Source organism: Spea bombifrons, chromosome 11 (assembly GCF_027358695.1).
Source record: "Spea bombifrons isolate aSpeBom1 chromosome 11, aSpeBom1.2.pri, whole genome shotgun sequence".
NCBI lineage: Eukaryota > Metazoa > Chordata > Amphibia > Anura > Pelobatidae > Spea > Spea bombifrons.
Window position 1 is genome coordinate 30,574,453 of NC_071097.1, and position 143,300 is coordinate 30,717,752.

The 143,300-nt window shown below is 41.3% G+C and overlaps 5 protein-coding genes across 5 annotated transcripts in view; 2 read left to right on the top strand and 3 right to left on the bottom strand.

Annotated features, from left to right (window-relative positions):
• The window catches only part of MRPL43 (mitochondrial ribosomal protein L43), a 3,071-nt gene extending 1,305 nt beyond the window's left edge, over positions 1-1,766 (top strand). The window contains exons 2-3 of the mRNA XM_053450421.1: positions 96-202; positions 1,384-1,766. Of these exons, the coding sequence (XP_053306396.1) occupies positions 96-202; positions 1,384-1,601 (325 nt within the window). The 3' untranslated portion in view covers positions 1,602-1,766. The remainder of the gene's footprint in view (positions 1-95; positions 203-1,383) is intronic.
• An 11,080-nt stretch (positions 1,767-12,846) lies between these two features.
• On the bottom strand, positions 12,847-95,329 carry SEMA4G (semaphorin 4G). The gene is made up of 16 exons (XM_053450389.1): positions 95,190-95,329; positions 75,542-75,741; positions 57,353-57,501; positions 50,989-51,051; positions 50,073-50,171; positions 42,667-42,760; positions 42,185-42,298; positions 39,302-39,459; positions 34,016-34,179; positions 26,767-26,911; positions 25,521-25,743; positions 24,867-24,982; positions 19,303-19,457; positions 17,408-17,469; positions 15,166-16,334; positions 12,847-13,426 (listed from the first exon to the last, which is right to left on the bottom strand). Exons 2-15 carry the CDS (start codon positions 75,660-75,662, stop codon positions 15,505-15,507), a joined length of 2,493 nt encoding a protein of 830 aa, XP_053306364.1. The 5' UTR covers positions 75,663-75,741; positions 95,190-95,329; the 3' UTR covers positions 12,847-13,426; positions 15,166-15,504.
• Positions 95,330-112,936: 17,607 nt separating this feature from the next.
• On the bottom strand, positions 112,937-124,912 carry SLF2 (SMC5-SMC6 complex localization factor 2). The gene is made up of 20 exons (XM_053450388.1): positions 124,648-124,912; positions 123,305-123,348; positions 122,607-122,785; positions 121,236-121,275; positions 120,284-120,945; positions 119,637-119,710; positions 119,256-119,366; positions 118,893-119,060; positions 118,589-118,691; positions 118,103-118,178; positions 117,869-118,007; positions 117,465-117,561; positions 117,116-117,292; positions 116,940-117,037; positions 116,777-116,864; positions 116,412-116,522; positions 115,913-115,990; positions 115,513-115,599; positions 115,089-115,157; positions 112,937-113,231 (listed from the first exon to the last, which is right to left on the bottom strand). Exons 1-20 carry the CDS (start codon positions 124,737-124,739, stop codon positions 113,166-113,168), a joined length of 2,559 nt encoding a protein of 852 aa, XP_053306363.1. The 5' UTR covers positions 124,740-124,912; the 3' UTR covers positions 112,937-113,165.
• Positions 124,913-130,928: 6,016 nt separating this feature from the next.
• Positions 130,929-131,705, bottom strand: C11H10orf95 (chromosome 11 C10orf95 homolog). Its single transcript, XM_053450419.1, has one exon. The coding sequence runs from the start codon at positions 131,606-131,608 to the stop codon at positions 130,958-130,960; it is 651 nt and encodes a 216-aa protein (XP_053306394.1). The 5' UTR covers positions 131,609-131,705; the 3' UTR covers positions 130,929-130,957.
• Positions 131,706-141,839: 10,134 nt separating this feature from the next.
• Positions 141,840-143,300, top strand: part of MFSD13A (major facilitator superfamily domain containing 13A) — a 12,524-nt gene continuing 11,063 nt past the window's right edge. The window contains exon 1 of the mRNA XM_053450401.1: positions 141,840-141,936. The gene's annotated coding sequence lies outside the window, so the exon portion shown is untranslated. The remainder of the gene's footprint in view (positions 141,937-143,300) is intronic.

A 143,300-nucleotide genomic window follows, 5' to 3' on the forward strand; every position in this document is an offset into this window, starting at 1 on the left:
CTAACACATCCGGGGGAGAAACTAGTGCAAACGTTGAATATTTTTCCCCCTCCTTAATATTCTGTGCTTCTAACATTCTGTTACTTCTGTTTTAGGGAATTTATTGAAGAAAAAGTGGTGGATTTTGCCAAGCAGAACCCCGGCGTGGTGCTTTACGTCAGTCCCAAGCAATGCAGGGTCCCGAAATTGGTGGCAGAATACCGTAAGTCGTTAAACTCTTCCCTGCTCGGTGACGTAGGCTGTGGACCGTCTTACAAGCTTGTGTACCCTACTTTTCCAGGGCCCTCTAGCACCCCAAAAACAGATAACCCCTAATGTCCAATAAAGGGTTAAAGAAAGGGCACATGGCGGAGCAGACATGAGCCGTACTGCCCCTTTAATAACAGCGGGGGATTTAGACCATTGGTAGTGCTGCAAGCATCTGATGGAGGTCAAATAGCAAACAAGTATGTTATATGCGAATTTAAGGAAGGTAATCAGTAGTGTTTTATACTTTTAATTTAACCCTTTATTGGATGACTGTGGCAGAAGTGGTAGTAGTATAGACTGCCACTAGATGGCGCTATATGCACAATTATCCTAAAGAGATGCTCTATACCTTTGCCTTTTAAATATGGTTTATGATAAAGGTGTCCGCTGCTCCCGAAATGCTATCAAGGCAATAAGAGCTTTGTTTGAAACACAATAGAAAAAAAGGCTTGGTCTTAAAATCCAGAGAAAGATGGGGACCAGCCTGAGGTTCATTAAAAAAAAAATTGGGGGGGGGCTTTATACAGTTGCTTTATACAGTTGCACCCTGTAATATAAAGTGCAGGTTTAGAGGAGCGTCTCGGCATTGACATTTACTAAAGACGTATTGTGAATGAATATTAAGGTGAAAATGTCAATTAGTGAGAGAAGGAGAAGTGGGAGAAGGAGAGTCTGAGGTTGCGCTAAAACCAGAAGTTTGGAATGTAAGAGGAGGTAGGAGTGGGAGATAAGGAGGCGAGACGTCGGACAATGAACTCTGAGTGATGTATTGAGCTCCAGAAGGAAAGCGGTGCATGGGAGGAAGGGAGCGAGGTGTTAATGTAAAAATAGCGGGCATTCATTAAAAGGCTGGAATAAGAAATATTAGTGGGATGAAGGAAGCAATGAAGTCAAGGCTGCTTGTTAAATGATTCAAGGCTGGGATAGCTTTACAAAAAATGTTTACGTTCTTTGGCTGACTCCTAGATATAAACCAAATTTGTGTGTATCGGTAGGTTTTCCTCTACTTGAAATGTTGATGCACGGCACTGAATAATATGGCTTGCCGTGGCGCGGAATCACATTTGCTCAGAGTGATCATCCTTGTGGTTAGATATATTTTAATCTCAGAGCCTTTTTCTTTTTTTCGTTTAGTGAATGGGACCGTTAGAGAAGAAGCCATTAACAGCAAATCCGCAGAAGAAATTACTCAGCTTATACAGAAGATGGCCAATCAGTCGGGACTGGACATCATCCGCATCCGCAAACCTTACCATACGGATAACCCGAGCATTCAGGGGCAGTGGCACCCGTTCACCAATAAGCCAACATCCATCACTATACAAGACTTTGGCTCAAAGACTGCACCATAAGCCAAGTTGGCCAGACATCTGCTCCAAGCTCGGGTACTTGGACCTTGTTGGTCTTTTTCGATTACGGATCCGGATCGATCTGCTGAAGTGTTCTGTACCGGCGTCCGGTCTCCCTGGGGATAAAGCTACGGAACGTTTATGAATAAACCTTTTCTGTTAAATAAAGATTCCGTTTTTTTGTTTAGATTCTGCCTTTTTAATGCAGCCAAAACATTACTTTCTCTCTTAAAAGCAAATCTCTCTCTTCCCATTTGTAATGGTTTTGCGGTTCAAAGGAGTTTATGAAATAGAATAATACATAATATTTAGGGCTGCAACAACTAATCGATAAAATCGATAATAATCGATAATGAAATTCGTTGGCAACGAATTTCATTATCGATTAGTTGAATCGATTATTATCGATTATAAAATGAGGGTTTTTTCAGAGCAAACGCTCTGAAAAATCCCCCTCATTATATAATCCGTTTAGTCTGACTCACCGTCTCACAGCAGCAGCTCCTACTTACTCCCCCTCCCTGTAATCACTGTGACAACTGGCCCCGCCCCTTCCTTCTCCAGGCCAGAACCACATGGCTGTGACACTCATCTAACTGTAAGTATATGTGTATATATATATATATGTGTATGTGTTTATATATATATATGGTTGATGGGGTCTTTAGGGTTAATTTAGGGGATGCTGTGGTTAAGGGGGTGTTAAGGGTTAATTTAGGGGCAGTTATGGTTAATGGGGAGTTTAGGGTTAATTTAGGGGAATCTAAATCCTGGGGGCAGTTTAGTGACATATCTGGGGGGTATAAGGCATATACAGTATATAAGGCATATGTGGGGAGGGCAGTGTGGCATGTCTGGGGAGGACGGAGTGGTGTATCAGGGTGTATAAGGCATATCTGGGGGTAGAGTGGCATATCTGGGGGTAGAGAAGTGGCATGTCTGGGAGGCAGGGTGGCATGTCTGGGGAGGATGGAGTGGGGTATCAGGGGATATAAGGCGTATCAGGCACAGTGGCAGATGTGGGAGGCAGCGTGGAGTGGCAGATGTGGGAGGCAGCGTGGCATATGTGGGAGGCATTGTGGAGTGGCAGATGTGGGAGGCAGCATGGCGTGGCATATGTGGGGAGGGCAGGGTGGCATGTCTGGGGAGGATGGAGTGGTGTTTCAGGGGGTATAAGACGTATCAGGCACAGTGGCATGTGGGGGGTAGAGTGGAGTGGCAGATGTGGGAGGCAGCGTGGCAGATTTGGGAGGCAGCGTGGAGTGCTGTGGTAGGCAGCGTGGCATATGTGGGGGGGCAGCATGGCATGTCTGGGAGGCAGCGTAGCAAGCCTAGGCTCAAATGTGCATATATTGGGGGGCTGGTTGGGAAATAAAGACAAGAAATGTATTATCAAAGTTTTTTTATTCTGCTGTTTGTATTTAACATCATTTGTTTAGTAAATTATTTTAAATAAATGAAAAATTTACATTCATTTTTTTTATCCGATTAATCGAAAAAATAATCGGCCAACTAATCGATTATTAAAATAATCGTTAGTTGCAGCCCTAATAATATTAGAAACACACATTGTGTATACCAGACAGCAGCCGGGTTACTCAAGCCTTTTTTGTGAAGTTACTGTCAGCAGGCCCAGGCAGCCTTTGTAAGGTAATATATATATATATATATATATATATATATATATATATATATATATATATATATATATATATATATATATATATATAAATTTATTACTTGTAGTGGTAGGGCTGAGGTTAACTTGAAAAAAGAAAACTTATATATATATTTTTTAAATGTATGTATCTTTGTCCCTTTCGAGGACACCTCATACATTTTTGATGTCATGGTGACATCACTGGGCTCGCAGTACATTTTATTTTATTTGCATTTCATTTTTCCTTTGATTTATTTTACTCCCTCTCCTCATCCTAATCTGTGCTGATTGCACTGTGATCAGCAGGACTCCATTGCCCTGCGTTGCTGATCTCAGCGTGTGTGATCAGCCAGTACAGGGAGCAATCAGAGACCCCCTGCAGGGTCTAGAAAGTTCTGGTCGGTTTCAACACCAACCGAAAAAGGCTGATTCCTTATATATCGGTGTACCGAGTCCTGCTACACATGATGGGACAGCAGGCTGCCGAGAGCGTTTTAGTGTTTTATGGTCTACCGGCCTGTGGTGAGGGGGATGCCAACAGGTAAACACATAAAAAGTGTATGTGCCACTACTGTCATTGGAGCCATTGTGTCATTGGAGCTTGTTTATTCCCCCCCTACCCCATGTCAGTTTATTCCCCCCCCCCCTTGCAGATCTGCCTCCTGGTGCCTCCACAAAGAAAGGTGTGATTACAAGGCTTTCCATACCTTGTGGATGCACTTATGGTTGTTCTACAGGAACTCTCTGGCGTAGGTGCCGTGACCTGCCGCTCGCTGTAATGTTCTCTGATGCTCCATCGTAAGACGGCGAGAGTTAAACTGCTCGACATTCGCAAGCAATTCTGTACGTAAAAGGCAGAGATCGCTATCCAAGCTCTACAAAAAGAACAGGGAAGTTCTTGGCATTCATCTGTCACGGCCTTCTAACAATAGCTGCTTCGCTCGTATCGTATGGTGGTTTTCTTTGTCGATTCTCTATTACCTTGGAAAACGTTTTCCGCGCGTCCAAAAACCCGGCCAAAAAGTCCAAACAAGCAACCTTTACAAATAAAACTGCGGAACCGTAATCTTGTTCTTTATATTAATTAGGATTTCAGATCTCAGTGACCCGTTCACAGAGGGAAATAAATGATTTATTCAATGTGTTTGTTCCGCTGGCAAGTACCCATTACTGACAGTGTGGGGTTTATTCACTAAATGGGGAGTTGGTAATGGAGTTCTGCTTCAACCCTCCCACGTCGCTATGCGTTATGAAGGGCCGATACTAATACATTTCTCCGGGAAGATGGGTTTGTATAATGCATTATGGGTGAATCTCATTGATTTAACTATACATTATACAGGGCCAGCCAAGCTCTTCCTTCCCTGGAGTTAGACCTTCTTACAGTTCCGATGAAATAATGAGAAACAAATGTAAGGTTCTTAGCATTCATATATAATTCAGACTTTTTATTTATTTTATTTTTTGTTAATAAGCGGCGTTTGGAACGCGAGCTTTTGTAGAATGTTATCAATAAATCTGGCAACTTAAAGCTGCGATAAAATGTGGTTACGAGGTATTGTTAATACAGCGAAACATGTCGAACAAAGAGGCATTTTGTTTTTTAATAGGCAGTAAAATAAAAACAGGATGTTTTTAGCTTTCTGTAAAGCCTGGGGCGTGCTGCTTAAATCAGGAACAGAAAAGCCTCATTAAGAAAACACACAACGGGGGAGTTTACGAAATCGCGCATGTTGTGTTCTCTGTGTCTTATAAAACATACAATAGGAGGATGGATACATAAAGAAACTTCACATGCGTGTTCCGTCAGAATTTCTAATGATTTATATTAAATGTACGGGGTTTATGGTGACAAAATGGGAAAAGCGTCCCTCCTGCACGATGGCCCGGTAACCGTGAAAGGGCTAGCGGCTTCCATCGTTTGCCCCCAACCTCCTGGTCAATTGACACGCAGGAAAAACAATAAATAACAGTAATATATAAAATATGATTGAATTGAAAAGAATGCAAATACCAACCAGAATATTAATAATATCATTTATTAATGATATGAATTTTAGTTCTCATTCACCACAAAAGAAAGAGGTGCTTAAGAAATGACATCATAATGATGAACGAATACATTCAATGTCTGTATTATGACCTCACGGGAGAGATGCTTCTGGTTCCAACTTAAGTAAGGGCTGTAAAGCTCTAGAATATACACCCCCAGCGCTGTATACAGTAATATAACCCCCCAGCGCTGTATACAGTAATATAAACCCCCAGCGCTGTATACAGTAATATAACCCCCAGCGCTGTATACAGTAATATAACCCCCAGCGCTGTATACAGTAATATAACCCCCAGCTCGTTATACAGTAATATAACCCCCAGCGCTGTATACAGTAATATAACCCCCAGCGCTGTATACAGTAATATAACCCCCCAGCGCTGTATACAGTAATATAACCCCCAGCGCTGTATACAGTAATATAACCCCAGCGCTGTATACAGTAATATAACCCCCCAGCGCTGTATACAGTAATATAACCCCCAGCGCTGTATACAGTAATATAACCCCCAGCGCTGTATACAGTAATATAATCCCCAGCGCTGTATACAGTAATATAACCCCCCAGCGCTGTATACAGTAATATAACCCCCAGCGCTGTATACAGTAATATAACCCCCCAGCACTGTATACAGTAATATAACCCCCAGCGCTGTATACAGTAATATAATCCCCAGCGCTGTATACGGTAATATACCCCCAGCGCTGTATACAGTAATATAACCCTCCAGCGCTGTATACAGTAATATACCCCCAGCACTGTATACAGTAATATAACCCCCCAGCGCTGTATACAGTAATATAACCCTCCAGCACTGTATACAGTAATATAACCCCCAGCGCTGTATACAGTAATATACCCCCAGCGCTGTATACCGTAATATAACCCCCAGCACTGTATACAGTAATATACCCCCAGCACTGTATACAGTAATATAACCCTGCAGCGCTGTATACAGTAATATACCCCCAGCACTGTATACAGTAATATAACCCCCCAGTGCTGTATACAGTAATAACCCCCCAGTGCTGTATACAGTAATATAACCCCCAGCGCTGTATACAGTAATATAACCCCCCCAGTGCTGTATACAGTAATATAACCCCCAGCGCTGTATACAGTAATATAACCTCCCAGCGCTGTATACAGTAATATAATCCCCAGCGCTGTATATACAGTAATATAACCCCCAGTGCTGTATACAGTAATATAACCCCCAGCGCTGTATACAGTAATATAACCCCCCAGCACTTTATACAGTAATAACCCCCCAGTGCTGTATGCAGTAATAACCCCCAACACTGTATACAGTAATAAACCCCCCTAAAATTGTAGGTCAGAGGCTTAGGTGTAATGTAAAGAAGTTTTAATTTACTGAGAGGGTGGTAGATAAGTGGAACAGCCTCCCAGCAGTCATAGAGGCTAATACAGTCATGGACGGGATCGGCGTACGGCTCCTGAATCTTAAGACGAGCAGAACGTCTGATTAAGGTCTGAGTCTGTAGATCAGGAAAAACAGGCAGACTAGACGGTCGAATGTTTTTTTTCTATTTCTGGCCCCAGATGCGCACGCCGCCCGATAAAGGGGAGAAGAAAAACATGAAGAACCTGTTTGCGAGACTCTGCCATCCCCATCCAAAGCGGGAAATGGTGTGCAAAGGTGAATTCCTTCCCCCGGCTTACTGTAACACCAGCCATGGTTTAAAATAAGCGGCCGTATACATTGTATGCCGTAAAAAGAGATACTTCTCGCGAATCGCTTCCTTCTAATCACTATTTACTTTCCTTTATGATTACTTTTTTTTTTTCTTCTAGTTCTGGAACGTAATGTTTTTTTTGGGCAGATATTAAATGTTTCTGTCCAGATATGAGCTCATCTCGAGCACAAACGTATCGCCACGTCTGTTTAATTTTAGAAATGGTTACAAAAAAGGGGATAAAAGGATTTTTGTTCTTGACGTCATGGGGATAAACTAATGATATTTGGCTTCTTTGTTATTGGAAAAACAAATAGTTTACATAGCCCAGGCAGCGCGGATTCTGAGCTAATTATCGGGCAGAGCTCCGGAATCAAACAGCTTCTACGGTCCGATGAAGTTTAAGTTTGGGATTTACAGGTCCTGAGGTCCTGACCGTTAAACACCAGGGACTTTACGCGGGTGATAATATAAATCCGCTGTATTAAGTAAATATTTTCATAAATATGGAAAAGAATACAAAAAAGGAACATGTTTATCTTTCTAGGTCTTTTGCTGGACCAATTAATTTTGTGTTTAATTTTAGGTCAAGATTCTCCCAAATTAGGCTAACCAGATGGCCACGTTTACCGTGACACTGAAATAGTGCAAGTTGTAGAATTTAACCCCTTAAGGACAATGAGCGGTCCCTAAACCTATTGAAAACAATGCGTTTTGAGCCCGCGCATGTACAGGCTTTGTCATTAAGGGGTTAAAGGAATTTAATGCATTTCTCAGAAGCGTACCCAGTTTAAGGGGAAGGCTGACCCACCAAGACCATTGGGTGGCCACCAGTAGATGCACCAACTAATGGTAACCAGCTCCCAGCCCGGTCCTCAAGGCACACTAACAGGGCCGGTTTAGTAATTAACCCATTCTATTCCAGTGGGGAGATTCAAGACACCCAGACTGTGGGAATGCCTTGAGGGCTGGAACCATCGCCCAACACCCCAGCAGTCTGAGATGGACATTTTTCATTCAGCACGGCCATTGACTTATTCTTTTGTCGTCGTCCAGGAATCAGACGGGAAAATTATCCAAGCGGTGCGGTATCCTCCGGCCTGCGCGGGGAGATGAGCCTCTGTGCAGCCGTGATGGTGGAAAACCTTGTTTGGCCAAGTTTAAGATGGGATAAATGCCCGGCAGCTACTGCAGAGAAGACGCGGGGATGGGTAGCAACAGATAACCCATGTGTTGGTGGTATATATATATATTATATATTAAATGCACACATCACGTTAAAGCGCTGTCTTCCTTAACCCTGTGAGTGCCGTCATACTTTGGAAAGTGTAGGAAGCGGCTGCTGTTTGAAGCTGACCTCTTATTCTATCTGTACTCCAACTCACCAAATTCACTATGTATTATGAATGCCCCCCCCCTGCTAAGAAGGGCTGTGCTAGCCCTGTGTAATGTATAGTTCAAAACTAAGTTACTTTCACAAAATCTCAATGATTTCTGCGGGAGAGGCTTTACTTTGCGCAGTGATGTTGGGGAGTTAAAACCCCAAATCTTCTTCAAACTTTCCAGCCAACTGCGCTTCTAGAAACACGTGGAGCCTGAGACGTGAATGGAGGCCAAAAAAGTTATATGAAAAGTTATGAAAGAATAGCAGAACCTACGTCTTCTTGGTAAGCAAAATGAAACTAATGTTATTAGTTAATGGTATTTATTGCCTAGGTGTGATTTAGCCTAAATCAGCAATGGGGAATTGTTGGCTCGGTTTGACCTTAAGATTCTCCTTCAGTATCCCCATAAAATATTCTTGTAATAAAATTGTTTTTGTTTGTTTTTATTGTTTTATTATATATTTATATTATAAAATATATATTTTCAGCTTTGCCATCACACCTGCCTCCACCAAAGGCATAGAAAAGGCAATTCATGCAAATTACAATTTTCCCATGATCCTTTGGAACACTCGGCATTCTAATCCCATCAGCCCAAGCTGGTTTTTTTGGTTGCTGTCGAATGTTGGAGTGTCAATTTAAAACATGACGAGACTGCAAGAATGTAGCGGTCACATACAGCGCAACAACGTAACACCAAGAATGAGGTTAAGGGGTAGCGTAACGGTGACAGTCTTCCTAAGTGAGAATAGGTACAGCTGTATTGGCTCACGAAAAGACTAAGTGCTTATTTGAAGGTGATATAGATTATTTATAAAGGAGACCTCTGAGGTCCAGAAAGCTTATGTCATTCTACTTCTTTTTGGTCCAGTAGAAGGTATCACCATCACTAAAGACTCAAACAGAAAGTAAAATAGTGAAAGCCGTATGTAAATAACAGGCTATCTCAGTGAAATATGTCATTTTTTATTTTACTTAATGAAAAAAGTTTTGTTCTGACCAGTCTGGTGTAAATACAATTAACATTTTTCAATCAATATTATTAAACAGGACATTCTGAAAATAGTAAAATAAAACCATATACTATACAAAAATCATCCCTCTTTTTTTTTTCCAGTATTTACAAACCTTACAAAATTACCTCACATCTCACATCTACGCCTCTAATCGATCCTCGGCTATACAGGAGCCGCTGGAAATGCATTAGTCGCGGGTAATACTGTTCAAAAAACAACAGTACAAAGTTTATCGTTTTACGCATATTTCTAAGAAAAAAATATCAATAATCTGTGTGGATCTGTTACTTAAAAACATTTCTACAGTGGAAACTAAGTACAATATATACAGGTCACATGATTAAAGATACAATTATATACACGAATACGGAGCGATCTGCCAGATATCCCCCGGTAAAACACTCAGGGTTAACCCTGTGACTGCCAGAGGGATGCCCATTGCGTGGCTGATGTCCAAAGTTAAAGGAAGGGTTAAAACATGCAGATGTTTCCCCAGTGTCCCAACAGGTTGATTGCGTAATAAAAAGGTGGAGAATCTTTTCATGTAAGCATAGCCTGTTATTACAAAGTACATATTGACAAAGGGACCAGAATTACCTTTGCTAGATAATTAAGGTGCGTTGTGTTTGTGCAGAATACCCAGGGTCGCTTACAATACCCTGGAGTTTGTGTCTTCTATGTTATTCATTTTCCAGGGCCACTGCATGACTAGTATGTAAGAGACAACAACGGGGTTAAATTTAAAAAAAAAAATGAAAGCACTGTAAGGATCCGATCCCTAAACTATAACCTTTAGCTGCAAACACTTGGGGAGGACTTTATTTAGGTTACAGAGGTCATTTATAAAGGTCGTTGGTGTTGCCTTTTAGATTACAAAAGCCAAGAAGGTCTTTATCCAAAGTACAAGAAGCCAGGGTCTCATAATCACCGATTATAACCTTCTCAAAAAGAATTGAAGAGTTTTGTTTTGACCCCTTTTTTATCCACAATTCCACTTTCTTTACCTTAAAAAATAATAATAATAAAAAAAAAAAAATCGCCCCATAACTCAAGGTTCTCCCTTTCTTTGGCTGCTTCCCCACATCACGCTGTTCTGCTTGGAATCAAGTGATCCTTCTTGCTGCCCTATAACCAGACACTGGATCTGTCACACTGACTGTTCGTAAATCAACTAATATTACTAATTAAACGAGGACGAAAACGTGACCTGGAGGCTCCTTACATACCAGTTTCTTGCCACACTCATTCATTCGAACGCTGATGTTTCCAGCCTCATACCATTTGGTCTTTTCACTTGACTCATTAATGCTGAATTATCCAGACTATAAAACTCATTCTTATTCAGTTTGTTGTACCTATGACATCATTTACTTACACGACGCATCATCAGAACTGTTATCACTGTGTATGTCTTAAAAGGGGAATTAAAGCCCCCCTTTTGCAATTAATAACAAGCTGATCGAAGGTGCTGCTGGGTACGGCGTAAGTCTTTTACCGATGAATTACTGTTAACAGTTTAATTTTTACGTCTACATATTTTATTGCTAAAAAAACTAACAAAAACCCCCAAATATATATCTTTTTAGAATACGCAATAGAAATATATAGCTTTTCTATGTATGGGAAGGTATGAGACGTAATAACTAGTCCTGTTTCTACAATACTGGTCAGCGGTAATGGTAACAGTAACACTTCAATGATCTTTTTGTTTTATTGCACCGTTATAATTCCATGGCAACAGGAAAATCCCTAATAGTTGTGGTTTTTGGCTGTTAATTTCTATACTATGTAGATGTCTCCAGGTGTTTTAATTTTCCAAATTAAGAAGTCTTTGTTGCCAAAAACTATTGTTCTTTCTTTTTTTTTTTAAAGAACATATTCATAAAGGTGATCTCTGTAAGATTTATAATCTGGCTCACGGCCAGAGAAACGGATTCTACCAGACACTAGTTTAATATTTGGAATAGTTCTATTTGAGGACCTTTTATGGGTGAAGAGTTCTGGTTCTTAATCTTAATTGCAGCTCCCACCTGGCCACTTTGTGATGCGCTGAAGAAGAACACTGCGTTATGACATCATACCCCTGCACTCAGCTTCAATACAAGGTAGGGGGATTGTCCTGGTCTTAGCGTCGCCTCTGGCCGCGTCCCGTCTGCCTCTGACCGAATCCCCAACGAAGGTGTCCCGCTTTAGACACCTGGAATTTTGGGGGTATTTTGGGGACCGCACAATTTGGAAATGGAGATCTTCGTTGTCCAACTCTATGGTGTAGAATATCCATGCTATCGATCCCTTCTGTGTGGCAACAACTGATATCCCCCTTACTGAAGTGTTTATTTTAGGGACAGAAGTGTTTTTACATAGTCCAGTTAGTAATTTGCCTAAACTCAGCATAGATTCAGTTTTTAAACACGTGTCACTTGTGGACCATACCAGAATTGGTCGGCAGGGCGGCCTTCCCAGCATACAAAACATTGAAAGATCTTGTAAAGCATTCATCGAGCAGAATCTAACCTGCAGAAACCAGGAAAGGAAGTCGGTGTTTATCTATAAACTCTGCTAGAGAACAGAGAACCGTGTTCAGAAAATAGCATATAGAGCAGATAGATCAGACGTTCCGCTGTCCAATTAATTTATACAGCACGGCCATTCCAATGTGAGATAAGATATACGCCAAGTGTGTATGTCCTGTAACAATATGAAGAATAATTAGACTGCAGCCCAGTAGACGGATCAGTTGTAGAAGAGTTAACTATTATGGCTTTAGGTACTAATTCTAGAGGGGCTCCCAGCAGACATTAGCTGATGAACCGGTCGCACCTCTTTACGACTCAAGCATCGTGTGCCTTTTGGAAATCCAGCCCTGTCTGCCGGCTCTCCGGACACAACATGATTCAATAACACCTCCTATTTATTGTGCCACGAGGCAGCGATATATACTCCACTTTACAGCAGCCATAAGACAATTCACATTGTCGCTTTAATCTTTCCTTGCCGTCAGGTGACATCAACGGATGAACTCGCCCCGCTGCTCTAAACCCACGGAAAGGAAGAAACTATATGACCAAGGAGTCTAATTATACGTAATCGGTCAAATTACTCCAAGTCATGAATTGATCATTCCAAATACCTCGACGTTTTGTCTCCAAAGCTTAAAAACGTTAAGGATTCTGATGAATATTAGGCCATGTCTCATACGCGGCACACACTTACCACTTCGTTGAATTACATCGGTACCCTCTTACAGTTAAACGAACCAACTCAGCTTATATATTAAGTGTGAAAGTAACCGCTTAGTTGGCTGCTGTGGCTAGCGAGGTCCTGGGAACGTCTCTCCACTCATTCTTTCTTCAATTACACCCCAGTCCACCCTGTTCTACTCATACTTTCTTCAATATATTTTGTTCCTTCTCGGGCGTTTAGGAAGCTTCTTGGATTTACACCCAACCACCCAAAAACCCAGTGTTGAAACATACATGATACATTTTATCACAGAGGTAAATGAGAACACGTTCCACCTGCTCGGGGAGGGAATACAGCACGTGAGCTCGCGTTGGATAAAAACAGTGGTTTTAACGCACAGAGAATAAATTATAGCCATTAAAATGACCTCATCAAACTAACAGCGGTGCCGCAAGACCAGTTCACGGACGTTTCCAACGTTCTCTTGACGGAGGATGTATCCGTCTTGCAAAAAAAGCCATCACAAAGGGGCTTTAAGCCGAGTTTTGCTGAAATCCGCGCACTTTCTGAATGTTTGTACGTCTTCTGGTGATTCATTTTTCATGAAGGCCGGCGCAGTCACCCCAGGTGTATTAACCAACAGCTGGTGCCATTAACCGGTCATCTTGGATAATCAGCCGCTAATTGCCAGATGCTGTAATTTACTCCCCGTCTGAATTGTTCTATAATCGCCGGCACAAAAATAAAACAAATGCTCCAACACCATGCGGTTCTCCTTCCATCACGACTCTTCTCCTTCTGCGTCTCGTTTTGTGGAATACGGAGAGTTTGTCCTTCAGGAAAAAAAAATAGGAGAAGAATGAATTATTAATGAAAACATTATGGGGGTGCATTTGGTTTTTTTTGTGAATAGATGACGTATGGATTACATGGCTGGCGCCCCCAACAGACATTTCTATCACATTAAATAAAACAAATTAATACATATTATGTTGCAGAGAATGAAATCTGAAACCCTGGATTGCGTTCCCGAAAAGAAGAACAGAGGTAGAGCTCGGTGGGACAGCGGGATAGAGTTGCAAAGTTGGGACTGTCTCGTGCAAAGAGAGACAGTTGGGATGCATGCCGTTAGACTTTTTGTCATATACGGGTGCTTAGCCTTTTAAGTCAGCGGAGCACCGGGGAGGAATGGACTATGGCATAGACTCGGCTCCTACGTAGTGTTCTTGGGCCAGTTGCGCCACGGGTCCTGCTGTTTATTCAGATTTCAAAGCAGTTATGACTAATTCAGATTACTGTGCTGCAGACAGGGTTACTGGTTTGGAAACGGTCCGTCTTAGAAACTCAAACCCACGGTTTACATTTCCATGTAGATTTTTTTTTTACTGTACTTTTGGCAGAAAACCAGTCAGAGAATGTTTATCTTCAGAGACGTAAAACTAGTTCTATTTAAAGAGGATACCCCGGCCGCTTAGAATACGGGGCAAAATGTATCTTGGCCATCAAAGGCTGTGTCCTACAGAATGCATGTCCTGGAAAACATGGCCGATGCGGTCACCCTAGGTCTTAGAGGTCCCCTATTCAAACGGATGCATACAAATACTGATTCCGTAGGAACCCAGAGCTAGGAACGCAGGTTCAAACCGCAGCGAGTTCCATTTTGACAGATCGGTGGGCAGGGGAATGTGTGTAGATTTAATAATTACCAATTTATGAACATAGATTTTACATATATGCAGATTTAATCGCTAGATTGTATAAAAAAGGTTTTCATTTCCCATCATGAGATATTAGTCACGTTGTTATTTCACGGGCCCTCTCGTTGTAACCATTAACACACGCTGTGCTGTAGATTTACCCGCATCTCAGAGATCTGTTTAATGATTATACAGATTAGCTGAATCACTCGGTTCTATGTTCACGATCATGTGATCTACGGGGGATTTAAATCCATGTGAATGGATGGCACGCAGTTCTTTGAAGCGATGCAGGTTCCAGCGAAAGGAGGGAACATCGGTCCTACGGGCATCATTTCTTTCAAGTATCATGTCAGTTAATGTTTTCGGTAACCAATGAGATGAAACTGCAACTCTCCTGCAAACTCCCTCTTTAGCAAACAAACCCCTAAGGTGCAGTTTGTGGAGAATTAACCGCTTTATGCTGTTTCTAGATTAAGGAATCTCCTTAGTTTAAACTGGAACACCTCACCAAAGAGTGATTTAAATTAATTAATATTATTTTTTTTATATATATATATTTTTTTTTTTAATTTTATTTATATATATATATATTTTTTTTTATTTATATTATATATATATTTTTATTTTATTTATATTATATATATATATATATATATTTATATATATATATAAAGACAGGTCCATCAAGTTCAACCTCACTCATTCTACGACGTTACTATCTATATTTCTAATGCATGCGGTAAAGTTCTAATAAACTGTGACGTTACTAGACGGATAAACTTTGTCAATAATACAGACGGTGGCAATTGATTCTGATCAAGAACTGGTTATCATAAAGAAGCCTCTTCATTTCGTTTGCTGCATTTACTTACCTACTTTCTAGAACGTCTCTTTTTGCTTTGGGCACAGTTACTTCGTTTGGGGAACGGGGACTCTCTCCGCCAGCAGGACGCGCCAAATCTTTCCCATGAGCCGGCCAAGTTTATAAATACGAACGATAAAATAACTCCAACAGGTACGTATCCAGATAAAAAAGAAAGGATCCATGACTTCCAAAGTGGTTATGATTATAAATAAATCTGTATGGTAAATATTCACTTACAATGTGAGTCCAAATGTCATAAAATGTAATTAAAAAAACAAATTTACATTGAGGTAGCTTAAAAGGTTGTTTTTTTGTGTTTTAATGTCTTTTTTTTTTTCAGTTTATTTTAGACAGAACTTTCGTCCAGCTTGTCTACTAATACCGTGTGCTTCCTTTTCTCCAGGATCTTGCTGAGTTCCTCTGTAAAGGAGTTGTACAGAGGAGAGCTGGCCTCCTCGTTCTGTCTTAGAAGCATGTAACTGTTGCCATTCATTTTCCGAAGCATGTTGGGTAGCGTGCTTATGCCGTTGGTGAACTCGGATGGGAGAGGGGGTGGCGGCGGTGGCGGCGGCGGGGTTTCCTTGCTGGGAGACATGGTAGGAGCCTCACCAGGAATGATCTGCAAACACCCGTCGGAGTAGTTGTTAATATCGTCCGCCTTGTCTTTGAAATTTGATGAGACCGTGTGGAGTTCGACATTTGTGGACCGGGAGTTGCTCATCGCGTACTTGCCCTTCCTTTTTTGCTGAAAAGAAACATACAGCAAAACGACAGACAGGACTACGCAGAGTCCACCGAGAATAGTAATTATGGAAATGTAGACAAACTCTAGTTTGTTGGAAGAAAGGCTGGCCGCCGTAGGCAACTGGATTACCGGAGTGGATTCCGAATACAACTTCTCTTTGGGCAGTTCCAGCAGAACGTTAAGCGTGTAGAGGGCCACCGCGGCCCGTAGACCATTCTCCTCAGAATAGCAGCTGTATTCTCCACCGTGCTCCAGTAGCGTGTCCATGATGAGGAGGCCATCATTCCCCACTCGGAAGTGAACGTCGCTTTCGTCCAGCGGATAGCTGCTGTTTACTACCCACTTTGGCCTGGCCAGATTAGACTTCAGGTCGCACTGCAGAAGTACATCGTCGCCTTTCAAAACTGTCCGTGATTTGGTCACTGAAGCACCTAGAAAAATATACATATTGATCAGAACTAATGTCTTTATTAAAGCAAGCAAATTTGTTATAAAAAAATGTATTGTATTTCCTATGCAAGAAATAAGATATGGCTACCGATTCCATACTTGAAGCTGTAACTGGGTCCTAGAGGGTCTATTGTGATGGAGCCACCAGTACCCACCAACTGCTTCCGGAAGACGCAGTCCGTGGTGACCTAGAGCTAAAGCTCCAGTGGAACTGCACTTTCCGGAAGTTCTTCCTCATGTGGCTCCTCAGCCTCACTGGCTGGTTGGGACATCACATTATAGTCCATTGCCCAAGTTACCTCTACTAAAGAAGGACCAGGGGATCAACGAAAGGTGTATTGGACTGGGCCAAGGTTAGATTGGCTGCTCCTCTCTACTAAATATGTTGTTACAATATAATCGGCACTATAGAATCTTTAACGGGGAGCAGACCAAGGAGCCAAAGATCCATCCAGAACCTTTACAGATGTCTGCTGTTCTCCCAGCTTGTGTGCATTCAGTGTGTATGTGACAGAGAACGAAATGCTAGATCTTCAGCCTTTTGCGCTCTAATTAGACATTCGGACAGCATTCCGGCTTCCTGAAACAGGAAATTTAATGAAGCGGCCCCATAGCGTGCGGATTCTGTGAGCTGCCGTGACACGAGAGCAGCCGTTTCATACGTTTGCCTGGTTTTTTTCCAGCCAAAGACAATCTTTGCAGATCGTTCAACGAAACAGAACATTTACAAATAAGAAAAGAGCAAAATACTCTATGCAGTGATGTATTTAACCTGTAACACGCAACACGGATGTGAGTTCATATATATCACATGAAACAGTGTTCGATAGAAACATTTAAATACATAAGGGATTTAACAAAGTACAGGAGGGAAGTTTATTTCTAAGAAGGGAGAATGTTAGAACGAGAGGCCATAACCGAAAACTAGAGGATCAGAAGCTTAGATGTAATGTAAGGATTTGTTACTTTTCAGCAATTTCATTTAGAATAAGAGTCCCCCCCCCTTTTCTACAAGCGTGCAACTCCGATGTTATAAAATAAACAGAGCGTTTACCCTCGTCTGTGCTGTTTAAACATCCTCCGATACCACTCTGCATGTCCTGCGTCATCCGTACCCTGCAAGCAGCCAAAAAAAACAACTCACACTGTAAAAAGCGATGACAACTACAGATCAAAAACGTTAAGAGAAAGCTTAATTAAGAAGGAAAAAAAAAAAAAAAGAAAAACACAACATGAGGCGAATTCTAAGAGCTGTGAAGGGGCCATTAGAGAACGATGGAGCCCAACTGCTCTGCATCTACTGCCACCACTTGCGCGGGTGGTCTACTTGGGACCCATGGAGATCCTGACCCGAGTTCCTCATTAAATATCAGAATGCCTCCTTCTATCCTTGGGGTGAAGAGGGATCCCAAGATCAAAGAGTCTCCCCAAAGAGACCACTGAACACATTTTGGCACCGTAAGTCTGCCATTGTGTCCTCAAAATTGGGAGCTCTGTTGTGATTTATCTCTTGTACTGTTCTTAGCTGGTCCAACGTCTTGAGTCTACCACTAATGGTAGGGAGCAGGAGGCTAGGGATTACGTACCGATGGCTAAATCTCCTTGCGTCTTTGGAAGACCACCATAAATAATGGCCCCCTACACACAACCACTTCCCAGAGGATAAGAGAAAATGGGGGGGCAGCAATGGGAGTTCCCTAATATTTGACAGTTGTTTGTCGCGCCGGATAATTATTCCCGGCAAGGAAGTGATACTAAAAACAATGTAAGATTTTCTTCTTCATTAAGCTAATTTAAACAATCATTACAAAGCCAGTTAATAATTGGTGGAAAAACCAAAGCTACATTTATCACGCGCTCCCTTCTAAGAACGCACGAGGCGTCTCGATGAGTTGATTAATGGAGCATGTGCGGTTTCTCGATTAGCTCCTTCTTTTCACATCGGGAAACACACAGTGAAGTTTGGTTTAACCCCTTCGGTGTCGGCCGTGATCTGCAATCCCTGGTGCAGCCCTTTGGCACCGAAAAGGGGTAAAAACAGCATAACTTGTCATTGGGCCCAAAACCCTTTATAGGGCTTAATTTTATTAATACTAATGACATTCCTAGGGAAAAAGTATTGACAAACGATAAAACGAGCCAAATGAGTTCAGTTAATGCATTAGCATATAAACAAATCCCTTGCACTTTAGCCCTAATGGTTTTAGTTATTCCCGAGTGACTGCGAGTACGTGAGACCGGCTCGGCCCAGCGATCGGAAGCCAAGAGGTGGGAATTTCACAATTGGCTCGCCAGCCGTAAGAGGTCAACAAAACATTGTGTTAGACGCGGTCCCGCTGTTATTTCAACAGCCCTCACGCTGCAAAAACCGCAGACTCCGGTCTGATGGCTTTAAAACACGGTACGTGCTAGATTTTGGGAAGGCAGGGGACCACCATTAGGGCATTTGGCATTTACTTTTTTTTTTACGGGTTAAAGGGACACTCCAGGCAGCCCCCTGAGCAAAGAATGCATAGGAAAGTACTTTGTGATTTCTTTCAAATACATTCGTTCAACCTGCAAAAAAAAAAGACAAGTAAATGCTTACTTTGGGGAGAAGCTGCAGCTCCAGAACGGCAGCAGAACAACCTCTGTGCACTGGGGTCTCTTTAGACCCCTGTCCCGAGTGTTCACAGAGCCGGTGCAGGATCTGATTGGAGATCGGTTCGGCCAAATACATCTCCTGCATGCCATTTAGCTGGGAGGGAGGCATGCGGGTTAGGGGCAAATGCATATGGGGATTTTTGTGAATCAAAAGAGACCACTCAGCTATCATATGAATTAAAGTGCATATGATGGCTGGAGAGTCATTTGCATACAGGGCTAAACAGTGACATCACAAATTGACGTCACAAAACGGACGTTTCTTTCCTCAATGAGAAGAAACATCCCACCCCCGCGAGGCTTTACCTGTCTTCCGATGTGAGAACGTCGCTGCACGCGTCTCCGTCCCAGCCGCAGTACGGGTTTCTGGCGAGAACGCAGTCGTAGCACGACGTGTATCTGTCGCAGCTGGATAGTGGTATCTGCAGAACTCCGCTCGGGGCTCCTACGTATAAACTATTCTGCAAAGCAGAATAAAACAATAGGTCAGGATGCAAGAATTATAAAAAAAATTATAGTTTTATTACCCCGGAATGTACAATTTAGTAGCAAACCTTGTATGTATGAATAAACTCAATCAAGTCTACCAACAGGTCACAGATTCTGATAAAAAGTCTCATTAAAGCCCCCTTTACCCTCCTAACCACACATATATCCTAGTACCATAAAATAAAACTCCCCCCCCCCGGTCATTTAAGCAGCCATGTAACCTACAGCACTGTGCAAAAGTTTTAGGCTGGCGTTCCAAAGGCTGTAGAGTAAGATTGCGTTAAAAAAATAGTTTATTTTTATAACGTATCAAAAACGATGAACAGAAGACAAATCTACATGAATATTCGGTGTGAATACCCTTCTCCCAGTTTAACGTCCCCGACAGCCTCTCGAAAGAACGCATTACGAGGACGTTAATGTGCATTCTTTGAAAGGTAATAAAAATATATTAACTTCGGAAGAAGCTGCAGCTCCTCCCCTCCCCGACAGTCTGATGAGTCGCGGCACGGGTTTAAGCAGCCGATCATGATAGCCGGAGTCGCCTTTAAGAAGGTGAAGCTATTTTAAGGAGGACGGGGCAGCGATTGCTACAATTCCAAGCCCTTTACTGCCGTCGGCTCACATATCGAAGCGCACTACCCGCTTCATAAAAACACGTCTTCAGAAAACTGCTAAAATCATCCTATCGACCCAAAAAATGGTTTAGTAATTTCTTAAGTGCAGCACCGCGATCACCTGGTGACTCTTATTAATTAGCCCGGCTCCGCCACCGGATGCGCACATACGCTTATTCCTATTTCAAAGTTAATGAGAGCGGGCGATGCTTCCTAATGGCTGGCGGGGTTTTATTTCCCGACGTCTTTCTGACTGTTATGCTGCCATAATGACGAAGTAAAGCGAATCATTTCTTTTTCTTTTTCATTCTCGAACAGTTTCTTGGAAACCCAAAATATTCAGGAAGAAAAGGAGCCAGCTGATAAATAATGAATTCTCCCAGGTTCTGCAGCGAAGCCCAAGAAACCATCAATATTTGCCGAAGTCTTGCCAAGTTTTCAGAGTAGATACAAAAAGCAGACTAGAAACTGAAGACAAGAAAGACTTATGATCTATATATATATATACGGCATGGCTGCATGTGAGCTATAAATGAGAGTCATTTATCACGAGGAGCAGCCAAACAAAGCAGTTAATGTTCCTTCTTATTCTTCTATTATAAAAGTGTATAAAGGGAACCCTCTTATATGGCATAAATGACATCTATAGTATGTATATATATATATATATATATACACACACACACACACACTTGTTCCTGTCTCCAGACCTGTCTAGGTCAGAAGGGAGCTTTCTAAATAATTTTGAACCGGCACGGGAGACAGGAACGTATCCGAGTCATGTGACCCGGCGGTAAAACCGAGGCTGCTCCAGACAGAAAGTTGCATGACAGGTGACACTCGAATCCTCTGGGTCGCGGGAGCGGGATAGGCTCCGGGTAGCCGGAACGCACAAGTTCCCAGCTATGTTTATGTATGTATGTGAGCATGAATGTGCATGCATAAGTGTATGTGAGCATGAATGTCTTGGGGCAAAGGTGGCGTCCACCAGCTGTTTAGGGCAAAGTAGGCACTGTAGTTTCTAGTTATGTCCCCCCCGCACAGGTCAGAACACACCAATAGCTGTTTAAAATATTATGCACAGCTAATATAAAAATATTATAAATTAATATTTACATATGTATAGCTTTTCAGATAAATTTATTTATCAGATAAATTAAATAAGATGAAGTCCAGTTGAAGGTCTCCTCTTCCTTTAAATTCAGCATCAAGGGGTATCCAGAGCTCATTTTACCAAGTACCGCATATCCTTACTGATAATTTCAGAAAAGCCCAGAATATACAGAAATAACAGCAACCGGGGGACGAACGTATCGGAAAACCAGAGTATTCTGGAAACCGTAGCAAGGAGAGAGACGCTGTAAACGAAGCCTCGTAGGTTCACGACAACATTCCCTCCAGCAATCTGCAAAGTTCTTTAGCTTTTCTTTCAATTGAATTACCACAGATTTTACAAAGTTTAGACGGCAAAGTCCGGAAAGCGGTTTTCGATGGATTGGTCGAGATACAGAGTGCCCTTGGGAGTATAATCACTAGGGGTTTGGCCCTTAAAAGCCGTTAATGGTTTGACCTTTCGTGTATTCGTGCCAATCACATGTAACGAATTACTGAACCACAATCATTTCTTCCCAAAAAGGTTTAGACTTTTTGTTTGGAGACTCAAACTGGCATACGGTACATGCAAACAGTCCCGTGTTTGGAGAATTCATGGAGCGGCTGCTCGTATGGAAAAGTCTGTCTATCTACACTTTTTTTGCATTTTATTGCATTTTCCTATAGTTCTGAACTCCTAATCTCATGATTCTACAGTCATGGAGAAGTCTACTAGTGACTGATGTCATTGCTATCCAACCTCCTACATTGTATTCTTCACTGTAGGGTCCAACTCCCTGCTTCTCTGAATAAAAAATTGATTTAAATAAATTAAAAACAGTTAAATGTTCTGTAATTATAATTAGTTACTGATTTATCTGAAATGATCAGTCTGGTGCCTGCTCGCTATCCGTACCTAACATACTAACCAGCGACTGTCCCTTTAAAAATGGCTTTCAGTGTGCGGAGAGATAACGGCTTTGGAGAGAGTATGGAGTGAGGCTGAAGTCTTTATCTGGAGTGAGTGCTATTAATAGGAAGCGATTGCCGGTGTTAACCGGAGAGCATAACGGCGATGAGTTTGTATTCAGCTCTATAGAAGGCTTACACTGTGACCATCAAAGCATCCCACCCATTTCCAGAACCAGATCCATACTTACAGAGCGGTTCTGGAGCAAAAAGCCAAATAAGGGGCAATCGACAGGGTTTGTCTGGAATGATGACTGCTCAGCAGAAATATGCTTTAGATATATATGGCCTCTAATGCACACTTGGGGTATCAGCCCACCCATCTGAGAATCATAACTCAGGATATCCACCAATATCAGAATGGGTCCAATCTAATTTACCCATTGTTGGTGTAAAACATTCATGATTTATGGAGACTGAGAGATGTAGTCCTATATAAATATATATACCGTATTGGCTCGAATATAGGCCGCACTTTTTTCCCCCACTTTAAGTTTTTAAAGTGGGGGTGCGGCCTATATTCGGGGTCTAGCGCCCGACGCCCGGGACATGCAGTCCCGGGCGCCGGGCAGGCAGCGGGGTTAGGATACAGATCCCCCGCAGCGGTGCAGGGGACCTGCATCCTTCTCCCCGATACGCTCAGACAGCCTCCCCTGCCAGCACTTCCCACGGGGGGGGGGGGTGCCGGCACGGGAGGTTATCTAAGCGTTTTACCTCTGCCCACCCCCGACTTACCGGAGCAGACTCCCGGGTGTCTTGCGGGGCCGGCGGGAGACATCTACGCAATACGCGCATGCAACTTCCGGTACCGGAAGTTGCATACGCGTATTGCGTAGATGTCCCTCGCCGGCCCCGCAAGACACCCGGGAGTCTGCTCCGGTAAGTCGAGGAGGGGGGGCAGAGGAGGACAGCGGCAGCGTATCGCGGGGAGGGAGGACAGCGGCAGCGTATCGCGGGGAGGGAGGACAGCGGCAGCGTATCGCGGGGAGGGAGGACAGTGGCAGCGTATCTCGGGGGGGGGCAGAGTGGCAGCATGTTTTTCTTGGTGCTTTTTTAAAGAAAAAAAACTTTTTCTTTAAAAAAGCACCAAACTTTTAGGGTGCGGCCTATATACGGGGGCGGCCTATATCCGAGCCAATACGGTATATATATATATATAGATCACAAAGGAAGGGGCTCTTTACAGTAAGGGCAATAAAGGTATGGAATTTACTGCCAAGAGAGGAGTTTCTATCAAATACAATGAAGGGGCTTATTTATTTTTTTTTTTTTTTAGAAAAGCAGAACAAAAAAAGTTATAGAAATAGAATAAATATAAGAGCTTCTTGATCCAATGAGAAATCGGATCGCTTTTTGGAGTCCAGAAGGATTTATTTTTTCACCCTGTGGCAAAATTTGGGGGGAAAAAAGCTTAATTGGGGTTTCTTTGGCCTTCTTTTGGATCAAAAGCAGGAAGGATGGGGTTAATGTTGATGGGCTTAGGTCTCTTTTTCAATCTATATTACTATGTTACTGTGATTTGGTCACAATATTTGCTGTGGGTGAAGCTGATTTGACAATGTGACGGAATTTACAGGATTATCGTTTACATGGGGAGAGAACGGCCAGAACCGGTGATTTCAAGTAGAGGGTAACATTTGTGGCCCACCGCTGGCAAAAGAAAGTTTAAATCACCATATCTCTAATAACTATCCTACAGGCTGCCAGTTTCCCAACAGCCGATACAGACCAACTACCCTTTTACATTTAACTTATTAGGTAAGTTTAAGATGAAGACAGGCGTGATGTAAAATAAACCGCATGAAAGAGTGTAGACCGCAGACTTTGCACAGCCTTTCCTTTTGCAGAATGTCATGAACCTTACCTATTGCTTTTAGTTGAAGTTAAAGCATGACATGATATAAGAAAAAAAATACTTTTTTATGGTAAAGAGATCTGAATCATGAAAAAGTATTTAAAGCCGAAGCGGCAAACAAGAATGCATGGGATTTCACGAGCCACAAAAATAATAATAATAATAAAAAATAATTAAAATAATAATATTTTAGTATTATTTAAGGAACGGGAAAACTGATTCATGTCGGCTGTCAAATTAAATGTTAAACTTTTAAGAGCCACTGCAGACGCAGAGCAAGAACGGTTTGTAGCACTCTGGGTTTCCAAAAGAGTGTCATTGGCCTTGAAAGTCACACGAAGGAGGTCACAAAACGCTCCCACGAGATCTCGCAATTGGGTCGAAATGAAGCCAAACATGGTCACAGATCCCTGCTAGCAAAAGCGAGCCGCAACAGCCAACGCGGCGAAACCATGCGTAAACAGAATGTCATCTCTTAACATACGCCAGGCAAGCCCCTCCAACATTTTCCACTGCGCTTTATACTCAGGGCTAGCATATGTTATGAAGCATGACTAGGCAAAGACGGCATTCTGCGGGATGACAGGTCCGACATCCATAAATAACGAGGTCCCACAACTGCTGGAGAATCCAGACATAGCCCCCCTTTTTTTTGTAAAGGGGATAAATAATTTTTGTTAGCAAAACATACATTTTTAGGCATTTGTATTTTCACAACGTACCACGAAGATGGGATCATGTTATTAAATTATTTTGTGCAATCAATCCCTTTTTTCTATGTTCTATCAAAAAATATAGTTTTGGTGTTTGGTTAATGAATTAATCTATATAGAAAATGGCTGTTTTACCTGTTTTTTAGAGATCACCAAATTCTCCACTGGTTGCCGCTCCTTGAAAACCTGAATTTCTTCTATAATATGAACTCCAGAGTTGATAACGACAGCCTTGTGAATCCAGCCATCACCTATTGAATTAAATCCAAACCAAAGGATGGGTCACCGAGCAGACCGTCAACAACGAGAAGAATAAGAACATGTAACCAAATTACATTTTTGTAATAATAATAATTTTTTGTACATTCCGCAAACCGGGGGGAGTGTAAATTGAACATTTCATCTTTCTGATATCGTTATGCATTATACAGAGCAATCCGTGCTTTGTTTAAGTTGGCCCTTTATAACGCATAACTAAAATGTGGAGATTTCTCTAACCTGAACGTGATTTTGCTATAAATTATAAAGGACCGGCTCATCTCCTCTTGCAGCAGAGGCTTGCTGGGGTTGGCCCTTCATAATGAGTAGCGAAGAAAGAGTTTAAATACTAAGTCTACTGACAAACTCCAACTTTAGTGAATGGAACATGTCAGATAAATACAAGATTCAGATCGATCTGCAATTCTAATAGAAGTAGACCAAAAGAGCCAGTGTGCCGAAGGTCAATGACCATTGATGATGATGATGATGATTGTGTAGTAGAAGATCATGACGAGAAGAAATACAGACCTGTCCCTATGAAGAGGACATCATACTGCTTGTTATCCAGAGCAGTGACCCTGTCCACGGCTATCCGGGTATATATAATATTCTTCTTCATCAGAATTGGCTGCTCACCGACCGGCTTCACCTTCTCGTACATCAGGGGGTGAAGCTTCACGAAATCTAGAACGTTATTGGGGAGATCCTGGGAAGAGTTATATCCGTTGCTCCGGAATTCATCCGTGATACACTGAAAGGACAAAAGGAATGAATAAACCAGGATTATCTTTACAATAAAATCACTAGATTTTCCCTTCAAAAGAGAACAGTTATGGAAAATACATATAATGAAGTATTTAATTCCTCGACCCCCTGAATGATCCTTTCTTAGATCTATCCCAGGATGTAGGAAACACCTGGACACCCTTAATTGAAAAAAAGCTACCCTGGATCTATTTAATTTTATTATTAATATTATATTAATATTCTTTATTATTGTCATGCAATGGTGACCATCTTCTTGCCGACAGCTCCTCTCCCCACCGGCAATCAAACGGTTACGTTTTATCCGCATATCGTCATTCAAGCGCCTTCTATTCATATATTCTTTTTATATACAAGCAGCCTTTACACGGATAAGCGAGGATTACTTTCAGTTAAGATAAACAAAAGAGAAAACAAATACAAGACCTTGAGAACACGCAAAGAAATAGTAAAAACAACAACATAAGTTACTTTGGACACAACCTTTTGGATTGTATTAGCTGGTAGCGGAGGATATTTGCCCTCTATAAACATTTTTTTTTTTTATGTCTATAACAGTACAAATGATCCTCGGGGAAGGTGGGCATGAAGGTCTGGCCGTACTCGAGGGTTAAGGGTTGTGGGTTTCCGGTAAGATTGTTTAAGCTTTGTGCGTGGTTTTGAGCCGGCGGGAGGCAATGAGTCTGCCTGAAGGGGGGGGGGAACGTGTCGTTTTAGCCTGAAATGATTACGTCTCCTAAATATTTGGAGACAAAAACCAGTAAACAGAGAGGCATGTAATTGGGAAGATCACCGAGGAGCATGTCCTTGTTTCAACTTGCCACTTTACAACTGCAAGAACGCCGATTGTAGAGCTCTCAATCCCCTATTAATCAGTAATTGCTGCATAAAAATACAGAACTTTTTTCAAAATAATTTTTTTTGACTTTTTTAGAGATCTTTTAGAATGGTCACCAGGCAGCGATCACTGTTAGTGAGGAAGACGTGTGAACGTATATCCGCTACTCACCGAGCCTGGCCTGGGCTTTGGAACGTCACCGTTGTATCTGGACCATTTCCGAGAAGAGTCTTGGTATTCCATATACGGACCGTCAAACACCTTCTGAATATCCGATATGCTATATTGGCAAATAGCAGATGCCTCCATGTTCCTCCTGGGGGGGGGGGGGAATATAGAAACAATGTACTAATATTTTCCATAAATTTTAATAGTTTTATAAACACAAAAACAGCACAAAAATAAAAAAAAATATTTTTTGTATAATGAATGCTTTATAACACCAACAAAAAGAGAAAAGAACCGTCTTCAATTTAAGGTGGGATCTGTTAATCATAGCTTTTAGCTTAAACAATTTAATAAAACTAGCATAATCTTGTACTGATTTTTAATCAGTATAATTGTATTAGAGAACTAATTATTCTAAAAGTGATCGATTACCAGCTAAACTATAATATCAATGAATCTGATATCTTGATATTATCTCATATTCCCCCCCCCCTTAAAAACCCTGCCAGCAACTCAACAACCGGGGAGAAATAAAGTAATGGAGGGGGTGGTGATCACCCAAACCTTGCATATACTCTCATGATACATACATAAAGTGTGCTTCGAATGCATATATTACTATTAATATTATTATTATAACTCCATTAATTAGTTTTTTTTAACATAATAAATATAGAATTCTTTTTTGGGAATACTAAAGCCAAGCTGTGCTGTTCGAAGCTCCTGGGAAATCAGGATTTCATGGCTAAATATTATTTTCGTATGGATAAGAAAAAAGGTTTGTACGAGGTTGGACTTTCGGTTTAGCAGATAAATTGCTCGACGTATCGGAACGGGATGTCAACTGCAGTCATGAAAAACAACTGTTCCCATTTCACTAAAAACAGGTTTTTTTTCCCATTTCAGAAGAGAATAATATTGTTATCCTCAGCAAAGCCAATGTAATTCTAAGTCCGGTCTTGTAGACCGCATTAATATCCCTACAAGGTTTTAGATCTGAGGACAACAGGAACGTTAACGATACCGGTTTGTTAAATCCCCCCTCCAAGAAGCTGTGATTGCAGTGAAAATAAATGCATTTAGTTAAAAAAAGGATACTTAATAAACTCCAGATTCTCGAAACACTTTGTTAATGAGATTTTGGTTTGAAAAATAGAATTGCCCCAGCGGTATTTTCTGGCACCAGGAGGGGGTAACACTGATATTCTGTATTCCCCATACCAACATGATATCTACAACTACTTATATCCCTATATAGAAATAAAAACAATGGAAAACAAGAAAATACAATTTAATTCATACGTAATATGTAGTTTGTCGTATTTAGCTTTAAAATCAAAAAGAATCTCCCTAGTTGGCGATAAAATCTGCTAATCTGGCAAAAGCGCTTCACCGGGGATGATATAAAAACCATAAATACTGTGTAGGCAGCCGCTGATGCAGCCCTTACTGCCGCGTATAGAAAGAGGACAGCTTTTATGAGACTTCGTAAAATGTTACTCACACGGAAGACACGCTGATAACCATCGCGGCTGCTTTACAACGCAGCCTTATGGAAAATAAGGGCATTTAATAATTCATCGTCATCTCACATTAACTACACTTTTTCATTAATACAAACTGAACCCCAGATTAATGGATTTTAAACTCTGGGGCTCTGTCGCTTGCATTACTGAACATGAATCGTTTAATATAATATTATTATTATTTTAATTTTTTATATAGCGCCATTAAATTCCGTAGCGCTGTACAACGTGTAGACAGGACATAAGTAGTATGTAACATAACAAATGACTTATAGAAACAACAGGTGAAGAGGGCCCTGCTCAAAGGAGCTTACAATCTAGAGCAGGGGTGGGCAATTAATTTTCCCATGGGGCCACATGAGAAATTGGAATGGTTTTAGAGGGCCAGACCTCTACAAACTACAAACTCCGAAGCCTTGTCCATTTTGTTAACTTATGTGCTGTTTAATAAAGTTATTCAAGCCTACGTCATTGGTAGAGGTGCTTGAATAAGTAAGGCCTGAATAACTATTAGCACAGCACAGAAGTGAACAAAATGAACAAGGCTTTGGAGTGCATACCGTATTTTTCGCTCTATAAGACGCACCTGCTGATAAGACGCACCTAGATTTTAGAGGAGAAAAAAAAGGAAAAAATATTTTGAGCTAAAAAATGGGCTAAAATATTTATTACAATAACTGAATAAGCTATGAACACAGTAAGACACACGCAGTAAGACACACACAGACACAGTAAGACACACACAGACACAGTAAGACACACACAGACACAGTGAGACACACACAGACACAGTGAGACACACACAGACACAGTAAGACACACACAGACACAGTAAGACACACACAGACACAGTGAGACACACACAGACACAGTAAGATACACACAGACACAGTGAGACACACACAGACACAGTAAGACAGACACAGTAAGACACACACAGACACAGTGAGACACACACAGACACAGTAAGACACACACAGACACAGTAAGACACACACAGACACAGTGAGACACACACAGACACAGTAAGACACACACAGACACAGTAAGACACACACAGACACAGTGAGACACACACAGACACAGTAAGATACACACACACACAGTAAGACACACACACACAAACACAGTAAGACACACACACACAGTAAGACCTCCCTCCCTAACCCCCCTTCTCAGTATCTCCCCTCTAACTCCCTAACCCCCCCTTCTCAGTATCTCCCCTCTAACTCCCTAACCCCCCCTTCTCAGGATCTCCCCCCCCCCCGCCCCGGTCACTTACCTTAAACTCCTGTGTTGGAAGCGTGAGGCGTTTGTCTCGGGTGCCGGCGCTTCACTGCTGATCGCCGGCGTCTGACGTCATATGCCAGCGCCCAGCGTAAAGCGCCGGCACCCGAGACAAACGCTTCCAACACAGGAGTTTAAGGTAAGTGACCGGGGCGGGGGGGGACACCGGACTCATTGGTGAGTCACCAGGACACTCTTTGCGGGCCGGTCCGAGCTATTCAGCGGGCCGGATGTGGCCCGCGGGCCGTGCTTTGCCCAGGTCTGATCTAGAGGATTAGTTTGATTCATTAAAAAGTCTTCAAGAGCATTATTATTATTATTATCTTTTATTTATATAGCCTGCCATTCTTCTTTGATTTTGAGTTGACTAGGATAGTCCCAGGACCCATAAATTGGGGTCTTGGCGCCTAGGGCAAGGTCAGGAATCCTGCACCCAGCTAAAAAGTGCCCCTCACCTTGTGGCACCCGGGAAAGCTGCCAGGTCCTTGCCCCCTGGACATTACGTTCCTGTATTTTATTATTACTTTAACTGGATCCGAAAAAACTTTTTTCATGTGAGTTTAAAACTGATACAAGTAGTTCTAGGAAACGGGTGGTAAAACAGACACTCGGGAGAGGGGCATTTATGTAGGATTCTCCCTGCCTCTCAAACACACCCCCCCCCGGCTAGATTTCCCATTCTCTCTTCTGCAGGGCATTCTAGGGCCCATTGCAGAGACCACGGCGATCACTATATGATCATGTATACCAGGGCCGGAAATTTCCCTTTGGGCCGGTCCATGGGCCGGCACTGTATACTATACATATGGGGGTCCCAATTTAGTACCTTACCTAACTGGTCTCTGAGCTGTACCCTCTTTCCAGAGTGGTATCTGTCTTTAAACTCTGCTCACCCCACTGGTACTGAAATGGTTAAGAGGCATTTGAATTGAAGAATAAGAACCCCTTTAAGAAGCCGAGTAAGCAGATTGAAGCCACCAGCTGAGATGCACCAAGGACGTTCCCTGGCAGCTGCGCGAAGGATGAGTGGGATGGGAGAAACCTATTCAGCCTCAATATTTACTTGATAATAAGCGAGATATCGGCAAACAACCCCCTATTCCGTGCCGGCTCCATTCTCAGTTATCTTGGCAACGGTTCCTTGCATATTTCATGGTGTTTTTCTTTCCCAGTAATTATGTGCATCTGTTAACGGCGACATCTCCCATTCAATCACTCGTCCCGGGGAAAAAAGACTTGTTTGCTTAATTCTGTGCCAGCGGCTGCCAGTTACAGAGATACCCAAACCGGGCTCAACAGGTGGAGCTTCCGTTTTAACAAACGAGGGTTCCTCTAAAAAGAAGCTAAAATTACAATTCTCCCCAAAAAAAAAATCCATGCGAATTTCCTTCGGTGGTAATTTTTGCATCGACTTTTCCTAGGAAACATTTAATGTACCTAAAGCAGAACCAGCATAATTTGATGGCAGATAAGAACCTTTGGGTCTATCTTGTCTCTCTTCTTGATGTGAAGACTCAAACCTTAATCAAAACTTAGCCTTCACTTAGATTCAGAATAACCATATGCATTCTTTATTTTCATTAATATTATCCTCAACCCCTTCTCCTGGGAGGCTGTTCTACTTCTCTACCACCCTCTTCCTACCGTAAAACCTATTTATACCTTTAGTTTTTTTTTTCCTGATAATATTTATTCTGCAGACCATTCACAATATTTGTAGCCCTCCTCTGAACTCCAAAATCTATCCTTCTTGAGATAAGGGTCTCCAGAACTTTACACACTACACGAGATGGGGTCTGACCAGAGATCTGTAAAGTGGCAGGACATGACAAGGTGTGTCACCCCCTCCATAAATAAAAAAAAAAAAAAAAAAAACGGGTCAAAAACAGGACACCGGAAAGTTCATTATTGGGTTTCAAAGGTCAATTCAGTCCCTTTTCCATGGAAACTCGAAAGCATTGTCCACTACGTAAGACCCCAGTACGTCCCATAGAAATCACACAGAAATTTGAGTGAGTTTCTCTGAAAAGGGTAATTTAGGTGCATAACGAGCATTAATGCCATGTCGGCTTTTTTCTCTTCTTGCACATGATGTTAATTCTGAACTCCTGATCCAGATAACAAGCTATGATTCGACGACTTGTAGGGAGCGGCTGGCGTACTATTTACTCTGAATTATCTTACAAGTTATGTGATATTCAGGAAATTCTAAGGAAGCTTTCTTAAAGGGACGCGTCAAGCGCTTTACCGCACATCATAGCTGTGTCTTCCCTTTAAGGTTTCACGGTGCCTCCTTGCGATTGCCTCCATATGCATTTGCCCCGTTGCCCACCCTCCACATGTTTCCCACACAAGGACACGAACACATCTCCTTGCACTTCATAATGGAGAAAGAACTCAAGGAGTTTGAATGCTCCAGTGTTGATGCTAAATGGAACCAGTAGAAGTGATGGGTCACGATTTCCATCACATCTAGCCATGTATAAAACATAAAATCAATTTATTTTTAATTTGCCGTTTCCAGTATCCTACACATTTTATGCGTGATAGCTCGCAGATCTGGAGTCCGTACACAGACCAGGCTAGATATGAATTATATTCTGCAGATCATATAAGTTTAATGTCGTGTCAATTGAAGGTCTTTAACCATCTGGAAGTACATGTGACATTTATGGTTTGTGCCGACAACGATAAATGATGAGTAATGAAGTCAAAGTTCGCAACGTTTTACTGAGCTACTTCAGCTGTTCCAATGTCCTTGGGCTGCTTGTGAAATATCTAAAATGAATCGTCATCACAAAAATACAATTAAAACGCGTTGATCCAGTGACATACTTGGAGTCAAGAAGGACTTTACAATTAGAAAGCACTTTTTTGCCTTCTTTGGGATCAACAACAACTTGATTGACTTGCATCTTTTTTCCCCCCAAACTAAATTACTAAGTTACTACATTACAATAAATACACCTTAAAGAGCCCATACATCCCCCGAAAACTCATACATACCAACTATAAGTTGCCAACTGGATGGCTTGGAATAAGCGTGGCTCATGGTTGAAATATGGTAAAGATGGAGGTTGAGATTGCCAGATGGAGTCAAAGGGCAGGTGAGAAGATGGAAAGAGGCATAGAGCTATGTCAGCTAGGTCTCTTCTAGCTACCTTTTTGGTTGCGCACACATTTTATGTTGCTCTAGAACACATCTAGTGCTGGAACACCCAAAATTCGCAAAACTCTGAAAGGAGAATTTTTGTTCCTAATTTTGCCATCTCAATGTATCTTAAATTGCCAAATGGGCTTTGTGGCTGTGAAACTGTGTAGGAGAATACTTCTTTGGTCAGTGTGTCACTACAAGACCATTGATGAAGCCCCCTCGCCTAATATGCGAGAGGCCGGAGGGTCTCAAACACTACTTGGACTTTATTAACCCCTTAAAGACAATATTGAAAACAATGCATTTTGAGCAATTGTCATTAAGGGGTTAATTCCCTCTCTAGTGCAGTCTGAATTTGTACTGGGTCACTGACAAGACCACATGGTAAAATCCCTCTAGACTGTAAGCTCTTTTGATCAGGACCCTCCTTACCTGTTCCTGTAAGTCAAATTGTCAGGTCCTGTCTACCCATTGTACAGCGCTACGGAATATGATGGCGCTATATATAAAATAATAAGTAAAAGTATCAGTCATCTTATTCCCTGTCCTTCACAGAGTCTTCACAAATTGTTAAGAGGGCCTAGTTTGGGTTTGTGTTGTGCTATTTGTGACTAGCACAAGTCACGGGGTCAATAAATTGTACAGGAGATGAGCCAACAGTAGAACGATAACCACTGAACCTGAACGGAGCAAGAACATCATAACAAGAAACACTAAGCACTTCAGAAATGTCAAATTATGACTTTAGATATAATTGCTTCCCGCTAAAGCGGGAGGGAGGATTTTCCCACCATCGACATGCTGACCATCTGCCCTTTCTTTGCTCCTTTGGACCCACTTAGAGAAAAAATGTCCTCCAATAAAGAGATTAATCTGGGAAAGCTTTTCACAACACATTTTTTGAAGACTTTTTGACCAATTGTACAATAAGTGATTTCCGCACGGCGATCCAAAGATCTTTATTCTTCTCGCTAGGATTTATTGAGCTTTATGATAGAATTATCATATAATAAATATAACAGGGTATCATGGAAACAATTGAAAATATGGTGTTCTTTTGTATATAATTGTACTTTTATCTGTGATTCCAGAACTCAAGTAGACAATACCGTTACTTAGAATACTTTGTTTATTGATAGTTTCATTTTTCACAGCTCCTTGTATACCTCTCCCATACTTTGAGCATCTAAGCGATGGATAAATTATTGGCGCTATGTAAATAAAAGATAATAATAATAATAAATAATAATAACCTGTGCAGGAATATTATTACAACGCCGCTTACCATTGCAGAATAAAAGCCCCGTAGAATATTGCCGTGTCCCAGCTTCCCAGCTCGAGGGTGTAGGCGCTCTTCAAGGTTTCATAATAAGGCATGGAGCAGACCAGTCTCGCTTTCAGAAACGATGTCCATTTCTTCTGCAAAATTTTCTTGCCTCCCATGTCGCTCTAAAAAAAACAAACAAAAAAAAACATATACCGGTATATATATATATATATATACACACTCCGTGTATATATATATATATATATATATTAGCTCTTATTGCCATTTAACTGGAAAGATGATCAAAACTCCCAACAAGCAACCTCATGAGCGATTCATTTCGGATCTTTTTGCACACATGGCTCTTTAAAAGTTGCGACTGCAAACTTGACTCCCATCGTGTCCTGGTTAGCCAAGTTGCCCCGCTTTTCAAAGTTTATATACGACGAGAGAAAAATGTGTTGCTTAACGGTATCTCTATAATCCGACTGCAAAAAAAAATAAAAAAAGATCTAAAAGACGTCTTCTTTACACTCAACAGACACAACGAACAGTGACATCTTTTGGCTTCATCCTTCCAAGGTTCACTAACTGTCCTGGAGGAGTCATTGAAGAATGATAGTGGGAGATTTAGGTTGCTGATGTACAGTAAGCTGGAAGATATATATTAAAACATATCCAGTAAACAGTCTCCAAAACAGGATTAACAATTTACTGTAAGGAGGATATAAGATGTTTGATGACAGACGCTGAATTATCCATAAATCTCCTGCTAGATTTCCATATAGTCTCTTTACTCAAGCCTGGATGTGCCGTGTCCCACCAGAAAGTTGCATGTTTGACACATACGGAGGTATTTATTCCATGTTCTCAATTAAATTGTTAAAAATGTGGTGTCTCTGGTGCTTATTTACTATAACATTAGAAAGAAAGTGATAACGTCAGTGCTAACAAAACAATATAAGTGGATCGAAATAATCATAATGAAGATGTGCGTCAAATAATACAAATATGCTTCAAATAGTAAAAATATAAGGCCAAATTTGACTCGCAAAAAAATTTCAATTGATGAATGCGATACCGAAAACCCTAAAAAGAATCTGAATTGATTGAGTTTTTATTGTGAAGATCATAAGAAGAAAAACTGGGAGATTGGATACTCAAAAGTACTTTTATTTTTTGTGTCAAATTGGGGTTTAGATTTTTTCTATTTGAAGCATATTATTATTTTTTTATGTTATTCAGTGTAATTATTTGCTTCTACTTTTATCATTATTATTTATCACTTTTTTTCAGTTTCCTAGTTGTGTGGTTTAAGGTGGAACTCACGAGAGGTTTTCCAGCAGCTTATTCAGATTATTTTTCGGATTCATTGCTCACTCATTTTTGCTCTATTTTCTTTTGATTGTTTACTATATCCTGGGCTTAACGCCTACTTATTTTACAGGCACCAGAAAGAAGGTGAATTGGGTTTGGCATTCCAGCCTGCGGTTCTTAATGGTATCCGGCTCAAACCATTAAGAAGGAAAAGCCTCGTTATTAAAGGTAAATTATCATACATGGGAACTTTGCGGGGTAGACTACTCAGAGTTCCCACTCTACTTTTGTGAAACAACAAAGCTAATCGTGGGCAGGGATGGGGATAACTGTGCATAAGAACAGGGCAAGTCTCAGACAGACATTGGTGGGGAGTGGAATGGAAGTGGGTGGGGAGTGGAATGGAAGTGGGAGGGGAGCGTGTGCAGTCAAACAGGTATATAAATTATACGATCAGCAGATCATAACCCATAAGCAGTAAAGTAGGCAAGTTTAATTTAACATTTTCATTGGGGGAGGGGGCAGTACAATTAATATTTGTCCAAAAATGTAAGGCGTTTTTGGGGTGTAAAGCGGAAAAAAATATTCTTACTTTCAAAATAAAAATTAAACAGGCTAAATAAAAATATAAACATGGCCCTGCGATACGCTCAGCGAAAAATGCTAGAAAGAAAAGAAGAGTTCTGTAAAAAAAGTCAACATTCTAATCCGTTCTTTTTTTGCTGGCTCGCGGTGTGCGACAGCCTGCGATTACTCAATAATTCATAACGGTGCTTGTGGGTAGTGAATAAATGTTCTATTCCACGGATTGTTGGCTCAGGAAGCGGAATTCTTTCGGAGGAAAACATTCCTTTATCTTGGAATTGTGTGTCTTGTAGAAGAATGATATTGTGAAACGGTTTAGTTTAATGTAAAAGCAGTCAGCTGGTAACTCCGTGTCCTGGATGCATAAAGGGGGAATAAACGGTTTTCAGCATGCGGTATTATCTAGACCGGTTTATGCCTTTTATGGTATACGATGGTTATTGAGGTTAACGGGACTGATTTAGGATTGTGGGAATTGTAGATTATTTTAATTGTATTCATGAATATCCCGCGTGAATTTTGTGGGAACAACACCTTCAGAAGTACTGTAGAAACTTTAAATATCTGATTGCTGATGTCATAGAGCAAGCAGTGACTCTATATACATCCTGACATCACATGTCGACATCAAGTTCATGTCATGTGACTTGCTGTGAAAATTTCTATGAGGACCGGTATTGGGTCCATTTGGTAGTTTATTTGCAGAGGGACTACACAGAATCTTCACGATGGATTATTAAAGGGTTAATACCCAAGATCAGCGTGTATCTGTGTATTTTATTTGTGCTTTATCAGTTTTATCAGGTAGGGCTGTTCGTCTCGGCTCGTTCCTCTGTGATTTAATCATCTGATTTATCCACCAGTGCTCATGCAGTGATATTTACACGGTTTGCCATATTCTGTGCGTTACAGACTAACGTTTCTAGAAACAAGATGTAAGAAGATGTAAATGATGTTTTTCTCGGCGTTGGGTAACTTGCTGCCGGGGCTGAGCGCGACTCCTGGGTCAGCACAGCTTGTCGGAAAGAAAGAAGTATTCGCTTGAGTCAAGCCTCCACGTGGAAGTGGCTAAAGTGCTTCCTCTTCTTCTGTCGTTGGGTCTGACCACGTCTTCAAACGGCACGCCTGTGACTTGTGGAAAGACTCGGCGGGCCAGGCTGTGGTCTTGCTTGGCTTGTCTGGCTTACTCAGTACTACTTTAAATCATGAAAAAGTCTAAAACTATCACAAAGAACTTTACAGCAGACACTCACAATAATTTACAGAATTAGGACCCTTTCAGAGGTGGTTTTAATGCAGTCCACCATGACCACCAATGGTATCGCCGTTAGGGCCTACCGGGTTTTATAGCGACTGGGGTAGAAATGAAAGCACACTGAATGGCAACCAACATTCTGTCTGCTTATGCTGAGAATACTGTCTGTCTTCACTAGAACCTTCCGCTCGTGTTATCGATTGGGATTATTGCCCGGCTTTGTTGTCAGAAACTTGCTGTATCGTAATAAATTGTTCCGGAAAGTACCCTAAACTCTGCCTTAACACGCAGATAATAGCTTCTATTCTTCTGCTTAAAAGTACCTTAAAACCTTGTTTTATGACAAGTTTTGACAGGTTGTGAACGATCAAAATAACCGCTGACATTTAAAGCGGTCGCTGCTTCTAAGACGTATCACTGAAAATAAACTGGCCACGTCATGGCCCAACACGTTAACCTGCCACACAAACGCCTTTAATCTTCTTTTATCTCGCCCGTGTTAGATGAACTTTCCGTTAATATAGTTTTTTCCCGCGTCCTGCGTTGCTGTTCTAGTCCAATAGAAAATTAAGTCGTTACTTAGGCCAACATAGAAAAAAGATGTAAAGCTACATCAGCTTTCAGTACCTCAGAGGTCTCTTCTTTTATAGGACCATTGAGGTCCCAAAAGCTGAAGTAATTTTACATCCTCTTCTATAGATGCATGCAAGGCAGTTTCATTAAGAAACCTTAATAAAGATGTATCACTATTTTTATTACTATTATTGTTAGCAGTAATCATTTTAGTATTATCTTAGTAGTAAATATAAATTTATATATATATATATATATATATATATATATATATATATACACCATGAAATGCCCTTGTTATAAATGACTATTGTAGCTGGAAACAGATGATTTTTAATGGAATGTCTTCATAGGCGTACAGAGGCCTTTATCACTCCCATCACTCCTGTGTTCCAATGGCCCTTTATCACTCCCATCACTCCTGTGTTCCAATGGCCCTTTATCACTCCCATCACTCCTGTGTTCCAATGGCACGTTGTGTTCGCTGATCCAAGTAACCACGTAAAAATTAGATCATTGAGAAAACACGTTTTATCATCTTTTTACACGTTTTTTTCACACTCGCCCGATGCGCAATATTCAGTGATAGTAAAAAGCCACATTTCGAATAATGCATAAAAAAGGCACAAGCACTCTATGAGGCAGCTATTATTTCTAGACCTGTAAAGGATGCCTCGGATTCATGGGAGTTTTAGTCTGCTAAACAGGAACGAGTTTGGCAGGCAATTACCCATTACTCCGTGCCAACACCTTGATTGAACTTTAACAATACCAGGTCATAAACGCAATCTGTTAAGGATGGGGCGTGTTGGTGTAAATTGCACGAGGAGGTGTGCAGAAGTCCTACCTGTGATAAGAAACATGAGTCGCTACTGATAAAGTATTCGCTCCCCCAGATAAAACTCTGCTGTTTCGCAATTACCCCATAGCATGAACCTGATATGCGAGCGGGGTAAACAGAGGACTACAGAGGATCTCAGTAGGTTCATTGCACTTATGGTTAAAAAAATAGCTCTTTGTCCTCGAACCGTTTGGGTGTTTTTCTCTAAAAAGCAGTGCTTACCCCAATAGCGTTTAAAGGGTTAATGCACACTTGTGCTTTTCAGCGAGCAAATGGCACACAGGCCAGGGTTATAGTTAATGGACAGTGTTAATAGTTACTGTTTTCTTTTTCATAGGACTACATAACGGAACGTTAAGGGGCTCAACTCAATTATTATAAACACTAATATTTTTCAGGACAATTATAAAGCCGGGCGCACGTTATACGCATGCATAACATATCGTTACGTCTACAGAAACCTTTAATGAAAATGTAACTCTAAATTAAAGGGACACTGCAGCCACCATATGCACATAATATATACGGCCGCTACGTGGTCCCTTTAAATTTTTCATGAGGTCCCCTTACAAATGTGCGGGGGGTCTCTTGAGCAGAAAGCACTCCCATTGATTTCAATAGTAGCGCTTTTCTGCCACCGATTGGCTGCTTCAAGCAGCCAATCAGAGGCAAGAATCGCCAGACCATGGTGGAGGTGGAGAGCTGCAGAACTCTGGGGAAACGATAAACCTACCTTGCACACGCGAGCCACGCTCGCCACCTGTGTCTTGTCCAGAAAGGAAGAGCTCTCCTCTATGACGCGTTCATTGAAGAAGTAATAGATTTTATCGTCATCTCCTACTTCGGCGTTCAGACTCTCCGGAATTAAAGCGGAGGACACAAACTCGGCATCTGCAATGAAAAGCACAAGGAACGGAATCAGAATGATACGATGTAGGAGTTAAATGTACCTGGCAGGAATCTCTTACTCAAGGAATATCACGAGATAGTTTTATTTATCACAAATGATTTAAGGAAATGCATTCCTCTGGGTTTCTCCATTTTCCTCGCTGATAAGAAAACAGCGATGTCAAAACACATGCCACATAATCCGATTCGTAACAGAGATGTTTACTGAACGGAGCAGCTTAAAGCACGAGTTTGTAACAAAAATGCAGATAGAGATAGAGCAGGAATCCAGACATCCTACCAGGAGCAATAATAACCAGACGGCTCGCCGCAGGGTGCCAAGTCACGGAGCGGGTCAATCAGTTTTTTTTTCTGCCCATCTCTGTTGCTATCGTGTCCCCTAGGCTGGGTTAGCAAGGGCCCCTAATCATCGGAGGCGCTCGATCCTTGCCAAAGTTAATGATTTGGCTGCATTTAGAATATTTTTGAATTTTGGAAAAGATTTAGGTGTGTGAAGCGTGATGATAACAATGGTCAATGATAAAAATCCTAAGAACAAGATATTGACCACCAACCATGGTATAAACAAAAAAGTGGATTTCTAATTATATATAAATAAATATACAGAGTATATATATATATATATATATATATATACACGCACACAAACACAGTATATATATTTCCTGTTTTTATATGTAAACATCATGACATAAGTTAATTCAGGGTAGTGAATTGTAAAATGTGTGATATTGAAAAGCGACCATCTTTTCATTTAGAGATTGAATGAAAGATTCTAATGTTTACTGGAAGCCACTGAATGATCAGACCGGGCTCCGTAACACAGCTATGAATTATTCAAAGTGTGTTTCCAAACGAATCTGACAACCCGTTACATATTGTAAAACAGGAAGAAAATAATCCACCAGCACAAGAGCAATTCTGGGCTCCGATTAGAGCTGAGTATGTTTAGCGTCACAACAGTCTGTTGTTCGAAGAGACAGCTAGAAACAAGACATTGACTTAGCCTGTCAAAAAACCCACAAGCTCTCAAAATAAACATATACAGTAACCATGGGAGGGTGCGAGTGAGGTTTTATGGATCCGGTGAAATGTCAACATTTGACGTACAGAGCAACACGGGAATCTGGAAACATGGAGTGTATACAAACAATACATAATACAGATCGTCAAAAATATACTCCGACAAACTGATAACAGACAGGCCAATGGGGACATGTCAGCGAAACAGATTGAAATAATCAACAGAGCATGCATGGTGAGAACCTCCAGCTTGAGGTCTCTGTAGATGAGGTCCTTATGGTCCAGCTTTTCTACGGCCTGCACTTCACGGCGCCTTGCATGGAAACGTTTCAGGAAAGGGTGTAAGGGTTTACAATTGGGAGGTTGAGAATTATGCCTGCTTTGGGGCCACTGTGGCCAAAGCTGCGCAAATCTAGGCCCTGTTGTTCTGAGCTTGAGGCTATGTACCCTCATATCTGATCCACCAGTCCTAAGCATTTTCTGGCCAAGTGTTCCTGCAGTTGATGCTGGTTCTTATTGCACAACACTGGCGGCAAAAATAGTGGCAGAGCTTCACATGGTGTCTCGGGTGATTTCATCAACTTACGCGTTCTCCTTGGTTCCTGAGACTTAGTTTTTGCATTAAGGCCATGATCAGGCTGGTTGCTTTAGTCCTTCCCTCTTCTTGTCTATAGGCTCTTCTTGTTCTTTAGTGCTATGCTTTGCTTCCCCCTTCTCATGATGTTCTTTTCACAATATTCTTCAGATGACATTCACTATAACGAACTGCATTTCCTTAGAGGTCCCATCCTTGGACTTTTGTCATAGTTTAGTCTGATTAGCCACAGCTACTTCCAGCACTATCCTTGTATCTTAAACTTCTTTTGTTCCATTAAGTTTAAGAGTTACAAAAATTGATACAACACGACCCTTATAGATTTGACTGGGGTTCCTTGGCTGTGTGATAATTATTACCGTTGGCCTATTTTGCCCCATTGCCTGTGCCTTTTGTAAGTCTTCTTCTCTGGCACTAGTGGGTAAAAGTATCCTATGCATCCTAGTTGTAGTTCTTATAACTTATACTCATAGCCCTGGAAGTAACCTATTATAACAGAACATGAATGGCACAGCATAATGTTTCCCAGAATGCATCGACCACCCATTGTGGCTATGTCTACAACTTGTGATGCCTGTTTTTTTCTTTTAAATAGGTGCTACAAAATCAAGAAATATGCAATTGGTAAAATGCATGCTAAAAACACAGCCCTTAAAATGTTCAAAGACAGGTTTAAAATATGTATATGCCCCAAAAAATAACCAAAGTGAAATCTATTCTTGACTGATGGTAGATAAGAACCTTTTAAACCCATCTAGTCTCCCGACATGCTCCACCGAGTTAAACCAACAAACCGCACTGAAGTGTGATGGGCTACTAAAAAAACCGAATGGGTCCAGTACAGACCAAACTGGTCCCCACATCAACGAAGTGTCAGAAAACCAAACATGGAACCTGCCCAAAATACACAGCACTAACAGCTAGTAACCGTTAAATGATGTCCTAGTGATGTCATACACGACCCACGGCATTCCGCATCAGTATCCCCACGCTGGAAACATCAAAGAGCTGAATAATAAAATCTGTTACATTGTCTGTTACGGTAACGTATCACAAAACACAAACATCAAGGACGAATCCTCCTCTTACCGTTTAGCCAGTGCAGGGGGGATTCCTCGGTTTTCAAAGTGCGCTGGTAAAGGTTCCGCCGTATGTCTGGCAAGCTGCGGAACTCATAGCGCGTGGCTGTGTAAAGTCCGCCATCTAAAAAGAGCAAAAAAAGCAACAAAAAACTTCAACAAAAACATACCATTTCTAAGAAATCCTCATTTAATGAACAGAAGACCCTTTGTCTACAGATTATTCACCATCTTTACACCGCGTCCTTTAGTAAAGGGGTCAAACATCAGGTGGTCTACGCTGGTAGGGAGACAGGTCAGAGAGGCTGTACAATATACTTCCCCACTCCATGTCTTTTTCTATCATGCCGGACACTCCGTCCACATTATATATTTTTATTGGAGTGTGCGTAAGGATAGCATGCTATGGCTGCGTGGGATGTGACCCCAGAGCTGATATGGGAAGCCCAGTCAATAGCCCTAGTATTTTGGTTAAATAAAACCTTTACTCACCTATTATGAGTCCCGTGTAGCCCGTTGCAGGATCATACGGACATTTTTCTTTCCCTTCTTCAAACTGGGCAGGCAAAACAAAAGTCTTCCCATCCTACAAAGCAATAGGAAAATGCCATGGTAATTCTACCATTATATATATATATATATATATATATATATATATATATATATATTATATATTATATATATACACACACACATACTGTATATATAAATTTAGGAAATGTAACACACGCTCTGCGGTTTAATCACGCTGATTCCGTGCTAATAAATGAACAGCTGTAATGAGTAGGAAATCAGAAGAAGACGGCTTTTTTTTTATAGGTGCAAAAGAGTTGCTAATTATCCAGCCTAATGAGAGTGTGTGGAACGAGGTGAAAATAATTCATAGAGGGTGACATTTCCAGAAAAAAAAAATCAATTAAATACATCTAATCGTATTCTAGACAGTTAAGATAATTGCTGAAGTGTAAAGTGGGATGTCTGACGCTATCGTTACATTTTAGTGCCCACCGCACAATACTTTTAGAAGCGTTCGAATACAATTTTTAGCCTATTTGACCGGCACAGAGAAATAATGGTTATGGTTGTACTATATCTAAACTGGGACAAACGGTACTAGAAGGCAGGAGAAACTCAACAGGACTGGTCCTTCACAACGCATAACAAACTGGTCAGAATCTCACAACCACACACACGGCTTTGGTGTGGTACAGGCTTAGGTTCCACCTAAATATATTGATGCCCAATGTGTAGTAAGGTCTGATGCATACTGATGATCGTATAAGAATATCTAGCCAGGAACCAAACTCGAGGATAAAGGTAACAATTTGGGAAAGGGAGCATTTTCCCCGAGGTCTCCTGGTGGAAAAATGCCCCACTTGCTACTTTGTACACAGCCTCTTTTGCACAAAAAGCTATTTACAGAGACAGAGGCAGGATCCATATTTTAAGTATGATTGGTGATGTCAGAGAAAGATCCTTTTGAAGTCACATGTGACAGTAAGAGGGGGAGCTGCATGGCTTTCTACCTGGAAGGCTCAGCGTTACATTGTATCTATTCCTCAAGATTGTAAGCTTGCGAGCCGGGCTCTCTCCACCTAATGTATCGGTCTGTCTTAGTCTGTCAATTCTCGTCTTGTCAGACCCCCTGAATATATGTATTGTATTAAGCGCTGCGTAAACTGTTGGCGCTATAAAAGATAATAAAATAATAATATTTCTAAGCTCTTCATCCCACCAATGGCATTTGATAGAATCACATATAGTGGACATTCTCTACTTCTAGACGACACTGAATTGCACCAAAGCACTGGGCGTGATGATTGCATTTAGTACATTTAGAGATATTTTATTTATGACTTATGTCTGTGCTTGTGGACCGTTACCTCTGAAGAAGAGCGCATCAGGCCTTCCCCACAGGCCTTGTGTTATTGACATCAATCCTAGTATTTTGTTCTATGCTTTGCTGGTCACTTTCATAACATTGGGATACGTTTTCGCATTTATATTATGTTTTATGTCTATATTATTGAACGTACCCAGTGTTTTTAGTCCTACTCTTTATTATCGCTATCATCTATATTCTTACAACATCCGGGTCATACTTTAAAATCAGGTCAGTGGCAGGACATGGCCTGGTAGATTCATACAAGACGGCTCGCTACATCCCTAGGCGAAGGGGGCACAGCCTGGAGGAAAATCCATCAGAGCAAGAAAGTTTGTAGCGTCTGGGTCTTTTAAAATGATACTATTATGGTGCTTTATCTCACGGTACATAGCAGGTGAAATAGTACCAAGCGATTCAAAAGAATGTTAAACGTTCGCCTGCACTTAAGGCTAATTGGGTCTGTGATCCTCATGGAACTGTTCCTTGTCGGAATTGTCATCCGCACCTTCCTCCTGCGCGAACTCTAACTGTGCCTCTCATTACGAAGCAGCTGGCGCAGCTCACTTCATTACTCAAGCCCTAGGCGACCTCGTTAAAAAAAATGACAATTTATAAATAGCAAATTCATTAACGGTTATGATACACTTAATGGATCGTATAAGGAACAGATCTCTTTTGTTTCAGTTCTAAAACGGAATCTCTCCCCTCGGAACAGAACGCGGTCACCCACAGAATTCCAGGCGTGTATTCTATAGAGAAATGTCTATTTACTGAAAATTTCGAAATACAGCTGCCAGACAAAACGTGATCAGCAGCCGTGATATGAATCTCTAGCGATCACGCATTTCCTTATAAACAATCGATAAGCTCTAGAACAAGGGAAGAGTAGGGGGCATCTAGGAGCCAGCCAAAAAATAGAAGGACAAGTTTATTTATTTTTTTATTTTTTTTAACTATACTAATTAACATACTCAGTAACATATTAACAAACACAAAATAGCAACATACATACTAACACATATCCTAACACAGACACACACTAACACACATAGTAAGAAACAGATACCGACACCGACGGGCAAACGTTTAATTACCCTATAAAGTAAAAAGTCAGCCCCTAACTACAGTAAGTGCTACCAAGAGACGTAACATTGCCTTACCCTTCTCAGGTAATAGCAAGTTAGAGCAATTAAATAAATGGAATGGATTTGGAAGGTGGGGGGTTAAAAAATTATGTCTGCAATTTCAAAAAAGCAGTATTACTTCCAGTTCTATACCATAATAAATTGCAAACGCTACTCAGAACAAATTGAGTTGTTGCAGTTGCCATGAAAAATTGTAAGTGGTTTAGGTGTTTTGCATTTTGCTGATTCGGTTCTAAATTGTATGAGAGATGTCGTAATAGCGGAATATCTTCCAATCTGGTAACTCATATCATCCAGAAAATGATTTCTTTAAATACTCTCCAGCAAGTGTGAAAAGGAAGTTAAATTACGTATTATATATGTGTGTGTATATATATATACCCTACAGTTCAAAGCGATTTCCAAATTTTCTCCATTAAAATAACACGAAATGCATCAGAAATCCAGCACAGACAGGGTTAATGTTATAAATGGACTATTGTAGCTGGTTTTTAATGGAATCTCTTCATAGGCGTACAGAGGCCCTTTATCACTCCCATCACTCCTGTGTTCCAATGGCCCTTTATCACTCCCATCACTCCTGTGTTCCAATGGCCCTTTATCACTCCCATCACTCCTGTGTTCCAATGGCCCTTTATCACCCCCATCACTCCTGTGTTCCAATGGCCCTTTATCACCCCCATCACTCCTGTGTTCCAATGGCCCTTTATCACTCCCATCACTCCTGTGTTCCAATGGCCCTTTATCACTCCCATCACTCCTGTGTCCCAATGGCACGTTGTGATCGCTGATCTGAGTTTAAAAGGCTAATTGATCGTAAGGAAATCCTTTTGCAAGTGACCCCAAACTTCTGACCGGTAGGACCTGTTATGGTATATGGTATAAGTGTGCTAAAAAAGAAATGTTAGGTGAACATAAAAAGAGGGTGTTATGGTTATTTTGGGATTGCGTGTCCTAGAAACCCCAAAACGGGATACAAGATAATAGTTCAGTATTTCTATTTTCCTATACGCTCAGAATTAACCTTGGAATCCCGTAAAACCTATAGAAACTTTTAGAAATTAAAAATTAAGCACACCACACGCCGAGAAAGGACAGTGTAAGTATTTGGAAAACAGTTTCCGTCCCAACGAAGACCAACATATTCTTAAAACAAGAAGAGTCGGATAAACGTCAGACCCCAGAAGAAGGGATCTATGGGATCTACGGGATTTATTCTAGAACGCTAACATCCTCGTGTCCTGTTCCGATAGACGGTGCGAGGCGGCGCGGCCAGGCCCAGGCAATGAGCTCAGCTATCCATGCGGAAATTAAACCTGCTAAGCATGACGGGAATATTTCTCTTTGTTACATGGAAATCCACAGATAAGGCCGGCGCTAAATCAACACCGAAAATTGTTTTGACAGCAAAGAGCCATTGCTTATTAACTGACGAGGACGAAGCAATCTGCTATTCTTGTGCAGCGCTCGGAAAAGATCTAATATAAAATGATTTGACAAGTTAGTGTCCGGGGATACATGGATTATTAATTGATCGCAAACTAGTGAGAAGAAGCATTTTGATCGCATCACGCTTTGGAAGCCTGTTGCCAAGCAACAGTGCATACGCCAGGAATAAGGGAGTTTGACGTCACCATGGCTCCGGAATCTTCCCGTTAATACAATACACCGTATTATCAGACTGGCCGTTAATTTTAATTAGCCCTCTCCCTCGTTACAGATCTTATCGTCGATAAGGCATAACAACGGCTGGCTTCGCAGTTCATTGGGGGGCCACTGGCCATCTTGGACAGGAGTAATTGGCATAGTCGCCCTTTCGATTTGGATGGCCACATATAACATTATTTTAAAGAGAAACGGCCACTTTTAAAGATATCCTGACCTTTCGATTACATTTTATGGAAGTATCCAATTAAAGATGGTGATTTGGTCTAACGGCATCTGACAGTAGACCAAACCAAGTAAAGAGTAAAAAAAAAAATATATAAATAAATAAAAATGTATTTTGTTTTAATACATCTGTAATATACACTTTACGTAAACAGCTCGGGAAAAGTTGAGCCAGGAATGGAAGTGTGGATTTAGTAAGGCATAAAAGCGTGAATGTTATGCTAAAAGTGTAAAATCAGGCATTCCACTGAATGTCAACCAAAAACCAGACACAAATCCTCCTAATGGATCGCAAGCTCCTGTTAACAGATTGTAAGCACGCAAAGCAGGGTCCGCTACTCCTTTTGTAATGATATGGAATCTGCTGGCGCTCTATAAATAAAATGTAATGTAGCAATCCTAAAAGCTAACAGACAAAGAGTGCAATCAAACAGAACGAAAAGAAAGATATATACAGCAGATAGCAAGTAATGCTCCATTTGTTAGACGCATGTTTTCAAGAACAAATAGACGTATGATGTGGGAGGGCAGCGACAAAGAGTCTATTCATCTTATCTGTGGATATTGGTGGGATCCATTAAGAAGATCGGGCCAAACGGCACTTAGACCGGTGCCCACTCATGTCATGGATGTGACGGAGGAGGAAGAATATGCACCGTTAATATGCTACATTAAATTATACCGCTACTATGGAAATAGTTCCACCATTAATGACTTTTTTGGGCTCGCTGGGCCACTGTCATCCTAAAACACACACCTCGAGTATGGAAATTAAAATGAGGAGGAAACTGGGCTAAGAATCTTGCGTTGGGCTTTTGTTGAACATTTGTGGCCCCCAAAGGGAGCAGATGAAGATGCGGTCTTTGTTGTTAAATTGCAGAATGTTGTAACTTTATATTTCGCTCTTAGATATTGATCTCCAAGAGAAATAACTTCTGTATTAACTCCTTTGGTATTATATCCTCTGCGTTGTACTGTATCCCAAGACGGAAAATCTACAACGTTTCTGCTCTATCAATGTGTCGTGCTGAAGGCCACCATCACCCTGGTACTGGAAAGGGATAACCATATAAAACACATGTAGCGAGGTCTTTCAGTGTGTTCTTTGCACATTAACCTTGCTCCTGTAAACATTCGGGATTCGCGTTTTGAGCGGAAACGCTGCGATTTGTTTTATGTTTACACATGGAGAGGGAGCGTGTCTCCTATCACATCCCGTGTGTTTTCACCTTAGCTTTGAGAAAGAGCAGAAACCTAAACATGAAATAAAAAAGATAAAATACAGGGCACACATGTGTCACGCCGCTAAGGCGGGCGAGCCGAGAAACCGCCAGAGGGGGGCTGCTGCTCGATTTGCTTATTTTATCCCAGGTATTCTTGTTTTATGATAGTCCGCTGGGTAACGCTGCGTCACTTGGTGTTCTCTCCGCAAGGATCATTAGAAGAACTGATGAAAATGTTCTGCCATAAAGCAATTGGCCCAACAAGGTTTAGAAGGCAAGGGCAGCTCCCAAATATTACATGATTAAGTCAACTACTTTAATCCATGATGTCATACACTATTTACTGCTCAATTACATATGTATGGCTTATTTAGAATTACACATTTTTTCAGCTATTTATTATACTTCAGTGACAACATCTAAAAACAATTGCTGTGAAGATGATAGAAACACTGAAGACATGGCAGCTTCAGAGTTGGCTGCGTGAGCATCATGGGAGTTGTAGTCCAGGCTGGCTAAAGCTCCGCTGCCTGCTAGTTTGTGACGTTCTGAGGCTCAGCATTTCTGAAAGTAAACAGAATTTTGCTGCAAATCCCCCCCTATTAAGAAACCTGTCTCTAATTCATTATTAATGCATGGCTGGCCTATTACACTCTTGTAGTACATTCTACCAACACCAACCTACTTCAATGAAAGGGTTAAAATTATACTTTTTTTTTTTTAACCTTGAGCTTGCCGCATAAGGAATTATTTTGGCTCAAAGGCTAGGCGTTCATTGGCATAGCAGCCCTTGCTGTGACCTCCTTATTTTGCTCTAGCCGTTCATACCCAAAGGCACGTTTGACAGCTTCTCTAAATAGCTTCATCTGCTACCAATTTCTTTGGCTTCACTCTGACGCACAAACATCTATAACACAGCCACCCTTTGGGTAATGGAAACCTCTGCAACTTGCTTTCTGATGGGAACCAGCAGCAGAAAAACTTCTCATGAAGAACAAACATAACGTGAAACGTATACAGGCTACGGAGAACGCTCAAGGTATCTGAGCCGTCTGAAACCTGCTGCACCACTGGTGGTACCATCTCTGTCCACGTACACGGGATGCGCACGCGGTCTTTACCGAGCTACAATCTCCCCACGATATGTCTTCTGCACTGCTGGATTCAGATGCCAACAAGCACTTTGGGTGGCGATCCCTTTTCTGATGACCTTGTGTGTTTTCTGTACATAGTCTTACTGTAAATGCATTCTGAACAGAACTAAATCATGCACATACCCTGAAAAAAAAAGTTCTCCCTTAATAACAATAGAAAGCTTGGGAGGAATGAGGCCAAAAATGGTAGGCTTACTCATGGCCAACAGCAGCAGCAATAACTGGTTCCAGTGGTGGACACCCATTGATGTCACCGCAGTGAGGTCAACTCGCAACACCATACGCAGTTTGCCATATGTATTGATGGATCTAAATGGGACGGTTGTGGAGATCTGAGATCTCATCGACGAGCCTGATTGCCCTATAGGGCGCCTCCAGTGTTGTGGCAGAGGGGCTTCTGCTCCCACCAGACATGCCACTGTAAGCCTAGTAACCCCAGGCCAGAATACACCACCGATATATTCATATATTACAGTATGGAGTATAACTTACATGATATTAGGCAAAAATATATGAGAAAGGTTTAGTTTTTTTAAGTTGTAAAAACAAAAAAAAACAGCAATAATTAAAAAAAATTGAAATGTTAGAAGCTAAAACTTACAATGAAGCAGCACTTTGGAGAAAAAGCATTTGTTCCACATGCATACAGGTGGGTTTCATTAAATCTCTGGAGAAGCCTTATATGGTTGAAGCACTCGGTCTGAAAACAGAAGAAAGGAGAAATTATTACCCTCTACGACATGCACTAAATTCAGCTGCTTGCAAGACACACTAGTCTAGAAATATTTTTGTATCGTGGGTATAGATAAAAGAATGCTGAAGATTACTTGGGAATGCCAAAATATTTGTCAATACCGTCTGCAAACCGAGAAACGGAATCTGAGGACAGATAAGAAACATTCGCCCCATCTAGTCCGAACGTTTTCCCCGATGTAGAGACTTAGACCTTCGTCGGGTGTAGGTCTTGTAGACTCAGGAGCCGCGTGTCTATCCCACGCGTGTTTAAGGAATAGACTGTTATATCTCTATGCAACCTCTGGATCGTATTAAGTTCTAAACAGATTTCACTAACTTTAAACTATTTTATGCTGCGTAGAATCATTATTTTTAAATCTTTTGAAAGTTTCCGTGTTCTCGCTGCGAACGTCCAGATGACAGCGAGAGGGATCCGCTCTGCGTGCCGCTGCACATATGTAAGAGTGAAGACCGTTTTGATAAATATAAGGCATGCTACTAATAAAACATTTATTCTCCTATCAAACTTTCACCATATCCAGAATTTCAGTAAAATGGTTTTTGGATTAGTACAAACGTCATCTATGACGTCTTTTTACCCAGAAAATAAAAAAAAGCATCACGGTGTAGATAAAAAAAAATCCCCTGCTGGCCAATTTGCTTTTAAACGTGAGGAAAAAAGCTATTGTCAGATATTGTACATGCGCTCCGCTGGATCTTTAGCGGTCTCTTTATAGTGAATCCAGAGAAATCACTAAAAACACAGAAAAACATCTCTGTACCTGATTATTTCTGCCCTTTTTCAGGCACTCATTGTGCTCTTCAGAGGTGACCTCCCAGTGGATCTAAGAGAAGAAGATATAGATATATTATTATTATCTTTTATTTATATTTAATGTTTTTAGGAAACAGATATATTAACATTTCTTTACATTATTAACAAAATAAATAAATGGTTGCTGGAATATATCAGATAATACACGTCATGCTTACGGCCTGTGGCCTTCTATTACATATCAATGTAACAGATATATAAAGATAAATATAAAGAAGATAATATATATAAAAAATCTAGTACACTACCAAAAAAAGGAATTTTAAGATACAAATGTTACCCACTGTTGCTGATGTCAATCACATGCTTCCCTTGACAACTGAAAATCCCTCAGTGTTTAATCAGAATCAGGCAACTTATAAATGAGAAATATAGCATTTTGCCTGGCAAATTGATTTTCTTTGAATATTTTTCCTTTTGATTAGTGGATGGCTGGTAAGGGGGGGGGCAGGGTGACAACAGACCCTGGGCTGATCTGAATTTAAGATTTTGTGCCAAAACCTAAAGCTACAAAGCAATTTTACATAGAGTTACAAGGCCACTTTAAGTGGTATTTACCCGATGACTGGATCCCTTTACTGCACCTTTTATGCAATTGTACATTTTCTTGCTCTAAATGCATTTAGAACACAACTAAGGAATTGAGCCTTTACAATTAAACAATAAAGATGGAATTAGAAAGGAATTAGCCAGGCAAATGTACTGTTGATTAGTAATTTGCCATTGGTAATGGGGATGCCACAGAAAACCACAAAAATGTTAGAAACTCTCTCCTAAAAAAGCATCTTGGGGCTCAATGTGGAATCTGGAGAATGGAACGGCACAGTCTTAATAATAACAAGTTCTCGAAGAAGCCCTCATCTAATACAGCCAATACTGATATACTAATATCAGGTGAAAGCAGCCTAGAATGCAAGGAGAGGTTCTAGAACAGGTCAATGTAAGGTGAGAGAAACAAACTTTCCATTTCTCTGCTGTGTCTGGTGGACACTTTGACCAGGCTCAGATCTCGTCCTGGATTATTAAAACAAAATCCTTGAAAATATGCTGGAAGCAATGGCATATCTTTAGAGAATACAGTTTCTACTCTACGACAATGTCGCAATGGCCATGGGGGTTTGTTCCCCTTCGAGATGTTCTAGGCCTCCAATTCATATCTCAGTGTATACCCCCTGCCCATTAAAACACCAACAATTGCACCTCAGGTCCTTAGTAGACATCAGGAGACACCAAAACGGTTGGACTACATTGTCTCCCAAAGACTATCGGGAGTTGGGAAGACAGGAGTTTGGCAATTCATTTCAGAAAGGAACATATAATATTGCTGTGTAATCAAAGCAGCTCATTAAAAATGAACTTGGAATCAATGCGGGCATTCAGAATTATCAGAGGAGACATAAAAAAGGTTACAACGTTATTTTACACAACACATAAATCTTGAAATATGAGAAACTTTAGTGAAGAACAGATGTTACATCAAGTCATAAACACAAATTACCCCACACATGGGTTAATTCAGGTTGCGTATCAGAAGTAGAACTCTAGAGGACACAGTCGAGATAATGTTGCAATAGTGTCTATGGCTAGACTATGAAAGAAAGTGACGAAATCTTCTGGCTCGAGTAACTTGCACCTTACGCTTACATTTGTAATTTGAAAGAATGTGAGAAATAGACAAATATCAAAGCAGTCAGAATAAGGGACCTTTTGCCCCAAATTACAGCATCGGGATCCATCACTGGTAGACCTAGAAAACATGTCTGACAAGTCTGCTACTCTGGACGAATGTGGAATATTAACCAAACCTAAATATTCCAATATGTCAGACTGCCATAGAATATTTGTCCCAAATTTTTGGGGTGGGTCAGTTGGCTGGACCGTTATACCCGTCTATAACTGTACTTTTTTGGTGGGAGTATTAAAGTAAAGCGAGTATAAATTGTGAATCGCTATGGTTTTAAGCTATCCCTGTAGCCTGCGTATCACATAATCGACTTTGTCAAAGTTCTAAAAGTTTTGGCCTTTTGGAATAATGCCACCATGTAGAGAACGTCCCCTTTAGTTGAATGTCTCTCGGTATGATGCAGGCCCTTCTCGTGCTCAAGTAGAATCGCAGAGTTCTTTTACTTCATTTTCCATCACAAAAACCTCAATTACTTCTGGACTTTAGGGGAATCATTTAAGAACTGTGTCAATTGGAACGCTGGACTAGAAGCATACATTGGAGCCAAATGTATTCAGCCTGTTACGTATGCCCGTGGGATTAAAAACTGCCACCACTCCCCTGAGCAGGAATAAAGTAAGGACTTTTTTAGAGCTTAATTTCTTAATGTTTTATCTCTGACACGACAGGTCCTTCTTAAATCGCCACGGGTTCATATATATATATATATATATATATATATATATATATATACACACACACACATACACACACACACTGGTGATATTTAGTTTTGTACAATACATTTTCAGACTGAACACTTTCAGGTATAGGGTTGTGACAGCTGCCTTTCCGAGTCAGAATGTCATTGAATTAGACAGACTCCGTGTTGACAGACACACGGTAAAAGCGGTGGATTCACCGGCGTGGATTTTACAGCCCAATGCCCCGCCACATGTGTTCAGATGAGCGAATAAGCTCAGCTATGCTTAATAAGTAAGATTTACAGATACATCAAGCTAAAAACATATGTTTTTAAATACACTTTTCATTCCCCCCCCCCGCACAATATGTTTTTGTTATTTATATGATAAAGTGAACCCGTCTCACCTTAAACAACCTTGACGTTAATCATTAGAGCAAAAAAATGTTGGCAACATTTGTAATGCTCCGTAAGGGTGTAAGTAAGATAAGCGAAGTATCAGAGCCCTATGGAATTGACACTCGATTTTTGGCACCGATAACTCCATGGTGGAACCAGGTCCCCTAAAGGTCCTGTTTTTTAGCCCTTATTGATGGCCCCCTCCCTCCAATGAAGATTTCAGTGGTCCTTCCCCTTGTGGGCCTTTTGATCAAGGAATGGGCCACCTATCTCTTTGGTAATGCGGCCCCCGGCAAAATAAAGAAGGGACCCTGGTGTCCACATGGCCTTGCACGTTTGGTTCACTTTTTTTTTTCCACAGCGGATCACCTGCAGCTCGGGGCTTCAATAAATAAATTTGTACTAAAAAAAAGACTGCAACATTATTGTGTTTTAAGAACCATCCACGATGGTTGGTGAGCCACCACTGAGGCTGATTGTGGCTGCATACTAATCAGTAGGTCATAAAGTTATAAAAAAGGCCTCTAACCACCCCATAAATACAACCTTTACCAATATTTATATTTCGATTTAGTTCATGGCCAAGAAAACACATTCCAAACACACGCCACGGTAAAAGGGTAAAGGGATTCAGGACGGACTGTGGGACTGTGAGTCACCCGGGATTGTGTGACTTGGCAGCGGACGGCGCGTGTGTTGGCTTCACCTCTGCCCTGAGGACACAAGGAGTGCCCTACTCTCATTTGTTTAGTCACAAACATGTCAGGGTCACAAATATCATCACCGATGACAGCTTTTAGATATAAGGCTGACAGCCTGGTTAATGCCCCCGGCCCCTGTGAATCACTGTGGCTGCCGGCTGTTTCTTTGAAACACAAGGTGGGGTGGAATCTAGTAGCAGATTGACAGGTCATACGTCAGATATCTTTCACATCGATGACCCCCCCCATCCGTTTAACCCTTTAAGCGCCACAGCTGCATGAGTTATTGCGCTCTCGGTGCGTATAAACGGTACTGAAAGAAATCCTACTCTTGAACGATTTCCCTTCTATTTCCAAGGTGCAGGATGTATCCATCGGTGCCCAACGGATCACTCTGTCTATACATTTTTAAAACACTATGATTACGGCTGTCATAACACTAGATTTACTGTAACAAATGGCATAATAAGCATAACTTTAGTATACGGGTGCCCATACCTCCCAAGTGTCCCTGTTTTGGGCAACAGTCCAGTGAGAGAGAAAGAGAGAGTCTGTCTCTTTCCAAAGCATACTCTTCAGGACATGGGTTCTCTCCTCTTTAGATTTTTTGGATGAATTATAACCGTTCCGTTGTTATGTACATTAATGTAACCGCACAAATAAAGGGTAGACAGATGTGTATATAATTAACAACTCTTCTGGGTGGCATGGTCCTTTTAAGTGACAAACGTAAAGCAACATGAGATACTAGCAGTTTATAATGGATCTGTCCAAATATTTGGGATCCCAGAAACCTGTATTTCTCAACAGCAAGGTCAAGAGGGCTATTGCGAAAACGAAAAGCTTCTTACAATCTTTAAAAGGGAATTTACTCCTGGAAGCGAGGTCTGCGAGGTTTCAGAATACCGTGAATTAATGATGAAGCTGGCGTGCCCAGACTTACATCTCACCCCAATTTACAACTCGATTTTGTGTTCCGGTGACTTATAAATGGTGACCCTATCTAAAACGTGATTGGCTAATATCTCGAACAGATCACAAGTACCGTATTGTTCCACTAATTTACCATTAGTAAGGCTAATGGTAACTTGCAGGCCACAACTACAACTCCTACAATCCTCACCCACCCATACTAAACATAGCTGTACTTCATAGACTGGATACGTTTTAGGCATTTACATTTTATGTTTTTAAAGTCATTTTCATACATTTACATCACTGTTTAATTGTGACATAACCTTCGGTTTTTAATTTATTACCAACAAGGCATATGTCCTTAATACGTTAGAGGGGTCTCCTCAGGTTTGACCCGGAGTCTCCGAGTAAAGCACTACTCTCCTGGGTCTCTGGGTCAGTTTCTTCTTTCTAATGGCAGTGGAGCTGTATTTGGCCACGCCCCTTACCCTCCCATCTCCTGAAGGCTATCTGGGGCTGGCCCACCCCTTCAGGAAGCCACTCCCCCAGAAGAGGAAGAGCCCCAGGTAACCTACGCCTTGCGTTCCCAGTTCCCATGTTTCAAGCTAGTGGTGGGTTCCACCATTAATTAACCAAGTTAATTATTCAAAAGGTTACAAGTTACACAGCCAATCAAAGGAGTGCTGAGACATTACAATAATTACAATAATGATAACATTCTTTATAGAGAGGTTTTAAAATGAACAGCCAATAAGAAATGTACGTTTGTTTCGCCAACGAAGTCTCCAAGCCGTAAAAACTATGAAATAAAACATCTGAATTTCAAAGTTCTTTTTTTATCCAGAGTTTGAATTTAAAAGAACGAAAATCCCTTTTATCTAAGCGCGTTCCTTGCTTTGTTTTGATGGAACACTGTCACATACCAATAATATTTAAAACCTAAGTCTCTACAGCAGACGTTTGATATAAAACTCTTTATTTAGAGCTGTCAGGAATGATTAGTAATTATTTGTATCGTATAAATGTATAAAAAGCTGTATAAATGTTCTTATCAGAGCTCAAGCAGATACAGAATACAAAAAATGGAATTTTTTAAAGGAATTTATAAAGGCATTTTTTAAAGTGAAATCGGGCTGTTTACCCAGCGAGGATGGTTTGAATATTCCAGGAATCGCTTATGGTCTCTGGGTTAATGATTCTTAAGGTCATGGAACATAAAGGGGTATATTCGATTAGGGCAGGCGGATGTTAAAAGCGACAGTCAGGCCCATTTCCCCCCCAAAGATTAGTGCAAACAATATTTTTGGTAGTTGCACCCCAATATGGCCAGTATCAGCACTGGCTCTGGAACCTGGAGGGGTTTTGCCCTGAAAGCATGGTTTGATTCAGTGACCAAGGATATATATTATATCGATATATACATCTCCTAAGTCAGTGTGAGCAAGTTTCTGTTTTGATGCATGATATACTTGTTATGTCATAATCATAACTAGGAACTTCCAGGGTCCTTCTTCTTCGGGGGGGGGGGGCTGATGATGCGTGGACAAGTCCTGACGATCTTTGTGGACCGGACTGATGACTTTTTTTTGGGTATAAGGGTATAATTATACACCCAGTAAAAGTTATGCACAATTTACTCAGGTAGTAGATTTTTGAGCATTTGGTATCAAGACTCGAAAGCCAAGCCGCTTGAGTCGAACTACATTTTTAAATCCGTAGAGCAAAAATCACATCCGCATGCATCGTTAATAGACGGAATGGTACTTCTCGTTAAGGGATTAGATTGTAGCATCCATTAGCGCCTCCTAAACCAAGATTAGAAACGCGGGGGGTGATGGAAGTGTTACCATTATCCCTTCCATTCCGAACACAGTAACGCTAACAAATAATACATAAAATAATATGCATGGCGGGTTGAGGCAGTACTTACGTCTTTCTGCGATCTCTGAGAGATATCACTCGAATTGAGTGAGAAGATAGCGCCCCTCGCTCCCACATACAGAATCCCCTTGTCATCCTCCAGGAGCAGAGTACTGTAATTCTTCACATTAGCGCTGAACTGTCTGACGTCCGAGAGTTCTGCGGGAGAGAAACCTCAACTTTAGACCGGGCTTGGAATTCAGAAGCATCCGGGGGGGGGGGACCACACTCTAGTTAATACTGAATAAGAGAAATAGCAGTTTATTGACTGGCAATGAAACTTCATAGCAAACAGAGGAGGCTACCGACAAAATCCAAGATATCATATCAACCTGATTATGAATGGATAAAGGGGGGCAACTCCCAGCATGACTACAAGTATCCGATTAAAAAGTTTTTAAAACGAATGCAGGGTTTTCTTTTTTAAAAACTAATTCTTTAGTTATGTTTTCAGGCCTCTGCATATTAGTCATTTGTATAGCTCTGTTATCTCAGCCCAATCTACTAGACAAACACTCCGACTCCTTATCATACCTTATCATACTGCCTGGGAGAAACAATAGAATGGCTCAATCTTAACCACCCTGCCGGACAACCTGGGCAATGAAAATCTATAAAGCAAAGGACTTCATTAGAATTGCCATAAAGCACCAGCTCAGTGTGGTGTTTGAGCACGGAAAGTCACCCAAAATATCCAGCCTCCTGGTCAGATTTGGGATTTAGAAAAGGCGCAATGTATTTTTAATACAAATAAATTCAGAGTGAGTAATGTGTTCGGCAACGCCTACTCCCTGCCCACATTGTATCTTTGCTCCGCCTACTCCCTGCCTACCTTCACCTACCCTTTAATAAAGCCACCCTCCCAGAAGAGGAGAGCTCCGGGTTGCCTGCATTTAATATAAATATAATATATATGTGAGCGTTTGTGTACACAGTTTCGCAAAGAGTGGGAGAAATGCTATAAAATTTTGATACGCTTTACATTTTCCAAGGTGGCAGTTTTACTTGGCATTGTTGGTTGCCAGGCAAAGAAATCAGAAAAAGCATAAAATGTTTACTAGGGTAGGTGAAGGGTCATAAAATATACTGCAGTTAATGTACCTATTGTATTTTAAGCCATTAACGTGGATAGTGATGTTTTATACGAGAAAAAAAAATCTATTTGACGCTATCACGGCAAGAGAATCCCATAATTAGGGAAACCTGTGAAATCAATACATCAGGTCTAATTAATGCGTTTGTGCAGTTGGCGTGCAATTTTTTACTCCCGTTAAACGAAAATATCACGTTAAGGATTTGGCCCGAAACAATAGGAGGAACAAGAAGAGACTTCGGTTGGTGTAACAATGTATCCAGCCCAGCCAGAAAAGAATGTGGAAAGCTTCTGTGTCCTTTTGGCAAGCAGAAGGTTAAATCTATGTATCTCGTTGCCAACGGGAAATGTACATCTTACAGCAAGACACTTCCCCGTGGCTGTACTCATCATGGTTGCTTAGCAATGTTTCTCTATGGATATCGAGCCAGGGTTAAGACACTGCCGGTGTTCATGTTGGCTGCCGGTTGGGCAGCAGTGTAGCTGGAGGGGGGAAAGATGGCTCACAGATCCAGAACATTCACGGGCAGAATACTTAATTCCCATGACTGATCATGGGATACGGACTGAGAAAATCCAGGATCCTCTTTTGTGTGCCTGGCAAACGCTGTCCTGCGGCCCCCATGGCCGATAAATGCTCTTCTGACTCAATGCCCCGAGAAGATCTATCAGTAAAAAATAAATGGTCCAGATTTCATTCTCATTCATTTCTGTAATTTACTTAAAATAAATATCTAGCAGCGGATTCTTCAATTTTAAATTTCACGAAATCACTAATTCCATGTTTATGTTAACGACTGGCACGCGATCCTCTCATAATTCTTGAAGGAATACTTTGTATCAAAAAGTAATAAATCATTTTTTAATATCCCAATAATCACTTGATAACGGAGTATTTAACATCAAATATAACATATGGCTCATCTCAAAGGAGCAAAGGAAATATAAAACAAAACGCGATTGATGATATAAATCGAAAAATCAAAAGAAAAGCAAACCCTTACAAAAAAATTACTGCAGTTTTTCTGCAGTTTTTTGGACATGAAAAAACTGCAATACTGTACTTTTACTGCAGTATTACTGCACGTTTACTGCAGTTTTACTGCATTTGTACTTCACTGTACTGTATTATTACTGCGTATTTACTGCGCTTTTTTTTTTTACTGCAATTATACTGCATTGTACTTCAATGTACTGCAGCTTTATTGCAATTGTACTTCCGTACAAAAATAACTGCAGTACAGTGAAGTACAAATGCAGTAAAACTGCAGTAAACGTGCAGTAATACTGCAGTAAAAGTACAGTATTGCAGTTTTTTCATGTCCAAAAAACTGCAGAAAAACTGCAGTAATTTTTTTGTAAGGGAAATCAAAAAATCTTTTGATTCTGATCTTAAAAGACCTACGGCAATTATTAGATCTCGATGAATATCAACCTAAAGTTACTTTATTTTGCAGCAGAACCATAAATTGGATTTTCCATCACTCTTGTCCAACCCTGTCCTCTAGATTTGCAAACAGGTTTCCATGGTAACGTAACAAAACTGCTTATTGATAGAGACTCTTAATTGCTTGAAAAAGCAAGTTTTGACCAGCATTGGCGATATCTTTCATGCAGCTTCACGCTCGTACCTGGGAACCTTCGTTCTGATACTCATTACCCACTAAAACGGCGGCGTGTCCCACGACCTCAGCGGGACTTTCTGCCCGCGTCCCTTTCTATTGAGCATGGGCTATCAGGAGTTAGGTAATTGTGCTAATTTTCATTATTATGTATTGCTTTATATAGCGCCATCACATTCAGCGGCGCTGTACATCGGGTAAAAAGTAATATATAACATAACAATTAGAATTACGGAAACAATAATGGACAAGAAGAAATCTCTGCTTGTATGGTACGAAGGGCATATTAGACTCATGACTGCAAGTCAAAACAATTATGATAATGTCCCCACATTCAAATGACTCGAATTATACATTTCTGGGGACTTCATATTTTCAGCAGCTCTAATTCCCGTATAAATACCGGATGCCGTGAGTGAATTTGGATAAAGCAAATAACATCGTTCGAGCTAAAGGGAGCAATAACTTTTATTTTGCCCACAATAATCATTTTCGCTTTAGTCTGTTATAATAAGCAGGAAAAATTCCCTTGAGTTTTACAGTCAAATTCTGGGAACAGCGCGTGAGATCGTACAATGGCGTCATTCATCAGGTAAGGGCCGGAGCCGATTAATTAAACGCTAAGGCTTCTAAACACACCATATAGGGCGAAAAGCACTGGAGAGCAGAGTTTGATGGAAAGTCCCCCAAAATATATCAGGAAAGGTTCATATATAACAGGGGTGTCCAAGTTTTTTCTGCAGTGGGCCACTTCATCAGAATTGTATGCGTGCGTGGGCCGCACTCATTTTTCACTGTGAGAAAATATGGCCTTTAATAAAACATGCAGATTAAAATAAAGTAAATGACACAAAACCTTTACTTTTCCTCTCACTGATTTCTGGGCCTAGAACGTTTTGTGACTACAAATTCAGGATAATCTGGATAATTAAAAAATGAAATAGTTCTATTTATCCTAGGGATGCACCGAAATGAAAATTATGGACCAAAACCAAAAATTCAGGGTTCACTTTCTGAAGACCATTAATGAGGTAACTTTGTGTTATGCTTCACTTTAATGTCTTGCAAAAACCTACAAATATACACAAGAAATACTAAAAGGATATATTTTTCAAATTTTTTTTATGTATAGTAATCAGTATAGGATAATGGGTAACGGGAAAGTTATTATTATTATTACAATAATATGAATCAAGAAGGGATGCCACGAGATGTTCTTCATTGGTTGGGCTCTGATTTCCCGGCATCAACGGCCACCTTTGGCCTTCAGGCTCGCAAAAGTCTTGGCGTAAAAGATCGGATCGTTGTTAATTCGGACCATTTCGCCACTTAGTGATCCAATCACAGAAAGGCATTTGTCCCAGAAGTCTTCGTTCCGCGCGCCTCTACGGAAGTACTTGGCGGGATACGAGATCTCCGGACCGGCGTACGAATAGGTGACGTAAAGACAAATCATGAGGATCTCCCGTAGCTCCTGCTTGGTGGTGACTCTGGAGGAGATTACGTCTCGGCAGATCATGTATAGAAAAATGATATTCGATGGTATTAAGAATCTGTCTGTCTGCCATTTATCCGCGATGAGCTCCCTCTCCACGCTCCGTATCCAGACGACCGGCTCCTCGGGTGTTAAAAATATGAGCCGAAAGCATCTCCGGTGGATGAAGTTGCCCAGCCATTGGAGCAGTTTGTTGGTAGCGATCTTCTCCAATGCCCAGTTAGATTCGGGATCGGCCAATTGGGCGCTGATGTCTTCTTCTTCATCCACCTGCGGGCGGATGGTATTAGCGCGCTGCTTTAAGGGCATGCCAGATGTCCCAGAGCTGATATTATTGCTCTGGGCAGCCATAAACCAATAATCTCCATCATAAACATCGTCCTCGCACAGCCTGGTCTTATTGCTGTTGAAGGACATCGATGTCACCGTCCGCATTATCTCCAATAATCCACAGTTTTGAGAATATCCACAGTTATGAAGCCACCTCCACGGCCGCGCTGTGAGATATACTTGTTGCGTTTGCAATCTGCTGTTTGAGCTTCATAGAACCCTGTGAGGATTCCAGGCCATCGTTCTCCTTTCTGACATCATTAGCAGCAAGCATCACGGACGCCAACTTTAACTCCTATCACTTTTCTCAACCAACTTTATTGAATCCAATTAAAACACAAATGTAATTAAACCATTTGCAGTATTGGTATAAGGAGAATGTCAGCTCTTAGGCATAGAGTTGTGTGTAGACAGTCCGGATAGCCTCGTTGCCGCTCCGGTGTAGGTAGTTTCAAACTCCTGTGTAATGCACATGCGCGGTCTGTTATTAGTGAATAAGCAGCAGGTATGCCAGGATCCTGAGATATACGGGACAGGGGCATGGAGGAGGAAGGAATCTGAGCAACAGCAGAGCCTCTGTCTCTGGGTCGCTGGTTCTGGTTCCAGACACATTTACCAAAATGAGTCTAAAATGGCATTAATTATCAATTGTAAAAATGAGGCAATTAAGACGTTTAATAATTAAGTGTTATAAAACCATAATCAAGCATGAACTTTATTATTAGGGTTTAGGGTTTTTTTTTCTTTTTTAACCAACCCATTCTATACAAACAGTATTTTGGTACTTCTCTTTCCTTGGGTACATGAAGTTACTGAAACAACTTGTGAGTACAGGAATCCCACACATGTATGGGTAGGGCATGTTTGCTTTTGGCACTGCAGGTTTAAAATGGGAACATGCGCATTAGAGTATTTAAACATGGACTTTTTAATGAGCCCGTATCTCATCTGAGACACAGTAGAGGCCCCAAATCTCAATATAGTTGAAGCAGGAAGGTGCCCCGTCATGCTTTTGGGGGTAAAACTACCCTTAAACAAGAAATAAACCCATTAACTATATATTCCCTGAAAGCCCAACATCCTCAAAGTCACGACCTTAAATAGTTAGTTACATAGTTATATAGGCTGAAAAAAAATCATGTCCAGCCTTTCCCACATCTGTTAATTGCTGTTGATCCAAAAGAATGAAAAAAAAATCCAGTTTGCAGCTCTTCCCAATTTTGCAACAAACCAGAAAAAAAATCCTTCTTGTCCCCAAAATGGCAGTCAGAGCTCTCCTTGGATCAAGAAGCTGATTCCCCATAATTTAAATATTATATCCCTGAATATTATGTTTTGTTTTTTTTTTTTTTAAGTATTCATCCAGTTGCTGTTTAAACATCTGTACATACAGACTCAGATAAAACTACCTCTGCCGGCAGAGAATTCCACATCCTTACTGTCCTTACTTACCTTTCTATCCAACGGGAGCAGTGGGGCTTGAGTTTCATTCTTCTACCTCTTCACAGCAGGATACATATCAGGATTTCCTTTTTCTTGTACACATATCAGGGGTTTTTGCTTCCCTGGGTTTTAGGGCATTTTTTTAAAGTTTTTTTTTTGGCGTCTCCCCTTTCCCTGGGTATGGGGGCATTTTATTGATGTCGTTTTTGGTGTCTCTCCATCCCTGTGTTTGGGGCTAATCTTTCTAACGTGTTTTAGTGTTTTCGAAACCAAGTACCATGCAAATAACTAACCTTAGGGAAAATACGCCTCGAACACTCAGAGTCTATTGTTACAGGCGGTACGTGGTCTTATATGATATGGAGTCAAACTGGTTTCTATGTATTTCTGCACAGGCGAGGAATTCTTGCATTTCCAGCCATTGAGAGGGTGCGACGAAACCCACATCAATTCCGTTACCCTTTTCTGCATAGTAAAAATATTGGGATACAGTTACGCCTTCTCTCCTATAAAATAACCTGAAGGTGTTTCTTTCCTTCCCGGGAAGCTGATCCTAAAGAGTATAATCATACAGCAGTCATCTACCGTATCAGACTTGAGTATGCAGAAGTACAAATACATGCGCGAAAAAAGCATGATTATAACCCTTATCTGTTATTTTTGACAATTCCATCAGATTGCTGATCTTTGACTCTCTTGATTCATACCCCCAATTTACTATTAAGTGTGATGATAGATACGTAGTCAGAGGTAAGTGGCTTAGCTGTACGGTAGATTTTATACGCTAGTCCTCGGTGTTATTAATTCATTCATCACGGACACGATGGCTGCCCACAGGAATGACACCGAGTGAGAAAGATGTCTCCCGCGCTGATCTCCCGAATCAGTCTCTCAGCCTCAGATCACAATAATTGGACTAAATTACTATGTTCTGAAGAAGCTTTACCACGCTTCATTACTCATCGGCCTTTAAAAAGTGCTAAGCTTCATGGAATTGGGAAAATGTGTTATTAATCTTTGCTTATCTGCACTCCTGCAAAATTCAACGCGGATATAGGACTTTAATAACGTTTCCTATTTTCTCTATTCAAAAAATAATCAGAAAATTAATGGGACTGGCTCGGTGCTGGAGAAGCCACCTAAACTTCTCCAACTGATGTTGGGTATTACGACAACTGAGAATGCAGTACTGTCCATTCCTGCTGTAGATAACACACAGAGGGCGTCTTAAGAGCCCACCAAGGAATGTTAGGAAGCCCCCCGGGCTACAAGGTGGCGGTTCTCCTTCTAAATACCCTTCTTTACAACAGGTAATCAAAAGAAACATCAGGAACCACACTCAGTGCACAGACATTCAGGAAATGCCTGTTTTAAGATTAATAGGCGTCTATTCTTCCCGTTCTGTTTACTTTGATTTTAGAGTAAAATAGTGACTCTTAGCTGGGTAATGTTTTATGAGTCAGTGTCCTCAACAGGCTAATTCCAAAAGAACGCTGCAATGATTTGTTAAGTGGCTGATATCAAGTTACCTTTGGAGGAGGAAGCGGCTCTGTCGTTATCCTCTGAAACCGGACTGATGAAAGGCAGTGGTTTGTGACAAAGAAAAGCTTCAGATCACCATAAACATTGTTTTATTTAGGATAAACGTGAATGTGTGTGTGCTAATGAATAGAATGCTCCTGTTATTTGGCGTTCTGTTAAGTAGGAAGTCATGAGCTTGGCAAACCAAGTATGCTTCAGTGGCCAAGTGTGATGGAGCCTTGGAAATGATTCCCGGTTACTTGGCCCACGTCATGGACGCGCCCAACTGGTCAGCATGTTCATTTGAAGCGGGACAAGACATGGTTGTACATACACAGGGCTTTCCACTCCGGCCTCAGCAGACCACCAGTGGTCCCATAACTTATGACGACCTCACTGTAGGTGCATTGCTCCTATTAGGAACAATAGACAAATCTTCAAGACTTCATTTTTTTTAATAGATATAGTAATGAATGGCCATTTAACTCTCATATTGATTTGTTTTAAGGGCTTTACTGCATAGTTTTCATTACGGGGAACTTTTCCTTGACCAAAGTTTAAAAAGCAAAGTCTCTGTGTATTTAACAGGTCGATATTCACATTCCACATTGTGCACATACGCTGTAATAGATTTGTTTGCATCTATCCTTTGTCTACCATTATAGTATCACCATACACAGTTCCCGGGAGTTGACCCATCATGGTTACCTTACTACACTGTAAGGCCTAGGGGCCCCAGGGATAGATTAGTCTAGCTAGTGATGCAGAAGTTGGCACTTCCAATGGTTCTCTGCATACATTGTGAATTCAAATACTATATTATATTTAATTATAGTCCCAACAGAACCCAGCCAATCATTAATTACATGGAATATCTTAAAGAATAAATAAAATAGCATTAATATAACCTTTATCAGAAATTCCAATTATAATTTTATATTGTCTTCTGTAAGAAGAACTTACAGAAACAGTCAGTTTAGGTTGAAGCATGATATTTTCTGCACATACCATAGCCTAACCATTCTTGAGGACCCCCTTCTGGACCCAAATTGAATAATGAATTTGTCTATTTAGTAGAATGGCATTTTTATGACCATTAAAACCTTAAAAGCATAATTCTTACCTCTATCCAATTCCCAAACCATTTTGCAGAAATACTTTATTTAATGTTGTAACATTCATCATTTATCAAGGAATGCTTGATTGACATGTGACACAAAAGAGGGAAATGATAAACTGAAGCTGTTTTATGTGATTAACCCTTTAAAAGAAAGAATTAAATGACAGCTCATTTGTTTTGTACAAAAAGAACAGCCCAAAAGACTAAGCCCAAACCTCACCTATCCGAAATACACATCCAAATATCCATGTAATAGAGATTATAACAACAACAAGTGTATTCAGGTCATCAAGTATTGTTAAAATTAGCAAGAAAACTTTACATTGTGGGTCTGAGAGCATCAAAGAATGATCAAAACCAAGATAACGCCCAAATTATAATTTAAATAGGCCATTTATATTTCCATTTTTGGGAAACTGGAAGTAGCCATTTGTCCCTTAAGGAGAATTCACGTGGAAGCGCCCTTCATTCACACAGGTCAAAGCAATATACGTGCTAATGTGAATGGATATGGAGCGAGCCTGAAGCTTCCCGCACACCTCTCTGTATTGAATTACGGGAGCAGAGGACTGTTCAATGTCATATAATTCTCCTTATAAATAATTCCAAAGACGAGGTTGAGCGCCTTTAGTATTATCCAGAAACGGACTCCATCCAATTGCCTGATACATTTCCAAAAGGTTTCACAGAGTGGTTTTCAGAAATGCAGAGAGCGATACTTAAAGGGACAGTCTTGTGTCCCACCGAGGGATCCATATTAAAGTATTTTGTAAATACAGTAATATGCGTTCTCTACCTGTAAAGAAAACTATATGACAAAGTCAGCTGCAGCAGAACAAACCCCCCCCCATGCCCCACTATTCTCACCAGTTTTGGTCAAGTGCTGCTTCTCCGGGTCACTGCGGGGTTGCCGGAGCGGCATTGAGGCATGCCCCACCCACTTCCCCTCCAAAAATGGGCAGCTTTCAGTGGGACCGCCCACTGACATCAACGGGACCGCCCACCGACAGCAGGACCACCCACATACATTCCGGAAAGGGGAGAGCTCCATACCCAGGTTGCTAGAAGCAGATAATCACTGGCAGAAAATCAATTTGGCCAGTTGTGCGCATGCACACAGGTCTCGCACTCCAACCAGAAATTCTTGGTCAAGCCAACACCGGAGATAGTTGGTGGGGGATATATAAGCATGCGCGCTTTCTGCAGGAGATGCACGCCGGGGAACATATCTCCTGCAATGCAGGCAGCTGGGGGAGGGGAGAAACAGAAAATGTATTATCACAGGGAAAAAAGGTACATTAAAACGAATAGGACTCCTGGACAGCCTCTGAACGCAATGTAATGAATGTGCCTTCATACTACATGGCTCTGTACAGAATATTATCGTATATATATAATATATTAAATAGCAGAAAGTCAAATCAATATTCTTCACGACCGAGATCCCTCTGTCATTGTTTTGCAGAATCAGCGTTTTTCGTTCTACAACCCTAAAAGTGGTTTATAAATTCCAGAATTACAGCTATTATTTGGTCACAACATTATATAAATAATCTTAATAAATTTACTAAACCTGATTTACACCGAGGAGCTAAAAAAAAACAAAACAAAAAAAAAACTGTTTAAACTAGTAATTGTTGCTAAATATTGTTTTAGTTCAGCGTCGTTTTACATAAAATCTCAGGATTTACATCTATTTTCCATTTTTGCTTATCTTCATAGCTTGCTAATGGAGCAAAGAAAACTTGCATTATCTGTACCATCAAAATTAATTTCTGCCTCCGTCCTGCGGCTGCATAATGATCGCAGGAAATATGCTCTCGATGCAGCATTTTTTTATATTAATAAAGACTCCCCCCCCCATCCCTGGCTTTAAATCAGCATCATTACATCTTGATTAAGCGCATAGAGCCAACGCAAAGGTTTATTGTCCCCCCCCTAACTGAGTTTAGGTACTCACAGATTTCACAGCACCATTATTGTAGCAATAAACAATAAGTCACTATGTTTCATTCTCCACTTTATTGGACGGAGAAATAAAACTAAAGGTAACTTTGTATCATCACTATGTATCAGATTTGCAAGGGACGGTTTACTACAGCTGCCCTCCTTGTCTATGATCAGATGACTGTTGCCAGTGATTGGCTGCTTGAAGCGGACAATCAATGGCAGGAAAGCGCACACCCCCTCCCCCAACGGCAGGATTCGCTGAGCCGGGGCTGGAACTCACCAGTTGGGATAATAGCTGGGGGGGGGCAAATGGAAACTGGGAATATGGCACAAAAATTATAGGACGGATTCATTGTCCCTTTTACTATTTAACTTAGACATTACTTATTTTTTTTTTATTTATTTTTTTTTTTTTTAAGAAAAGCAAAAAACCTCACTAAATTTAATAAGGAGGTATGTGCGCATAGCCTTAGTAACAGGGAAGCGTCCTGGATCATGACAAAAGCATAAACACAATCCAATTTGGTTTAAATTATGGTGAAAACCAGAAGACATAAATATGAATGGTGCTACAGAACATCTGACAAGCCCTGGATTAGGCTGATTGGCGGGGGAGGCACATACATTGTCCGTCACATCATGTCATACAACCAGTTACTGTGGGTTTTCTGAAGGATCAGCAATCTCATCCAGCAACAAATTACTAAACGCTATATTGGTATTCCGATCAGGTGGAACTCTTCTGTCGCTATGGCAATCAATGTTCATTTTTTAAATGAAATGCAAAGGATTGCGTCGTTATTGGATGCTCTCCTATGAATACAAACAGCGCTAGCCTCCGATGAAGGAGATTTCACAGGCAGCATCTTCAGTGTCGTATATTTTCTACTTCCCATTGATTTAGGGACCAGCAGCGATGTTCTGATTATTGTTGTGAACCACAACTCCTATTACCCTGATCTATTGTGGACAAAATATGCCACTGGTTTCACAAAGTGCCACTCTTTCTAAAGGGAAGCTGACCTTCCTAACCTGCCCCTTGGCAGCCAGCACCCCCATTGCTGAGCTCTGTGTTTTAAAGGCGCACAGTGCACAGTCCCTCCATATTATACAGTAAAATGCACTGTGCACTTCTCTCTCTCTGATCTGCTTCTTCTCTTTTCTCTTCCTGTCTTCTTTCTTCTTCTGATCCTCTTTGTGTCTTCTTTCTTCTTCTGATCCTCCTCGTGTCTTCTTTCTTCGTCCGCTTCTTCGTGAACGAGGCCTCCAGGGGCACTTCCGCAAAAGGCTGGAGCCTCCGGGCACAATGAACATTATTCTTTCCTCTTGGAGTAATTCCCCTTTCACAGAGTTCACAGAGAAGCGGACGAAGAAAGAAGACACGGGGAGAAGCGGAAGAATACAGAAGAATAGGCAAGAGAAGAAGCAGAACTGCTGGAGATAGGGACACGGAAGCAGCTGGTGGAGATGGTAGGGAGATGTGGGTGAGAGTGAGTAAGAGTGTGAGGGAGCATGAGTAAGAGTGCGAGTGTTTTTACATTCTAAAGTGGGATCTGTCCAGGGTGCCAAATACTCTAGGTACGGCTCTGCCATTTGGACCACGCTGCAATACCAGGCACAGTAATAAAACTTTGGTGTATAGTAAACGTCAGTTTTGTGTTTGATCATTTTATGGAATGAGTTTAAGGCGTGCTAGAAAGGGCATGTCTTCGGCTTGTTTACATGACTCCTCATGCTTCTTTTGAGGTTTACGTGCAGAGAAATCTACTGAGCGTTCAGGAAAAACTGGTTTCTGTCTTACTTTTAGTCCACATCTGCCAAATACGCCATTCTCTCAACAGCACGAATCGCTCCTTTTTTTATTTTACTGTAACCGTGGAAAAAAAAGTTATTGTTTCAATTTAAACCTTGTTCATTAAATATTGAGAACAAAAGGCACAGGATGAAGCAATAAACCAGTAAGAACCCGTACAGAACGTACATAAAGCAACCCTTCTTTTAAGTGGTTTAAATAAGTCAGGAAATGTTAAATAGAGAGCCTTAAACAAACTTGAATATTAAAGCAGCCTTTGCTTAATAAGCATAATTCACTTTAATATGTTTTTGTTACGTTGCATTATATATATAAGTATTCATTTCTCTTTTATCTACTTTGAAGAGGTGAGAGAGAGAGAGAGAGAGAGAGAGAGAGAGAGAGAGAGAGAGAGAGAGAGAGAGAGAGAGAGAGAGAGAGAGAGAGAGAGAGAGAGAGAGAGAGAGAGAGAGAGAGAGAGAGAGAGAGAGAGAGAGAGAGAGAGAGAGAGAGAGAGAGAGAGAGAATGAATTACTTTCTCTGTGGGGTGAGTTGGTTCCTTGAAGACCGCATTTCCACCAAATCAGGAAATTCTACAAGGAATTCAAAAACTATGATAATTCATCACTGTTTGTTTTCATCTTCATTGGGGTTCAAATTTCTTCAGTTTGGCCCAAATTTTCAGGGTCGGTACGATTTTCACAACCTGGACTAATGTGACATCAGACGTATAAACCCCCCTGAAGCCACCCAACGTCTGTGCCCTTAACCTTCACAGAGAGGGTGGTAAAGGTTAATACATGAATTTCTAGGGTTCTCTAAAGCTTTGTTGTTTTTTTTTTCTCCCAAATTGAATTTGAATCTTCCATGAAGCTACCCAGGACAGCCTGAAAACCAGTTGGGAGGTATGGCATTGTGAATGGTAATTGTTATACGTCAAGTAAATGCAGTAAGATCGCTGTGAAACGAGAAAAGAACGTGAGCCAATGTAATCAACATACCTAATCAGAGTTACAATTTATATAATTTTAGCACCAATCCATTCCATAATTTAAAAGGCATCTTTTCCACAGATAAGGGACAGCAGTAGGCTTTGTTATACGAGTTATTCTCACCCGGGAGAAAAAACTACAACTGCATTTAGCCCTGGGCACTAAAATAAGATTATCTGCCCTTTTCGAAGCAGGGTAGACTTGATGGTTTTAGTACTTAGTGCGGGATAACACTGAGGTAAGGCAAGAATTATTCACACAAGTGTTAATTTAATGTTCACTGAAGTCAATGAAACATAAAAACGAGATGACTCTCCAAACCAGTCTGTGGCTCTAGGATTTACTGAGCAAATTTTAGGAGGTACCAGAATATTTGGGGAATTTTATTTCGTACGGACTAAGAGTTCATTAAAGTCAATGGTTAAATATTATAATATTATACCCTTAACATTACGCAGAGAATTCTTTGTATATCCCGCATTCTGTTGTAATAAAATCTCTGGCATACTGACGCACGAGCTTCGGGAAGATTTCTTGTTATGCCAGTCTGAGCGCCGGCATTTTAAGGGAATTTATTTCATTGGTAGAACCGATTTTTAAATCTTTGGTCCAGATTTGGTTTCGTGATTCGTTTTGGCCAAAAATTTGAGATTCACGGGGCATTATATTATTAAAAGATCTGATCTGCTTAACGACAGCAACAACTAATACCATAAAATAGAATTGCTCATAAGATATAACAAAACATTTTAAGAAGAAAAAATAATCTTAAGCAATGAACCAATGGCCTGTGGCGAACCTCGGTTTTATTGCTTGTGTGTGGTTTGATCCACCAAAAACCCCATTGTTTCGAGCCAAGCTTAGTGTTCCGGTTCGAACCTCAGAGCGATTTCTTCTTCCGACAGTTACACAACTTTGGAAGCCAAGAGATGTTAATATAATATACATTCCCTATTGTTTGTGTTGTTAATTGGCCCTTCTCATTTGGCTTTCACATGATAAGCAATTATAGAGCTCAAGATCTATCTTAATCCTTTTATTATTATTATTGCAACTATGCATACAGAAAAAAAGACAATGAAATATTTAGTATAAACTAGCCTTCTTTTAATTTCCAGTGACTGTATGCTAATAATAATAATAATAATAAAAATAACTGTACAAAGCTATCAAGGTATCGCGTTCTACAAAAATACGTAGAATCCTTTTAACGCCCAACCACTGTATTTATAAATGTTACAGCGAAACACTTAAATCCCACTATTAATGAAAATAAAAGAATAAAAAGCAAAATATAACATTGGTTCACCCCTCCGCATACACCATGCAGATCAATCTCCCCAGTGATACATTTTATTCTTGGTACTTGGATAGAGGACCTCTTCAATGTAGATGCTATCTCAGCATTAAGACCAGAGGACCAAATTTCCCTTTTTTAAAGGCATTTACTTGATCCTAGCCAAAAAGCCAGGCTTCAATGTCAATGGCATAGGTAACGTGCCACGGGGTTCAGTGTTGATCCAGCTGCGGAAACCATTAGGGTGCAAAGTAACCAAAAGCTGGAAGAAGACTAGTTGTTTTTAAAGAAAGGTTCACAAAATCCTTCGACTTGAAGACCGTCTCTGGGTCTCTGCCTGACACAGGCTGACAACTTATGCCTTATGGGGTGAAAGGAGGTCAGAGAAAATTGCCCAAATCAGAATTACCTACCAGGTCTTATAATGAGGGCAACCAAAAAAATCTATACATCTCTGTTGGGCAATACCATAACTACCAGTCGCTTACAATAAAGAACAGTCCAGACAATGAGATTTATCTACCAACTTCCGGGTTTCGCAATCAACCTACCTACCATGCCCCAGTTGTCAGGACCGCTGGAAACTGTATATGCAGCGCTACGGCACATCACGTGCCACTGGTGTCAGACCAATTGAGCCCGAAAGTTGGAAAGTACACAAACCCTCGGACAGAAATATATGATCTGTCACCAAAAGCAGATAGAAGTTTGAAGTCCAAGCACAGGACGAAAATGATTCCAAGTAAAAATTATTCCAAACGCCACTTGACAAGTGTGAATGGACGACCTTTCATTTAGATTTTTTTTCTTTTCAAGAGCGCAGCTGATATAATTTTTTTATTGGAGCCGGCGGCAATTTTCTTCCACTTTGAAACAATAACTTTTCAATAAGCTGCATACTTCCTTTTTCATGAAATATTTAACCAGTTATATTTAGTTGGAGGAGAGATGGCTTTAAATTGTTTATTTTATTTTTATTGGGAAAACCAAACGAAGCGTCATTATTTCAAGAACGCCAAACAATTCATCCACTATACTTCGTTTAAAAAATGTAACATTTTAAATAATTGTAAATTTGTATTTATAAGGATTTGTGTGCCTCTAAACTACATCTTAAAGAGTATCAATAGCATAAACCTTAATACATGGAATTGGAAAGCCTTCTGATCGTGACTGCGCCAACTTCTACCAGCACCTGGTCTTCTACAAACACAAGAGAGCTTCTCATGCAAGGACTAAGCCAGGGGTGTCCAACGTGCGGCCCTCCAGCTGCTGCAGGGGACCTGGATCCTCCTGTCTGGTAGCCTCCAAACTTACCGGTGCTTCTGACTCCTTTGTGTGTTGCCGGGGCAGCGTGTAGACGTCTACGCGATTCGTGTAGGTAACTTCCGCTGCAGCAGGAAGGAGGTGCGGTTAGCAGCGGGGGTTGTCTGCATCCACCGCGCAGACCTTCCCCGACTGTCAGAGATCAGAGTTCCCCTCACCGGGGAATTCTCTCTGACAAAAAGAGAAATAAATACCTTGTAGGATGGGTGGAAATAGAGTGTGGAGATGGGCAAGGAATACTCCAGCAAAGTGTGGAAAACCAACTCTTGAAGCTTCATCATATCATATCTGGGAACGTCCCAGGGTTGACCTAGAACTCTCCCTCTTCTAAGGGAACTGGAGAAGAATTGGATGTGGTTCCCCTGCCACAAAGAATGAGGAGAGTGACCCGGAGAAGCTCCAGATCGAATCTAGAGAATGTGATCATCTTACCTTGATTTACATTCCAGGCCACCATACAGATAAAAACCTCTATCGAGACTTGGATTGAAAACGGGTGGCAATTGAGCACAAAACATGCTTTATATATTTTCTGGATCATCGTGGGTGGGCTTTGCATAACATAAGTGGGTCATCATTTTGGGGGGTTCTAAAAAATTTTTTTTTAAATTAAGGCCAAAAAATGACATTTTGGACAAATACATTTTCTCTACTGTCACGCGCGGATGCCATGCAGATCCTGATTACACATTAGAGCCTCTGTCGTTTCATATGTATTTGTCATAGCGCTGCCTGACGAGCAGAAATAAAGCGATTTGATTTCCAAGCAGCTATCAAAATATTGTATTTTAGTTTGACAAGTTTATTAAAAATAAATACCGCATGCTACAGCGCTCGAAAAACCATTTTCCCTATATTTGCTTAACTCCTTAAGGAGGAGGGCTGTCGTACCCACATAAATGATATGTCGCTTTTTCTTAGTTTGAAACCAAAGCACAATATTTATTAGGAATAAAAATGGTTAAAATTGGCGTGATTTTTTGTTTGCACACTTACACACTTCATTAACTTTCGACGGCAACTCTTGCTGACAGAGGGGGGATTGGAATATATTACTCCTCGTGATCCAGGGTATGATCGGCACTGCAGCATCAATTTTAACCCCTGACGTATTCACAACCACATCACAGAGGCTGTGAATGAGTTAACTGGGACCTAAACAGTGTTTAATGTTAATTTTGGTTTGTATCCCCCCAAAAAATAAAATAAAGCGAACGAGAGCCCAGGAATAAATCGTAGACAAGTACATCCCCTGATGCGGCCCTGAAGACAATACAACGGCCTCTCCGACATCCTGATTTATCCGTCAGCCAGCGGCAGGCGGTTAGATAAAGTAAACCTTTGGGACGCTCCGCCAAAAAAAAAAAAAATCCATAGCTTCTAATATGTGACAGAACGGCGTCTGTTTTTATTTATATCACCCGCGCTGGGCCGGTGTAGGACGGGCGTGAAAAGCCAGGTTTACGGGATGTCAAGCGGCGCGTCACAACAAGGATCAGGGCGTCTCGTATAAACGCGTATAAACACGGTCCGCACTGTCACTTTCACAAAGGCAAACCGGGATTTAACCCCTTGGGTGCCAGCAAACTATATAGAAAAATAATAATAATTACAATTACCGGCCCAGCTCTTACAATAATACTGAAATTTTTATTTATAAAACTGAAATTGTCAAAATACATTATATGAGAATCAATCCCCAAAGACATCAAAGAAACGTTCTCGTTGATTATCACATGGCCCCGGGAACGCCGCGCGCTATCGTCGGATACGTCGCCTTTTCACTACCGAATAATAAATCTCCTCCGAAAGACAAAATACACCGGGCCGTTTTAAGCTTTATTTTGGTCATCATTGGCAGATAATGAATTATCCACATCCATAAAAATCACCAACATACTACTACTGTCACCGTCTGATAACCACACGCAGCCTTCCCGTATCTGCAGCATCGAGGCTCTGCTGGGCGTGAGAGCTCTGTATCTACTATTCATCATCATTACAGTCGGACAATCAATTTCCCACTAACACAAACTGCTGTTTTAAGCAAGTGCCATCGCTCCGATGCTCATTAGCCAGTCAATAGTGTCTGATGCCTTTTACTGATAGGAGTGCGATCTCTAATCAGCTGCAGAGCAAACAATGCCAGGATTTCACTGGCTGACTGATTCTCAAAAACATCTCAGACACAGAAAAATGTAAATCAGAAGCACTTTACCGTTATTTGGCACGGTTATCCGAGGAGTGGCGTCCAGATTCACGGGCGATCTCTTGGACGAATATCCGGTTGCGGTTATTGCGCAAAGGGCCAGCAGGCAACCGATGAGGGGCTGGTCCATCGTCTTCTGCCCCCAGACCACGGGTCACCACGTTAAAGAAGATTGTGCTGAAGTGCCACCAAGGGTTAAAGTCTTCATGCTGTAAAACGAAATGTATGTTCGTTAGATTCATTCACCGGGGCAAAGTATTCAAAAAACACTAATGACTGCATAATGCGAGACTCAGACGTGATTTTATAGGAATAAACCCAGAATATCGCATGACTGACAGCAATGAGGTAGAACCGGGCTTTTGTCAATGCCCACCTACATTACTGTATACAGCGCGGGAGGGGTTATGCCTGTATACAGCGCGGGAGGGGTTATGCCTGTATACAGCGCTGGGGGGGTTATGCCTGTATACAGCACAGGGGGGGCTATGCCTGTATACAGCGCTGGGGGGGGTTATGCCTGTATACAGCACAGGGGGGGGGTTATCCCTATATACAGCACTGGGAGGGGTTATCCCTGTATACAGCGCTGCAGGGGTTATCCCTGTATACAGCGTTGCGGGGGTTATCCCTGTATACAGCGCTGGGGGGGTTATCCCTGTATACAGCGCTGGGGGGGTTATCCCTGTATACTACCCGGATGCAGAAAACACAACACAGTATAAAGAGGTCCATCAGCCAGCTCCAGCACTGACTCGGCTAACACTGGGCAAGCGATCCAATGAGATCCCCTGGATCCCACAAAGAACTCCCAAAGATATTTGTTTCAAAGTTCTTTCCAAGTCCAAAGCCTAAATACTCGGCTCCTTGGCAGGGTGCAGACATGAAAACACTGACGGCAGAGAAACTACCCCAAGGGTTGGAGATGTGTTGTGGCGCAGGCACCGCTGTTCATGACAATGCAAGCAATGAATCGAGGGCATTCAGCTTAATAGGGGTAAGTAAAATAAACCCAGGGGATTTGAGAAGAACCTGCCATACACACATTGTGATTGTCCCTTAATGCTACTGCGACCCTCCAAACCCACGCACCTGTGGGGGGTCCCACCTTGACTATGCTGACCATGGCATGCAACATCTTTTCTCAATATCACTCCTTAAGTCACAGCGCACAACATGAACTTCCTTAAAAAAGAATCCCGAGAGGAGGATCGACAAAGAACATTCGTATCATGAATGAATAAGCAGCGCTGGTCTCTCTTGGCATCCGAACGCAGTGTATATCCTGGGTATTGTGCCCACACAGTTTGTTTAATTAGAACATGTAATGCTTGTATTTATAAAGCAGGTCATTAGTGCCACAAACTGCACAACAGTTTACGAAACCTCCTAACTAATTAATTACCCCCCCCTGTGCTATTTTGTTATATACAGTCAGCACCGACTAATCCGCTAACACGGAAGGTGCGACGCTGCGAACCACAAACACAACGTCACTCTTATGTATCGATTCATATCCCCCGGCCATGGAGACCCCGTGCCCTTCGCAGTCACAAAAAACTGTTCCCGGTTACTGTAATATATTTCATTTAGCAAAGCGATATAGAGGCAGCAGCATACATCACATATTGATCCAACATTTCATTGAAAAGACAATCTCATGAAAGTAAACCATCTTTAGGGCTGCTTTGAGGCCTTTGATTGTATTTAACATACAGGAATAACTTGTCTAATCCAGAAGAAAGTAATGACTGGGCTAACATAGCTGCCCCAATCTACATAACCGCAAGGGGTGTCTTCCCATAACTTATCTATAGGGTTCTAAGATATATATATATAATCGTAAAGACCACTACACTGCAGGAGGGATGGGTAGGCCAAGTACGGGGTCTAGGCCAGCTCAGTAAACCATGTGCCACATACATGGTAACCATATACACATGCCAGGGGACATCCCAGGGTAGGCTATCTGGAGCTTTCCCTCTGCTGGGCGAGTGGCTTCATGAAGGGGTGGAGCTATCCCCACATGGAGGCAGGGATATCCACATGTAGGGGCGGGGCTAGTCCCAAACAGCCTTTAGTGGGTGGAAGAAGGTGAGAAGGGAGAGCAAATGCTGCTCCTCTGCCCAAGAAAAGAATAAACCGACCCAGAGACCCGGGGGAAACAGGGCTTCACCCAGAGACTCCGGATCACACCCCTAGAGTACCGTATGGAAATAATACCAAGACCCGGGTCAAATAGCATATCATCTTACAAGTTCCATCTGAGACATTTTATGGAGTACAAAGTGTTACACCTGGAGCAATCGGCATCAACATTCTGGTAATTTAGAACGTTAAACACAAATTGCTCTTTAAACTACAGCCCGATGGGATAACTCACTCTACGTTACTGCTCGTTACCAAATATGAAAAAGTTCTGGATATTTTCTTGGAGATGGTGGTCAAAAGTCCTGTTAAATTCTGGAAGAGCGGAGTTTAAATACATGGGGGTAGATTACGGCTTTTAAATACCTCCAGAAAACCTCATTAAGGGGCATCGTGTTTAACCGAAGTTGATTTATCAATAAACACAAAGAAAACGTTCTATGCGTTAAAAATGAATTATTCCTATTATGATCATTAGGATAAGACGATGTTGCATAGCTGCAGGTCTCTCTGTTTTATTTTCTGATGGGGTCCCACAGTTCACTGGGGGTCCTAAGCAGCCGCTATGCATATAAAACAGCATCTGCAAGACCGTCTTACGGAGTTCTGCTAAACCCACCGTTACATTGGAGCTCTGGAGCTGAACCGAGCCGCTCCGATTCTATGACGGCGCTGCTTTTATTACAGGATGTAAAGTATCATTTTTACAGCGTATTGATGACATCGTAAGGGCCCAGGGTCCCTGGAGGAAAGCGGCAAGTGTGCAAAATTCCTTAAAATAGAACCACGCTGATGTCAGTCATTGGACGCAGGTTGCTATGGCAACAGCATTCTCTCTACGGTGCTTCTACATGCCCCTGAAGCACCATCTGCAGTGTAAACACATAACCTTTTTGCTGTCCTGGCAAACGGCCTGAAGCATAATAGTAATAATAATAATTTTATTTTTCTGTCTGGAGATGAAGAATGATGTATATATTGTTTCAAATAGCACTATCATATTCCACAGCGCTGTACAATGGGTAAACAGGACATAATTGTTATTTTATATATTACTTGTAACAAAATAACCTTCTTAAACGACCTTACTATTTATACATATATACATATATATATACATATATATACAAACATACATACACACACATACTCATACATACATATATACATACACACACATAAGTAGGTCAAATATCCTTTTTTTCTGTACATGTGCGGAGCAGCAGAACATTTTCATGGCAGCTTACAGGGGAATACAGGAATTGCACCCATATTCTCCAACAAGCCTTAAATACAAAAAAAAAAAAACCCAATATGCCTGTGCAACGTTAACCTATTCTCCAGTGTTTTTAAGACAAACGCCGTTTCCCTTTTAACTTAACCGACATTAATGTTTTCCCGAGGCGCACAAATTAGAGTAACAAAGATACCTCGCCATGTATTTTGTGATTTAACAATAACGGCAGATTAAAGACAAGTGCAAGGTGAACATTATTCAGCAAAGGACGTGACATTAGTATCCAATAATTCCAGTTGTGTACGCGCTCGCTGGCACAGAACCCACGAGGGTTTTTTCTCAGGCAAGGCTGTAATGAGTTTTCAGTCTCCTGTTCATGTTCCACTAACCCCCAATCCACGTCATTTCTATTTCCAGGGTTAACCCCATAGGTGCCACGGAGAGTCTGAATGCATTGACGTAATCTAGAATTTTTTTTATTTTTTTTGGCCAAAGAAATAGGTGCGGACCGCTGTGTGCTGCCATTTGCATGAAAATGTTTCTTCGTAGTCCGGGGCAAAAGATCCACATCAAATATCTTTCATACGCATTGTTCAAATTTGGGGGGTGGGGGGAGAAGAGAAAAAAAAATAAAAAAGAAGAAAAGAAAAAAAAAGAGAAACTGCAGCTGCAGAGCTGCACTCCTCCTTGGGCAAACCATACAAATTTAAAGGGACCTCTAACCTACCAAATACATTAAATGCATATGGCTGGAGTGGCTCCTTAAGATTCTGCTCAGTTTTTTTGCCCCCTTACTGCAGCTGATTGGCTCAGACAGCCTTTGTACACTGGGGAGAGGGGATAACACAGCACTAGCTGTTGTTATGCTATTTATGCCACCTTTGGTAACAGAACCTGCACAAGGTAAAAGCATCTTCATGAAGTCCCTTTGTTTTACACCAAAAACTTCCAAAGACGATAACATTTACGGAAAAAAGAAGCAAAACCAAAGCTATAGGCAGCTTCATTCATTATTACGCTAAAAGCTGTGAATGTGACAGCTCCCCTTTAAAATAATATCCTCTTTCAAGACTTTGTCCTCATCTTGCCTGCTAAGCCACACAATTGACTCTTTCTCGTGTATGCTGCAAGCACGCAACCCCCTGGGGACTGTGATCGATAGACCGCCCGGCAGTCACAGGTTGCCATAAGAGGCCACTTTATTAATGCTTTTGTGGTCTGTAGATAAGAAGATTGATTAATTGAGCGAGAGTCAATCCCTCCACCAAACTGTATGCCCCCCTGCGGTTTCACGGAATCCTTAACCCTCTGAAAGCCAAGGAACGCTTTCCGATCCATAAGACAACATTCTAATTGTAAACATTTTTGTTTTGGAACACGGAGCTAAGATTAGATTTTATCCCGTAATTCATTAGAAGGGAAGCGGGACAAACCCAACTTCTGACATCTTGTCATTTGACTTCCTCGTCTTGAGTTACGTTGACCTTCTGGGCAAAAATGCTGGCACGGAGTTAATGCTTTATGAGAAAAAAGCCTCTGGCATTTAATTGGGTAAAAACTAGTTTGGAAATAATTAGTTTGAGCCGGCGCAGTGGTTGCAGAAGTTTCTTCGGAAAATCCTTTTCCTGGCAAGGACAATATTGCATGAAACGGACAAATCCCTTCTTGTATCAACAACAAAACAAAATGCACATACAAGGAAGCAAAATATATTCAGCCCGCAGTACAAAAACAGAGTGGTGATGATGATGAAACAGTAAAAATGACCTTTTGTACGAAAGGGATTTAACACACTTTTGTTTAGATATAAAGCAATGCAAGAGCACAAGTCAATTTTCAAGTAACAAGTAACCTAACCTGTAAGAAGTAAACCCAAACTAACTACCAATATGTGACAAAAGCCACTATGATCTGAACGACCTCTCGTTACCAGCCACAATTAAAACATTTGCTTGCCATTATTTCCTATCCACCCTTTTAGAATTCTTTACATAATTGGGCCCTTACTGGCTTACCTGGCCTCCTTACGCAGCCAATATCCCAAATCACCCTCCACAGAGTCATACGCAGCCTCCTGCCCACAAAGAACCATACACAGCCTCCTTCCTCCCACCCACAAAGAACCATACGCAGCCTCCTTCCTCCCACCCACAAAGAACCATACGCAGCCTCCTTCCTCCCACCCACAAAGAACCATACGCAGCCTCCTTCGTCCCACCCACAAAGAACCATACGCAGCCTCCTTCCTCCCACCCACAAAGAACCATTCGCAGCCTCCTTCCTCCCACCCACAAAGAACAATACGCAGCCTCCTTCGTCCCACCCACAAAGAACCATACGCAGCCTCCTTCCTCCCACCCACAAAGAACCATACGCAGCCTCCTTCCTCCCACCCACAAAGAACCATTCGCAGCCTCCTTCCTCCCACCCACAAAGAACAATACGCAGCCTCCTTCGTCCCACCCACAAAGAACCATACGCAGCCTCCTTCGTCCCACCCACAAAGAACCATACGCAGCCTCCTTCCTCCCACCCACAAAGAACCATACGCAGCCTCCTTCCTCCCGCCCTCGGCATGGCCATGTGCAGCCTCTCTTCTCCCGCAGGGCGCTGTTCAGCCACCAACCTCCAGCCCACAAAGAAGCATAAAAAGCCTCCCACCCTCCATACAGCCATGCGCAGCCTCACCCACAGCCTGCAAGTATTTTAGGACAATAAAGATGATTAAAGTGGTATCTCAATATATTGAAATATTATACCATAGAAGTTATTGAATTGTATCATCTGTCTCTTCTGCACAAGAAGTTTATACATGAAAATGACATTTAAAACAAACAGATAATTTGTGGCGTGTCCAATAATAATATTGTGCTTCCAATCACTTTCATACCAAATTCCACTTCAACAAGACAGAAAAAGGCCCCTAAATATCTAGAGGTGTCTCCATTTGAGAGACATTTTGACACCAATCTGAAAGTCAGCAGGAAAGTAGCGTTTAATGCAACCAGTTTGCGGTGTTTCAAACAACCACTTTGACACTGCTGCTTTCCCGCAGCTTGCTCAATATTCTGCCGGTCCGGCAGGTCAATTGCTGAAAGGCGAAAATCAAAAATAAAATAGTTTTTTTTTTTTAAAAGCATTGGCAAGTCAAGTCCTTCAACTGTATGCCTGTTTAAGCACCAAGGAATTCTACCTGGTAATAATGCAAGTAAGCGAATGAACCGGTCTATTAACAGTCTCAAGCATAAGGAAAACAATAAGAATGGGCAAAAAATTATGATGTTATAACTAAATGGATATATCAAAACTATCTATACTTATAAAAACTGGCAAAATTAGCTAATAAATGTTATTCCCGTAAGTAATTACCCTTCTCTTTACTACCTTCATCAATCAACAATAGTGGAGAAATAAGTGAGGAAAAATCATGTAGATTCTGGGAATATCTGCTTCCATATACACAGATTTATAGCAATAAATACTTTAAGAGCAAAAAGGACTATAAATCCCACAATCCATTACACTGACTTTGGCTTCTTACTTGAGACAAAGGTGTACAAGTTGAAGGCACCTTCCAAGGGTTGCTGCCTGGAGCTCCTCCTCTCCTGGGGGTGTGGCTGAGATCAGGGGTGGGGCTAGGCCCAGATAGACTTTAAAGTAGCAGGGAGGAGGCGGGGCCTGTGTGGGAGTGCAGAGGATCAAACCCCACTCCCCGGCTGAAGATTGAACATTCTACACTGGAGCCCCAGGGTAACGGTGCTTTACCCGGAGACTCTGGGTGAAACAGCTCAAAATTTCAGTGTTAGAATATCTCGTACAGGGGACTTTACAAAAACAAAAATAAAAATGTATCCAAAAATTACTAAACGTTTTCCCTCGTTAAAACTATATAAATATGCACGATCATGACAACTCCAAAGTAATAACTAGATTAAAAAATGACTCTAGGGCAGCAGCTTTTCTTGTAATTTAGAATTCAGTCTCTGGCCTAATATAACAGACCACACACTCCGTGATAAAACAAAAAGAAACCCACATCGCAGCAGAGTGCAAATTTATAATAAATGACCTTTTTAATATACAATTTACTCAATTGTTACAAAATTTAATATGAATACATTATGGCGCCACAGCGATACCTATCTATACAGTCACTCCAGATCGTCGATTCCTTTGCAATAGAAGAGCCAATCCAGCACAGACTAGCTGCTTAGATTGTAAGCTCATGGCAGCGCAGAGAACGTTTTACGCTAAATGTTTATGTCTGCCGCAATCACAACCAAATCCGGATGGGATTATTATCTCCAAACTTTGACAAAGCTTTAGGAAAATAAAATACGCACCTACCTGCATCCATAATGCGTCTATGCTATCTTCAATAAATGTTTTAATTTATATCAGTGGCTTTCAGCCTCGGGGACACGTCAAACAAGCAGCAGGAGTCCATCTCAAACGTATTTATGCAATGAATTAATAACATTGGAACACAAGGACTGGAACGAAGCAAAAATCCAGCATCTGCGATCAGCAGGGCGATTCCAGTACAAGGATTCCATATTCTGGATGCCCACATTGCTATAAACACATTTCATGTCATCATAGTAAAAAAAATAAAAAATGTAAATAAAAAAATATTCCCAAAAAAATTCCCATGGATAACTCCCAAAATTCCCTAGACCCTGTGCTGTTGTGATGACAACTCAGATCTTCGCTCAACGGACTTGACTACCCTGACAGAGGATTAGTTGCGGAATGCACTGGTGAAAAGAAACCGCAACTAAGCATTAACTCGTGAGGACTACCAGCAGGCAAGGAAGAAAATATGAATTTCAATTCTAAAGATAGAAAAATGAAGTAAATACTCGAATGAGCGGTACGTTTATGTTAAAATCTCTACAATACAACAAAAAAGTCCCGAGACGCTGCTTTAAAATCTCCGTCTCCGCGTCCTTTACTGGAAGGAGATGTAAATTATCGTAAAAGACTTAACAGGTGAACGTTACAGAGACCATTACAGGCTTTCGGAATGGAGGTTACTACAGTAAGGTCATTATGACATATTTTACAAGATGAGGGATCATCAAAAGAAACAATCTGGCACGAAAACCCGACCAGAGATATCTTATCTAGAAGGTCACCCTGACATATTTCGCTTACCCAACAAAAAAAAAACGAATGTGTGGAGGAAAAAAAAAAAAAAACCTGATCATCGATTTCAATCGTTCTAAACAGAAGCGTTATCAAGGAAAAATCAGCCATGAGGCAGCTTCTTCCACCAGAGCGATTGTTCCGTGTTCCAAAGTCATGCATGAAAGATTAAATACAAGCAGAACATGTTTAAATTCCTGACACGCTAACACCGAGGTTTTAGAAAAATCATCCTCCGGATATTTGTTTCGTTAGTACCTCTGATATCATGAAATAAGATTAGAACGGCGTGGAGACTTTCCCACTCGTGATCAGGCATGGTAGATAGGGATAAATACGTAACCTGGACAATAAAAGAAGAGATCTGCAACAATGATGGAACAGCTGAAGACAAAACGTACATTTACTTTGACCCCCTTTAGTGTCAAAAGTATTGATAATCTACTGATTACTCCCATGAAGACATAGAAACATTTGAGTCAGATAAGAACCATCTGGCCTGTCTAGTCTGCCCATTCCTCCTGATGTAAAGACTAAATCATTAATACGTCCTTGGTCTTGGATTCAGGAGCCATATGCATATCCCATATATGTTTAAATACCCTCACTGTATTAGCTTCTACCACATCTGATAGGATTTTTAAGTTTAAAAAAAAAAACAACAAGCCTCAATGGACCCAACTTCAAAACGGTAATTGGAAGGTTTTCTATCACATTGTGTGATATGTTAGAAACAACAAAGTGGATCAACGTATCCGAGAACCTGCCAGGTACAATGTTATGTATAAATGGAACAGCTCGACCACAAGCTTTCCAGATTTATCGAGATATCTCCTGCAATGCAAATAAAATAGCTCAGTGGCTTCTGGACATCGTGGTGGTTCCCGAAGGCTGTGGAGATAGTGTTCAGGATGTAATTATTAAAAGAATTATTGACACTGTATCAAGAAAAATGATTTTGTAGAGGACGCTTCCATGTACAATGTGTCAGCTATGTGCCACCTGTTCTAGCCTAGATGAGCTGGTAGGGGGCACCGACCACAGTACATGCAGGAGATGGGCCCCAGAGATGTGGCTAGGCCAAGGGCCAACATGTCCTCTTACTGACGCAAGTCTATGGAAAAAAGGACTTTATCAGATAAGGACCCTGCCACAAACAGTGTGGTTTTTGGGGTAGGGAATGTTGCCCAAATATCCTATGAACTCCTACAATCACGACGTCCAGATAACCAAAGGATATTTATTTAACATTTTATAAACTAAACTAAATCCCACGTTATTGTACACAATTGAATAACATAACGGCAAAAAATAAATACACATTTATATATTTCCATGAAATGTCCATTTTACCATTGATGTGCTTTTTTTTTCCAAGTTACTTCTCTAACTTTTCTTGTTTATATAAAACACAAAAATTTGGTGAAGTATCCCCGATGATGAATTTCCCTCATTTATTACACATGATATACATCATCAGGAGTTTAAGAGCACATGCGGCAGAATACATTCTAAACAACGTAATTACACTTCAAAAAGAATCCTTCTTGCTTTTGGAATACGTCCGTCCAGCTGCGATATACAGAAGTGACAGGAAGCATATGAAATTTTAAATAAATTTTTGTTTCTTGAAGTCGCTTTGTTTGCTGTTCGCTGCAGAAATATAAATTATTTCCTTATGTCAGTATATATTTCAGAATCCAGAGCTCGTCTGCACGCGGGAATACGCTTAATGATTTACGCACCGAGCTGCGGAATGGGGATGTGTGGGCTTTAACTATATACAAGCGTCAGAGGTATACTTTTCTCTAGGTATCCCCACTTCTTAGCCCGTTACCATTAAACCCAGGGCTAACGAGCAAAAGGCTCTCTGTGTCTCTAGAAGATAGAAAAGAGACTGTTTTTAAGGGGTTGATCTCTCCTTAGAAGCCATGGAAGGAACAGATCCATAGAATTAAACTTAAAATGCTCATAATAGTTACTAGTTATCAGTAATATTTACACGAGCTGTGCAAAGGCTGTGGAGGGCAAGAAAAGGGCCATATGCCCCTCCACTGAGTTTCGACTAAACAGGTCAATGCCTTTATTTTTCCCCGCGCAAGTCCGTGGTGAGCCGCCGCAAGGAAAGGGAAATAATCAAACGCCAAGGATCACTGCAATTTAAGTAACGCACTCAAAATTCATTCCTTTTTTTTGGCCATGCACCCCTTGGACACGCATGTGCCTCATTAATGGTGTCCAGAGAGGGATTTAAATGACTTGAGAATCTCTTTTGGGTTAGACTTCATCGCAGTCCCACTGATTCAGCTCCTTGGTAAGCAATATTGCCTTAAAAAATGACGTGGGACTCACCAAACGTGGGGTACTTTGACGTAGCGGCGCTAAGTAATATATGGCCATATAGTGGGACGGAACCCCCAATATCTATGCTTCTGCTTTTTTAAATGGTATTCTTGGGCTGTGCGCTGAATTCTTGCTTTGTTCTGTTGTTACCTACTTTTTTGGGGGGGGGATTAGTCAGGACCCCAATGACAACACTTTTGCCTTATTATGCTAAAGATAGATCTGATTTGTACATCTGATTCCCGGCGACCTGTCACGGCCTGTGGATCTCCAAAAAAGCATTAACTGACGCATAAGCGCCTATAAATAAGGGATGGGCATATGCAACTAATAATTGGACGAAAACAACTAGATGCTGCCTGAGGGTATTGGGATTAACTGGATTTGCAAGATACCAAACCTAATGTAAAAGAAGAAGGGAATTTTGTTCCAAAATGGCCTTAAACTACAAAATATCTGTTTTTAGATGATCTCACCGATACAGTTCTGTAACCGCTTGCCTTTATAAAGGATACATACATTTACTTTTCCCGTTGAATATTAATGTTCAATAAAACAATGTTCTTAGCAAGATGAAGTGGTTACAAGGAACTTGTTATTACGATTTATAATTTATATATAAAGGAGCCCCAATGCTCCAGAGCAATATACAACTGCGGGTCGGTACTTAATAAAATTGATGAAAACCAATTTTATTAAATGTGATGGAAATGAGATGATTCCCCCCTGAGAAGTGTCTGCATGTAAAAGAAAATCAAATAGCAGGAGTTTCTTCTACGTTGCAGAATCTGTAGGCACCATAACAAACTAACTAATCATACTGACCCCAAAAATCTATTATTTTATCTATAAATAGTTTCTCTAAAATTAAAACTACATAATATATATAATAATATAATATAATATATATATTAAAAAATAAATAAATAAATAAATATATATATATATATTTAGTTGAAAGCCTCGTAAGTTATAAACTTGATCTTTGTCCCCCTGTGAAATAGTGTACTACGTAAAAAAAAGCATAGAACCAATTAACGGGAGGCAGCACTCATCCACCCCGCTGGAAATTCTAATTACAAGGCCAGGCTGAAACAACAGGTGACATTTCACAACATTACAGACTGTCACGAAAGTACTTTAACCAAGGAATGTTTAGCAGAAGGATGCGTCCGCTTCTCCCAAAAAGAGGATTTTTGCAGATACCACTTCATAAGGCTTAACACACATATATGAGATAATATATATATATATATTTATTATTTTTTTATTATTATTATTTTTTTTATTATAATTTTTTTTTTTATTTTTTTTTTAAGGAGAACTCATTATTAGGCTGTGTATTATTAAGTTGGATAAGGACCTGCCGATAAAGAAAATCTATTAGAAAAAAAAAAAAAAAAAAAAAGAGATAAATCTGTGTTTTATCAATGCCGACCTTACTATATGCAGCGCTAGGCTATGTTCAAAGAGAAAAATACTTTTTAAAGGGGACTTTTAAGTGTTGAAAAACCTGTGCAATATCTGGGAATAACCTGACTCATTCTGCAAATTTTCTTTTTTCTCGCTCAATATTCCCACTAAACTTTAGAAAATGAATTCCCACCTGATTTACTTTTGTAGTGGTGGGAATAACTGTGGGAAGCATTATCTCCACTGTTGGCACAGCCTTTTTATATTAATGCAGGAAGACATAAAATATATATATATATTAATTAAAATATAATATATGCTGTATATAAACAATATAACAGTTTTTTTCACATTTGCTGAAATTCAGAATATTTTCGTGCATCCTAACCTAAATATTAGAAACAGCAGAATAATGTACATTCTAACTGAATTCAAAGCATGTTGCCAACATGAAAAAATAAATTACTTATTTTTTTCATTTTTTTTTTTTTTTTTAGAAAACCACTAAACCAATCGCTACAAAAGGAAACAGAACATCTAAAGTAAGTGTACGAATTTATTCTACATAATGGAATTAAAGATCCTGTTTAAACACCTGCCTTGCACGACAAGCTATTTCACAATCCATTGTAAGCGATTTAACAGAAGAGAATATTGTTTTGTGATCATGTCCGTAATAAAAAAAAAAAGGTAATTTCTTGGTGTTGGTTGGTGTTCTTCAAGCCTGAAATGGTAAATTAAACTTTAACACGTTTTTTTATGTATCGTTAACGGCCTAGAACGTGAGATTCAACACACCTGCGGCAAACAAGGAAGGGAAAGGGAACTGTTCCAGGCACCAACAAGAAAATAGCTGCTCTTGTTATATTTAATATGGGGAGAAAAAAAAAACTTTTCTTTCATACTACATACTCGTCCCATGGGTTACTCTTACACAGAACCCAAAATTCTGGCTGCCATGTTGCAAAATATAAAAGGTCTCTTTATTCATTATTATTATTTATTGTTTTATATAGCGCCGTCAAATTCCGTAGCGCTGTACAATGGGTAGACAGGACATAACAAGTAGTATGTATTCAGGTGAAGTGGCGGCAGACCCACCGCTGACATAACATAATCAACGTAAGGAGTCATCCAAACATAGTGAGTCTTCAAGCCTGTGAAAGTAATAACTGGTATTCTGCAAAGGCAGTCTGAAGACAATATAACATATCAGATATGCCACGCAGGTGTTATAACAGACTTTTGGCTATTATGAATTTTGGCAATAAAAAAAATTTGTAAATTATATTAAAGGGTTAATATTTTGCCTATAATATCCCATCGTTGGCAGCACAGGGTAATAGGGTCTCTTCACATCCCACTCGAAATGCTTCATCTTTATCGCTTCTTTTCTTTCTTTATTCGCATAATAATGAACTTACCCATTAAAAAAAACAATTCTTCTCATTATAAGTATTAATTAATAGCAGAAGACCATACAGAAAGACCTTTACGAATTATATCGCTGTCCGCTGACAGCCACATGTGTATAAATAGCAGAAAAGCCTGACAAAAACAGACAAAACCAGCCTGTGCCACGTCCCGTTAATATAATAAAACCAACCCATAGTAACGCACGCTGAGCAAAGGTCAAAGTGCCCGAAACCTACTAGGAACAGCTTCAATTTTACCTAAATTCAAAATTGTGTTAGTGTTTATTATTTTAATCAACGGAAACCTGTGAAACGGACAGCTCCAGAGCTTTAACCAAACTGTCTCTACCAGCTTTAGGTTTTCTCAATATCTGGGACTTCCCTCGTTGCTCATTATTGCCCCAAATCCTTTCTCCCTAAAAAAGGATCTACCCCAATAAATTTTGGGGAGAGAACGCCATTTATGTTATAGCTATATCTGGGACCTCCTTACAGGCAACTTATATACATACTTGGGAACTCTCTGGATGTAACTCAGAGTCTCCGAGTGAAGCCCTACTTCCAGAGACTCCAGGTCACTTTCTTCTTTCACAAGGCAGGGGCCGGTGTGTTGCCGAGCCCCCTCCTCACTCATATCCACTTGCTCCCCGCCCAGTTCCCTCCCACTAAAGGCTTTTAGGGTATCAACCTCACCCCATGCATTTCTAACTCCACCCCTACACTAAGCCACTCCCCCCTGAAGAGGGTAAGCTCCAGGTAGCCTGTTCTGGGAAGCTCCCAGCTATCATTATTTATAATTGTGTCATTGAGGGTAGATAAGGAATAAAATTCCCAGTTCCCACACACAGCTACGGAGAGCAGCCAGTGGGGCACTACCGGGGCACCACTGGGGGCACTTGGTTATTTCACCAGTATTCTGTGTAATAAGTAATGCCATTCGTGCACACGACATACTTTTGTCTATTTTAAAAAAATGATCGTGCCGCATATACTCAATTCCGATGGAAATCAAGGGGTAATAGAAATCAAACCTCTTTTCAATCCACAGCGAGAGCATCAATTATTATAAGAGCGGCTGGTATGTGGTTTATATCGGCCAGAAATGCAAAATAAATCACTTACTGAAAACATTTCGATTCTCCAGAGGAGAAACACCAAAGCGACAAACAGCCGGGTGACAACGCAGCCGACCATGCGCCGGGACATACAAACTCTCCTATAAATTATAACAAATTCTGAGCCCTATCTATCTCGTAAAGTCTGGAGATTCTCTTGGGCTTCTCTGGCCCTGGGCAGCTGCCCTGATGCCAGTGGGTATAAGATACCCCGGTGCAGCTATGATTTTGGTAGTTCGTATTAACACGCGCAGTCTTACACACACTCTTTAGAATGTACGTACTTGAAGCGCTTACCAATCTCACAGAACAATATAACCTGGCAGGGAACAAGCAGTTTTGCTTACTTAACATGCAGGAAAGCGTCCCTCGCACAATGCAATTAAATTGAATTGATCAATGTTTCGTATAAGCGTATTTACCTTTAAGCACAGATTTAATGAACATGGCATAATTACCTTTTTCTTGAAGGTGCCATACGGAAATTAGGATTGCAGCATTCTAAACGCCAATATGCGTGTACATACGGTGATGTATTTACCGTCGGCCTAGCCCCCTCCGCGCCAGTGTCCTAACTTCTGGCCGTCGGGATATGACATCATTTCCTGGCGCCCTACTGCTACAGGAAGTGCAAAGCAGAAGAATACTATGGAGGACTGTGCTGACCCTCTATACTGCTAATAAAACGGTTGGAGAGATCAGGGATCCATGGAGTAGAGGTGTTGCAGGGAGCCTGAGGCTTCCCGTTGTGCAGAAGAGCGGCTGCCGTTGCCGTGGACCCGCCACCCTACACTTAATTAGCCTAGCCTATTGTATATATGCTGGTGTATGTGATTCCACTGGGTGCTGCGCTCAAAGCTATGTATAAAGTGATGGGCATATGCAAATGAGGGAGCTTATGGAACAGTGTGTAAGACTTACAATAATGAGATACCTTCTGTTCTAATTTGCATGTCTCCGCCTATAATTCTTAAAGTACATTGGACACCACGCACTTCTTTCAATATAGAACAGGGTTGTTCCGCTTGACCATTCCGACCCATGTATACGTTACTCTGTTGGCTGTGTTCTGTAAGGTGCGGGGATTTTTTTGCTCACCATAAGCTTAATGAACCTTTGGCTGCCTGCCACACTATAAAAAAAAGCTTGCGTCAGACGCGATAATATCCTGTGCCGATGGAGACCAACAAAGAAGAGACAGCGGTGCCCAATCAAGAACCAGTATGTAGAATGCTCAGGCCAATTGAATTTGATAATGTTTCAAACTAGCAGATATATGCAAATGAATGGCAATGCTACCATGGGTAAGGAATCAAAAAAGTAATATCTTATTTGCATATATGTTAATATTCACTGAAAATTTGGCATGATTTTAAATTTGAGCAGAATAGTTGTTAATAAATACCTTTAATGATGCAATTGTATGTTAATGTACTGTCCCTTTTTTAAAACCACTTTTTGATACCACAACTGGCAAACTACCGTATATTCCGGCGTATAAGACGACTTTTTAACCCCAAAAAATCTTCTTAAAAGTGGGGGGTCGTCTTATACGCCGGGTACTTACCAAGCCGGAGGTTCCCACGAAGCCACCAATCTCTCTAATCACTACGCGCCGGCTATTGATGCCGAGCGCAGGGATGCCGTCATGTCCCGGCGCCCGGCATCAATTTCCGGCGCGTAGTGATGAGGGAGCAGGGAAGCCCGAGGTCTGGCACTTGAGACCTCGGCTTCCCTGCTCTCTAATCAATAGGCGCCGGCTATTGATGCCGAGCGCAGGGATGACGTCATGTCCCGGCGCCCGGCATCAATAGCCGGCGCGTAGTGATTAGAGAGCAGGGAAGCCGAGGTCTCAAGTGCCAGACATCGGGCTCCCACAACTGGATGGAAGAAAGAAGACAGAAGATAAGGTAAGAGATGGGGAGAAAGGGACAAAGGGGGGAGAAATATATATATATATATATATATATATATATATATATATATATACACACACACACACACACTGGTGTGTAAATATATATATATATATATATACTGGTGTGTGTATATATATATATATATATATATATATATATATATATATATATATATATATATATATATATATATATATATACATATACATGTGTGTGTAAAGGCAGGGGTGTGTGGTGAGGGCAGTGTATAAATGTGTATGTATGGACAGGCATATGTGTAGATATATATATAGATATATATATTATGTGTGTGTGTGTGTGTGTGTGTGTGTGTGTGTGTGTGTGTGTGTGTGTGTGTGTGTGTAAGGGCAGTGCATGTATGTATATGTCAGCAAATCAACCAGCAAATCACCGGTAAGGTACATCGCTTGCCGTGATTGGCTGGTTGTTGTACGCTGGGTAGAGGGGTAGTCTTATACGGCGAGTATAGTCCAAACTCTATATTTGGACTGTAAAAGTTGGGGGTCGTCTTATACGCCCAGTCGTCTTATACGCCGGAATATACGGTATGCCAAATCTGTTGGTTACTGAAGGGTTAATTGTTGGAAGGCTCTCGGGCTGGGTATAAGGTCTGTTAAGGCAGGGTTTTAAATGTCTCAGATGGGTATAAGAAAGCTAGCCTGAGTGTAACGCACGCATGTGAGTGCCAACTGAGTACGTCTAACCACACGTATGTTTCCAGTATGATGTAATCTGGATTATATCCCTTTTTAAAATAGTGTGCCAGCATTTTCCATTCCAGCCATGTAACACGTGGGGAAATACGAGTGTTCAGAGCGTAAGAAAATTAAACAGGTAAGCAAACTCGGGTTTGCAAGACCCACCAAAACGCAGAACCGCTTCTGTGATTGTATCCACCGCGCGAGAGTCTGTAATTGTTGTTAATTGCACGTTAAAAAAAAAAACAAATTTTAAACATAAATCATATAATTAATTTTGTCAATTTCCAATTTCTTTTTTCATTGAAAAAAATAAATGGGCCAACATCCAGTCTAATAATAGGACAATGTTCCTGGATCTAATTATGTGGCCCGATGGGGGATCATGCAATGTTTAACACTTTCAAAGCCTGAAGGAGCCAACGAGGTGCTGAGGGCAGCCCAGTGAGTAAAAAAAAAAAATAGTAAAAAAAATTTTTAAACAAAATAAAAAAAAAACCTTTAATAGATTTGAAGCTGGGATGCTTACCCTTTGATCTCAGACAATGTACACAGCAGCCAATTAAAAACAAAAATCCCTCTGCCTTCTACAGAGCGATGTTTTAATGCAAGAGAAATTACACAGGACTTTAACCAAATGCGCCGTTAGATTACAATGATAAAAAACACACACTTTAAATATTATACAAAGATGCACAGATCATCTTACAATATAACTATTCTTCTGCCCACATTGGGGGGGGGGGGGTGTAAGTTAAAGGGAACAATTCATGTAAGTGTGGTGATCACTACTGATCAGCCATTATCTCCCATATAATGGGCAGATTACTCATCTATAATATGCGTTTGCGTACATGTAAATCATACTCCCTAATCAGTAATTACTATGAAAACTCCTAAACAATGATTTTCTAGTATATACCAATTTACATTGTTAAACCCACACACTACTTCCATATAATCACTGCGAAAGAGCCTTAACCCCTTGTGTGCTAGGACGATGAGCGCAACACAGCCAACTACAGGGTGTTAAACCAGGAAATAATAATAATAATTAGCATTTTTAGATCAATTTACACGAAACCCTTGCCTTTTACCATAACTTGCTATTATGCAATTTTGGGTTACTGAATAACACAGGAAGAATAAATTAAACTGAAATAATGAAAAACCCTAACATGCACCCTGTAACGTTATATATAATTTCAACTAAAATCTTTAACTAGCTCTGGTAGCAAACAGGTTAATAGCTGGTGGGAAGTGCACAGCCAAAACCTGCTGGGCTGCCCTGTATCCAGGGATTAACAAAATGAGGGGAGGAAAAACAGCCAGCAGACTACCCCTGCTGTGCCTGCTACTGGAATGCTTGCAGGCTTTACAGGAAAGGGTTAACATACCTGCCCTGTAAAGGAGGATGAGCATGATAAATGCATAGAGCATGGTCAGTGGGGGCCCTGCAGCATGGAAATGCCCATTACACATTTTAACTCTTTCAGTCCCAGGCAGTTTTAGCTATATTCTCTTTGCACACAAAAGAACTCCAATAAAAGGCCAGAAAACACAGATTTCAGATGCCCCCCCCCCGTCTCGCCCAGTAATTTAAAACAATAAACAAAAATATATAAATATAAAACAATAAATGCAACAGCAAAACTGAGTAACAATTGCACATATAACAAGGTTAACCCTAAACCCACCAGTAGGTCTTAATAATGACTTTTCCCCCAAATCATTTATCTATATACACTGTGATAAGGCACTGACAGTGGGGTTTATGCAGATACCTTATTGCCATTAAATGGAAAGGATACAACTGATGCATGTAAGGTTGCATTGGAGAGGTGTGGCAAGGAAGAGGTTAATCACTGCTGTGCCACAAGGCAGCTACAATGTATGTTGATTACCTCTCAATGCCAGGACGGGGTTAAATGTGGAACCCATTAGCAACCAGCAGGTAAAAGCGATGAATTCACTTATAGGTTCAGGTATATGGGGAGATCTGCCTGTTAACTCTTTACATACCAAAGTGGTTACTAATCTATCCTGGCAGGGTTAAAGTGCAGGACGCCCAGGTGTAATAGGCAGTTGAATTACAGTCACAGGAGACAATACAGGCGCCCGATCCGAAGGTCTGGGGTCACACTCGGGTCTAATACCCCCTATCCCGCACAGGGCAGTGAATCAGCCCCTGGCTCCTTACCGTGTCGGCTGCGGCGCTGTTTTATACGGACATCGGGACGGAGATCCTGGGCTAGTGGTCGGTTTGTATGCGGAAAGCCCGGCTGTACTCGGCACCGCACGGGGCTGCGAGCTTCCTCCACTTCGCCTGGTAGCGAGATGTGCGCAGGTTCCCATCCAACAGCCTGCGAGCTGCCCACGGGGCTGCAGCCGCTAGCGCCACCCGCTGGACACTCGGGGTGCTGCAGCGTCTCTGCAGCCAGCAAGACGCACCGTATCCCCGACGCTGTGTGCGGACGGGTCAGTTTGTCACCGTCACCGACATGGACAGGAAGGCGACGTTTCGACCCACCTGGTCTTCACCAGTCCGTTTCATGTGGGGAGAACTGTCCCTTATCTTTAACTCTGAACCACAAACGTGTTCTGAGCCGCTTTATTTTACGGCTGTTTGGTTAATTTATTTCACCAGCCTCCCCCGCTGGTCAGCAGCTTTTAATGTAGGCAGAGACCAGACTGGGGCCCTCATCCATGCGGTGTGCTTACAGCATTGCTGCACTAGTATGGGCCCTCATGTGGGGCTTTTCCCAGACCCTGGTAGGTTGCGGGAGTATAAATTGCCCTGTAGGGCCATAGGCAGTAATTTATATAAGCACCCCCTAAGTGTCGCTCTTCAGGCCCCTGTTTTATACAGTGTTTGCTGGGTATGGGTATATCACTGCCCTGCAAACAGCCCCGGACTGGCCACCGGGCACAGCGGGCAAATGCCCTGGGGGCCGCTGGCTGAAAAAGCCACATACCGAGCGGCCGGCGACTGGATACGTTCGGCCACAGGCATAAAAATGCAGCGGCCGGCTGCGCATGTCCAACCAGCAGGCTAACTTGACCATCAGGCGGCCGCTGGCCTTAAAGTGCCAGGGCCGCCCCACCATTGTCAGACTGGCCGTGACTACTAATAACGCTGACCATAGATACAGCAGTAAGCAGTCTTACAAACTAAACCGTAAATAAAATACATTATTATTAGCGCCTTAGCCGTTTACCTAAATCGCTATCTATCTGTCCCAAATTCACATTAAACGCCCCAGAGACGTCCTGCCTCTGATCACACCCTATAAAGCCACGTTTCTCCTTTTATGAGACGCCGGGAGATGTGTAAAGCACGCTGTAGAAGATACTGTATTGTTTCTCCTTTAAACTCATCGCTGCCGTAATGTAAGCGCTCCCCGGGAGGAGGAATCGGAGAAAAGTCATGGAGCTGACTCCTTTGTGTCTGCCGCCGTTAGATTAGAATAAAAAAACTATATATAATATTTTACATACAACTTACAATATATCTCTTCTTCTGCCCGCATGGGAGGGGGGTATAATTTAAAGGGAACATTAATAATAATTCATGGAAGTGTGATCATTGTGAGATGAGCCTTTAATCGGTTACACCGAATGCCACACAAAAAGCACAAGTTCTAGTCCATCTGGAGCTCTCCGTGGCAAGAGTGTCTGCATATACGGGCAAGGCTCGCCCCAGTGAGGGTTGGATGGCGGGGCAAACATCTCTCGATATGCCCTGAGGATAAAGAAACTGACCCAAGGAAGCAGGGCTTCACCCGGCGGTTCTGGATCAAAGCCGGAGAGAGAGTTCCCGGCTACGGCTGTAGGTATTTTTAATTAGTTTAGTGAAGCTGTGATCTCAACAGTTTCCGTTTAATGACATCCAAGCATACCAATTAGGGGTTTCCACTGGTGTATGACAACTGAAATCCTGGCTTGAATACAGGTGACCAAATTATAACGTCTTTACCTGCTGACAAGGACTGTTACTAGAAGCACATGCCTTGCCGGTATTGGGGAGACGCTTCGGGGTTAATGTTTAAAGAGACGCGAGTGCAGTCCGGTTGTATGACTTTAGCTCTGTTTTGTAACTATTGTGCTTGACCAAAGATTGCTTCGGGTCAGGAAAAAGTCTGCTGCTGTCCTTGCAAAAATAAATTTTCAGTCGGTCGTTCATTAGGCTGCAGAATCGCAGTAATTATGCAAAAAAAAAAATCATTGACCAAGATCAAAGTCAATGAACGCAACATGCACTTCAGACGAGAAGTAGAAAATGACTGTGTTTGCGACGTTGCCGCCTCCACGAACGCCTACATTATATCCTTGTTTGTGTGTTTGATGTGTAGTTTCTGCAAACAAGCCCTGAGCAAACACAGAGACCGACAAACCGAATGTAACTCTTTAGGTCACAAGCAGGGCTACCAGACACGCTGACGAGGCTTAAAGGGGCTACTTATACCCTGTGCCTTCTGACTGGCGATCGGAGGAAATACTTTCAATATATTTTGTTTTTAATGTTAACTTTGTTCCAAATCAACTGGGGAGATGTCTGCTGGCTGGATTTACACGCAAAGGTTCCCTATACAGAAAAGGTATAGGTGTAAATTTCCTGGCACAATATACTGTGAAGCCATGGAAAGCTTGATTGCTATTCTTAGGAAGGGAACCAAATTATTAAGAAAGAATTCCTAGGGGGTCTCCCCCCCCAAATTGGGAATGTCCGTCTCTAATGGTGGGCTGAAGAGATGCTTCAGGAGCTACTGATATTAATATCCTCCTTAATCCATTGTAGTGTTCCTATAGAGATTTATTCACTAAAGGGAGAGTTGTGGTATTAACAAGGGCCGGAATAGCGATGACAGGGTGGGCCTGGCACTTTAACGCCAGAATTGGCAAGTTCATCCCGCGTAGAAAGGGTTAAGCTGGAGCTGTATGATTGTGTAATGTGTAAGGAGACTGACAAAATCTTGTAGATTTATCTATACGTTACACCAGGGCTCGACAAACCCTAGATGCCTGGTCACCATGGCAACTAGAAACCACTTCCTGGAGCCATCATGAATCTGGTGTAGCGGGCGCCCAGTGAGGTCAGATACACGCTACATGCCCTTGCTGAGTGCCTCACATCACACGCCTGCAAGGAGCATAGTGTGCCAGGGGAGTAGTGTGTGTCAGTGTGTATGTGTATAGTGCTGGAGTCAGTATGTGTGTGTGTACTGTAGTGTCAGTGTGTATGTGCATATGTATAGTGCTGGAGTCAGTATGTGTGTGTATACTGTAGTGTCAGTGTGTATGTGTATATGTATAGTGCTGGAGTCAGTGTATGTGTGTGTGTGTGCATATATGTAGTGCTAGAGACTGTATGTCTACTGTATTGAAGTGCCGGATTCAGTGTGTATAGTGTTGTGTATGTGTGTGCATGTGTATAAGAGCGTGGTGCTAGCGTGTATGGTGTTATTTATGTTACAGTATGGCATTAGCATGAGTGTGTATGTCGGTGTATAGTGTTAGCGTGTGTATTAGGGTATGGTGTTAGCATGTGTGTAAATGAGTCTAGATGTCTTGGTGTGTGTTAACGTAGTGTGTATGTGAGTGTAAGATGTTAGCATGTGTGTCTGTTACTGTACCAACCCCGGGTTGGCTCCTAACTTTTTTGGCTGGGTTCTAGATCCAAAAGAAATTTGTCGACCCCTGCATTGTACGGGGCAGGCCAAGCTCTTCCTGCAGTGGAAACTCTCCGGGGACGGGCCAGCACAATGTATAATGAAGTTAAACACAACTCTTAGTGAAAAAAGCCCCAATGATTTAAACATTTCAAAGGGATCTTCTACTTGTATTACGGGGTACGAATCCGCCGGCTGCCATTCATACTAAAGCTATGTTTGGGTTAGACTTTAATCCCCGTTGGCTTCCCTATGAACTATTTCTCCAAATCGGCAATGCCAACGATCCTGACGGGCAAGTCTGAAGCATCTGACAAAGGAAGCCTCGTGCCAGCCGGTATATTGCTTAATGGCTTTCATTATTGCCGTTGACACATCCGAGGCTTTGCCAGGCAAATGAATAATGACTTCTCTGTGAGATGTATTATATTTCAGAATATATTACCCGTCACGTGACGAGTCCATTCAGGCTGAGGTCCCCAAATTAAATTCCCTCGTGGTGACAAAATCTAAAAGAGACAGATCTAGCTTCACAGACATTGAAATAGAGATAACAAATTAGTCGACGAGTCACTAATTCTACTTGCGTAAACACAGCTAATTGTCACCCTAACCAAGCATATAAAATATTTTGCGCATATATATATTTAACGAGGCGTGTTCCTGTACAGCAAGCAGTGACAATATGGCTCCGATCCAAATAAAACCCGAAAACCACAATTCTGGAGCGCATGAAACGTTTACATTACAGTTACACGTATGTAGATCCTCGCGGAGCCGGAGTGAAACACGGAACAGCGTAGCCACCTGTTTACTTGTATCAATAGTCTCCCCGTGGCTGGAGTTCCCGGCCCAACCTGTCCAAACCTAGGACCTAAGTAAGCCGTATGAACCACGTCCTAGCACTTTAATGCTAAAATTTATGGGGAAAAACTCTGGAGGTGGGACACTAAAGCTGTTCAACATACCCAGGTGTGTGCAGAACCTTACAAAGCAAAGGGTTAAACCCAGAGGTGGAATGAGATGAATCACCCGGTCTGGCGTTACGAGGGCGCAGTTTGGGCGATCCCATGATAGCCGCGATATTATAAACCGAATTACCGGACTGTCCTAGAGGTGGCTGCTCGTGACTGTAGCCGGTGAACTCGGAGTGAGTGGACTACCGCGCTGCACGCTGTCTCATTTAATGCAATTAATCCGTTTTAATACGGGGATTTGCAATATGGACTCCAAGTAGACTCAAATGCATTGTAAAATATTGATATTTAGAGACGCTCGGGGGTCCCAGTCAGCCTTTTAAACAAAGAATGCATATTGCATACCTCCCAACTGCCCTGCCTTATGTGGGACATTCCCAGTTAGGCCTCTCTGTCCCGCAGAACGCTACCTCTGTCCCACTTTTCCTGCGGACCTGATTTTATTCTCAGTATGTGCAGAACCATGCGCATGCACAGTAGCACTGCCAGTTTTGAGTGACACTCTACCTCTCAAGCTCTGGCTGCAGAACCAGCATTAACATTTTCAGCAATTTGAGCTCCAGTAGCTTGTCTGTTGGATTTGACCCCACGGGCCGGCCTTCGTCCCCCACGTGCATCAATGGGCCTTGGCCGCCATGACCCAGTCCCCGGTTCACTGCTTTTCCTTCCTTGGACCACTTTTTTGGAGATGCTCTGACCCTGTCACAATCTGGTCCTTGTCAAAGGCGCTCAGATCCTTTACGCTCATTTTTCCTGCTTCTGACACTTAATTCAATTTAAGGAAGAAATTTTCACTTTCTGCCTAATATCTCACACATTGACAGGTGCCATGATAACAAGATTATCAATGTGATTCACTTCACCTGTCAGTGGTCAGAATGTTATGGCAATGTCAGTGTGTGTATATATTCTTCACCATTGCAGCAAAGACCTCCACTGCAGACCCCTGATGGCCACTTCATGGCACCCGCTACTTGGGACACATGAATTGTCCAATTTGGACATTTGAAATGTTCAGGGTTGCTGATTTTTCCAGAATAGTTCCAACTTTGGGAATCCGTCCTTTGTCCTGTAATAGGGACAGTTCAGCTTCCCTGCAGGTCAAAAAAACATGTGAAGGAGCAAGGACCTGGCTTACACAACAGCTTCACACAAATCCAGTGTGTGTGCGTACTGTACCACGTACCTGGTGGTCTCTCTATACTCTCTATACACATCACTCTCAGCCACACAGATCACACTAAACCACACATTGCTGTCGGCTGGCAGGTCGCACTCTGCGTCAGACACCAATCTTCACCATGTAGGTCGCTCTGTAACACTCAAATTTGTAATAAACTGAAAAATATTGTAACAATTTGGCATGCGGTGTAATACATATTGACATAATTATAAATATATGTGATAGATGATATATATAATAGGCTAATCGGACGTGTTTGTTTTGTTCTTTTAACCCAAAGATGACAATCCTCTCTTTCTTTTTCTATGACTTCACTCCCTCCGAGCTCCCGCTGGAGCTGTTGCTTTGTGAGCTGCTAAATGTTTTTATTATTTATCTCTATTTGTATCATTTGCTCCCTATGTCCACATCTTGGGTTACTTTGCGGCGGAAGGGCTGCGTACGAGAGTCCCGTTATGTCTCTCGCCTCCCTTGATGGTATCTGGAGAATCCACTAATGAATCCACTAATGAGATGTAATGATGCCGCGATACCAATGATGCGTTTCACAATTAAGCTGCATCGTATTGCAGCAGGCGGGGGGGGGGGGTGATTTTCCACTAACGTACATTAAAAATAACGTATGTACATTTTGGATCAAACGAGGAACATTCTCACTGCGTATGGCTTTACTGGACATTTTACTTTTGGGGGGATTATCCCTAAATCATCTATTTTAACATACTAGGTTACGGGTGATTCATAGGCAGCCCCCATTTCTCTTAGCTAGGCATGGCTAGTATAAGCGTGTGTGTGTATGTATGTACGTATGTATGTATGTATGTATGTACTGCGGAATATGATGGTGCTATATAAAACGCATGTTATGAGCCCTTAACCGAATTATTTTGCAGTGAATATTATAATGAAGTTTTGTTTTTTTCGCAATGATTTCTTCTACGTGAAACACTCTGCAGAGCTGCTATGCCTCCTCCGCTTTCCATCACGTCATCGCGTCAACCTGTCTAGCCGGCTGAGCGTTGTGGGGATTCCTACCAACGGAAGAGATTGTCTGTAAGTGACCTTAAAGGCGCAGTCACGTCCGTAATTTATTTATTTTTCGGGGACCAGTGAAGCAAACTAGAGGATTTCTTTACAAGACAGACCTATAGAAACACAGACAGATGCCGCCACGATACCGCGGAGCCAGCTAAATGACCAAATGACATCACTGTTGCGACAGCGGTTTGATGTCACGCGAGACGGCCACTCGCTTACACGAATGCGATCCCAGAATGGTTTCAGGGGCAGTTTGTTTCGTGCCGTTCTGTTACCTAGATACTTCTACATGCATGCAATACGACTGCGTTTACGAGGATTAGGGGAGAAGAACAAAGGGCCGTTTAATTAAATATACCATAGCAGATGTTTTTTTGGCTGCTCTGCTCTTGATTCAAACAAAGGGATTTTGTGGCAGCGGTTTCCTAAATTAAACCAGCAGTCTAGCGATGCAGGCGTCGTTAAATCCCCCTCCCAGCAAGCCAGCGTCTTACGCGGCTTTACTGTAAATCAGGACGCTGGCTTTTTGGAAGAAAAGGGGGGTTTTGAACAATGACTGGTGGGATTTTGGCAGCCGCGTCACTCTTTTTGCTCAATGAGAGGTCTCGTAAGTCTCTCGCGGTCAATCTTTTTAAGGCGTCCCCAGCCGCAGGTAACTTTATAAGCATCTGCCAAAAACCCAGATACTAGGTTAGTTCTAAGTTCCTGCGCATTGGTTTTGTAAAGTGTGGCTCCTGGTGCAAAATGTGATCCGTGGTCTTATGACCAAATCAAACAAATATTTCATTTTAAAAGATTTCTATTCCGTTAGTATCTCACAACAATGTGACTCAGTCCTTATTATTATTTATTATTATTATTATTATTATTATTATTATCTTTTATTTCTATAGCGCCAACAGTTTACGCAGCGCTTAATACAATACATATATTCAAGGGGTCTGACAAGACGAGAATTGGCAGACTAAGACAAACCGATACATTAGGTGGAGAGACTCGGCTCACAAGTTTACAATCTTGAGGGAAAGTCCTTGTATTTTGTAGTTAATTACGCTTTCGGCGGCAAACGTGCCATTGTGCTGATTGCTAATTATTCCTCAATCCTCATTCCAGGCCAGTTTGTGCAAATGCGTTAATCCCTGTCCTGAAGTATTTTAGTAACTGTCAAATAGCGTCAAATGAATGCATTGGTTGTGATCCTGTGGGGGATATCTGTACAGAACACGGTCAATTAAATCAATTGAATTCACTTTACAGTCGTGTGTTTTCTTACAGAAAGCAAAGAATCCTCGCCATAGAACACACGCACACACGCACACACGCACACACATACACATATACACATACACATATACACATACACACACGCACACACATATACACGCACACACACAGACACATACACACATACACACACACACACACACACACACACACACTCGCTCCAACAATCCCACTAAATCATACGTACTCTATCACACCCTCGCGTTACGTTGCCTGGAGCCTTTCTTTATAGCCGCTTACACACGAGCAGCAGCAGCACTATCACCACGGGCGCCATAACTTTCCGTTACTTGACCACACTGCGCTCCCAACTGCGAGGAGCTGAAGAATATTGGACTGGCCTGCGGAGGGTATTTGCCCCCCCGGGGGCGGCCCACCCACCCCTGCCAGTCAGCTAACGTTTCTATTAATATCAGTAATTTGGTCTTTTGCCATGTTTGAGACCTTTTCGTGGCATTAAAGCCAATATCATTATAAACCGGCCATTAATTATATAATACAGTATATTACTCATGTAATATAATGCATATAATATATTTAGTTGTTATCTTTCTTTATTTGATCACGTTTAATATGCCTGCCTGCCGTAGTACTAACAGTGTTAGATCAGCTTGCAGGGCCAGCGTTGGATCCCTTCTTACATGCAGAAATGAAATATCGCATGTAACACACATGTTATAACAAGTCAAGAGCCAGCGCTGGGTAACGGTGTCTTTCTGTCCCAAATTTCTGAATCCTCCTCTAGATTTAGTTAAATTCTGCCTCCTGAGTACATGCGTCTAAGCACGCCGCACTTCTAAAACCTTTTTATTTAAACACTTTCCTTGAAAATCCATTCACATCATTGTTAAAAATAATTCCACGATTATGGAATTGCTGTAATTAGTAGCCATAAAATTTAATCCTTCTTTTTTAAGCATTTTCAAAAAAAATAAGTTTTACATTTTATTTTATTACTTTTTTTAGGGGTTTTTTTTCTAATATTTTTTAGCTTCAGCAATAAACTCTAGTAAATGTAATTTTGTTACAAGAGGTGCAATTGATGTCTCTGATTTATCTGTTATAACAATTTATGCACAAAGTTGTAATATAAGAATGTTATGCCTTGGACTGGATTTTGTGTGTTTTTTTAATTTATCTTTTAGGTTACACTTTATTTTAATATATAATGCACTGTTTTAAATCATATTTTTAAGATATAAAGAAATTAATATGGTAAATAAATGTTACTTTAAACTAGATTTTCTTTTTTAAGCGTTTACCACATGACTTGGAACAGACTTTATTCCCAAAACGCAGCAAGTAATAGTGTTATTTTGACTACGTCCTACGTCCCAGTTCTGCCCCGTCCATCAAGAGTCCCTACTACCGGGACAGCTGGCAGTTGCTGAAAATCTGGAACTGCTTACAAGCCAGAGGCATTCCATGAACACACCGCAACATGACAACACGGGCCACGTTGGGCCGAACGAGTGGGGACATCACACGCTATGCAGGTATTGTGGGTGGAAGATCAGCCGTTCGGACTGGAGTTTCCTACTAGGATACGGGGTTCGTGGTGTGAAAATAGTCACTATTTGGTATTTTCACGTGGACGTGTAAATATGATATTCCCATAACAAACCAGTCCACCCAGTTTGGTTAGCATATAGTAAATATTTAGTTTTTACTTTTTTCTCAGTGATTTTTTTTTCCCCTTCTGTTTGCTTTTATATTGATACAAAGAAATCGCCAGGTTCTGGAGCCCTTTCATGCGTGCAATAAAACTTTGCACAAATGAATTGTAACGTGGAAGCGAAATGCCCGGCCTTGACGTATCATGTTTTATTTTGCCCCCCCCCCCCCCCCCCGTGTTTGTGTGAGTTATGAACTAAAAGGATCAGTTAATGCATTCATTTCTCTTTACAGAATCCCTCTTCAAAGCCAGGCATAGCACAATGAGAGGTGAGAAATGTTTAACAGCCTGCGGAACCCGCGCATGTGGAGGAGAAACCGACGTAAAATCACATGTATGGGTCTTTAACTATTTCAGAACCAGAGGGAGACTTTGCGCAGGGGTTGATGGAAGTTTTCTGACCCTCGACCCCTTTTCAGAGTCCTCTCGCCTACTTTTTCTTCAATGATGGGTATATGCATGTGGTTTAACATAGTGTTTAGTATTTTACTTGTTTGTTACAATGGCAGGTGTTCCATTGCTCTACATTTATTGTATTAATGGGGTTTGACCCCCTTAAGCCAATGCTTCTTAATGGTATGTGGTTCCCGGCGTTACAAGTTGCCGGATGATGTGGGGAATTGGGATCTGGGGAGGACAGGATAGCAAAGGAAAAAAAAATGGCGCTAGAATAATTGTGCATTTTGGGTAAATTCTCCAAGGCAATCCGCAGGTTCATCAAATACGTTATGATTGTATATTTTATTATCTTTTACACCAAGCCCGGCTCATGAAGCTGGTATACAAGCCAAAGTGACCCTACACCGCCACGTTCACAACCAGAAGGATGCCACGTGGACCGACCTCCAGGAGAAGGTTCTATCCAGTACGGTAAGTGTGTTTATTGAATAATAATCCATAGAATCTTCACTTCAGAAATCCACGCTTTAGATTTTTTTTGTTGAATCTGGATTTCATCTTTTCATTACCTGATAAGGTGGCAGATTTTGTCCTGCCAGAGTTGGCCTTGTATGAAGCGCGGGTTAATGGAATGATATTTTCCTTAATCAATAAATTCAACTCCGCTTGATTTGTTTATTATTCTAAAAGTGGCCAAAGTTCTACACTCGGAATGGTGTAAAAAAATGGCACTTTGTCTGTTTAACCAATTTAGACAAAATATACGGTAGATGAACTGGAGATCTGAAGACCCCCATCCTCCTTGCCTCAGAGACGAGAGCCAAAGCAACTTTTTGAATGCTTTACAAAAATGTCCATGGACCCATGATTACGGAAACGTCTGAAAGGAGTATTTTTAACATTTGCATTGCGCTAAGGAATGTTTTTCTAATCCCTCTAAATAATCCCTTTACGTGAACACAAATCTATTTCAAATCTGCACACTACTGAAATTTCATCCTTTCAATGAGTTTATTTTTTATGCTCTTTACTTCCTACTTGAAAACACATTAGCGTTGGTTGGTATCTTAATCCGTCTTGGAGCAGCCAAAAAACCAAGTGACTCAGCAGAAAATAAACAGAAGCCTAGGTTTAACCAAAAACTACCGACCGCTGATCTACAACACTACACATCATTCAAAGTGGTCTTGAAATAATGTTAATTACTATGGGAAGACCTCATATCGCTGTCTCCGCGGTGAAGAACGTCTTGACTGTTTGTCCAAGATAGATGTGTGTGTTGATTATGGATAGATGTGTGTGTTGATGATTGATTATGGATAGATGTGTGTGTTGATTATGGATAGATGTGTGTTGATTATGGATAGATGTGTGTGTTGATTATTGATTATGGATAGATGTGTGTTGATTATGGATAGATGTGTGTGTTGATGATTGATTATGGATAGATGTGTGTGTTGATTATGGATAGATGTGTGTTGATTATGGATAGATGTGTGTGTTGATTATTGATTATGGATAGATGTGTGTTGATTATGGATAGATGTGTGTTGATTATTGATTATGGATAGATGTGTGCGTTGATGCTCTGGGTCTTTATGATGGAATGACACATGCATTGACCTTGTTACATACGTGAGTCACTCATATAGGATGCTATGGGTTGTTAAGATTATGGAAACTATGTCAGTGTGTATCGGTTTTCTACGAGTGTGGTGAAAGTTGAATGAAAGAGAAGAAAAGCAATCTATAGAACATAAAAAGTGCTGGGTGAGACACAGGAAGCCCTTTCAATTGCATTAACTTGAAAAATTATACCATACAAAGGGATCCTGCGATTAAATACTACCGAAAAGGTTTAACGCTGCGTGTGCCGATACGCTGACTGTATTTAATTAAAGTAGAGCTTTCATTTCAGTTTTTCATAATTCTAATTTGAAATTTGTTTCCGGGGTCTGGAAAGCTTTATATAACATAACATAAAAACGCACAATAGACAAGTGTAGTTATTGTAAACACTTTGGTGGGGGTGGCTTTCTTTAAAGTTCTTACCCCAATATAAAATGTATCCTATGATGGTAAGATTAAGACACGGGAAACTGTATTGGATGATATAACAATTGCCAATCACAATGACTTCATACCAGCCCATGATTGCGTCACATGGCAGGATTTGGCGCTATGTATATGTGTGAGCGGTTCTACTTCACAAAATCCAGTCAACCTAGAATCTAATGGCGCAGATAAGGACCATTTGGCCCGTCTAGTCTGCCATTTTCTCCTGATGCAAAGACTCAAGCGTTAATCAGTCCTTGGTCTTGTTGTTGGTTCCGGATAGTCACATTGCCACCGTCCTTAATGCTGGTTTTCTTTTTTGCGTTTTAATCCAGATTTCTGTATATAGAGGCAGATGGACAACTTTCTAACGTGAAGACCTGGCCAGCCCAATGGCACGGTAAAACTGACAACATATTGACTTTGTGTAACGTGCGACATTCAGGACAGTTCTTCAGCCATAGTGACTACAAAGAATAGGAGGTAGGATAGAAGGTACCTGGTTGGGTGCTTGCTTTCTGAAGGCTTGGTTAAGTTTAGGTGGATAAGGCATAAATAGCAATTAAAACACTGCGATCACATGGATCACTTACATACAGCCTGCCCTGGGTTTTTATATTTAAAAGAAAAGACCAGATCTGTGGACTATGTTGCCAGTAGTGAGGCAGTAAATGTAACCTTTAGATAAATCAGATCCAACCTCAGATATCAAACGTGATATAAATCATACATAATAAAAATACATTTTGTATATATATGTATGTGTGTTCATATATATAGTGTGTGTGTGTGTGTGTGTGTGTATATGTATATGTATATATATATATGTATATGTGTATGTATATATGTATATATATATATATGTATATGTGTATGTATATATGTATATATATATATATATATATTTTGCACATCTATGATATATAATATTTTATTTTTTATATATATATATATATATATATATATATATATATATATATATATATATATATATATATATATATATAAATCCCTCTATATTGTAAGTAGGTGTCGTGCTGTAGTTAAGATTATTTTCCTGGCGTCTATCGCACAGAAGGTCTATGTATGAAGACGCATGAGAAGATATTTGTTAAGTAGATGTTGGGCTTCCTCAAAGGCTGACAACATAATCCAAAAAATGAATAACCAGACAGGTAAAGTCTAGACAGATAAAAACCACCATTTAAAGAGGAGTTACATGTAAATCTACGTATTATCTCAACGCAACATATTTATTCCTCTTTTTCTATTGTACCCTCGAGGCAGTTTGCGTGTTTGTTATGTATGTGTGTTTTGGTTTTGTATCTTAATCTGGATAAAGGTCACCTGTAGGGTAAATATGTTGAAAATACTATTGGTATTTATTGTTTTCAACATTACCTTTTTTTTTTCCTGCTCCTCCTTCTTTACTCGTTCTGATATATTTAAACAGAAAGGGTGTGGGGGGTCCTGGTTGCTTTGTTGCCCCGTCACAAAGTTCCGGAATGTAGGGGTATGATAGACAGGTGACCTCCGCTGCCCCGTCTGCAGATGCCCGCAGCCACCTTATGTTCTCTTTAACCCTGTGTGTTAAGACATCTCCCAACCCCAAAGCAACTACTATTGTATTTTAATGTTAAAAAAAACACTAACTGTAAAAAGAAAAGCTACTTCGGGCTTCATGGCTGACAAAGGCAACAACAGATTCTTCTGCTCAAATCTCTCAACCGGTGAGTAAAGTACCGGTCCTTGTAATGATTGGCCTTTTGTTTAAGAAGTACAACTTCTAATAATATAAAGTTAAACCCTTTTGGCATTTGCTTCATACCTGCCCTCTTGAACCTGTTGTCGTTGAAGCAAAGGTTATAACGTACAGAGGCCGGTTCCTGGGCTGCCCAGTCTACAACTAGATTTCTATAAAGACTTTAATGATTCATTGACCCGAAAGCTCCTTGTGAACGTTTGCGTGCGATGCGTGTACCCTGCCATTCAAAAGTTTGGGGTCGCTTAGCTGTTTTCATGGAAAACAAGGACTTTTCTAGCTGTGACATGATTGTAAAAGGGTTTTCTAACGATCAATTAGCCTTTTAAACTTAAACTTGGATCGGCGAACACAACGTGCCATTGGAACACAGGCGTGATGGGAGTGATAAAGGGCCATTGGAACACAGGAGTGATGGGAGTGATAAAGGGCCATTGGAACACAGGAGTGATGGGAGTGATAAAGGGCCATTGGAAAACAGGAGTGATGGGAGTGATAAAGGGCCATTGGAACACAGGAGGGATGGGAGTGATAAAGGGCCTCTGTACGCCTATGAAGATATTCCATTCAAAATCAGCCAGTTCGAGCTACAATAGTCATTTATAACATTAACCCCGTCTGCACCGTATTTCTGATCCAATGTTTTTATTTTAATGGACAAAATGTACTTTTCTTTCAAGAACAATGAGATGTCTAAGTGACCCCAAACTTTTGAACAGTAGTGTATGCAAGACCCCCAAACTAACAGAGTTGTCAACAGCCCCAGTTTGATTGGGACAGTCCCAAAGTTTGTGTCCCACTGACCAGAAACCTTCCCCAAACTGTTCTCCATCCGTTTTCCCCCGGCTCCCACGTGCTCATCCATGCACTAACGTACACTCTTTTCCATGTCGACCCACAGAGACCCCATCCGTAGAAAGATTTAGACATTCCAGAGAGTGTTAAGAGAAGGAATACTAAAAGGGTGAATGGTTTCCCGAAATAAAAAATATCGGTTAAGACAAAAGAGCGAGAGGGCATGTGCTAAACATTTAAATTAAGGGATTAAACAGAGTACAGGAGGGACGTTTATTTAAAAGGAGGAGAATCTAAACAAGGAGAGCGATTATAGTTTGAGATTTTTTTTTAAATCCGAATGGTTTGTATCTGCCGTCAGAATCCATTTCAATGTTTCTTTCTCTGTTTCCTAATAAACTAGCCATTAAGGCAAACGCCGAACTTATTATTCAGAGTAATCTGCTTTTGGTTATATGCAACACTGTTATGTGTTATGTTATTTTCTTTGCTTCCTATTTAAATACATGAACCGCCTACATTAACAATTCTTGAAAATGTATTGTATGAGTAGCCGTATCGTGGGATGGAACCATTGTCTTGGTCTATTTAATCTAAAATGTCTCTCTCCCGTTTTTCTCGGGTTACATATTATGTAGGGATGACATCAGTTTAGGGTATTGCAAGTTTTTGTAAAACAAACCACTCGGACCCCGGATCATGGAAAAGTGCGGCCATTCATTTCAGTGGGAGAACTTTCCTACCACCAGTTGCCTGCTTCACAGACTGCTTTATAATATGTTCTTTAATGAGAGTGCCGGGGACATTAAACTGTCCCTTTAAGCAAATGTATTTTAAAGAAAGTTACCCCTTTTGAGGCCCATGTAATAAAACTTCATCCCATCTCATCTGTCCATATTTAGCTTACCAAAAGTGGTCTTTGGTTTCGTCTTGCATGCCTTTTATTTAAATGATCGTATAAGAGCAACTCAGACTGTATACATCAATGAATTACAGCCACAGTAAAGTACCCTTTTGGAACCCAAATAGGTGAGCATATAATCTTTTAAAGTCAGCCGTAGACGGCGTGTAAAGACCTTGAGGGAGCAGAAGTGCGGACATCGGTGTATCCCCTGCTGAGCCAGCAACGTTGGGTTGCATGCGTTAGTATGTGCGTGTGGCTGTTACTATGCGTATGTTACTGTATATGTGTGTTGGGATGTTACTACGTGTCTGTATGTGAGAGACAATGGGGGGCAGCTTGCATAGGAGACAGGAGCGAAGAGGAGTAGTGTGCGTATGTATGTGTGTGTCTATATATACCATATGTATTTGTGTAACTACAGACACACTGACTAACCCTATATCTATAGTGGGTTCCTTTTATCGTGCTTAAGCTATACACTGCTTCTCTCTGGTGGTGTGAACAGGGATAGCATTTTTTTTGGTAACGGCAAGCATTAAAGATCAACTTTGGGTCGCTGTTGTTATAGACTGAATTTAACTACATAATGTAATTTGTATTGAATATATTTTAATCTTTTATGAATATTAAATGGTAGGTTTGAGAGCTCAGACTGCGCAGGTGGTCGTCTGAGATAAAGTGCTTTGCCTTTCCTTACCTAGTGCAATATCAGCTGTGTAATGCGTTACGGGAACGTTACTACGTATTTATAATTACGTTTGCTTTATGGATTCTCACGCGCACCGGTTGGTGTTGCGGGAGGTGGACTTGTACGTCGCGATGCCCGTGCTTGTACACAGCTCTCAGTATCCATACGCTTACTTGAGCTTTGGTCATATTGTTGTGATTGTACTATAAAAACGAAGTACATTTTATCAAAAAATATTTTCAAGCGCCAAGTTAATATCACCCCTTTTGAAAAGTTTTCTGTCGGCTGTGTAGTTGTAGACATTAACCCCTTAAGGACAATTGGCGGTCCCTAAACCCATTGAAAACAATGCATTAAGGGGTTAAAAATATTTGCCACGTTTCTGAAATCCACCTACATGGTCAATAAACCTCTCCTTACGGCTGTTAGTAAAACATCCCTGTGTAAGGCATACATTTAGGGTTCGTGCAGAAGGTCTCTGAAAAGATGATTTTGTTTCACCCTTTGAGTGATTTTCACTGTCTCCCCCCCCCCCCCCCTCCTCATACCAGGAGACTTAGAGGGAGAGGTAAGTAAAGGATTTTTTTTGATCGGCACACTGACAGAGCCGGAGGAGGAAGGAGGCGTTGATGATTTCTAGGCTTGGCCTTAATAGCCGTCCCATTTGTCTTAGATAAGCCAGGTTGTGGTGGATGAGTGGCCCTGAGACAAGGGAGCTGGGGGGCTACTCCAGATCAGATCTACCTCCAGACCGATGAGAACCCTTTCATTCATCAGGAAACGCTGTCTCCAAATGCAAGATGCCCCCCGACCCGCACAGAAGAAATTACATTCAGCTACTCCAAGATGTGTAACAATAGTTGGATGCTCACAGAACACACCTCAAGTGTTATATACACACACAGGGGGGCAACAGGTTAAACATTTAACACGTTACTGTTATTTTAGTCATACTAGTTAAAAGGGGCAAGATTGCAAGTCACATTAATACAAGAGCTGAACACATACATAGCCAAAAAGGTGCAAGGAAATTTCAATGCATTAGCAGATCCCACATGTGTAAATTTGTTTTGTTTAAATGGAAAGAGAGAGATAGTCACTGCTATTTAAAGTAGAAAATCAAAAATTTATTTAAAAATGCTTGTTTTCTGTTACCTCGTTTGAATTGACAAAATTATGTAGACCCATTTAAAAAAAAAAAATGTTGTAACCCCTGCTGGGACAGGGAGAAGGCAGGCTGCATTTTGATGTTTCAGCGCTGCTTTTGGATGCAAAAATCTTTCATCTACATGTACATTTTGCAAATTGTTCATGGTCACAGATAAGAAATATATATATAAAAAAAGTTTAATCTAGCCCCAAATACTGAAGGGAAAAAAAACAAACAAAACATGGTTTGGACCACAAAAAACTGTACCCAAAATAAACACGATATATTTAGACAATTTGTTTACAATTACTGTTTAGTCCCTAATATACAAAAAAAAAAAGTTGTAGCCAAGCCTATTTACTTGTGGATTTTATTTTTTATTCTGTTCCACAAGCGTTTAATAGCAACGTTCCATTTTGTAAAAAGGAACAGCATTTACATAATTACAAAATAATGTCTGTGTAATACAAAAAATAAATTACAGTATGTACGTGGCTCAATATACTCCATTGACGTAATTGAATGAAACCTTAAAACAGATGTGAACAGGTTAAATCGTTTATTCCGGGCCGAGGTTTGAAAGACCCCTTTCTGCTCTCATTCCTGCGAGGTGCCTGGGGTTGAGTTCTCGTGGACCGGCTCCCAATAATCATGAAGCTTTCCCTAAAACGTACAATAAAAGTTGTACTCTTGTTGCTGGATACATTGAGTTTTAATAAACCAAGACTTATGTTAAGCTATAGTGCGAGGATGTATGGATCAAGTTAACTGAAACCGATTACCCACATGACACACGCACTTATATTTGTATACATTTATGTCCCTTTAGTTCCGTCTAGCAGATCTCCTTTAAGCACTAGGTAAAAGTGCGTATAATTAAATATATATTTTTATACACATACACCACATTTTACACCTTATTTGGAAAGCCAATCAGATAAAATTAGGCTGCAGCATAAAGAGTACATGACAGAGCTATTCTTTACTAGAAGTAATATCCCCCCCCATGTGAAGGGGCTGTTCCATATAAACATTTCCTTTATTCTTATATTATGTACTACATATGGTATAAATCCTTAATAAACTTATTCCTTTTTTAAACAGAACACACCATTTTGCTGTATTGTTGAAAACATTAATTCTGTCTGCCGATCTCTGATGTCAGAGGGCCGTTACTTTTAATGTTTATAAGCATTTTCCCGGTGGGCCGGGCAGCCCAGGGCCGGATTGACGTAGGGGCCGATGGAGATGCAGCTCCAGGCCCCTACTTTAAAATAGGCTCAGTCAAGACCGGACAGACTGGGCCTATGCGGCCGCATTAACGCAGGGCATAAGGGGCACCTGCCCCTTAAGCCCGCAGCAACTGCGACCGTGTCCGCCACTCTAGGGGGCCGGGCAGCCCTCACCAGGGCCGGCCTTAGGGGTGCGCAGCCGCACAGGGCTTAAATTAAAACATCGGGGTTTTTTTTTTTTTTTGTTTACTTTATTTAACATCCTTTGTTAAATAAAGTTTGTTTAACTTTAACATGGAGGATGTTAAATAAAGTAAAACCCCCCCCCCCCAAAAAAAACCCGATGTTTTAATTTAAGCCCTGTGCGGGCGCGCACCCCTAAGGCCGGCCCTGGTGGGGGCTGCCCGGCCCCCTAGAGTGGCGGACCCGGTCGCAGTTGCTGCTTACTCCGGCAACAAGGTAAATTGGGTAAGTGAGGGGGGGGTGCAGTGAGAGGGGGGAGAGGGGTTAGATAGAAAGGGGTAGAGGGGATAGATAGTGAGAGGGGGTACATATTGAGAAATGGGGAAGGGGGTACATAGTGATAAGGGGGAACATAGTGAGAAGGGGCAGATAAGATGGAGAGAGGGGGTAGTGTGAATGCATACAAGAATGAATGAATAAATGTGTGGATGAATTGTGTGAATGCGTATGAGAATTAATTAATTCATGTGTGGATGAATTGCTTGAATGATTTGTGAGACTGCATTAATGAATGTGTTAATGATTTGTGTGAATGAGTGAGTAAGTGTTTGTTTCTATAATTAATGTTTAAGTGATTTGGGGAAATGCAAAGATGGTACATATACATAATAAACATAAATAAATATGGGCTGCTCAGTCTTAAATGCCCGGGCCTATTTTTTGTCCCAGTCCAGGCCTGTTTATAAGTGAGGTCACTCCCATCACACATAGCTCGCTCCCCATCGCTGTGAATTGGGGTCTGTGGAGATTTGCCTTTTCAGGTGCTGGAGCATGAAAGAGCGGGTGGGAGTGGCTGTAGGCAGTCAGACTGCTGTGATGTCATACATAGGGGAGGGCTTTGGAGGAATGACAGCTGTCTGGACAACTTTAGTGTTAATAGTTTAAGTGATTAAGGAGAAAACCAAAATGACACAAACTGTTACTTCAACTTCTCTCTACATGATGCAGCGCTCATGTGGGGAAATTTAAAGAGCCCCCCCTAGGTGGAACAAAGCAGCTAAAAAATGTGAAAAAAAACTTTGTAATTTTAATTGTTTTACTGTACCTGATTAGGTCGGGAGTAATGGAGTAATTCTTGCCATTTACCATAAATTCTGGCAACTAAATCTTTCACCTAAAGAGAAATGAATACATTTCAGCTTAGACATATTAAAGCGCCGTTAGAATATAGCCGCGTATAGCTACATGTAATATAGTACTCGTCGGACTGTAGCCGAGGCAATCTCCTGCACTACCAGCTTTCCCCAAGTGTCTATAAAGACCTGCGATGACCTGGTTTTGATTTATAAATTATTTGGTTTGTAAATGACCTGGGCTCGCCACAAACTACGTCTAAATACATCATGTGAATCGCAGTTTAGAGGCAGCCATATGACAGGACCACTTTCCATGAGCATCAAATAATCAGAGGCTGGAACGGAATCTGCCCACTAATACCAGTAATCCACAAACCGGTTTTGTTTCGTTACCTGTGTTCTGTAGAAGAACCTTGCGTGCTCGTGGATATCACATTTGATGTGCTTCTCCAGTGCAGTGCACAGTTTCTGAACATATTTCTGGGGAAGAACGAGACAAAGATCGTCAACAAGATATAAAGCAAGATAAAGTTCCCAAAAATATGCCATTTATTGACAACGTCCAGCCTTTGAGGGATTTAAGGTGGAAAAAAAACCCTTATATTACTACTAATACTAAGCCTCTGACCCTCGAGGTTTAGATTATGACCTTGCTCCAACGTGTCAAACGGAGGAGAGAAAGATATAAAGATAGCCTCCTGTAGTTTGTTAAATTATTGTGTTTAAAGGTTTCTACCACGTTTCCTCCATTATATTTAGAGAGCTTTTAGAGTCTGTAACAGATGATGCTTACTCTCTGCGCGGAAGGATTTTCATCAGAAGTGCTAGCATCGGTCATCAGGTTCAGCAGACTGGAAGTCAGGTAGTACGCCTGAAATTAAATCGGTTTGTATTAGATTTCAGAAACCAAACGCAGCTCTAGTTCCCAACAGTAACTAGAAAACAGAACGCTCTCCTCCATGCTTTCTAAAGACTATTAGTTGATTCTGGGCATTTGGTCCCATTAGCTTCTCCAACCAGCTACCTGTAACAGACCTACGTAATAAATAGACGAAGACCTTTCTAGCAATTTGCATATTTTCTAGAGAAGTTTGGTGAGAAGGGTACGGAGCTTAAAGACCAGCGGCAACAGGTAAACAAATGTCCTCAAAATTATGTTTAAATAAATGAAAAGCCTCAACAATGCCTTTAAATTATTTGTTATGCAAAAGCGTTGCTCCCACGATGAAGGCGAGCCAACTAATTACCTTTCATAAAAATGGGCCAATTTTTGATCATTAAAAGCACTGTACCTCATATTCCAGTTCAAGGTCTGTTTTTGAGTTGTTTTCGGGATTTTTTAGCATTTCCTTAACCAGGGATGTTGGCTTCATGTGAACAAAGCAGTGGCATAGGAACAGCATCTAAAAATGGAATATAAAAAGGTTATTGCTACACGAGAAAAACAAAAAAACAAAAACACAACCCAATCACATGCAAAAGGAATACGAAGTGAAAAAAAGACAAAGTTAGTTGTCTAACTCAGTAAGCGTTTATTGCAATCATATTTCTCATAGACATTTGGTTGGTGCTTTTGTTTTCCTACAATGCTTGTTTTAAACACCCCCCCCCCTTATCCAAGACGATCCTAAGGACTTCTGACAAATTTGGTTTATACCTGCGAGTCATAGTCTGTAGGTACAGATGTCGCGCTTCCATCAAGGAGTTTTGCAATAAAGATCAGGCTAAGTCGTCTCCTCACCTGTCTGAAAAAATAAAATCCTTAATGTCCAGCTCAAGAACCAACCGTTTGAACGTTAAATACCGAAATCCACACTTACCTCCCACGAACGTCGGAGGCCGGGATAAGCTGCACAAGCGTCACAAAATTGTGGTGGTGCGTGGAAAGCTGGCTAACTGCCAAACACAACTCAGACATCTAGATAAAGGGGTAAACAGAATGCTTTTACGGCCGCATATACACTGAAATGCAGCAATGCATTGGAACGCCATTTACCTTGGTGTCCCAGTCTTTAATGTTTTGAAGAAGGTGTTTCACAAGGCCGTGCAAGTCCACAACGAGAATGTGCCTTAACCGCTTCTCTAGATAGATTTTTAAGACCATCACCAAGAGCAGAAGTGCTTCCCGGTCGTCGAAGCTTTCTGGGTGCACGGCTGTACAAAAGCTTACAAACTTTATAAAACAGACAAAAAAAAACAAAAAACAAAGGGTTAAATACATCCTGGTATTTGAGCACTCCAGTCAACTATAGGTTTATCATCCACTCTATGGAGCCATGACACTTTCTTTGAAATTAACCCTGATAAAACTGGGCTATTTGGGGCAGAATGCAACACAATCTCACCTTGACCACACAGGTAATGTGCATTTCCAGAATCTGAATTTGTTCTAAGGGATAAATGCTACTTTTTCCAGCAACTTTGCATTCAGGGACTGCCGATCTAGAATAAAGCATTTTGTGTCACACAGGCATCTACATGGTTAATATGTAAATTTAAGATTTTTTTAAACTAAAAGTACCCGTTATTTAACATAATTTCAGAAATAAATACAATATTTAGATACACAAAATCCATTTTAAAGAACACTTTTATTCCACTGAATGCCCCCCCCCAACACATTTGATAATAGGTTTACACAAAGTAGGATAAAGTGCTAATTTTCCATGAAGTCTGCAACTGGACTTCATAAAATCCCACAAAATGCACTTATATAAAAAAGGAAAATAATTAGGAGTTGGGTACGCACAACAGGTCATCAACACCAAACGTTGGCTGAAGATGTGGAAGAGGAAAGAGTGTCCCGAAATTAACGCCCATATTTACAAACACTGTAGCCAAATCCAGCAACGTAGGAGTCCACAGACTATGTGCTTCTGGACTGGAAACTAAATTAGACAAAGATAAAGAAGTCAGTATTACTAAAAATCATTTAACAACAAAAAACCCAAACTGCCGGATAAGTAAGATGAGAGATACTTACGGGCGTTACACGTTATCTCCATTAAGGTGTTCAGAGTTCTATGCGACACCGAGAAGGACGGATGAACAGAAGACATCTGTGGAGAGATCAGAATGTTCGACACTTCCGGTACGCTTTGGCTAGAAAATATTTCTAAAGTCGTAACTCCACATAAAGATTGTTTAAAGGCCATGCAATAAACTTAGGCTGGAATATAAATAAAACATTTGCCTCAGATCTTTATTCTCAAAAATGATGCGGCTTTTAAATTCCCTTTCACCGCTCAGAATGGATTTTCCTTAAACAAAAAAAAATAAAAAATTGAGGAAGGTTATTCATTTTTTAAAGCGATTTAGGATGTAACAATTCTGCGGGTTTCTTTACATCTTTTTTTTTCTTCTCGCTTTCACCACTATTTGCATCACTAAACCTCTGCTACAAGCAGAAGCCGTGTACAAAATAACGACGCGTATTAAAGCTTAAATTCACCGAAAGGACGATACTTGCCTGGAACAACCATTTCATCAGAAACACTGGACATTTTTGGAACTTGTACAGGTGACTTAGAAATCCTTCAGTGGCCAAGAGGATCTGATTTTCTGTATCGCAGCTGTTAGGAGAGAGAGAAGTCTGTATATATTTATCAGGATGATGGTAAATCTTAAGAGGATGCAATGAATGTTATCCAAGTTGTAGTTTTCTAGGAAAGTTATCTACCAGAATTTTCTAGATTTTACTAAACATGGAAGCTTTAAAAAGGGATACTACTTATATGGCCTATTAGTTTCTCAAATCGTGACCCTGTTCTCACCTAAATATGAGGTTCTCTTCTGGGCTGTGACCAAAGAACCTAGAATTCCTCAGATCGAGTGTGCAGTGGGTGAAGAGGTTTCCAGACTCTTCTAAACAGAATATTTCTTCCCCCGGATGCTCATCAGGTATAGTATTGGACACCATGGAATATTTATTCATGAAAATCCTAACAGTTAAGAAATTTGTATTGAAGATCCACAACTCAAAACTATATATTTCATTCTTAAAAGCAAGATAACGGATGTGTAAATAAACAGACCCGTTTGATATATACACACACACACACGTTAGATGTACAAGTTCCATACGTTATCATAAACCTAATACATATATTAAAACAAACAAAAAAAAAAACGCTTACTTGTGCTCTTCTTCCAGTTCTCCTTCGTCAGAGCTTTCCATGTATTGTGTCGATAACATTCCCAATCCCCTCTCCAGATCTTCGTTTAGCTTCTTTTCCATATCAGCTAACCTTTAAATGAAAGTAGAGTCATGTAGAAGAAAAAAAAATTCACATTATATATGGAGGGGAAAATGGCAGTATTTCTTTGACCCACATAGAATAGGTACAAATACATTTTTAAAATTCTGCGTCATGTCACATTTGACATGGAATGGAAGAGCTAGATAGAGTAGCACTAGGTGACCTAGTGCTGAGAAGCTCGAACGACAATGAAGCTGAAAAATATAAAGGGTGGGAAGCCTGTAAAAAACATTTGCAAAAGGAACACAGAGTTCTAACCTTTCATTTTCAATTTTCTCCTTTACAAGCTTGTCCAAGCTGTTCACGTATGGCCGAGTATTGTTGGTCTTAAACTAAAGGTAGGGGAAACATAATATATTAGAACAACAAAAGGGGGGGGTAAAAAACACAATTTCTGTGTGTATACAGACCCCTTTGCAGTGACTGTACATTAAAGTTAACTTAACACATGCCCTTAAGAGCAACTACAAGGCCACCAATACATTAATAATGGTCTGAACTGAACACAATTTAACAAACGATCACTAGAAGTCTCAATACCGCGTATAATGTTATAAAGCTTATAGCGAAATGTTCCTATAAATTCCAGCTGGCTCTTAGCCGAGAGAAGGAAATATTTGCAGGCTACAGAACATTGGCAGTCTGGGTGATGGATTCAGTTATTCGCTACTTGATCTATTTTCTTGCTTTTTAAACAACATTTTAAAAGTTTAAGTTTCTATGGCAAACAACCGATCATGCGACACACAAGAGCCAAGAATTCACAGAAAGCATGAGGCACAATTACATGATTAGAGAATTCGTGATTAACAGCAGTAGTTGTGATGGTTCTAATTCTGCATTCTGCTACATTCAGCAGAGCAGGTGGATCGCTACCTTTTAATAAGGTAGAACCGCGCACTTACAGTCGTCTTTTTGTCAGGCTTTGTTGAAGATTTCTGGGGTGTAGGAGGGAGAGGCTTTGACACAAGACTCAGAATTTCTTCCAGTGGTTGGAGCTCTTCCTCTTCATCATCATCAGTGCTTAATCTAGAACATTGGACATCACTTCCATCGCTGTCCGAACTGTATCTTAGTCTTTTATGACTCCTGTTCCTCTGAAAAGCACCTTTTGAAGAAGAATGTTCAGTCTTTGAACAGGAACTCCTTTCGAGTAAAGAATTCTTTGTAGGCTGTGGATGAGTCAAGCTACCGTTCACTGCAGCATTACAGTTCGGGTGAGCAGAAGGAAAATCGGCCAATCCCCCCAAAATCGCTTCTATACGGTCATCTTCAGCTACGTTACAAGCACCAGAGACTATAGGAGAACCGTCCTTGGAGCGGGGCGACGCACGCGAGAGGCTACTCCCTTTTGTGAATGTTCCCGATTTTAAGCCGGTAACTTCTTTAACTGATGTTGAACTTAAACTATTTGGATGTTCAAGCAGCTCGCTCTTTGACTTTCCGATGCACAGGTATTCAGAGAGGTCATTGTTTTGGGAGCTTCCGTTGCTCGAGGTCTGCGAACTTGAAACGTTCGAAGAGTATTTGTGTTCACGTATGATACGGCGGTCTTCAGAGCCTTTGTCTAAGGGCAATTTGTTAAAAAAAAATAAAAAAAAATTAGAAGTTGTAAATATAGCAGGAAAAAATAAATAAAGCAAACATGAAGAATTATCTCAATCACGAGATTGTCAGCCAACACTGAATGCGTGAGGTTTATTAAACTTACAAATCTACTCTAGCAGATCCAAAGAGAATTTTGGCGCAGAGTCTCGGAAGTACTCGGCACACGCTAGGAGACACGTTAGGAATACTTTTTTAATTTCATTTTAAGCATTTGGGTTAAAAATTATGTGGCAAAATTTGACAATTTACCTGAACCATATGGTGAATTATATCCAGGTGCTTTGCTTACCTACAGAAAGAAAAAAGGTATTTACACATTACGCACACACAGCACGTTTATAAATTGCAGTAAAGAAAAATAAAAAGCTTGCGAGCCGGGCTCTCTCCACCTAACGTATCGGTTTGTCTTAGTCTGTCAATCCTCGTCTTGTCAGACCCCTTGAATATATAAATAAAAGATATTATTGCTTGCTATATAAATAAAAGATATTATTAATAATCCCGTGCATGGGGGGGGGGCTGGGGGATTAAATCAACTAGGGTATGGTACCCAAGTATATCGGCCTCACTCCCTAAAAAAAATTACCCAATACGAATGACGGAACCACAATCTGGTACCTCCCCATCACTGCCCACTCCCTTTGCACTCAGTTGGAGCAACTTGTTCGGGATAAGGTCGTTCGGTCTTTCTGGCAGCAAGGCACCACCATGTTTGAAAGGCACGCTGCTATTCAATGCGGTGAATACGATGGATTATGCCAGCGATCACACTGCACCACTATTTTTTTTTTATTATTATTGTTGTTGAATGCATTATTGATGGCGTTCTAAGTTCATTTAAACCACATGACATGTCAGGCTCATTGTCGTTAACGGGATGCTTTTCCGTGAAGTGCCTGGTACGTCCATGGCCACAAAGGGGTTAAACAAGCACTTGTTACTTGTCCATCTTGACTACCTACAAAGTATTGTTCGCCCCATGTTGAAAATATTTAGCTATGACAAAATAGTTGGTGTTACTTATTACAAAATGCTGCAGTCATCAACTGAACTTTGACTTCAGAGGGGTTTGTGGGCCTTTACTGACGACCTCATTTAAACATGATCACAAAGCAAACACTGACAATACATGCTAAACACAGGCACTGATAAACTAATGTCAAATACAGATCATACCTGGGCCTTAACCTCATTTGATGTCAGGTTTGTGTCTTCAGCTTTAGATGCCTGCTGCATCTTGTATTTCTTCAGTGATGGGATATAAGCTCCCTGTGCCTTGGAAGCTTTTGAAGTTACAGGAGGCACCCGAGAGAAAGATAGTTTGGGCTGAAACTTAGTCGTTTCCAGCACATTTAGAATAAGTTCAGAGCCCCCTGACGAAAGAGGGATGCTAAAAAGGCTGGGGTTTAAACTGCTTTTTCCAGAGCATTTAGGTTGAACCATACCCCGGCCCTTACAGTTAGCAGAATTTTGGTTACCCAACACAAACGTCCATTGGCTGCCATCCTCTTTACCATTCATTTCCCTTGACAATTTAGGCAAACTTAATTTTTTAAGTACTACCTTCGGAGAGATTAAACTCGCACGACATTTTGCACAATGAGTTTGAAAGCCGCTTACAAGTGAACGGTTTTGGGTCTTTCCTTTTTGCAGAAAAGCTTCCATAATCGGACTCTTAGTAGGAGATCCAACTGCGATTCTCCTCCTTTTTGAAGGGGTTTTCTTGGCTTCCACTCCTGAAGACAGCAGATTAAGTGACTCATTGCTTCTTTTGTGCGGGGAGTTGAGAGTGCTTAAGTCTGTAGGATAGAAAAGAACATCATTTATGGATATAGCTTCTGTAAAAGTGAAAAAAAGTTCAGCCCGAACCGCACATTTGGTTATTAAAATATGATTGGGGCTTTGCTTATAGGAAACTCTTGCGGAGAGGCCCCCCGATTCATCGGTAGGGGATTAATGGACAATATGCAGTGTTGGTCGGCCATCTTGGTGCTGTAGGTTGCATTAACAAAAACCAGGGTGAAGCACTGTTTCTCTGGGTCGACACCTGAATCCTCCGGGTAGCGGGGTCTTGACACTCCCAGCCCCATCTTCCCTTTAAATGGGGGATTTTCCCGACAACGTCGGCAAGAACTCCCACCGACGTCAGTGTGCAGTCCTGGCCGCGTCCCGCAAGGGAAGGCTCCGGGTAGCCGGAGCCAAGAAGTTCCCAGGTATGATAAAGAGTACTGGATATAAAGTCTACCATTCTATTCAGAAGTTATCCAAGGATCTCCTGGCTAATATGGATTAATTAAATAAATAAAGTTGAGACCTACCTGAGTTTTGAGACGGTTTAAAGAAATTTGTTATGGTCTGATTTCTGAAAAAGCAAAAACAAAGATAAAATCCACGTGGCATATGATTGCGTCAGCACTAAACTAAACACTGTCATGGAAGAATTTCATACAGAAAACTACACACCATAACATGATAAAAAGGTGGGATTTCACGGTAACATCTGTAACCACCGCAGGCGGGTGTCATTATAACCAATATATCGGAATGGCTCAGTTTTAGTTACCCAGCCAGTAACCAGTGACTATTGAGTCTAAAGAGGAGCAGACTTCATCGGCATTGCCATAAAGAATCAGCAGTGTGGTGTTTGGGCAGGGAATGTCACCTAAGCAGAGGGAAAACCTCCATGTCTTAACCAAATACGGGGATATATACCCGGTGGCCATGAAAGGCGGAATGGGTTTCTGCGATAAACGTTGTGGATTTCAGACACTCTCCGTAGTAACGGACGCCTTCCTGTCAACACACCGTTTCCATCTGAAAAAGGGGATTTCTTGAAAGCTTGCATGGTTCTAACACCATGTCAACATATTGTGTGTGACTTTAAATGAGCCCACTGGTTGTAACAGCGCCACGGAATCTGCTGGCGATATATAAATAAATGTAAGAAGTTTTGCTTGAGTTAGATCAAATGGTGTTGCAGGCGAGGCCTCCGGGGCAGCTTACTAGTCTGTTTACAGCCACACTTTGATTCAAGGTTACTCTTTCCCCTGGAAAGCGCGTCCCCCACGAGAGGGGTTTTTTTTTTTTTTTTTTTCTAGGCGATCAGAACGTTCAATATATAAAGGAAGATTATTTTTCTAAAAGACTCCTGGCTTTGCGTTTATATCTCCTAATATGCCACAAGCTCGCAAATATGTTGCGTAAACACCTGCCCCTCCCCCCATAACATTAAGCTGCATTCTTTGGCATTTAATGATAGCTTAAAGTGTTTTAATATTTCATATTTAAGGCACTGATGGCCAGTCATACTGTCACATCACATATCTTTTCATGCATTAACTCATACACAGAATGGCCTTATATTTGTATTGGCTGAGGTTTTGGGATTTATTCATCATATTTTAGGTGTTTGGCATAGCAACCATTTTTGAATAGAATTACCTATCTGCTTCTGTGGACAAATAAGAAAACACCCCTAAAGAGGCCACTCAGGTGTGTATATAAATAAAGGGGGCGGGGACGGCTGTAAATACCCCATTTAACCCTTTATCTTAGTGGATAGTTTCCCAAACGCGGGGGTATGGGGTGGCAGCTGACGTAGTTCACGTTGTAGCTCTCTAGTGGCTTTCATTATAACGGTCCAATGGGCTTCAGGAATTACCTGGGGCCGGAAGTTCCCTCTTTCACACCGGAGCGGGGGCGCTCTTGAGTCCCACCCTTTGTCTGCCGACAGCTCAGGACGCGTTGAGCCATCCGTGGTAATCAAAGGGTGTGGCCAGAACGCCCGGTCGCCGACATGTCCACTTTTCCCTCCGTTAAAACGGATGTCCTTTGGCGCCAATACTCCAAAACAAGAGACCGCTGCGCGCTTCCGGGTCTGCGGCCAGGCGGCTCAAAGGAGCTCCGAGCGCGACTACATTCCAGGGTGCTGATTGGATCGCGGAGACAAAGGGGGCGGGGCTAGCAGAGTAAACATGCCGCTTGCTGCTTTAGAACTTTCGGTTTCGAATACTCTCGGAGCGGCCTCGTGATTTCCTCACGGTCCTGCGGAAGTCAAGCTGTTCTTGTTTAACCAGTTCCTGTACTTGGATTTCCATAAGGAACAGATTAAGTTACCTACAAAAACCGCAATACACATATCCATGTCATAACAGCCAACAACCCTGAGGTTATCAAGACAGTCCTGACAATTGGCACTGAATCAAACCGATACATTATGCAGAGAGGACCGGTTCACAAGCTTTTATTATCATTCTTAGCCACAGTCTAGTTAGAAGTCACTGATTATTCAGCGGGAGATGAGATCCTGGCGATCTGAGCATGCGCAGGAAGTGTACATACATATACTTCCTGCTTTCAGTAAAAAGAACCGGAGGAGGGGTTAATGGGACAGAAGTCTTTAACTCTAAAATACAAAAGAACAGCTTTCTATTATCCATTTAACATGCAAATTGTGCAGAGTAACCCTTTGAGTTGGTCGTTGCCATGAAATAAAACCTGCCTAATACTGTGTAGGTTCTCCTTTTGCCGCCAGAGTCCGGCCAAGTTCCATAATAAGCCACTTAAAAAACCCACATCATACCTGTAAAAAATAACTAAAAAAAAACAAAAAACCACGTTGGCCGTTGTCGCAGTTTAGTTTAACACAATTATCTTATTCATGCCTCTTTTTTCAGGCTGTTTCTTCTCCCCATCATCACGTTTCTAGGTTTATACGGAACCGAACAGCTAACAATAAATTGTATGGGCAAAGATTTAAAAGCTAATCTATAACCATTTTGTCCACCAAAAAGGGACCACTGGAAGAGAAAGGAAACTGCAACTGCAAGGCTTAAGCTGCCTCAATGTCTAGAGAGGGTCTGAATAAGTTTAAACATGGCCTGTCAGAGCTTTCTGCCATGAACACGCGAGACGCGCTGGTACAGAACGAGCTGTGAGGTCACGCTGACCTAGCAAGCCCAATTAGTTTAGAAGGAGCTGGTAACCCCTTCCATACTGGAGCAAAAATCAAAGACCAATTTTTTGTTAATGCTCAAAGACATTAATGTGTACAGCACCAGATTTAGGGCTCAATGGAAACTCCCCCCCTGGTGGACAGGAGGGGAGGGCTAACAGCTTAGGTCCATAAGACTAAGCCATACCAACGACCACTCAACGCAAATAATGCACTCTAACCAATGATATCCAGTTAAAGTGCATCGTACGGCAAACCCATAGAGGTATGTTAACTGACCCCGGAAATTGGGGGAGTTACTCCATTCACCCATTTGCATTATCCATGATCAAGGTGCAACACCTGCAGCGTCTGGAAAAAAAATGGCTGAACAGGAAAACGATGAACAGCATCTCGTTATTATATTTTCACGTTTTATAATCTGACAAATACGGTATTTCCCAGAAGGGAATAAATTCTTCTACATTGAAGCAGACAAAATGTACCTCTATTCAGGATAATAAAACCCATTATATTTACCACCAGTTGTTTGGCTTGTAGAGATCAATCCAGGTTCAGTGGAAAGAAAACTAACTTTCTTAAAGTGATATACATGTGTTAGATACTCAGAGTAATTACGAGAGTAAAATATGGTGCCAAGATCTTGTGATGTTCCAGATTCCAAATATCTGGGGTCCCAAATTGTTTAAAACGTAAGCTTTTAAAGACAGGGCGTATCACCATATTCTCCACCTATTGATTGAAATCCTCCAATCAGAATTGTGGATTTTACTCATTATAATAGGACTTCTTAGCAAATTTGCCCCATTGCATTTCCATCATTTACCTCTAAGAGGCGCTCTGGTCTAAGAAATAACTTTAAGACAATGACATTATACATCTGGAACGTGTCCTTGATCACACATAGCTCTAGAAGTTACCTCCTAGGTAGTAAATCAGTTTCGGGGGTCTTGTAACATTTCCCCCATTCCAATTTACATTCCTAGAGATAAGCAGCTTCTACTCCTTAAATTTTCCCATAGAATAGAAACTTAATTATGAAATATTTGCTGAAGCGGCTATATTCATAAAAAGCTTCTTTGTTCTCAATTACAGAGAGAACAAGGTCAGGAAAAAAAAATATTCATATGGTTGTAGAAAACAAAGCAGCTCTGACTCCTATGTTCCTGTAATATACACAAATATTAAAATACTGGGTTTCCAGCCTAAAATATCTGACAATAAGATTATATTACAAAAAAAAATACACAGTGCAAAAAAGATAAATGAGTGATAGAACACCTTAGACATACCTGTAACAAGCGGTTATAAGAGTCGTTAGAAGTAGAAGTCTTACTAACCTATGCAAAAGAACCTGAGCAGCAAGAAGCCTTAAGAGGGCCTTATTTACTAAGGGGTGATGACAGGAGAATTTATAAGACAGTTGCATTCCGGCTGCTTTACTTTAATATACGTTATGAAGAGTGGACCCCGGCGAGCTTCTGCTGCAGGAAGAGCTTGGCTTACCCTCTATACATTATCAGCTTTGCCCCCCACCTGCCGGTTTTGGCCCTTTATCCCGACTAGCAGAATAAGATAGTTAAAAGCACAACCTTCCTGCAAATGCTCCTGCCGGCTCTCCCTTTAGTAAACGCACTCCAGCGGCTCAAGTTACGATTGCCTATGCATCGTTCAGGGCAAGCGCAGCTCGCTTGGAGTACTATAAAAAAAAATATATATATATATTTTATTTTTTTGGCTTACCTGTATAATTGCATTTGCCATCCAAAATGAAAGCTCTTAAGCAGTAAAAATAATTCATTCCCTTTAATTATTTTATAGCCTGGTTGGTTAGCCATCACACCTGCTGCAAGGTTCTAATTAAGACCTCAGGCTAATTTCCTGTTCTATATATACACGGTTAGGTGGGATGGCTGTGTTGATGGAAGCAGGAGTGCTCTGAGGTTCAGGAAGGTAAGGGAGGTTTGGTATGCAAGGTTTTTAAAGGAAAAAAACTTATTAAAAGCTCACAACAGTCAAATATGTGTTTGGGAACAGCTGTGGTCTGTGGGACTTGGTGATCCCTGTTGGTGGCCAGGAGATTGACCGAGCTTTTTACCAAACTGGGAATTCTGTTTAATCCCATAGCGTTCCCAATTATGAAGGACCAACCCTTACATACTAAAGATTTCATGTGAGAAGTGCTGGGCTGGCCCTGCATAAAGCATAAGGAAATCACTGAGGTGACCTTTAAGATTTGTTATTCCACTATGCATTATGAAGGGCCATCTCAGCTCTTCTTGCAGGCGCAGCTTGTTGGGTTTGGCCCTTTATAATGCAGTCAATTTGGAAAACTCACCAGGATGCACCTGAAATCTGTTAATTTCTATTTATAATTACATGACCGTCATGGCTCTGACAATGTATGCAGTGACGCGGTATATGATAAGATGCCTCCCTGAATGTTTCTATATGTAAGCTTAATAAAACCCAATGTTCCCTTCAAAGATTCCATCTTCTTTTGCACCAAATTTTACTAACCTTTGCAAAGGAACCTGAGCACCAAGCAGCCTTAGGATGACAGGAGAATTTACAAGATAGTTCTATCCTGGCCACTTTACTTTAATATACATTATGAAGAGTGGACCCCAATGCGCTATTTACAGAAACTACTCTTTTCTGTTTTTTTTTGGGGGGGGTTATTAATCTGTAAAGCATATCCAGTATTAGACACTAACAATCTAGTCATATTTCCCCCCCCCCATCAGTCCTGGTCTGCTTTCATCTCCTTTTCCAGTCACAGGTGTGAGCGTAATACATGGGGTCACAGTTGACGCAAAGCATTTTGCTGCTTATTACCCCAATTATCATAAAACATCTCTTCCAGAAATTCTTTTACCAACGAGGAACAACCTGACGAGATATGAGGTCTCAGCACCCATTTAGGAATAGCAGATACACAGATGGGTCGTCTTTGCTGCCTGTAACTCCTGCTTGATCACCAGGAGGAGATGACCTCTCTACACATCATGTAGAGAAATATTACATTAGCTGGCGTTAAGAATTTTTCTGTCTGCCGTTTGGGTTTTTGTGGGGTTTTTTTATATATAGAGGAAGATGGTTCTGTCCATGCTTAAAAGTTAACACACAATGCCCTAAGGAGTAAGAAATATTAGCTGAAAACACCTGTTGTAGACAAACCTGCCAAACCATGTAAGCAGCATGTTGGCAGCTGCCTGCTCCAAGACCTATTTGGATGTACGCTGTTGGGATTGGGCATGGTGTTCTGGCTGCTTGTGCTGGGTTCATCCTCTTCTGGCTACTTCTTGAAGAAGGAAGTCACATCTTCACGGGTATGTCTGATATGTTCTGGGCATCCATGTAGAAAAATGTTTGACCTTTCCTTCAACAGCCTTGCCTTAGTTGTCTATAGATATGGCTGCAGCAGTCCCCATGATTGTTGGGGATTCAGTGTTTTCCCTGAAATTTTGAGCGTTAGTTCTGTGAACTATACCTGAGATGCGCTTGTGAGCTTCTTTTTCAGAGTAACGGAACCCTGTAAAGATTCTAAGCCATTTGTCTTCATTCTTAGTATGACCTAAATATTACTACATCAGTCTGTATGGTGATGAGACCAATAACCAGCAGGCATCATGGACACCAGTGACTAACTCTTGTCACACTTGTCGTTCAATAATTTAATCCAACTAAAAACACAATGTAATGTAACCCAACTTGCGGTATAGAGATAAGGATATTCATTCAGTCCGGTTGCCTCATTGCCATTCCAGTGTATGTAATTTCATAGCCTTCTGTGTAAACCACATGCCATAAACACATACAGAAGAGTATCTCTTCTCCTGTAGCTGGGGGATTCAGGCACAACTTTAACCCTTGCCTTGTCCTTACAAGCAAAGAGCCATGCAGCTTCTACTTCTACCGACCGCATCTTCAGTGTGGACTTACGGCCGTAGTACTGGGAGCTGGAATCCTTTATAGGGAGAAACGCTATTTACTGTGATTTGTGATGTACTTTCATGCAAAGTTACATTTACAGAGAAATGGCGTTTAGCCTAAAGAGCTTTCTTCTTTGCTTTGAAAAGTGCTACTTTCTGCAAACTTTCGTGTCTTCTGGCAGGGGTAATCACTCAAGGAGCGCTCTTATTTCCTATGAAGCCTTTAAAATGGTTTGTGGCTTCATTTTATCCGAGAACTGTGCTCCGAATCTCATCAAAATGGGTGATGGAGCTGCTTCTCCTGTTATCACGATCAAATATGCCAGCATCCACTGGCCACTTCCCATATCTGCTGCTGCAACCAGTAGTCCTATATAAATATTGTTAGTTTATTATGTCACAATAATAAATTCTACTTATATAGTGTTACTAACATGTAGCGCTATTATTGTCATAATGTATAGCAGCATCATATTCTGATGGGGAGCCAACACTTACCCGAATATGTAGAAGTCGGTCTGGTACCCGACGGGGTGCAACAGTATCCTTGACAATTTATGGGGAACATGCATAAAGATCTCTGCCTACATTATCATTCTAAAAGCATGTGTAATGATTTGGGGTAAAAGAGGGACTTCTTTCCTGGGGGGCTCTGTGATATAGGCTACCTGCCATTTATTTTACCTTATCATATCAGTATGCCAATAAAAGAATTACAGAACACACAGCGATGCATCAAGGTTTAATTTAATAAATTTCTATAAAAAAAATATATAAACACTTTCATTGTGTAAATTTTAAATGTAGCCCACTGCTGTATTTTGTAAATATGTAATTTAGTCCATAGTGGATGAATAAAACCATTTGAGTGTTGAGAATATACCGGTATATAAATATTTAGTTGAATTATGCATTGCAAAAAGTGTGGAGTGTCACACTGGGTCAGTTATCTGTTTTTATGTCCGCTTCCCAAAATCCATATATGCATAATGATAAAATCCGATGCCAAATTTTTACATGGTGGCAATTATGGTATGCATTTAATTTTATTTTCCCTCGCTCTTCAAAAACCTGGAATGATTTCACCTCCTTGACTTCTTCTTTTTCCTCTTGCTCTGTTTATCGCTGATGTCCTCCTCGGAGTCGGTGGGCGTAGGTTGCCTCCTAATGACTTTCTTCTCCACAGTATATTCCTGCTCACCAACTTTGGGATCACCTTTAACAAGGTACTCTCCGTTCTGGTAAGTTATGGCAACAAATGTTCTCGGGTAAGTTCCGTAAACTCTGCGAAGGTCGTCTTTAACAAAGTCGGGAAGGTTACGCTTTACCCCAAAAATCCGCTCCAGTTTGCCCCAGTGAAGCTCTCCTTTCATAGTGAAACCCTCCGGCCACGCATCAACTGGAGGTTTGGGGTAAGCCTGCGGCTCCCTGTAGTTTAGGAAGGGATCGTACGCTGGCCCAGGGTTATAACTGGGGTAATACCAGTTTGGCATATTATATAATGGGTTGACCCCGTAAAAATGGTGATATTCAATGCGTCCGTTTGAAATGTTATGCGGATAGGATGTCTCATCTCCAACAAAAGCAAACGGGCGGCTGCTAAAGTTGTGAATTTGTATGGGGGGCAGCCCAAAACCAGAGCTTACATCTGCATAGGCACTTCTCGAGTAAGGCACGCTCCGAGGGAGAAACATTGTGTAATATTCATGTGGCCGGTAACCATAGTGGAACATTCTAGAACAAGTTCTGGAACCGGCATCCCTGGTAACTCTTCATTCTGAACTTGAAGATCTCTTTACATTACCATTTTCTTGTGCTTCTTCTAGATGAAAGGCGTAACCTGGTAAAAGATAAAACGGGTCATTGCTGGTGATGCCGATTTGCGTGGAGTTTGTTGGTAAGAACATGAAGTTACTTTGATAGCTGTATAGAAAAAATGGTGACTGTTATCAAACCTGTAAGTAGAGGAGACCACAATGTTTATGGATTACAATCCGCCTGGGCCTTGGCCAAATTAAGAGTTTGTGACATGGGTTGTTGACAAGAAACTGTTAGAGGCTCATTGGAAATGACGAATGGATAAACTCTAAAAGTGACCTTAATAGAGGATGCAACATTGTACTTAAAACTGATAGATCCCCTGCAGATACCACCTTATACTGAACATGCCCCTCATAACTGTGCCTGCAAAACTTCAAACAAGAGGGACAACTTTCAAATGCCTGTAATAAGGTATCGGGCATAAAAATGTTAAAGGGGAACTCAGATTTTATTTTTTTTTTTTTTTCTTCCTTTCCTTCAAAAATGGGCAATATTTAGCTTTTTCTCCCTCCTCCATTATGTAGGGGGCAGCTCCATATTCACGATGTGTATCCTACTGCCTGTGGTAATCAATAGAATGCCTCTGTCTTAATCACCCAGACACTAACAAAAGTCCATGGAGGGAACAGACTTCATTAGCATTGCCATAAAGCATCAGCTCAGTGTGGTGGTTGTGCAGGGAAAGTCACCTAAAATCTCACATGACCGACAACAATGGCAGTCTGCAAACACAGGAAATTTATTAAATGAGAGAGATCCTTTTTCCTGTAACCCTTCCCTGGACACAGTGATGTCAAATCCTTTGCTATGAATGTTCATTTAAATACTTTACAATGAGGATATTTTAGCAAATTTTTTTGGATGGATGCCTTTTTGGCCTTTAGTCCAGGATAAAAAAGTGCTTACATGAAAATGCTTGCTTGCTTGTGCCTGCTATTAATCGTCCAGTGTTCTTTTGCTTTTTTTCAGGAGATGCCAAGATCTACTATTGCAGGCAAAGGAGGGGTCGTTTCGTGTCTTGTTGTGACTCTGGTGCTACCGGTCTGACCTCCATACACCGTAGGTCAGGTCACGACCATAAATGCAAGTATTTAGCGCTAATTACAGAGCCGGTAAAGGGTGACTTCAGACTTCAGGCTACGTGTCGTTGCTTATCTCTTACTACATGCTATGCCAGACGGTAGTTCAGATGGCTCCGGACTTTTTTTTGTCTAACTGTAGGAAACTAGATCACGACCGCGTGTAATAAGAGGTATGAATGGAATACGTGCCAGTGGACTGTAGCCCATTGTATTCAAGGCACCCAAACAGGGAAATGCAAAGGAACCTGGTCACATATTTAATGCTTGAGGACTAGTCTATACCCCTCAATTCCTATCTTGGCAGGAGGGGGAATCAAGCGCATCCTCCTTTTTGGGGTTTGTGTAGTCATCTACGTGTGCAATGGCTCATGCCTGGGTTTGGCACCCTGTCTTTCTATGCTATGTTGTCTCTGTATAGTACCATAGCAGGAACGTTCATAAAAACAAACAAATCCTTAACAGGGAAATTAGGGTTAATCCCACGCGCTGGACGTTAATGGGAAGATGGCATGATGTATTCTGCATGGAGCCACAGATAGAGTAAATATAATGCTGGGCACCACTACAATACTCTAAAATAGGTAATAAACAAAAAACAATACTTAAAAAGTATAGAATCTACTATAAAGCATGCAATACAGCCCAAAGTGTCCTCAAACCTTTCTCATTATAATAAATTTGTGATAATGTTTGGGGTTTTACAAAAGAACAGTTTACAAACCGTGTTACGTCTGCTGAGGTTTGAGTTACCCCGACGGAGGTCTTCTGTAGAACCAGAATGGCGGCTGCCTTTGGTGTGAGGGTGATAATAAACGACTGGCAAAGCCTGACTAACTTTAACAGGAAAATTGCAGATTACAAATGTTTTAATGCTAAGATACTGAGTTATGCAAACAGACGTTTCAGAAAAGCTCATCTTTTAATTACGAGACTAAAGGTGGTTAGCGGTGTTTAACTCGTCCAAAGCATTAATGCAGCATCTTTAAGCCGTGGCCCGAAGCTATTTGAAGTAGCAGGAGGATTATAGACGGTGAGGCAACAAGCTTTTTTCCAGAACATTGGATAAGGGATGGTCAGAAATATTTGAGTCCCCCACAGGTTCTGTTGGGGTAAATAGGAAAGCGTGCATGGTGGGCACCTGGGTTACGGCACCGGTTGTACTGACTAGTATCGGATTGTTAGGAAGGTGCAATGCACGTTATCCTGGTCTCATTGTACATTATGTGGGGTCAATCCCTGTGAGTGTTTCCTGGAAGACCAGCAGAGTTGGCCCCCATAGAACAGGCACTACTTTAACAATTGCTTGCATTAACTCACAGTCTACCCCCAAAGCCACTACAGGCCTTCTTGCAGGACAATCTTACCAAGGTTAGCTGTTCGTGATGCACAGAAAAGGCTGCTAGCCACCAGATGCCTGATTTAGTGACCACGGGGTCGGTCTTGTGGCATCTGGGAGGACCGGGAAGGGCACTGATGGTCACCCCAGAAACTTCCCCCAATGTGTATATGTCTGACTGGTATCTGGGAGGTGCAGGGCAAGACTGGCAATAATTGGCAGCTTTAGCACTTTTAGGCCAGAGGCCGTCCGATTATAAGTACAGGTGGCAGCTAGAGAGGCCCAGCCCCGACGCTTCGTTTTCTTTAATGCTCGCATAGCGTATGTAGCCGCACGCTACATCTGCCGATCTGGAGCAGCCGATCAGGTCAGTGTGTGGTTCTGTCGGCCGGCAGCCCACCTGCCAAATGGCCCAATTGTCTTGTGTGCCCATACAGGCCCAGACACCTTCACAGTTGGTGAGGGACATGCACAAGAGATCTCTGCCTACATTTTCATTCTAAAAGTATGAAACAAAAAGACAGGGCGGGTACTGCTCAGTGGTGCCAAAAGGGCTTCTGGCCCGGGGCAATATTTGGGCTGATCCTGGTGATGAAATCCCTTAAACAGACCATTCTACCACAGAGCGTACCTCGTAATGTATAACCATCTAGCTCCTGAGGCAGGTGCAAAAACAATTATAAATGTCTTACAAACATAACAAGTGGGACACTATGGTATTATAATACAAAGTCACACTACCCGCCATCGTATTAAGCAACAGAAGAAATCAGCGGCTGTTTTACATGTAAATATATATAGAAATAACTACTATAATGGAGGTGTACTCAGTGTCCACCAACAAAACGAAGGCCAATACCCAACAGAATGGAATCTTATCATTCACAGTGAACCCTTCTCTAGTGTAGAATGATAAGATTCAGCCCTTCCTGGTAACACATTTGAAGAATATTCCGTGTGCTTTTTGTAAACGACATGCTGGTTTGCTTTTCTTGGCCGAAAAGGTGTTGCGTTTAATAGTGGGCTTTTGTTTGAAGTATGGGTGCAGCGTTGAGCTTCGTGTTGAAAGAAACGTCTTGTGATAGAACAGCTTGTTGTGGGCTACACGATGTAAAGAAGCCTACCGTGACGTGTTTGCCGGACACAGAGGGCTCTTTGCATTAAATGTGTATTTGTTTGTTGCACAAGTTGCCATGTACCAGCAGACATGCCCTCTTGTGCTAATAATGTTTTGTCGCTATGAGTAATATCAAATAATGGCACTGATAGCTGTTGCCACGCTTGAGGTCTGTCTATCATTTGAGGTTTTATAAGATGTCGGAAGGCAGGGCGAGTAATCCGGAGGCAGGACTGCCCTCGGGATTTGCAGGACCCGGGGCATGGAACATTGGCAGTGCCACTTTGCCCTTAAGAAGCCACTGCTTACCGCTTTCCGTTACTCTGGGGGTCTCTGCAGGTCTTAGAGTAGTGTAGGGGTGGGCTGATGGTGGAGGAAGTTTGTGTGTGTGTGTGTGTGTGTGTGTGTGTGTATATATATAGTGCATTTGTTACTGGGGGGGCCAAGAGGTTATTGGGACTTGTACACATAATGTACATCAGTGGGCTATCGGGAACATCAGCCAGACACTAAGGAACTGGATCTGCACAAAAGTACATGACGTATGTAGCAGCCTGACATTGATACATGTTATGTGCCGCTTTCGTAGCCTTATTGTGTACCTTTCTCTTTCCGGAACATTCCTGAAAACCATTCATACGTTTGTGCAGCCTCAACGTTTGCGAGTGTCTCATTATCCAGGCTATGCATGGATCCCTGATTTAGTTTATTAGAAACCTAGGATTTGACCCCCAGATAAGCACCATTTCGTTGCTGGAGTAGCAGGGTCGGCTGGGTAGAGCGTTGGCTATTGAGGCCGAGCACGTGATGCCGTGATCCCGGCGCTTGGCACTGTAGCCGTGCGCACCGTAATGGAGCACGGAGCATACCTTGTCCTCCCACCACACAAAGTAAGAATGGGGAGAGTTTAACACCAAACTGTAACTGCTTAGGAATGGCAAGCTGGCGTACTTCTGGAAGGGACAACTAGAACTAATGTTCTCCAGCCTTTTAAAGGGGATTTTGTAAAATATAACAAAGCTATTAAACAATACATAAAACAAGTCTTTTTGCTTATTTGTTGACTTAACAATAGGACTGAGCAGCGTCTTGCATTGATAAATCTAACGGTTTTTTTTTATTTAGTAATTGCTACATTGTTGCAGGAGAGTTGTAGTTTCAATGACCTGAATTCATTATGCATTTATAAGGGGCCATTCCTGGCAAATGTTTATCTAAACATGGCGGTGCTGCCCCTGTAAAATGCAAAGTTAAATCAGTGAACTGAGTTCCAAGCAATCTGATTTAAATATGCTTGATACAGGGCCATCCAAGCTTTTCTCCGAGCCCAGTAATTGGTCCTTCAGAACGTTTAAGAGTTAAAATGCGGACTCTCCTGCCAACTACTCCTCTTATGAATAGACCAAATTGTATAAATGGGTTTTATATCCCCTGTCATTATGCTTTTGTTCATTGGAGTCTAACTGATTATCTTTATTGTCCCTCTCCTTCCTGTTTAAAGGACTTCAGTTCCCAAGGCATCTAAGAATGACATCTTACAGATAAAGAAGACAGATCTAATTGTAAACGCTGACTAAAACTGATGAATTATATTCCTGAAAGCCGTCGTTAAGAGTGCACCAGCCTACCTGTGTTTGTATTCTAAATGCGTTCCTTTAACAGCTTTTCGGTTGCAGTTTGCGGCACCTTTTATAGCACCTGGATCAGAAACCTTGCTATTAAAATCTACCCGTTCTGCCTTTAAAAACCTTCTCACATTCATGAACGTTGGTGCATACCTGGCTTTAGATTAGGCTTTCTTCCTCCCGTGGCTATGATAGACCTCCAGAGTTTCACCGGCTTGCAGAAGCCAGCCAGCCAGCGAGTGGAAAGCAGGACACTGACACCTGAAACGTGCTTCGGCCGTGTAATATTCACACCGAGCCCAGGTACGACTCCTCCCAAGAGCTCCCAGTCCTACCTGACAGCAGCCAAACAGTTACCAGGACACAAACAGCCGGGCTAGCAACTCCCTGCCACAAGTAGACAGCTAGGGCTTGCCTGCTGGCTCCAGACCCAATGTATCATTATCACAATTAAGAGGGACATCTGATGTGCGTGCTAATCCCTGGCATAGCAAGGCAGGAAGAAAAGGCGCCCGTAGTACAGCTTCCCAATTACTAGAGTACAATATAGACCTAAAAACGTCGCACAACCACCGATCTTCTCTAATGATCCTGGCAGCCAAACCAGGCTGGAGTATGGATTCCTGGAGAGCTTGGATCACAGGATCCATGTTATTATTTATTGATTTATAGATCAATATCATATTCCTGTTTATTGGAATAGAATGTGGTGATGTCACAGAAGGATATTACTTATTACTATAACACCATTTTCCATATTAAGTGGGAATGTGATGTCATCAAAATCCAGTCTCCATCAGTCCTTTTCCACCAACCCCACCCCCACCTGTTTCCACGACAAATATAAAAAGTTTAGAAGATATCGGAGGCTGAGTGCTTGCTCACGCTAGTCTGGCAGATCGGGGCTGTAGGCTGCTACTGGGTTAAAGTGCATTTCTTATTAAAATAGGAATTAGTGAAGCAAATGCTGTTTGCTGAAGTGATGAGAGTGAAAATGATTTATTATAGTTTAGAGTCCGCCAAGCAATGTTGGTTTTCTTGTTCTTCTCAGGCAAGCACAGGTGGCGGAATCCGCACCTTTTGTTCACACCTGTAATATGTTCAAAGCCAGCATTTACTGCAGAAACACTACATTTGGGGCAGTGGCAAAAACCTCCCAAAACTAGTTGTCAGACCGCAGACGTTGCTGGTTTCCTGGGGAGATCTGAAAAGGAGTTGCTTTTGGGATCTTGAGGACAAAGTGAGAATCTCTGTTCTTGACAAAAATGCAACTATAACATTTTCACCAAAAAAAAGCCAACTATTCTTACATGGATCCGATGCAGGACAGAGGCGGACGATGCTGCTGTTTGACTTTCGTTACCATTCTCATTACCCTCAGTCAGCCAAAGACAGGCAGTAGTTCTACATGTCACACGCAGTTAAAATAAAACTAAAGGCTAAATATCCAGTGCACGGGTGGAAGGGGGGGGGCATACCAATATTGGAGGGCTACCTGTGTCCTGTGGTGTTAATGACGGCTTATTATACTGAAAACAGCCAAGCGCTAAGTATGTTACAGCTAAATAATTAGAAATATAGATACAAAGTGTATACGGTTGGGCTTAGGTATCATTATCTAGGGTGACGGGTAAAGTGCTGCCCCCTGTATGTTGGTTGTATAAGTGATTCATTCGTATAACCACCTGTTTTTATACATTCCACATATTGCAGGGCAGCACTTTACCTGTGCCGGCAAGCAACATATGAAAATGATACAGCTGATGTGGTCACCTTGTTGTGATATCTCGATTATTATATCTGCTGTTAGCCAAACTGGGTTTTTTCACTGGTACTCACCAGTCAAATAACTCACATCACACCACTGTTTAGATTGTTGGGACACCACGGTTAACTTAAGGGAAATACAAAGGGATTTATTCTGTGGTTAAATGGAATAAACATTATAGAGAACAAAGGGGCTGATAATTCCCGTTGTGGTTGTCAGTCTTAATTTCTCTCATCAAAACCATTTAGCAAATAAACCCCAAAGAGACACGCAATGGTGTGCAAGAGATCATGCAATTGCTAGGAAACCGGCGTAGCTGCGGTGAAACAAACCCGGATGGAAGCCGGTCCTGTCTGTATAGCAAACACTTGGTGTGTACTTACTGCGATACACGCGATCTATGTGCTCATGTACTTGGCTGCTAAGTAGGTGCAAGCGACTCATTATGACTATCATTCTATTGGCCTCTGTTCAATGGTGATGATGGTTTAACCCTTTGAGTATGGTGTGCCAACCATCTCCTGCTGCTTCCAGCACCCATGCCTTGTGATAAACTGAAGATAAAGCAATCCTGGTTTAAAAACTGCTTTATGGCTTAAAGGCGATCTGCCCACCTGGTTTAGGAAGGGGTTGCGCAAGTATGGAAAGCGCTGCCATTGAGTTCAATGGGATTGCTTTACTGCCCCTAATTAGCTGCAGCTTCTAACTCAGGTAAGCACTTTGCTGAAGAAAGCAGAACCATGGAACAGCTTGTTTTTAGAACTTTTTTTTGGCCAAGTACTGCTTACCTGGTACCCAATTTCCCTCCACAAAAAGGATGGAACAGGAAAAAGCCACTTCCGCCAAGTCCGGTAATAAAACCGACAGGGCGTGAGATTTGAAAGCTCAATCTAAACTCAGTTGGCCTGCGTAATGTTTATATAATTGTTGCTGAATGCCAGGGAATGATTAACTCGGGTCGTTGTTTGCTTCAATAATGATGATGGAAACAATGCCTCACAGAACAGTTTAATTACCTCGAGGTACCAGGACTCCATAAACAAACTTTTACTAACGGCTCCTTCATACCTTGGAAGAATGATTTAGTGGTCTGAGTGCTTGCATCATGTTTACAATGAAGACTTCGGGGTAATCTAGAGAAGACAGTATTAGCAGCTTATCCTATTATGCATTCAATTTGTCATACGCTAAAATAAAGGCATATAGCGATCATAAATTATTATTTTGCATGACTTGCAAATTAATTAATTAATTAGATGTTACAATGTAACAAAAAAAAACCTGCCTTAATTCAGGGGGTCGACAAACTTGGTTTGGATTCAGGAGCCACTCAAAATATTTAGGAGCCAACTTTTTCTTCTCTAATGTTCTTATTTTCAGATATTACCCCCTGGTCTGCTGCTAAAGGATGTTTATTGGGGAAATATGACGTAACTCATGTTTTCTGCAGATAACCCTTCATGACAAGGAGTATTTTACACCATAAATACTCATTCTTACACTAACACACTCTAACACCATACAGTAACACACACGCTAACACCATACACTATTACACACACACTATATGCTGACACACACACATTTACGCTAATGCCAAACTGTAACATATTCAACACCACTCTCCAACAACATACACACACTGGCTAACACTATACATATATAAAAATACACACACTAACGCTATGGACACATACACACTGAATCTGGCACTACAATACAGTAAACATACTGACTCTGACACAACAGTTTATACACACATACACACTAACCCTAGTATTATACACACACACACACACACAGACAGACACTGTAGTCATCACGCGCATGTGCAGAGAGTGCTCCCAATAATTCCAATGGGGGCACTTTCCAGCCAAACCTGGAGTGACTTTCAGATGAAATAGTACACTGCATATTAAGACATATTACTTAAATTAAATATTTTAATGTGATTTCACTGTTGGTGGTGCCATTTGGGTCAGTAAACTGCAAATAATCTAATTTTTCTGTATACGTCGGTTGCCGTGCGTAGACCGCAGATCCACGATGCCACAAAACTATAGCACATAACAGGCGGACCTACTGTCAACACGTTTAGAAAGTAAGACAGCACGTTATGTTAATCTGTTTACCTTTCTAAGGTGCGGCGATACAATTAATGCAACATAATGACAGCGAAAGCAATTATCCTTCTGTGGAGATTGCTTGCATTGGAGCATTTTAAATCCAGTCCAGAAGTTTCCAGAATATAATAAAAACACTGGTTTAGATTTGTGGAAATTATAAAATACACCAAAAATAAAGAGTTTATTTTGTTAAATAAAATCTTTTTTTCATAAACAAAGTTGCTTTTCCATTGCGTGCTGTTAAGTAGCTTTGTAAGACAAATTAACCACCGCCCAACATATTTGGATATAATTATATGCATATCTGTAGAGTCATGGTGATTAAGTAATTTAATCGGCATGGCAACCATTCCATCAAGTGCCAAGATTGCACCATCGGCTCTTTATAGATAACCCTAAACATTCTTTTCGCTATAGTAACTGCTGATGCGTTTCCCAGAAATCGTCACCGTAAGGTACAGATCCCCAATTTTCACTTTTTTAGCCACAACTCCCAACTTCTGCCCCCCCGGGGCTCGGGAGATGGAGTGTCACTAAAACTAGAGAATGAAATTGGGACTGTGGGATTGCGACCCCACATCCAGCCGAGAGCTATCCCTGTCTTGAGACGCGGGACTGTCTCATGAAATGCAGGAGAGGTGGCAAGCATGTTTAAGGTAGAATGACATTGACTTAAAGGTGGTTAGGCATAAAAAGTGCCCATCTGAAATGTGTTCTTACCACCATAGCAACCAATGAACTGAATTTGGATATTTTATTAGTTGTTATAGAGAAAAGGCCACTTTTAGAACTTTTCACTGAGAATCCCCTTTTTTATGTATTTTCCCCTATATAATCTTTAGCAACTATAGATTACAGGAAAATATGTAAAATATATAGCAGCCTATACTAATGATATAATATAAAGTATACTAATGCGCGGCGTCTCCCAGCCGTGACAGGCGGTCTGCGTGGCAGTGCGTGTCTCCCTGCACATTCTCACAAACCTCTAAGCTCCCAGCCCCACAGCTCACATCCGGGTCAGCTCGGTGATCGTCGCACATCCATCACATCGGGGATCGATGCCCAGGTCTGAATGGGGATTCCAAGCAGGAACTAAGACTCCGCCGAGTCGGAAGTGGACCGGCTGTGAGGATGGGGGAGTCCCGGCGACGGGAATATGAAGTCCGGGGCTGAGCGTAAACGGTAGGCGTCTTTTTATTGCCATTTAATGTTTCATTTAACCCCGTATTTAGGTTTTTTTTCCGGAAGCTAGAGTGGAGTTATTGTCAATATAGCCTTCAGTCCTGTAATCTGTTTTAATATTATTTTTCACGCAGTATAATCCTCAACTACAGCCCTGGGGAGATGTACTGAAATCCGGGCCTCCTGTGGTAACTTGAGCTAGTATGCAGGCCGGATTATAGGGGTCCTATTATATCAATATAGGGGGACTGAGCAAAGACTTGGTTAACGCTTTGGTATGCCATGGGTTAATGAGGACCTCTAAAGACACTGATAAGTCTAGGATGGACACAAGGGTGTAATTTACTATACAAACCACTGGACACCTGATGCTGTTTTTTTGCTCTGCCTTTTATATACTCACATCTGGTTCACGCCTGTAGGTCTTGGGATTTAACACGGTACAGCGAGGTTGCCGGTACTGTTGGTTCTAAAAACTGTGGCGACCTTTCTGTTCAATTCGGTTAGGACGTTTTCCAAAAAGATCCTTTCTATCCAATACTATTGTCCACCTCTCCAATAGTTGTCTTGTGTCTCGCGATAATAAATATGAACAGCAGGAGTTTATAAGATGGAGAGAAATATAGAATTTGAAGGCAGTTAAGAACCATTCGGCCCGTCTAGTCTGTCCGTTTCTTGCCTTGTCTAAGGTTCCGCAGCCGTATGGCAGTCGCATGCATGTTTGATTTTGGATGGACCCCCAGCTGTTTGTCCCTTAGAGAGAATATGCATACTGTATGGGTGCACTTCATCTGTTTTGTGTATGTATATATCAGACTTGAGCATCTGGATTGTACAAATTTTAAGGAAATTTGTTCGTTTGTATGTCCAAAAATGAGGAAAGACCCCCAAAAAAAACGAAGCAGAGAGCTTTGAATTTTCTTTTGCATTTAGTTGCTCTCACACGCTCCCCGTACCTTCTCTGCCGACCGCTCCGGTGTCTCCTTTTCTGCAGCTCCTCTTCTTGTTCTTCTGTCTTCTTTCTTTGTCCGCTTCTTCCCGATATCGGCTCCGTTAACCCGGCCTCCCAGAGCGTTTCTGCGAAAAAGTTAGAGCTTTTCTGGATACCCTCTCCCCTGATTAGAGGAACATGGGAGAGGCTGTCCACGTGTGGTGCACCATGGCTCCTCCGTCTTATGGAAACACTCAAAGAGGCCAGAACGTTGCAGGCAGATTCGCGGAGAAAGAGAAGCGATTCTGCACATCTCTTTCTCCGTGAATACTTCCGCCAAAGGGCGGAGCAATGTTGTGCCACATGAGGAGAGCCTCTTTCCCCTGATTGGACAAATTGGGGAGTGTGTGCTCAGAGGCTCCACCCTTTTGTAG

Excerpts from the sequence above, each read along its gene's own strand:
- SLF2 (XM_053450388.1), bottom strand. The coding sequence starts at position 124,739 with ATGGCTCAACGCGTCCTGAGCTGTCGGCAGACAAAGGGTGGGACTCAA. Across the intron at positions 116,865-116,939 it reads GCCTCCGACGTTCGTGGGAG|ACAGGTGAGGAGACGACTTA; the intron begins GTAAGTGTGGAT and ends TTATTTTTTCAG. Across the intron at positions 115,991-116,411 it reads ACCTTGAACTGGAATATGAG|GCGTACTACCTGACTTCCAG; the intron begins GTACAGTGCTTT and ends ATTTAATTTCAG.
- C11H10orf95 (XM_053450419.1), bottom strand. The coding sequence starts at position 131,608 with ATGTTCCACTATGGTTACCGGCCACATGAATATTACACAATGTTTCTC.
- SEMA4G (XM_053450389.1), bottom strand. The coding sequence starts at position 75,662 with ATGGACCAGCCCCTCATCGGTTGCCTGCTGGCCCTTTGCGCAATAACC. Across the intron at positions 39,460-42,184 it reads CCCCCTGCACTGGCTAAACG|ATGCCGAGTTTGTGTCCTCC; the intron begins GTAAGAGGAGGA and ends TTTTCATTGCAG. Across the intron at positions 25,744-26,766 it reads CAAAGCCCAGGCCAGGCTCG|TGTATCACGGATGAATTCCG; the intron begins GTGAGTAGCGGA and ends TTGTCCTTTCAG.